The sequence below is a fragment of the Mobula hypostoma genome, chromosome 6 (assembly GCF_963921235.1).
Source record: "Mobula hypostoma chromosome 6, sMobHyp1.1, whole genome shotgun sequence".
NCBI classification, from domain to species: Eukaryota; Metazoa; Chordata; class Chondrichthyes; order Myliobatiformes; family Myliobatidae; genus Mobula; species Mobula hypostoma.
In genome coordinates, this window is record NC_086102.1 from 32,430,812 (window position 1) to 32,574,990 (window position 144,179).

A 144,179-nucleotide genomic window follows, 5' to 3' on the forward strand; every position below is an offset into this window, starting at 1 on the left:
CTCTAATTTAATCATTGGCTCCTATGTAACCTTCCTATTTATTATTATCCATGTGCCTACTTTTTGCAGGTGATTATCATAAAGCTGTCCTCCTATACAAATCAGTAATGAATTTCATCTTGTTTGGTCTCCAAGTGAGTACACATACAATCATTCATTTGGATTGACATTGGTTCCAGAGTGCAGATCAGTTTGAATCATTTCCCAAAGATTAAATTCATTCCATTGGGAATTTGTTGGAAGTGAGGTGTAATATTATAGCTTGAAAAACTGTGAGTAAGGTTAGAGGAATGACACAGCCTTGATGACCGGAATCTGCACTGGGACAGGCTCTGTGCTAGTTATGTTGTTAGAATCATGTAGCAGGTGTAGAATGGAGGCAAATTTCTAAGGACGTCGCCTTTGCAAAAGTTTCCTTACATCTCTCCTCAGTTTTCAGAGTCAAAAGCTACTGAAAGTTTTGAAAGTTGATGCTGTCCATGACTTTACTTCGAGTATTTTCATTGTTCAGATCATGCAATAACTGCAAATCAGCGAGCAGCCCATTGTCCATTAGGAACTGTTAGGATTGATCTGCTGTCACCTTTGATCTTTAGCATGTAAGATGTCATGTCATATTGGGTCAAGCAGGCCTCTTTCTCCAGGAGTGTCTCATTTTGTTGAATGAAACACTTCTGTATCCACTGGCTTCAGTGTCCCTCTGGTGACTCTGTTCACATTACATTTGGGGCCTCGCCTGGAAGAGCTTCATGTGACTTCTTTCCTCTTCAAGGTGGCTGGTGTCCTGTCGGAATCTGTGATCTACAGCTGCACTCAAACTGTGTTTGTCATGGCTCTTATTTAAAATTAAATTTAAATCTTACATCCACTCCACAATGTGAGGGAGTAAAAATCTTTGCATTATGACTCCCTTGCAATACACAGACACGAAAAAGGTTTGTAGAAAGATGCTGTCCTGGAGCCTGTAGGTCCTGGCTTTAATGCTGCAGTACTGTTTGCCAAATGAAAGTAGCTGAAACAGTTTATGAATGGGGTAACTGGTGTCCCCAATGATCTTCCAGGCCTTCCTTCTGCACCTGCTGCTGTAAATGTCCTCAATGGAGGGAAGCTCACGTCCACAGATTCGCTGGGCTGTCCGTACCAGTCTCTGCAGTGCCCAGCAATCAAGGTTGGTGCAATTCCTGTACCAGATGGTGATATAGCTAGTCAGGATGCTCTCAATAATGACCCTGTAGAAGGTCTTGAGGATCTGGGGCCTCATACTGAACTTCTTTAGTTGTCTGAGGTGGAAGAGATGCTGTTGTGCTTTTTGGTCACAAAAAGTATGTGTATAGTCCAGGTGAGATCATGGGTGATATGTATACTGAAGAAGAAGAAAGCCCTTAACTCCAAGTGGAGTCACTGGGACGCCGTCATGACGGCGTTTTTTTTAGCAGGCCTTCTTATTTTCACAAGGCCAAGTTGCTAGCTCAACACTCAACCCAGCACAGATGGAAAGCATGCAAGGGAGTTGGCTGGATTTGAACTCGGGAGCCTTCACTCCGAAGTCCGGCGCTGGTGCCAATACACCACCAGCCAGCATGTATACTGAGGAACTTGAAACGACTCACCTTCTCAGCTGCAGACCCATTGATATCGATCAGGCAAGCCTGTCTCTGGTCCCCCTGTAATCCACAATCAGCTCCTTTTTTTGGACATTGAGGGAGAGGTTGTTAATCTTGGCACCACTGTGTCAGGGTGTCACCTCTCCTCTGTAGGCTGTCTCATCACCTCTAGGCCAACCAAAGTTGTGTCATCTGTGAATTTGATCAGCAGATTGGAGCTGTGTGTGGCAGCACAGCCATGGGTGTAAAGGGAGTAGAGGAGGGGACTCAGAACACAACCCTGGGGGGCATCTGTGTTGAGGGTCAGAGGGGTAGAGATGAGGGAGCCCATCCTTACCATCTGTTGGCAATCCGATAGGAAGTCGAGGATCCAGCTGCACAAGGTGGGGTGCGGGCCGAGGGCTCTGAGCTTCCTGTCAACTCTGGAAGGTATCATGGTGTTGAATTCTGAAAAGTAGTCCAGGAATAGCATTCTAACTTATGCATCCCTCTTCTTCAGGTGAGTGAGGACGGTGTGTAGTGCTGTGACTATGGCATCATCAGTAGACCGGTTCCACCAGTAGGCGAGTTGTAGGGAGTCCAGTGTGGGTGGTAGCATGCTGCAGATGTAGTCTCTAAGTACAGGGACAATGGTGGATGATTTGAAACAGGACAATACACACTGGGAAAGGGAGAGATAAGGCCACTGAAGTTGGAGTACATTGAGTGGCCTGGCGTTTCGATATCTCCAAGAATAGCCTGGAAGACGGGCGCCTTCAGGCTGCAGCCCCGATTCCATGCCAGAGCCTGAAGATTTCAGTTCGGAACATTGAGAGAGCAGTGTACGCTTCAGACTGTGAAACAGCGAGCTGTTGGCCTCCCTCTCACTGTGGCAGGAGCAATACTTCTCTTTCCCTTGTTAGTGAGAGGGGGGGAGAGAGAGAGAGAGAGAGAAGGCCTGTGGCACCCCCTGGGGAGAAGCAGAACATTTTGTCAGAATTGCCCTCAGTTAAGGTCGCCTGTGGGAATGCAGAATTCTGGCGCAAGCTCAAGGAAATGAATGAAATTCACCAGATGCCCCTAAAGATATACATGTGTTGGTAAAAGTGAAGTGCCCAAGGAATATGTGGGACAGAATGGCCTAGAAAATACAGGATAGTACATGGACAACTACTGGAAACACCAGCAATGAAGAGAGATATCATTTCTTTAAGGGGGAAGTGAGGCAGCAACTGGGGGGAGGTGAGAGTAATTTAGGAATGATAATGGCAGTGATTCAGAGAGTTGATGGATCATGCAGAATGTAAATATCGAATGTGTGAGTCAGGGCTGGTTAATCCAGGGAGGGATTACTCAGTTTTCCTGAAAATGCTGAGGGAAAGCTTGAGCTCAGTCCACCAGGAAGTTTTAGGTGGTGGAGGAATCAACTTACTCCACGATAGTATCATGGACCAGTGAGACAGACCAGAGGAGGGTGAAGAGAAGTCGAAAAATGGCTGTAATGAACGTAGCTGCTGTGATGTCACGGGGAACTTGCTTTGTATGCCAGCAGCCGGGGCATGTAGCAAGGAACTGCTGGGAGGGTAAAGGAAGTGATTTCTTACAGCTGCAGCTCCCCAGGCCACGGTTGGAGGCAATGTCCTGAAAAGAGAGCAAAGTATGAGAATTGCTCACCAAAGCAGGCAGAATCCACAGCAGCGCCCTCTCTTTCCGATTTGAATGCTGACCAGATTATAGAGCGGGTGAGGTTAGACAAATGGCTGACGGTAGCCTCTATTGCCAGTGGTGGCCATCCATGGATGTATACAAGAGGTTTATTAGGGGGTCGGCAATGTGAAATGTTAGTGGGATTATCAGTATCAATAACTGATCTACTCTTGCCCACGACTCCTGATGCGATTTACATTACCAGTGGTGGAGGTGAATCAATATGGGCGGAGAGGACCATGGTCAAGCCCCAGGTTCTTGAGACTGAGGGGGTGCAGCTTCCTGTAGATTTTTGGGTGTGCCCAAACAATTAAGGTACTATCCTGGGGATAGACACACTGAGTAAGGCAGGTGCAATCATACACTCAGGAGAAGGAGAAATAACATGGACAGCAAACATGTGTGACCTACAAAGCAGCTAACATGTCCACAGTGAGACAGCAACCCCAGAAAGGGAGGAGAGACGGAGCGATGTGTGGGAATTATGTCACGAGGTCCCAAGGGGAGGGACCAAGCACAGTCAGGAGCTGTTAGAAGTAATGGAGCTGCCCGAGCAGTAAAGGCTCACCAGAAAGGGGATAGTAAGGAGCAGAAAGGGAACGAGTGGGCAGACATCAGTGCGAGGAGAGCAGCGGAAGAACAAGAAGCAACAGAAGTTACACGTGTACAGGAAGAAACTACAATACCAATTTATTAAGATGACATGGAGATGTGAAGGGCCACTGTAACCTGGGTAACACAGTGAGGGATCAAGCAATGCAGCAGCAACATATTGTGGACAGCCAGATGACCAAGTCATGGTAAGGGAGCTGGTTGAAAAGGCAGGAAACAATCCCGGGTGAATAGAATCCGGACAAGTGAAGCCTGTGTTGGGGTACAGTTGCGGCAAGGCAAGGCAGCCAGTGGAAACACTGGTCTCAGGTTAAACTGTATAGCCCACTGTCTTGTTGCCCTCACAGACAGAGCAAGAGATCAAGTGTACCTGGTAACAGTGTCATTGCAGAGAACTCAATATTGAACACCAGCCTAACCACAGCTGATGGAGGCAGACACACCATAAAAGCGAAGGCAGATCACACTGAGAGAACGCAACAGCAGGCTGTGAATAGCATGTTAAAGTGTAACGGTAACAGTACTCTGTAATGAACGCTGGTTGCCGAAGAACATAGAATAGTGCAGCACACTATGGGCCCTTCAGCCCACAATGTTGTGCCGACCCTCAAACCCTACCTCCAATATAACCCCCCATCTTAAATTCCTCCATATACCTGCCTAGTAGTCTCTTAAACTTCACTAGTGTATCTGCCTCCACCACTGACTCAGGCAGTGCATTCCACGCACCAACCACTCTCTGAGTAAAAAACCTTCCTCTAATATCCCCCTTGAACTTCCCACCCCTTACCTTAAAGCCATGTCCTCTTGTATTGAGCAGTGGTGCCCTGGGGAAGAGGCACTGGCTATCCACTCTATCTATTCCTCTTATTATCTTGTACACCTCTATCATGTCTCCTCTCATCCTCCTTCTCTCCAGAGAGTAAAGCCCTAGCTCCCTTACTCTCTGATCATAATGCATACTCTCTAAACCAGGTAGCATCCTGGTAAATCTCCTTTGTACCCTTTCCAATGCTTCCACATCCTTCCTATAGTGAGGTGACCACAAATGGACACAGTACTCCAAGTGTTGCCTAACCAGAGTTTTAAAGAGCTGCCTCATTACATCGTGACTCTTAAACTCTATCCCTTGACTTATGAAAGCTAACACCCCATAAACTTTCTTAACTACCCTATCCACCTGTGAAGCAACTTTCAGGGATCTGTGGACATGTACCCCCAGATCCCTCTGCTCCTCCACATGACCGAGTATCCTGCCATTTACTTTGTACTCTGCCTTGGAGTTTGTCCTTCCAAAGTGTACCACCTCACACTTCTCCGGGTTGAACTCCATCTGCCACTTCTCAGCCCACTTCTGCATCCTATCAATGTCTCTCTGCAATCTTCGACAATCCTCTACACTATCTACAACACCACCAACCTTTGTGTCGTCTGCAAACTTGCCAACCCACCCTTCTACCCCCACATCCAGGCCGTTAATAAAAATCACAAAAAGTAGAGGTCCCAGAACAGATCCTTGTGGGACACCACTAGTCACAATCCTCCAATCTGAATGTACTCCCTCCACCACGACCCTCTGCCTTCTGCAGGCAAGCCAATTCTGAATCCACCTGGCCAAACTTCCCTGGATCCCATGCCTTATGACTTTCTGAATAAGCCTACCGTGTGGAACCTTGTCAAATGCCTTACTAAAATCCGTATAGAACACATCCACTGCACTACCCTCATCTATATGCCTGGTCACCTCCTCAAAGAACTCAATCAGGCTTGTTAGACATGATCTGCCCTTCACAAAGCCATGCTGACTGTCCCTGATCAGACAATGATTCTCTAAATGCCCATAGATCCTATCTTTAAGAATCTTTTCCAACAGCTTTCCCACCACAGACGTAAGGCTCACTGGTCTATAATTACCCGGACTATCCCTACTACCTTTTTTGAACAAGGGGACAACATTCGCCTCCCTCCAATCCTCCGGTACCATTCCTGTGGACAACAAGGATATAAGGATCCTAGCCAGAGGCTCAGCAATCTCTTCCCTCGCCTCATGGAGCAGCCTGGGGAATTTTCCGTCAGGCCCCGGGGACTTGTTGGTCCTAATGTATTTTAACAACTCCAACACCTCCTCTCCCTTAACATCAACATGCTCCAGAACATCAACCTCACTCATATCGTCCTCACCATCAACAAGTTCCCTCTCATTGGTGAATACTGAAGAGAAGTATTCATTGAGGACCTCGCAGGTGATTAGATGTGTAGTTCAGTATGGAAAACAATTTGGGTAAAATAGATGGGAAGGGATGCAAGTTACAGCAGAGACATCAGGTTCCACAGTTTCGATGGCATGGCAGACCGAGAAAGAAAATGAATTACACTCTGCCTCGCCCTTTCAGAGGTTGAGCCATCAATCCCCTTGACACACTGGAAGCGGGTGCCACTGGGGTGAGTTCCTTGCAGCCAACCAAATAGAGACCACCCAAACCCCTCCTGTACATCAATGAGAGGGTCTGAGAGACCTGTCGTCAAGATTCTGACAGTCCTTTGTAATGACATGGAGCATGAACTGTTGCCCGTGAACCTGATACGTGAAGGGGTGAAGATAAAGTAGGTGATAATCTAGAGTCGGCCGTCAGGGAAGGAGGCAACACGCACAAGAATGACAAAGCTGCATTTTAAAGACTTAGTCAAATTTCTGGAACAATCTCTGCTTAGAGAATTATGGGTAGCCATTAGGGATGATAGCATAGATGTAGATGCACATGTTAGCTAATTTGGGACGGGGTTCCAAAGTACAGGTCATTTTTGATGCCCTATTTGATTGGATCCTCCTAAAAGTTTGACCTTTCCTGGAAAAAAATTATTTTTGTCCAGGAGGGCCAAGAGGAGGGATTGTTGAGGTGTATTCTGGAGTTAGGGTATATAACAAGTATTAAATTCAACAACACACACAAAGTGCTGGAAGAACTCAGCAAACCAGGCAGCATCTATGGAAAAATGTATTTTGACAGTATACTCTTTTCCACAGATGCTGCCTGGCCTGCTGAGTCCCTCCGGCATTTTGTGTGTGTCGTTTGGATTTCCAGCATCTGCAGACCTTCTCTTTTTTTGTTAAGTTCAACATCAGCAATTATTCAGACGTGCAGGTGGATTGTAGATTAAATTTTAAATGCAACGCCGAACAATAGTTTTCCTGGAGCTATGAGCTAGAGTTAATTTCAAATCAGCTAATGCTGATTAACATTCATTTTGGGTGTCTGAAGTGTGGGTTGGGCACGTGGCCAAGTGGTTAAGGCATTCGTCTAGTGATCTGAAGGTTGCTAGTTCGAGCCTCAGCTGTGGCAGCATGTTTGTGTCCTTGAGCAAGGCACTTAACCACACATTGCTCTAGTGTCTGTGCAAAGAGTGGCGCCTCTACACAGACTTCCAATCTGTGCCTTGTAAGGCATGAAAATGCCTGACGCATGCCTCTCATGGTCTGAGTCAACGTTCCCCCTCCCTCCCCGAAGTGTGGGTGTGAAGAAGGAGGTGTGTGTAATTCAAAGGAAGCATTGTAGATACATTGTAAGTATAGAATTGTCCTGATGTTACCTTTGATCTTTAGCATATAAAATGTTATGTAATATTGGGTCAAGCAGGCCTCTTCCTTCACTTTGTTGAATAAAACCCTTCTGTATCCACTGGCTTCAGTGTCTCTCCAGTGACCTCATTCATGTTACAACAGGAACAATGGAATAGGGATCATGTTTGACTTTCCCCATGGAGTGGGAGACACCCCTCTGTTTACACAATGGAAATTGTTTCTTTACTGGAAGATGGTCATGTTTACACTTCCTGAGGTCCCCTAGCATGTCCTGCACTTTTCAGATAAAATAGGTGGGGCCTTGAATTTGTTCTTAGAAGTTTTAAAACTTCAGCAGAGATATTGTCTGCTCCAGAGGCATTATTGATTTTCTTTTGGAATATGGTGTTTTCACCCTCCTGTTGGACTTTGGACCAGATGGCATGCCTTGAAATGACAATTGCATCAAGGATTGATTGAGGAATTCTTCCAGTGGGTGTCACTGCTTTGCTATCCTTGATAAACTCTCCTCCTTTCCGGGCTCTCTGTAAAGTGGCCCCTTGTAATTTTGGCCCATAGCCTCGATAGTGGAAAAAACTACGTACTGTACATTGTAATAATTAACAAATTCTGACATTTTGTGTACTCTTTCAGTACACCATCTGTTCTGCGGGTCAAGAAGCTTATGATGGAATTTGGTCCTCACAAACCTGTAGAACTATTTTCTTCCCTTGAGTCATGACTAAATTTCCAATGCCAAAACATTTGAGCTGTGATCAATTAGTGACAGATCTGGCTCCTTTCATCAAAGCAGTTTTGATGTTTGCTAGTAGAGAAGCCAAGAGTTCTTTCACCAATTCTAATGATACTGGGATTTCAAGGGAGCACAGGAACAGCTCATTTGGCTCATTTGGTTGCGGGACAACAGGCTTTCTATGAGGCATGAACTGTGAAAAGCAATTTTTAATATATTTTTAGTTACAGTATGGTAACAGATCCTCCCGACCCAACAGGTCTGCACCGACTTCTAACACACATGTGATCATCTCAAGTCAAGTTTACTGTCACTTATCTATATACCTGTGTACTGTGAAAAGAGTGTAAAGCACAGTACTGCACAAAACATACAATAACTTACGAAAGTAAGGATAAAGTCTATAGCTGAATCATGCACAAATAACAAACTAAAGTGCATAAATTAAATATTATCGGGTACAGAACAGATTAACTAGTGACACTTTGAATGCGATGTGGCAGGGAGGTTAGAAGCCTAGTGGCTTGAAGGAAGAAACTGTCTCCCATCCGGACCACTCTTGGTTTTTATGCATCAGAGTTTCCGGCCTGGTGGTAGAAAGTCAAAGCGAATGCTGGATGGATGGGAGGGATCCTTAATAAAATGCTCTGCTTATGCAGCACACCTAATAAATGTCCCCAATCTGTGGTGTATGGTAGGGAGACCTCTACTAACCTACTAAGTCATACATCTTTGCAATGTGGGAGGAAACTTGAGAGGCTGCAGGGAGAATGTACAAACTACTTACACACAGCAATGGGATTGAATTCAGATCACTGGCATTATAATAGCATAACACAAACAGCTACCCTATCCTGTAGATTCTTTCAGATCTGTGGACTTGACTGTCTTGCAGCATTATATTGGTTAATGTTATTACTTTGGAGCCAAGGTTAATGGAAGTAACAGTGGGAAGCAGGCAATGGTTCATCAACAACTGTCACATTACATAGTATTGCTCAGATGATGACACAGTCTAATCGGTACCAGAACGTGGACCAGAGTTGTTGCTGCAAGGTTTTGTATTTGTCCATTTGAGGAAGCAGAACCTTAATTGAATAAAACTATGTGCCAGGTATTTTATCAGGATGACTTCATTGATGTCAGCTTTCCCTTCTTCTTCTTTACTAATCATACGTTTGCAGAGGTTTGCATAGAAGCAGACCCTTATCCTACCATGCAACCAGGGCCAGATTAACCTAGTAGCAAAAGTAGTTTATGCTACAGGCCCCGCATTTTCGAGGGCCCCGCCCACACTAAGTGCTTGCAAGCTGCAGTCTGGTGCGGCATCTCGCCGTATTCTCACGACTGTTAGAGAGAGTTTTGGGTATACAATTCATTTACACTTAAATAAATGACTTCAGCCATCAGTCTTCCGTTCTTTGACAAAGTACTGTGGATTGAGTTCATAACAATGCACTTCCTAAAAGCTGTGAACCCAGTTTCATTTGTAACAATGCATCTCTGGCGCCTCTGAGACGAGAATGCTAAGTTTACAGGTAGTTGTGAAGACACCATATCTATGCTTTTTGAATATGAATTGTCTTCTATGTTAGCATGTAACATACCAAATAATGTATTATGGATTTTAACTTGCATTCCTAAAGGCCATGAATGCCGGCTTAGGCATACTGGCACCGGTAGAATGAATTTAATCAAAAGATGTGAAAACTTCAAAGAATTGTCTATACTTGTAACCATGAACTGTTCTTTGTGTTTAGCAAATAAATATCAAGCCTCAATCACGAGGCAGTTAGACCTGTTCTGCCAGGGGTCTCTGCCTGCTGTAACTTTGTTTTGTCGAATAAAGAAACTGCCTTGTACCTATCGGTAACGTAACGCTCTGTGATTTCATCCGCGCCACAACAACGACGATCTGGCAACGCTGTTGTTTTCATGTCGGGGGAGCTGCATGATGCATGGTACAGTATGTGTGTGTAGGTGTGTGTTGGCTCCTTGCTGTGTCGTGGTATAAATGCTTATGCAAACCAAGGAAGGGGACATAAATCATACCTATCTAAAACAACATGTGAGGAATTCATCAATCTGATTGGATCCAGCATACTGGATCACATTATCAGTGAAGTGAAGAAATACAAGTACTATTTTGTTTCATTGGATTCGACTCCAGATATATCTAATGTGGACCAGCTGACTTTGACTGTGCGCTATCTTTTGCCATCTGGACCAGTTAAAAGATTTGTGAAGTTTTTGGATATGGAAGGTCATAGTGCTGAACAGCTCGCTCAAAGTTAACTTGACTTTCTAAAGGAAAATGACATTCATATAAAAGACTGCTGTGGTCAAAGTTGTGACAATGCCAGCAACATGGGTGGCAAGTATAGTGGCTTACAAACACAAATTAAAGAGCTGAATGAGTTTGCGGATTACATTCCATGTTTTGCACATTCACTAAATTTAGTTGGAAAATGTGCTGCTGAATGTTGTCAAGAAGCATTCATTTTCTTTCACTTTGTAGAAAGCCTGTAACCATTTTTTTCTGCTTCTGCTTATCGGTGGGATCTCATTTCTGCTGCATTATCTGATGGTGGTGCTCATTTGCCCATTGTGAAAAGAATGTCAGATACCAGGTGGTCAGCTCATGCAGATGCAACAAAAGCACTTTTACACAGCTTTTCTGCAACAAAACAAGTTTTGGATGACATTTCAAATAACAATGATCAGAAGGCACAGTGTCGACAACAGGCTCATGGACTACTTTCAACCATGATGAAGTTGGAAACAGGAATAATGGCCATATTGTGGGATCAAGTATTACAGCATTTTCAAATGACCAGTGCTTCTTTGCAATCTTCTGGCCAAGACTTGAACACAGTTTGTGCACTCTATGAACCCTTGCATGGATATATTCAAGCCCTGCAGTTTACTTTTTCAGACATTGAGCAAAAAGCCAAGGATCTGACTAAGTGTGAAGATTATCAACAGCAAACTCGAAGAAAACACGAGCAAAATCGTGCGTCTGATGATTTCAGTGGTTCCAGCACTCTTGATCCACTTGTTGAATCTCAAACGCCTTCTCAGAAGTTTACAAGCCAAACGTTTCTTGCCATTGTTGACAGCTTGCTTTCTGCCCTGTCAAAAAGGCAGAAATCTTATCTAAAGGTGAATAGTGCTTTTGGATTCCTTCATCAGTTACAGTCATTTACACCTGAAGAGATCATAAGGAGGTCATCAAATCTTATTAAATCATATCCAGAAGATCTGGAAGAAAGTCTTAATGAAGAATTTGTGCAGTTTATTGAACTGTTGAAAACTGATTTGCTTCTCATATTGGCGCCAAACAAGATCTTGTAGAGTTACAGTTGTACCGTTTGGTAACTGGCAATTCTTAGGAGTCATGTTTTCCAAATGTAGAAAATGCCTTGCGCATCTATTTGTCACTCATGGTTACCAACTGCAGTGGAGAACGCTCATTTTCAAAACTGAAAAGGATTTTAAATGAACTAAGGAGCACCATGGTTCAAAATAAATTGAACAATCTCACCCTAATGAGCATTGAACATGAACTTCTGCGTGAAATAGACATTTCCAGTATCATCAACAAATTTGCTCATGCTAAATCTAGAAAATCTAAATTTTAAATTGTAGTTTTGTTACTTTTGACATTTGAAATTGGTACCTACATGTGAGTGATACTATTACTGAAGTGTCAGACATTTGTCGTATTATCTGGCTGTATTGAAAATGAAAAAATTGAATTACTTTACTATGCAAGTAAATAATTAGTATTTTAATACTTATGTGCATTTTTTAAAATTTAGGCCCCCTTTATAACATATGGTCGCCAAATTATAGGAAAGATGTCAACAAAATAGAGAGTGTACAGAGAAGATTTACTAGAATGTTACCTGGGTTTCATCACCTAAGTTACAGAGACAGGTTGAACAAGTTGGGTCTTCATCTTTTGGAACATAGAAGGTTGAGGGGGGACTTGATAGAGGTATTTAAAATTATGAGGGGGATAGATAGAGTTGACGTGGATAGGTTTTTTCCATTGAGAGTGGGGGAGATTCAAACAAGAGGACATGAGTTGAGAGTTAAAGGGCAAAAGTTTCGGCGTAACATGAGGGGGAATTTCTTTACTCAGAGAGTGGTAGCTGTGTGGAACGAGCTTCCAGCAGAAGTGGTTGCTGCATGTTTGATGTTGTCGTTTAAAATTAAATTGGACAACTATATGGACAGGAAAGGAATGGAGGGTTATGGGCTGAGTGCAGGTCGGTGGGACTAGGTGAAAGTAAGAGTTCAGCATGGACTAGAAGGGCCGAGATGGCCTGTTTCCGTGCTGTAATTGTTATGTGGTTATATATGGTTAAATGGTTATATGCTACAGGCCCCGCACTAGCTTAATCCGGCCCTGCATGCAACACACACAAAATGCTGGAGGAACGCAGCGGGTCAGGCAGCATCTATGGAAAAGAGTACAGTTGACATGTTGGGCCAAGACCCTTCAGCAGGACTGGAGAAAAAAAGATGAAGGGTCAGAGTTAGAAAGTGGGGGGAGGGGAGGAAGAAACACAATGTGATAGGTGGAACTGGGAGTGGGGGAGGGGTGAAGAAAAGAGCTGGGAAGTTGATTGGTGAAAGAAATACAGGGCTGGAGAAGGGGAATCTGATAGGAAAGGACAGAAGGACATGGAAGAAAGAAAAGGAGGAGGAGCACCAGAGGGAGGTGATGGGCAGGCAAGGAGTTAAGGTGAGAGAGGGAAATGGGAATGGGGAATGGTGAGGGGTGGGGGGGGGGAGCATTTCCGGAAGTTCAAGAAATTGATGTTCATGCCATCAGGTTGGAGGTTACCCAGATGGAATATAAGGTGTTGTTCCTCCAACCTGCGTGTGGCCTCGTTCTGACAGTAGAGGAAGCCTTAGACTGACATGTCAGATTGGGAATGGGAAGTGAAATTAAAATGGGTGGCTACTGGGAGATCCCGCTTTTTCTGATGGAAGGAGCGTAGGTCCTCAGCGAAATGGTCTCCCCATCTACATCAGGTCGTCTACCATGTCCCACTCGTCCCATATCCTACCACGTTCATGTGGACTACCAATAATCCATCCATACTAATCATTCTTACCAGCACTTGGTCAGTAGCCTATCTTGGTAATTCAAGTAGTTATAAGGACACTTCTTATATGTTTTGGAAGTATATCAGCCTCCACAATGCCTCTGCATTGCATTCCACATTCCAGCCAATTTCTGGGTGAAAGAGATCTTCCTCTGTGTGCAAACCAGTTGTATATTAACAGATTGGAAGCCTTGCCGATCGATAAAGTTGCTTTGATTGCCACATGTGCTGTCCATCACCCCTGAACCTATGGGAAACAGGCCAGCCCAGTAAATAAACAACAGGTCGAGCTCAAGGTGGTAGTGTTCTACTGCCACCTGGTGTTTTACCTTGAGCAATGCACACAAAACGCCAGAGGCATTCAGCAGGTCAGGCAACACCTATGGAAAAGCGTACAGTCAATATTTCAGGCCGAGACCCTTCATCAGGACTGGAAAAAGAATTTGAGAAGTCAGAGTAAGAAAGTGGGAGGAGGGGAGGAAGAACCACTAGGTGATAGGTGAAACCAGGAGAGGGAGGGGTGAAGTAAAGAGCTTGGAAGTTGATTGGTGAAAGAGATACAGGGCTGGAATCTGATAGGAAAGGACGGAATGCTATGGAAGAAAGAAAAGGGGGAGGAGCACCAGAGGGAGGTGATGGGCAGATAAGGAGATAAGGTGAGAGGGAAGTGGGAATGGGGAATGGTGAAGGAGAGGCAGGGGTGGGGGCACTACTAGAAGTTCGAGAAGTCAATGTTCATGCCATCCGGTTGGAGGTTACCCTGATGGAATATAAGGTGTTGCTCCTCCAACCTGATTGTGGCCTCATCGCAACTGTAGAGGAGGCCATAGACTGACATGACAGAATGGGAATGGGAAATGGAATTAAAATGAGTGGCCACTAGGAGATTCTGCTATTTCTGGAGAATGGAGCGCAGGTGCTCAGCAAAGTGGTCTACCAATCTGTGTCAGGTCTCAGTGATATACAGGAGGCCACACCAGGAGCACCAGATATAGTAATGATCCCAGCAGATTCACAGGTGAAGTGTCGCCTCACCTGGAGGGACCATTTGGGGCCCTGAATGGTAGTGAGGAGGTGGTTTCAGGGCAGGTGTAGCACTTGTTCTGCTTGCAAGGGTAACTGCCAGGTGGGAGATCAGTGGGGAGGGATGAATGGACAAGGGAGTCACGTAGGGAGCAATTCCTGTGGAAAGCAGAAAGTGGGGGGAGGGAAAGATATGCTTGGTGGTGGGATCCCATTGGAAGACAACAGCAGTGTGCCAGTGGTCTACAAGCGTCAGGGAATAGAGGTGCCATTGTTATAACAAAGGAGAAAGTGCTAGGAAAACTCAAACATCTTAAGGTGGATAAGTCACTTGGACCAGATGGACTACATCCCAGAAGAAGACGAATGCATTGGTCATGATCTTTCAAGAATCACTCAGTTCTGGCATGGTCCCAGAGGACTGAAAGATTGCAAATGTCACTCCACTCTTTAAGAAGGAAAGAAGGCACAAAAAAAAAGGAAATTATAAGCCAGTTAGCCTAACCTCAGTGGTTGGGTAGGTGTTGGAGTTTATTATTAAGGATGAGGTTTCAGGGTACTTGGAGACTAATGATAAAATAAGTCAAAGCCAGCATGGTTTCTGTAAAGGAAAAGGTTGCCTGACAAATCTGTTAGAGTTCTTGAAGGAAGTAACCAGCAAGGTGGACAAAGGAGAGGTAGTGGATATCATTTACTTAGATTTTCAGAAGGCATTTGATAAGATGCCATAAGATACCAAACATGAGGCTGCTTAACAAGATAAAATCCAACAGCATTACAAGAAATATACTGACATGGATAGAGGAATGGATGAATGGCTGACTGGCAGGAGGCAGTGATCGGGAATAAAGGGGGCCTTTTCTGGTTGGCCGCCAGTGACTGGTAGTGTTCCTCAGGGTTCAGTATTGGGACCGCGACTTTTCACATCGTTTGTCAATGATTTGGATAATGGAATTGATGGCTTTGTGGCAAAGTTTGCGGATGATACGAAGATGGGGAGAGGGGTAGGTAGTGCTGAGGAAGCAATGCGATTGCAGCAGGACTTAGACAAATTGGAAGAATGGGCAAAAAAATTGGCAGATGGAATACAGTGTTGGGAAGTGTATGATAATACATTTTGGTAAAAGGAACAATAGTGCAGACTATTATCTAAATGGGGAAAAGATTCAAATATCAGAGGTGCAAAGGGACTTGGGAGTTCTCTTGCAAGACTCCCAGAAGGTTGATTTACAGGCTGAGTCTGTGGTTAAAAAAAAGGCAAATGCAATGTTGGCATTTATTTCAAGGAGAATGGAATATAAAAGCAAGGAGATAATGTTGAAACTTTATAAGACCACACTTGGAGCATTGTCAACAGTTTTAGGCCACTTATTTTAGAAAGGGTATTGTCATTGGACAGAGTCCAGAGGAGGTTCATGAGGATGATTCTGGGATTGGAGGGGTTAATATATGAGGAGTGTTTGGCAGATTTGGGCCCGTACTCACTGGAACTTAGAAGAATGCGGGAGGATCAGATTGAAAGCTACCAAATGTTGAAAGGACTAGATAGAGTGAATGTGGAGAGGATGTTTCCTCTGGTGGGGGTATCCAGAACTAGAGGGCACAGCCTCAAAACTGAGGGGCAACCTTTTAAACAGAGGTAACGAGGAATTTATTTTAGCCAGAGAGTGGTGAAACTGTGGAATGCTCTGCCACAGAATGTGGCGGAAGCCAGGTGTATGGGTATATTTAAGCAGAAGTTGATAGTTTCCTGATCGGTCAGGGCACCAAAGGATATGGTGGGAAGGCAGGTGTATGGGGTTGAGTGGGATCTGGGATCATCCATGATGGAATGGTAGAGCAGACTCGATGGGCTGAATGGCCTAATTCTGCTCCTACATCTTATGGTGTTTCTCACTGCAGGAGTGGAGCTTTGAACAAGTCATACTGGATGATTGCAAAACATTTTACCAATGGAAAATGCTGCTGTGCCAATGTTCCAGTGGTGGGGAGAGAGAGGCTGGTAGGCGCTAATCAGGATAGGAGTTGAATCCTGGGTGATGTCAAACCTTTTGACTGTTGTTCATACTGAATTTAGCTATGCAAGTGGAGAGCATTTCATTATATTTAACCTGTCCTCTGCCTCATGCGTGTTTTAAAGAGTTTGGGAAGTGAAATTACTTTCTTACTAAAGAAGTTCATTAATTTATTAATTGCTTTGCCACAATTATGATTGGTTGACTAGCAAGCCTCTTAGCTATTTTTATAGAAAATCACATTTAAGGGTGATCGCTCAACCCTCACACTGTTGATGGTAGCAAACCGCAAGGTATGTTTCAAGAGACATGGTAGACTCTCTCTTGCTAGAGGTAGTCATGCCCTGTCAATGGCGTACTGTGATTATTATGCCTCTTCAAATCCATCATTGAATGTTTACCAGGGGTACAAACACGTGCAGTTTTTGCATTGTTCATGTGGCACCATGGTCCTGAAACACGTTGTCTCGTTTTTACTGTGTACTGTACCAGCAATTATGGTCGAAATGACAATAAGAAGTGACTTGACTTGACTTGAATGCCGGAGGAACTCAGCAGGTCAGGCAGCATTCACGGAGAGGAATAAACAATCAACATTCCAGGCTGAGACCCTTCATCTGGACTGGAAAGAAAGGGGAAAGAAACTGGAATAAGGTGGGGGAGGGGAAGGTGATAGCTGAAACCAGGCGAGGAGGAAGATGAGTGGGTGGGGGAGGGGGGAATTAAGTAAGAAGCTGGAAGGTGTTAGGAGGAAGGGGTAAAAGGTTGAAGGAGTGTGATCAGAGAGGGTGAATTACTTCTGACAATTTGCTCTCCCTCATCGTCCACTTTTTCCATTCCCCTTTCCGCCCCCCCTCTTACTACTACTTTTCTCTGCAACTCTCCATCACCTCCCTCTCGCACAATTCTTCCTTCCCTTTCTCCCATGGTCTATTCTCCTCTCCTATCGGAATCCTTCTTCTAAAGCCATTTATCTCTTCCTCCTATCACCTCCCAGCTTCTCACTTCATTCCCTCCCCCCCCCACCTTTCCCCTCACCTGGATTTACCTGTCACTTAAACAACAGGAATTCTGCAGATGCTGGAAATTCAAGCAACACACATCAAAGTTGCTGGTGAACGCAGCAGGCCAAGCAACATCTCTAGGAAGAGTTGCAGTCGACGTTTCAGGCCGAGACCCTTCGTCAAGACTAACTGAAGGAAGAGTGAGTAAGGGATTTGAAAGTTGGAGGGGGAGGGGGAGATCCAAAATGATAGGAGAAGGCAGGAGGGGGAGGGATGGAGCCAAGAGCTGGACAGGTGATAGGCAAAAGGGATACGCATCTCTCCCATTTCACATACATCTGCTCTCACTCCATCCTCCCGCCACCCCACTAGGAATAGGGTTCCCCTGGTCCTCACCTACCACCCCACCAGCCTCCGGGTCCAACATATTATTCTCCGTAACTTCCGCCACCTCTAATGGGATCCCACCACTAAGCACATCTTTCCCTCCCCCCCCCTGCATTCCGCAGGGATCACTCCCTACGCAACTCCCTTGTCCATTCGTCCCCCCCCCATCCCTCCCCACTGATCTCCCTCCTGGCACTTATCCTTGTAAGCAGAACAAGTGCTTCACGTGCCCTTACACTTCCTCCCTTACCACCATTCAGGGCCCCAAACAGTCCTTCCAGGTGAGGCATCACTTCACCTGTGAGTCGGCTGGGGTGATATACTGCATCCGGTGCTCCCGATGTGGCCTTTTATATATTGGCAAGACCCGACGCAGACTGGGAGACCGCTTTGCTGAACACCTACGCTCTGTCCGCCAGAGAAAGCAGGATCTCCCAGTGGCCACACATTTTAATTCCACATCCCATTCCCATTCTGACATGTCTATCCACAGCCTCCTCTACTGTAAAGATGAAGCCACACTCAGGTTGGAGGAACAACACCTTATATTCCGTCTGGGTAGCCTCCAACCTGATGGCATGAACATCAACTTCTCTAACTTCCGCTAATGCCCCACCTCCCCCTCGTACCCCATCTGTTACTTATTTTTATACACACATTCTTTCTCTCACTCTCCTTTTTCTCCCTCTGTCCCTCTGAATATACCCCTTGCCCATCCTCTGGGTCCCCCCCCCCACTTGTCTTTCTTCCCGGACCTCCTGTCCCTTGATCCTCTCGTATCCCTTTTGCCTATCACCTGTCCAGCTCTTGGCTCTATCCCTCCCCCTCCTGTCTTCTCCTATCATTTTGGATCTCCCCCTCCCCCTCCAACTTTCAAATCCCTTACTCACTCTTCTTTCAGTTAGTCCTGACGAAGGGTCTTGGCCTGAAACATCGACTGCACCTTTACCTGTCACTTGGCAGCTTGTGCTCCTTCAGCATCTCCCCCCCCCCCCCACCTTCTTGTTCTGGCTTCTTCCCCCTTCTTTTCAGACCCGGTGGGACTCGGCCCAAAATGTTGACTCTTCATTCCTCTGCGTGGATGCTGCCTGACCTGCTGAGTTCCTCCAGCATTTTGATTTCCAACAACTGCAGAAACTCTTGTTTTCATGATTGTTTATGAGATTTTGCTGCACATGAGCATAGGTTACTTCATTATCTGGAGGTTTTTTCCCCCTGTGTCTTGTGGTGCCTCACTGTTTCTGTAGCATTTGTCTTTTTTTTTAAAAATGAGGGCAAGTTGCTAGCTTGACCTCAACCTCGCATGGATGAAAAGCATGCGAAGAGCTGGCCGGATTCAAACATGGGAACACTCACCTCAAAGTCTGGTGCAGATGCCGCTACACAACCAGCCGAATATCAGAGGCATTGAACACTCTCCCTCAATGTCACAAAAGCAAAGAAGTTGGTTGTGGATTACAAGAGAAATGGAGGCAGGCTAACTCCTATTGACGTCAATGGATCTGGGGTTGAGAGGCTGAATAGTGTTAAGTTCCTCGGCGTCCACATCACCGAGGATCTCACATCGTCTGGTACATATCAGCTACGGTGAAAAAGGCACAGCAGTCCCTCTTTCACATCAGACAGTTGAAGAAGTTTGGCATGAGTTCCCAGTTCCTCAGGACTTACTGCAGGAGCACAATTGAGAGCATCCTGACGGGCTGCATCACTGCTTTGAATGGGAAATGTACTTCTCTCAAATCGCAGGACTCTGCAGGGAGTGGTGCAGACAGCCCAGCACATCTGTGGACGTGAACTTCCCACTATTCAGGACATTTACAGCAACAGGTGCATAAAAGGGGCCCGAAGGATCATTGGGGACCTGAGTCATTCCAACTACAAACTGTTCCAGATGCTGCCGTCTGGGAAACGGTACCACAGCATTAAAGCCAGGACCAATGGGCCTTGGAACAGTTTTTTCACCCACCATCAGACTGGTTAATTCACACTGACACAATAGTATTTCTAAGCTATATTGACTGTTCTATTGTGTATCTCACTATTTATTATAGATTACTATAATTGCACATTCAGACAGAGATGTAACATAATAATTTTTACTTATGTATGTGGAAGATGTAAGAAATAAGGTCAATTCAATTCAAATAGCCCCATTTCGGTTTTTATTTATTATTGCTTTATTATTCTGTTAATATGTCGAATCAATCACTTTTGCTGGAACATAATTTATAGAGAAATGAAAATATTAATTTAAGAATAACATTTTTAGAAACTAGACACATCAACATATGTATATTGCAATAACATTATTTAACAAAGAATTTAATGTGTAATGATTTCTAGAATTTTCATTTCCTTTATTTCCTTCTGCATTAACAGTCATATAACCAAATTCAGTACCAATTGAGTTGTGACAGGTATATTGTTCCCAATATATAGTAAAGGTATGAAAAGCTTCAGAAAGTCAATGCACTTCAGGCAGCAAAATTAAATAGAAAATGTATCAATTTAAAATCAAATATATACATTCTTTTGACGTTATCTGCTAATTAAGACAGTTTGAAGATTGATTTTGGTCCTTGCTGAAACAAAGATTGCATTTTAACTACACTCAATAGCAAACTGAAACAATCGTACAATATTTAAATTAATAAATGAATCAACTTCAATGGCTGTGCTTGTTTAACAACGACAAAACTACTTAATATATTTTTCAGTTTTAGAAAATAAATACTCATTTCATCCATGATATATACTGCTTACCAGACTATATATTATTTAGGACTGCATAAAAAGAAAATCTAAGTTTATCTTCAAGGTATTTATTTATAAAATGTTTCTACAAAAAAAAATCTACAATTTTTAAATGGTTTCAAGCTTTCATGTTCAATCTTTTGCATACTGCACATCACGTATAGATCTTACAAATCCTGTATATTATGTAAATATGAACTGAGAATGCTTAACATTTTAAAATGGTAAGTATGTAGACACATGAAAAAAAGTAATTGGAAGAATACTCAAATGTCTTAAATGCTGAAGGCAAAATAAGAATATTTGAGTTCACCAAATGTCAAAAATTCTGCAATTTTTCAACATTTAAACACACATTGAGATCATTTGACTGAAGACAGACAGACAGACACAATAGTAGATATTAATAGCCATTAGGCAGGGAACAGGAAGAGAAGGGTGGCCCAGAGCTGTTTTCTTCGGAGGTAGAGCTCTGACAGCATTAGATTTGGAAGAGAGGGCTGAGTTGGATGGGTGGAGGTGTTAAATTAGGGTTAGAGTAAGGGAGGAGTCATTTATATTGCCTGAGGGGGTGGCCAGCACAGGCTGTTACCATCATGTGTAGGAGTGAGGGATGGCGTCAGTATTTTTAATCAATGGAGAAAAATGCTATTATATATTTTATCAACATACACATGGGATGCACCTTTACCTTCATGAACTACAGCAAAATAGTAGTGCTTCTATTCATTTTATCTACTCTATGGTTTCATAAAGACACATTCCTCCATAATATTTCCAGTTAATTCAATGTTTTGTTTTAATCCAGGATTCCAAATACTCCCAAGTTTACTTAGTCTTCTTTTTTTCCCCCGAATAACCACCACAGCAACAACCACATCCCACCACCCCCACTCCAACACATATCCATGTCCCAGCTCTGCCTGTTATGAATGAGCAAATTAACTATCTGTTGCTGTGGCTGGCTAGATTTTGTCAATAGGGTAGGATTTTGGAAAGCGGTGATGAGTGGGTTGGCGACTGGATGCTGTTTTGAATTCTGGGATTGACAATATGCTCAGGTAGCTGTTCTGAAGCCCCATGGGGAGGATTACACGGCTCAGTAAATCACTCACACCAGTAAAGGAGCAGGATTCATTTCCCTTAATTGAAAACAGTATATTTAAGTATCATGAAGCAGCACTGATGTGAAGATTGTGTGTAGAAGTATACTGCAGTATTATTAATTTTATTTTCTTAGGGATACAGCATGGAGTAGGCCTTTCTAGCCCCTTGAGCCACACGTCTCCAGCAACCCCAATTTAAACCTAACCTATTCACAGGAGAACTTACAACAGCCCGATGTGTCTTTGGACTGTGGGAGGAAACGAGAGCAGCCAGGGAAAAGCTCGCGAATGCCACGGGGAGGATGCACCGAGACTCCTTACGGAGGATGCCGGAACTGAACTCCGAACTCTGATGCCCTGAGTTGTAATAGTGTTGCTCAAAGCTACCGTGCTGCCCATTCTGGCAAATAACTGAGAAATTCTGGACGTTTAGGGGGTGCGAACCAAAATTCCTACTGAATTTTCTTCCGTCTCATTCTAAGTTGGGGCAGCACAGTGGCATAGTAGCCAGCACCACACTTTACAGTGCAGGTGACCCAGGTTCAATTCCCACCACTGCCTGTAAGAGTTTGTACATTCTCCCCGTCACTGAGCAGGTTTCCTCTGGGTGCTCCGGTTTCCTCCCACAGTTCAAAGACGTACCGGTTGGTCATTGCCAACTGCCCCAGGATTAGCAATTCAGGGGAATAGCTAGGTGGTTGGCTCGAAGGGCCGGAAGGCCTATTCCACACTGTATCCCAATAAATAAATGAATAACAACTGCACCACACAGCAATACTGCTTTCTTTAAAAAAAAACACTATTGCAACAGTTTCTGATGTTTTCCAAAACCTTTCCAAAACACTTTCCATCTAACTTATGAAAAACTGTAAACCTTTGTTAGGTATAACCAGTGGATCTAAATGTTAGAAAGTGATTCATGCTTGTAGAGTGTGTTTGAAGTAATGTGATGAGTGCCTTGTTCATGGGAAGAAGCATGTGATGCCAGATATCACATAATCTAATAACATGTCCTCAATATCACAGCATCATGAAAACTACAAAGTTTACAATTAATTTCCTGCTCCTGAAAAATGTTTTAGAGGTAAAGAAATATGTTAGTGTTATAGTTTGTGGAGGACCATTGTAGTGAAAGGCACCTGTTCACTACATACAGTTGAATATGCATCAGGCAGTCTAAATACTCATATTTCTATCATTAGACATGCCTTTTAGTCAGTCCTCAGTACAATGATAGGAGAATTCTTCTATCTATAAAATGGTCCAACAGAAAAACATTATTGAATAAACCCAGCTGGGAATTTTCTTGGAACATATCAGTCACCATGCCATTATCATAAGATTGCGAGTTTGTGGGAAATTGCATTCGTGGTGGCTAAATTTAAAAATACCCTAAAGGCACCAATAATTTCTCAAGTAGAACTAAGATTATTTAGCTTAGTTTGCAAGGTTTATTTGCTTTCTTAACCATAAACATATGTATAAAGAACTCAAGACTTCACTACAAACATAAAAATCAAAGGTGATTTTTCATGCACGACAGAATCATGGTTACAATATTACTGCAGATACTTCAAGCATCTGAAGGTAGGCACAGGGGACAGGGGAAGGTAAAATTTTACCTTTGACTAAGCTTGAAGTGGACCAGTTGGAATCCTTGAGCTAGCATCAACTTTCTTTTCATATCAATGAAGAACAGATTTCTCATTCAGTCTGAGCCTGCCCCATGGAAGGGGATAGACCAATTTCTATTAGCCTCAGCTCAAAATTTTCCCTTTGTAACTTCCACTTTTTAAGTGCTTTCATATTTTATGTCCTATTATCAGCAAAATCGTACTTTTTATTAACTAAAATGAACAACATCAATCTAAAGCATTTTACACTTTCTCATGGAATGTCAATGGTATTAATAAACTGGAATGCAGCCTGTATTCAGAAAGGTTAGACTTTCAAGATTCATTGAAATTGAAATCAGATTCTACTCTCTCAGACATCTAAACCACATTTTACAAATCACCTAATTCCTATTTTGTTTTAAGTTTTAGAGCACAAAAAGTGAAATTCTGACAAAAAGATGCATTTCTGCCATCTTCCATCACTGACAAAGGGTAGAACGCAGTATAAGTTACTCAATACCACCATCAGACTTGTCAGAAATTATGGGCAATGCAGGAAAGTACAGACAGTAGATTTCATTATCATGCATAAAGTTCTTAACTATCATCGACACAGGTTTACCCAGAAGAAAGCCCTCAACCAAATATTAAAGTATTTTCTAAAAAGGCAAATTCTAGTAATAAAGAAGGCACAGTAGTAGCAAATAACAAGATTTATCTGGCTACATTTCTTCTTCAGTCTCTTGATCTTTCTCGGTTGATTTAAGCAGTCCCATCTCCAGAGGCTCAACATGTTTTAACTTTGTATGAATTATCCTGTAAATTCACAAAAGGTGTGCGTATAAGTTTGATGAACATAGCCACAGTGAGAATGATACCGATTAGTCTTTATGTTAAATAAATTTGATTGGTACCCCATCATGACCATAAACTTTAATTCCCTCCAAAATTGGTGCATTATGGCTGGACTGTGAACCGTTAACAATAAGGGTCTGAAAGTACCTCTTAAACCTGTAAAATCTACCGATAATGGCAGCAGACACCACTTTCTACAGGTTTTCTTCCAAGTCTCAGACAGTCCTAACTTTGAAAAAAATCTCCAGTTTCTTCATTGGTGTTTAGTATCAATCCTGGAGTTCACAAAGACAAACAAGGATGGACAAAGAAAAAAAAACTGGTCTTACCAGTAATACCCACAACACAAAAAGTGACAAAAATATAGTTTTAGCTAAAAACGTAGAATACATTCACCATTTATTGCTACATTCCATGCTATGGGTGATATGGTAGCACAGCGGCTCGTTCAATGCTTTACAGTACGAGCGGTTGGTGTTTAATTCCCGCCACTGTCTAAGAAGAGGTTGTACATTCTTCCCATGACCACGTGGGTTTCCTCCACGTCGGGGATGGTGGTAAGAGTGGGCTCCCTCAGCTCTGCCCCTCAACACAGGAGCACCCCCAGGGCTGTGTCCTAAGCCCCCTCCTTTACTTTCTGTACACTCACAGCTCCAATCTGCTAATTAAATTTGCAGATGAGACTACATTGATTGACTTTATCTCAAATAATGAGGCAGCCTACAGAGAAGAAGTCATCACCCTGACACAGTTGTGTCAAGAAAACAACCTCTCCCTCAATGTCGCCAAAACAAAGGAGTTGGTTGTGGACTACAGGAGGAACCCCTATTGACATCAATGGATCTGGGGATGAGAGGGTGAGCAGCTTTAAGTTCCTCAGTATACACATCACCGAAAACCTCACGTGGTCTGTACATACCAGCTGTGTGGTGAAAAAAGCACAGCAGTGCCTCTTTCACCTCAGACGGTTGAAGAAGTTTGGAATAAGTCCCCAAATCCTAAAGACTTTCTACAGGGGCACAATTGAGGGCATCCTGACTGGCTGTATCACTGCCTGGTATGGGAACTGTACTTCCCTTAATCACAAGATGCTGCAGAGAGTGGTGCGGACAGCCCAGCACATCTGTGGATGTGAACTTTCTGCTGTTCAGGACATTTACAGCAACAGGTGCATAAAAATGGCCCAAAGGATCATTGTGGACCTGAGTCAGCCCAACCACAAACTGTTAGGGCTGTTGCCATCTGGGAAATGGTATCGCAGCATAAAAGCCAGGACCAACAGGCTTCAGGACAGCTTCTTCCACCAGGCCATCAGACTGATTAATTCACACTGACACAATTGTATTTCTAAGCTATATTGGCAGATCTGTTGTTTCTTACTGTACATACTACTTACTACAGATTACTACAATGTGCATGTTGCACATTCAGACCGAGATGGAATGTAAAGATTTTCTACTCCTCTCAGGTATGTGAAGAATGTAAGAAATAAAGTCGATTCAATTCAATTCCAGGTGCTCCAGTTTCCTCCCACATTCCAAAGACGTACAGAACGGGTTAGGATTGGTAAGTTGTGGGTGGGCTACTTTGGCTCTGGAAGCATGGCAACAACTGCGGGCTACCTCCAGCACATCCTGGGACCTTGCTGGACACTGATACAAACGGCACATTTCACCGCATGTCTCGATGCTTTGATGTACCTGTGACCAATCAAGCTAATCCTTATCTTTACATTCTGCTTTTAATTATCTTGAGAGTCACACGTTTGGCTAATGTTTTTATCCCCATTATACAACTCCATTTCTTCTTCAGTTTCTCCTGCAGAAACCAGCATTAAAAAAACACTAGAATGCATTTAGCCTTCCAAGGCTCAATAAATTCTACTGATACCTTCTGGGAGAAATCTGCACTCTGTTTTAAAACTTGAAATGATTTGATCGCCTTGTTATTTAATCAATTTGTGTGAATTGAACACCGGGGGCAAGATTGCAACTTCAGGCTTTCAGATACTGTACCAATACAGCTAACCCAACCAATTTTCAGGATTCAACATTCAGGACTGTTTAATTTCATCTCCAGTACACAAGTGCAAAGGAGAACAAAATAATTCTTACTCTGGATTCAATGCAGCACCAAAAGAAACACGATAAGATAAAGAACACCATCCTAAAAAAATACTTATATATATGTATTGATTGTATGTTCATAAAGTGACACCAGACACAGGGGTGTCTGTACGTAAGATGACTGACAATAAAAGAGCAAGTAGTGGTGTTGGTGGGAGTGGGGGTGGTGAGGTGGGTTATTGGTTGAAGGTGTTGATCAGATTTATTGATTAGGGAAAGTAACTATTTTTGAGCCTGGTTGTACTGGCATGTATACTACATAGTCTCCTCTCTAATAGGAATGGGACAAAGAGTCATGAGCAGGGTGGTATCCTTCATGATGTTACAGGCCTTTTCCTGGGGCCTTTTGGTATATATGTCCTTGATGGTGAGCAGGCTGGTGGTGATGTGTTGGGCAGTTTGACTACCCATTGTAGAGACTTCCTGTCTGCCAAAGTGCTGTTTTTGTACCATGGAATGATGTAACATGTTAGGATGCTCTCTACTGCACGTTGGTAAAAGGACACAAGTACATATATCTATAGTCCGGCTCTCTTCAGTCTCCTCAGAAAGCAGAGGCATTGGTGAGTTCCCCTATTTGTGTAGAATGTGTTCTGGGCCCAGGAGTTTGAAACTGCCTGCAGTTTCCACTGCTCTTGTCGCCGATTTAGAAAGTGTACGAGTTTCACCTCCTCTCTGTATGCATCTCGTTGTGCGTGATGAGCCCTACCATTGTTGTGTCATTGGCAAACTTAATAATATGATAACGTGAGTGTTTGGTTGTGCAATCAGGTGTGTCATTGCCAATAATATACTTTTGCACATGGAATGGTAATGAATTGACACATCTCTGTCACATAATTAATCATACTTTCAAAAGTGCTGATTGGCTGAATTTTGACTGATGTTTGGGATAGTATGAGGCAATCTTTGTCATGAACAGGGATTTTTTTTTTGAAGCAGCACAGTGGAACTGTATATAGAACTGCTGTTTCACAGCTCCTGGAGTATCCTATCTGTGCGTCTGCCTGTTGTGTCTGTCTCTCCGAGTCTGTGTCCATCTGAGTGCCCGCCTGTATGCCCGTGTGTGTCCGTCCATGTGTGGTGTTGGCACGCTTTGTGTAAATGTAAGCTTCTCCCAGGTGTTCTGGCTTTCTTGCACATTAACAGGGATGGGTGAAATTAGAGTCACAGAGTCAGCGAGCCCTACAGCACAGAAACAGGCCCTTCAGCCCATCTAGTCCATGCCAAACTGTTGTTCTGCCTGGTCCCATCTAACTTGCATCCATCACTTCCGCTGGCAGCTCGTTCCACACTCACATCACCCTCTGAGTGAAGTTCCCCCTTCTGTTCGCCTTAAATATTTCACCTTCCACCCTGAAGTTGAGTTCTAATTCTAGTCTCACCCAGCCTCAGTGAAAAAAATGCCTGCTTGAATTAACCTATCTACACCCTTCACAATTTTGTCTACCTCTATCAAATCCACACCCCACCCCACAATTCCCCTATGCTCCAGGGAATAAGATCCTAACCTATTCAACCTTTCCTTATAACTCAAGTCCGCAATTCCCAGCAACTTCCTTGTAAATTTTCTCAGTGCTCTATTTTACTGATACCTTTCCTGTAGGCCGATCACAGGAACTACAAGATCATATTATAGTAGAAATTGGGCGTCACTGAATGATATAACTTCCAACAAAGCTTTGCATTCCTGTACTTTGACCTATGAAAGCCAATGTGCTAAAGGTTCTCTTTACAACCCTATCTGCCTGTGATACCACTTTCACGCAATCATGGAACCCTCTGTTCTACCACACTCCTCAGTGCAAGTCCTACCCTGGTTTGTCTTCCCAAAGTGCAACACCTCACACTTGTCCACATTAAATTCCATCTGCCATTTCTCAGCCCGATATTCCTACTGGTGCAGATCCCTCACAAGCACTGGTCGCCTTCATCGTTGTCCACTATGCCACCAATGCTGGCATCATTTGCAAATGTGCTGATCCAGTTTACCACATTGTCACCCAAATCGTTGCTATCCCTGAAAAACAACACCGATCCCCATTGGAGGTCACAGACCTCCAATCAGAGAGGCAACCATCTACTAAGACTCTCTGGCTTCTCTTGTGAAGCCAGTGTTCAATCCAATTTATCAGCTCAACCCAAATGCCAAGCAACTGAAACTTTTGGGGCCAGCCTCTCATGCGGTACTTTGTCAAAGGTCTCGCTAAAGTCCATGTAAACAATGTCTGCTGCCTTTCCTTCATTTACTTTCCTGGTAACCTCTTTGAAAAACTAAAAGACTGGTCAAATACGACCCAAAACAAGCAAAGCCATGTTGACTATCCCCAATCAGGCCCCCTCTTTCCATTTATATATCCTGTCCCTTAGGCAATGCTTGTTTTACTTTAGTTTAAAGGTATTTTCCAAATTTGCATTAGTTTTAAATTACAAGGGGAGAAGAGTGGGTGTGTGCAACCACATTTTAAATGTCCATCAGGTACAGACGAGTGCAGGAGCAGGACAGAGAAAATTCCACCCGCAACAGTTTTTTTTTGAATTTTGAATTCATTAATATTCAGACCACTATCATAAACTTCTCTTGGAGATGCCGATCAATATTTGGGAAATGAAAATCTCCCACCACGACAACCCTGTTATTATTGCATCTTTCCAGAATGTCTCCCTATCTGCTCCTCGATGTCCCTGTTACTATTGGGTGGTCTATAAAAAACACCCAGCAGAGTTATTGACCCCTTCCCTGTTCCTAACTTCCACCCACAGAGACTCCATAGACAATCCCTCCATGACTTCCTCCTTTTCTACAGCTGTGACCCTATCTCTGATCAGCAGTGCCACACCCCCACATCTTTTGTCTCCCTCTCTGTCCTTTCTGAAACATCTAAAGCCTGGCACTCTAAGTAGCCATTGCTGCCCCTGAGCCATCCAAGTCTCTGTAATGGCCACAACATCATAGCTTCAAGTACTGATCCACACTCTAAGCTCATCTGCTTTGTCCATGATACTCCTTGCATTAAAATAGACACATCTCAGACCATCAGTCCCTTCCCTATCACCTGCCTAACCTCCCTCTCACACTGTCTATAAGCTTCTCGATTTGTGAGCCAACGGCCTCTTTCTCCGTCTCTTCAGTTTGGTTCCCAGCCCCCCGCAATTCTAGTTTAAACTCTCCCCAATAGCCTTGGCAAACTTCCCTGCCAGGATATTGGGCCCCTCGGATTCAAGTGCAACCCGTCCTTTCTGTACAGGTCACACCTGCCCCAAAAGAGGTCCCAATGATCCAGAAATCTGAATCCCTGCCTCCTGCTCCAATCCCTCAGCCATGCATTTATCCTCCACCTCACTATTTCTATACTCACTGTCACGTGGCACAGGCAGTAATCCCAAGATTACTACCTTTGAGATCCTGCTTCTCTGCTTCCTTCCTAACTCCCTGCAGTCTGTTTTCAAAACTTCCTACCCATGTCCTTGGTACCTATACGTACCATGACTTCCGGCTGTTCACCTTCCCACTTCAGGATATCGTGGATGCGATCAGAAACATCCCGGACCCTGGCACCAGGGAGGCAAACTACCATCTGTGTTTCTTTCCTGCGTCCACAGAATTGTCTGTCTGACCCCCTAATTATAAAGTCCCCTATCACTGCTGCCATCCTCTTCCTTTCCCCATCCTTCTGAGCCACAGGGCCAGAGGCTTCCCCCAGGTAGGCCATCCCCCACAACAGTACTCAAACAGGAGTACTTATTGTTAAGGGGGACAGCCACAGGGGTACTCTCTAGTATCTGACTCGTGCCCTTCCCTCTCCTGACTGTTACCCGCTTATCTGTCTCTCGAGGCTCAGGTGTGACTACTTGCCTATAACTCCTCTCTATCACCTCCTCACTTTCCCTGACCAGACAAAGGTCATCGAGCTGCAGCTCCATTTCCCTAACCCGGTCCCTAAGGATCTTGCAAACACGAGGAAATCTGCAGATGCTGGAATTTCAAGCAACACACATAAAAGTTGCTGGTGAACACAGCAGGCCAGGCAGCCTCTATTGGAAGAGGTACAGTTGACGTTTCGGGCAGAGACCCTTCGTCAGGACTAACTGAAAGAAGAGCTAGTAAGAGATTTGAAAGTGGGAGGGGGAAGGGGAGATCCGAAATGATAGGAGAAGACAGGAGGGGGAGGGATGGAGCCGAGAGCTGGACAGGTCATTGGCAAAAGGGATATGAGAGGATCATGGGACAGGAGGCCTAGGGAGAAAGAAAAGGTGGGGGGGGGAACCCAGAGGATGGGCAAGGGGTATAGTGAGAGGGACAGAGGGAGATAAAGGACAGAGAGAAAAAGAATGTATGTATATAGGTAAATAACAGCTGGGGTACGAGGGGGAGGTGGGGCATTAGCGGAAGTTAGAGAAGTCAACGTTCATGCCATCAGGTTGGAGGCTACCCAGACGGAATATAAGGTGTTGTTCCTCCAACCTGAGTGTGGCTTCATCTTGACAGTAGAGGAGGCTGTGGATAGACATATCAGAATGGGAATGGGACATGGAATTAAAATGTGTGGCCACTGGGAGATCCTGCTTTCTCTGGTGGACAGAGCGTAGGTGTTCAGCGAAACCGTACCCCAGTCTGCATCGGGTCTCGCCAATACATAGAAAGCTGCATCGGGAGCACCGGACACAGTATATCACCCCAGCCGACTCACAGGTGAAGTGTCACCTCACCTGGAAGGACTGTCTGGGGCCCTGAATGGTGGTAAGGGAGGAAGTGTAAGGGCATGTGTAGCACTTGTTCCGCTTACAAGGATAAGTGCCAGGTGGGAGATCGGTGGGGAGGGATGGGGGGGACGAATGGTAGGGCAGGTGCAAGCTGAGACAATAGATCTACCAGGACAGGCAGGTTTATGGAACTGGTTAACTGCCGATGGGACATCAACCGTCTCGACTTCACCGCACCTTGTTCCCATTCCAACCTCACTCCTTCCGAACGCTCTGCTCTCCACTCCCTCCACACTAATCCTAACCTTATTATAAAACCCGCCGCTAAGGCGGGGGGGGGGTGTTTTTGTAGTCTGGCGTACTGACCTCTACCTTGCCAAGGCAGACCAACAACTTGCAGACACCTCCTCTTATTTACCCCTCGATCGTGACCCCACTGAGGAGCACCAGGCCATTGTCTCCCACACCATCACCAACTTTATCCGCTCAGGGGATCTCCCATCCATTGCTACCAAACTTATAGTTCCCACACCCTGCACTTCCCGTTTCTACCTCCTAACCAAGATCCACAAACCTGCCTGTCCTGGCAAACCTATTGTCTCAGCTTGTTCCTGCCCCACCGAACTCATTTCTGCATACCTTGACACTCCTCACGCTCTTAAACTTTTAGATGATTTTAAGTCCCTGGCCCCCACCACTTTATTTTCACCATGGATGTCCAGTCCCTATATACTTCCATCCTCCACCAGGAAGGTCTCAAAGCTCTCCGCTTCTTTTTGGGTTCTAGATCTAACCAGTTCGCCTCTACCACCACTCTGTTCCATCTAGCGGAATTAGTCCTTACTCTTAATAATTTCTCCTTTGGCTCCTTCCACTTCCTCCAAACTAAAGGTGTAGCTATGGGCACCCGTATGGGTCCTAGCGATGCCTGCCTTTTTGTTGGCTTTGTGGAACAACCTATGTTCCAAACCTATTCTGGTATCTGTCCCCCACTTTTCTTTCACTACATCGACGACTGCATTGGCGCTGCTTCCTGCACGCATGATGAGCTCGTTGACTTCACTAACTTTGCCTCCAACTTTCACCCTGCCCCCAAGTTTACCTGGTCCATTTCCGACACCTCCCTCCCCTTTCTAGATCTTTCTGTCTCTATCTCTAGAGACAGCTTACCTACTGATGTCTACAATAAGCTTACTGACTCTCACAGCTATCTGGACTATTCCTCTTCCCACCCTGTCTCTTGCAAAAATGCCATCCCCTTCTCGCAATTCCTCCGTCTCCGCCGCATCTGCTCTCAGGATGAGGCTTTTCATTCTAGGACGAGGGAGATGTCCTACTTTTTTAAAGAAAGGGGCTTCCGTTCCTCCACCATCAACTCTGCTCTCAAACGCATCTCCCCCATTTCACGCACATCTGCTCTCACTCCATCCTCCCGCCACCCCACTAGGAATAGGGTTCCCCTTGTCCTCACCTACCACCCCACCAGCCTCCGGGTCCAACATATTATTCTCCATAACTTCCGCCACCTCCAATGGGATCACACCACTAAGCACATCCTTCCCTCCCCCACCCCCTGCTTTCCGCAGGGATCGCTCCCTACCCAACTCCCTTGTCCATTCGTCTCCCCCATCCCTCCCCACTGATCTCCCTCCTGGCACTTATCCTTGTAAGCGGAACAAGTGCTACACATGCCCTTACACCTCCTTTCAGGGCCCCAGACAGTCCTTCCAGGTGAGGCGACACTTCACCTGTGGGTCGGTTGGGGTGATATACTGCATTCGGTGCTCCCGATGTGGCCTTCTATGTATTGGCGAGACCCGACGCAGACTGGGAGATCGTTTTGCTGAACACCTATGCTCTGTCCACCACAGAAAGCAGGATCTCCCAGTGGCCACACATTTTAATTCCACGTCCCATTCCCATTCTGATATGTCTATCCATGGCCTCCTCTACTGTAAATATGAAGCCACACTCAGGTTGGAGGAACAACACCTTATATTCCGTCTGGGTAGCCTCCAACCTGATGGCATGAACATTGACTTCTCAAGCTTCCACTAATGTCCCACCTCCCCCCGTAACCCATCCGTTATTTATTTATATACACATATTCTTTTTCTCTCTTTCCTTTTTCTCCCTCTGTCCCTCTCACTATACCCCTTGCCCATCCTCTAGGTTCCCCCCCGCTTTCTTTCTCCCTCGGCCTCCTGTCCCATGATCCTCTCATATCCCTTTTGCCAATCAACTGTCCAGCTCTTGGCTCCATCCCTCCCCCTCCTGTCTTCTGCTATCATTTTGGATCTCCCCCTCCCCCTCCAACTTTCAAATTTCTTACTAGCTCTTTTTTCAGTTAGTCCTGACGAAGGGTCTCGGCCCGAAATGTCGACTGTACCTCTTCCAATAGAGGCTGCCTGGTCTGCTGCGTTCACCAGCAACTTTGATGTGTGTTCCCTAAGGATCTGTGGCTCAACACACCTGGCGCATATGTGGCCGTCCAGGAGGCTGGGAGTCTCCCGGTCTTCCCACATCTGATACCCAGTACACCGGCCTTACAGACATACGTCACAAGAAACTTAGCTCGCCTCGACCCATTGAGCTGAAGCCCTCCTACTCTGACTCCCTCTAGTCAGACACCCGCTCTATAAAGCTGTCTTCCTTTAAAATTCTTCCCAGAAATCTAGCTCGCTTACGTCCACGTGCCTGCACATTCTGCGCAGTCGTGGCTCGAATAAAAAAGCTGAGATTTAGGGAAGGGGTTTAAAGAAGCAGTGTGGGAAATGGATGAGCTTTGGTCAACAGTTTTGTTAACAATGGTGGAGGGGAATCTCTGTTTCACGAGAGATGAAGACATTTTACCACACTGATGGCAACTTTCTCATATGAGGAGAGATTAAGATGACCATAATTATGCTCTCCACAGTTTAGAACAGGGGTTCCCAACTTTTTTTTTTCACATCATGGACCTTTAACATTAACCAAAGGCTCTGTGGACCCCAGGTTGGGAACATCTGGTTTAGAAGAAAGAAATTGGTCTCATTGAAATACACAAAATACTTTCAAGGTTTGGCAGGGAGAATGTAGATTTGCTGGACTAACTAGATCCAGATGTCACTATCTAAAAATCAGGGATCAGGAAAACAAGATACAGAATTGATAAAACTCTTTCAGTTAGACAGCTGTAAAACTCTTCCATGGGTGGTTCCAAGCCTGAATGCGAAAGGAGGAGGATTGCACAAGCAAACCCTATCCCGAAACAACCCAGAAACACCAATAGGATCTCCAAAGACCTCATCCCTGGGAATGGAAGGATCTTCACCAAGACAGACAAGATGAACTACACCAGGGGACAACTTGAAAGACTAGCCCAGGACAATCGTATGCCTTTTGAATCCTCTACCCAAAAAAAACGCTGTGTAGGTTGAGTCAATAATTATATTCAAGACAGAGACTGATAGATTTTTAGATATTAAGGAAATCAAAGAACATGGTATTTGTGCAGGACGATAGCATTGAGGCAGAAGGTCAGAGATGACCTTAATGTATGCAAAACGGGCATCAGGATGGAAAGACCGCTCATACTTCCGTCTCCTAAGCTCTTAACCACACTTGGCTTCAGATATATGAAAGAGAAGTGCATCCACTCACCAACTGACAATTGCATAGCTAATGGCCACAATGAGAAGCGAAAAGGCATAATGCCAACAGTAGCACATAGTAATAAACATCAGATTGTCATGGCTGCTTTGGTCCCATTCAGGGCTTCCATTCGGAGGATATAGAATAAACCCAATCTGTAAAAGAGAAATTAAATTATCTCAATTAAAAGAATTAAAAGGTGTGCAGATTTTTTTTTCCCGAAAGATCCATCAGGGTAGTTATTAATTCAGCTCCACCATGGACAGTCCCAAGCCCGGCTGTGAAAGGAGAGGGGGTTGGGCAGCCCCATCCCATAAAAACCAACAAAAGCTCCAAAGACCTCATGCCTGAGAGAGGAAGGACATACCAAGATGATGGGACATCTTGAAAGAACGGACCAGGACAGAGGGACTCTAGCAAACTACTGTTGGTGGCCAAAGACCAAGAAGGGGTGATGCACTCGTGAAGAAAAATAGTTATAAATTCAGAGTCTTCGTGTGGAAAAACTTGAAGACCATTGTAACCAAACAGTAAGAATTGTTTCACATGGTTTTCTTACATGACACTTTTTTTTTAAAAGCGATGGATTAAAAGAGAGAGTTAAGAACACATTCACTTTGCACCTGGAAAAGGGTTCAGAAAACATTTTAGAGTGATCAATTTTAGAATTCAGGCACATAAACAGGATGGAAATAAATGCTAGTTTTGGATCGGTATCATTCTAATTGTTACTGTGAAACCAAACGCACAAAATATGATTAAATATTTAAACAAATACAAAACTAACCTAATGATACTCATTAACTATTTAATTTAGTGGTTTTAGGCTAGGAAAACTAATCATTCCACTCTAAGTGATATTATCAGTTCACCATCTGGAAACACTGCAAGTATGGCAGCAAGCCCATCAGGAAACATACCAAAAGAAAAACATCACTCAGACACAGGGGAATTACACAGACTGGCCCTTCTGGACCATTACTTCTGCATTTGTTTCTTCACAAGTATCAGTTATCACCAAGTATATGATCTAGATATAATAAACGCACATCACATTTTTAGCTAATGTAGATGAGCACTATTGTATCCTCACTGGAAAAAAGGCAACACAATATTGCTATTGCAATGAACTTTGACTGAAAGGCATTAATAACAAGCCTGCAATGTTGACTTTAGAACAATAATCCTAAATCCTAAAGACTAAAATATCAAAATTAACTGTATTCCAGAATGGTATGAATCCTTTTTACGATTGTTTAATTCTGATGGTCAATGATAAATTTTTCGTATTGTCAACTGTATCTAATCCACCCATATAAGCAGAGACGACACTTTGAATTTTGAGGAGCAGCAAATACAAAGTACTGGAGGAACTCAGCATGTCAGCCGGCATCTAAACAGCCAGCTGTTTATTCTCCTCCATAGATGCTGCCTGACTGCTGAGCTCCTCCAGTGTTTTATGTATGCTGCATAAGATTTTCATCACCTGCAGAATTGCTTGTGTCTATGATTCAGAACGCAGCCTCTTTTTACAGCTACTAATTAAATACCAGTATGTTACTGAAGAGTGAAGATTTATTTCACATTTCACTCCTATTTTAAACCAATTGCGTCAAAAGAGCCAATCAATTAACCACACCCAAAATATCAAGCAACTTATTCAGAAAAAGCACGCTCTCTGCAAAACATCCATGATTCTTTCAATTTATAGAGCCAACTTCATCCATACGTTCTTTAAGTTGTTTTCACTTGCACCCACTGGTTTTGCCACCTAATATTCAAGGGAAAAAACTTTGCTCTGCACATTAAACTCGAGTGCAAATAGTTTTGCCAGTACTATTTTGTTGGTGTAAACATGTTCCAGATGTTAAGCATAGAGAATGAAACCCAAAGGAACAAGCAGTTTCTGCTTATGTATTGTATGTTATGCCTCTGTGTTTGAAGCATCAGCAGAGGCCATTCTGATCCCCATTCTCATACTTGGGAGTTTTTGCTATTTTTTCTTTCACTGGTACATATAATTATGCTCCAGTAACCTCATTATTGTATCCTAGAACATCTTTATTGTTATTTTCTTTCCTATGTTCCCCTCTATTGTCCCTTATTCTGTTTTGCTAGTGTAACCAGGTGACCATTGAATACCATTTTTGTTTATTGTTTAAGAGCACTTATGTATTCACCTTGGTAATGCTAAAATAGCTGCCTGTGCCTTTACGAGAAAACTATGATGTCATCTTGCATGGGTGGAGTAGAACGAAGAGTTACCATGTTCTAGAAAGGACGATGTTCGAATGCTTTTCCCAGGTTTGGTGAGGAAAGGTGAATAATATTTGATAATATCTATGTAAATTCATTTATATGGTATATTCCAAAAATACCATATAAATGGACAGGTATATTCCAAAAAAGAAGAAATTTTCGAATGGAAAAAGGATGCAACCGTGGTTGACAAGAGAAGTCAAAGCCAAACTTAAAGCAAAGGAGAGGCCATACAAGGAAGCAAAAATTAGTGGGAAGACAGAGGACTGGGAAGTTTTTAAAAGCTTACAAAAGGAAACTAAGAAGGTCATTGAGAGGGAAAAGATTAACTATGAAAGGAAGCTAATAATATCAAAGGGGATACTAAAAGCTTTTTCAAGTATATAAAGAGTAAAAGACAGGTGAGAGTAGATATAGGACAGATAGAAAATGATGCTGGAGAAATTGTAATGGGAGATAAGGAGATGGCGGAGGAACTGAATGAGTATTTTGCATCAGTCTTCACTGAGGAAGACATCAGCAGTATACCGGACACTCAAGGGTGGCAGGGAAGAGAAGTGTGCGCAGTCACAATTACGACAGAGAAAGTACTCAGGAAGCTGAATAGTCTAAAGGTAGATAAATCTCCCAGACCAGATGGAATGCACTCTCGTGTTCTGAAGGAAGTAGCTGTGGAGATCGCAGAGGCATTAGCAATGAACTTTCAAAAGTAGATAGATTCTGGCATGGTTCCGGAGAACTGGAAGATTGCAAATGTCACTCCGCTATTTAAGAAGGGGGCAAGGAAGCAAAAAGGAAATTATAGACCTGTTAGCTTGACATTGGTAGTTGGGAAGTTGTTGGAGTCGATTGTCAAGGAGAAGGTTACAGAGTACCTGGAGGCATATGACAAGATAGGCAGAACTCAGCATGGATTCCTTCAAGGAAAATCCTGCCTGACAAACCTATTACAATTTTTTGAGGAAATTACAAGTAGGCTGGACAAGGGAGATGCAGTGGATGTTGTATATTTGTATTTTCAGAAGGCCTTTGACAAGGTGCCACACGAGGCTACTTAACAAGATAGGAGCCCATGGAATTATGGGAAAGTTACATACGTGGATAGAGCGTTGGCTGATTGGCAGGAAACAGAGAATGGGAATAAAGGGATCCTATTCTGGTTGGCTGCCGGTTACCAGTGGTGTTCCACAGGGGTCCGTGTTGGGGCCGCTTCTTTTATACATCAACGATTTGGATTATGGAATAGATGGCTTTGTGACTAAGTTTGCTGACGACACGAAGATAGATGGAGGGGCTGGTTGTGCTGAGGAAACAGAGTCTGCAGAAAGACTTGAATAGATTGGAAGAATGGGCAAAGAAGTGGCAAATGAAATACAATGTTGGAAAGTGTATGGTTATGCACTTTGGCAGAAGAAATAAATGGACAGACTATTATTTAAATGGGGAGAGAATTCAAAGTTCTGAGATGCAACGGGACTTGGGAGTCCTCGTACAGGATACCCTTAAGGTTAACCTCCAGGTTGAGTCAGTGGTGAAGAAGGCGAATGCACTGTTAGAACATAGAATAGTACAGCACACTACAGGCCCTTTGGCCCACAATGTTGTGCCGACCCTCAAACCCTGCCTCCCATATGAGCCCCCACCTTAGATTCCTCCATATACCTGTCTAGTAGTCTCTTAAACTTCACTAGTATATCTGCCTCCACCACTGACTCAGGCAGTGCATTCCATGCACCAACCACTCTCTGAGTAAAAAACCTTCCTCTAATATCCCCCTTGAACTTCCCACCCCTTACCTTAAAGCCATGTCCTCTTGTATTGAGCAGTGGTGCCCTAGGGAAGAGGCACTGGCTATCCACTCTATCTATTCCTCCATTATCTTGTACACCTCTATCATGTCTCTTGTCATCCTCCTTCTCTCCAAAGAGTAAAGCCCTAGCTCCCTTAATCTCTGATCATAATCCATACTTTCTAAACCAGGCAGCATTCTGGTAAATCTCCTCTGTACCCTTTCCAATGCTTCCACATCCTTCCTATAGTGAGGTGACCAGAACTGGACACAGTACTCCAAGTGTGGCCTAACCAGAGTTTTATAGAGCTGCATCATTACATCGCAACTCTTGAACTCTATCCCTCGACTTATGAAAGCTAACTCCCCATAAGCTTTCTTAACTACCCTATCCACCTGTGAGGCAACTTTCAGGGATCTGTGGACATGTACCCCGAGATCCCTCTGCTCCTCCACACTACCAAGTATCCTGCCATTTACTTTGTACTCTGCCTTGGAGTTTGTCCTTCCAAAGTGTACCACCTCACACTTCTCCGGGTTGAACTCCATCTGCCACTTCTCAGCCCACTTCTGCATCCTATCAATGTCTCTCTGCAATCTTTGACAATCCTCTACACTATCTACAACACCACCAACCTTTGTGTCGTCTGCAAACTTGCCAACCCACCCTTCTACCCCCACATCCAGGTCGTTAATAAAAATCACGAAAAGTAGAGGTCCCAGAACAGATCCTTGTGGGACATTTGTGTTGGCATTCATTTCTAGAGGAATAGAGTATAGGAGCAGGGATGTGATGTTGAGGCTCTATAAGGCACTGGTGAGACCTCACTGGGAGTACTGTGGGCAGTTTTGGTCTCCTTATTTAAGAAAGGATGTGCTGACATTGGAGACGGTAGAGAGAAAATTCACTGGAATGATTCCGGGAATGAGAGGGTTAACATATGAACAACGTTTGTCCGCTCTTGGACTGTATTCCTTGGAGTTTAGGAGAATGAGGGGAGACCTCATAGAAACATTTCGAATGTTGAAAGGCATGGACAGAGTGGATGTGGCAAAGTTGTTTCCCATGCTGGGGGAGTCTAGTACGAGAAGGCATGACTTAGGGATTGAGGGGCGCACATTCAGAACAGAAATGCGAAGAAATTTTTTTAGTCAGAGGGTGGTGAATCTATGGAATTTGTTGCCACGGGCAGCAGTGGAGGCCAAGTCACTGGGTGTATTTAAGGCAGAGATTGATAGGTATCTGAGTAGCCAGGGCATCAAAGGTTATGGTGAGAATGTGGGGGAGTGGGACTAAATGGGAGAATGGATCAGCTCATGATAAAATGGCAGAGCAGACTTGATGGGCCGAATGGCCGACTTCTGCTCCTTTGTCTTATGGTCTATACTTGTTTGTAAATATAGAATATTGATAGTTTGACATGTTTTACTTGCCTTAGATTTCTGCAAGTAAAATTGATTGATGCTGGAATAGTGTGATTGCAAAGTTCCATAATCGGCCTACTAGGTTAGCCTTCTTAGTAATCCAACCACAAAGTAAAAGCTTACTTGTCTTTCTTTATTGTTTCATGACCGAATGTGAATGTAACAGTAATGTGAATGTGTTAATCTCTGTTCACGTAATGTGAGCGAGGAGACCTCATTTCAAGGTCTAGCCTATATGTGTTTGGAAGTTAAGCACGTGTGTGTGCCAAATGTGAGTATCTCTCTTTAGTTAAGATGAGATGTATTTATTCACATTTTCGATGTTGTGTATAAGATACAGGGTTGGTGGGATTCTAACATTGTTTGTATTTTTTTTTTAAGAATTGCCACTACCGTATTGGTTTGATATAGTTTGTATTTAGTTATTTTCATACTGCATACGTAACAAGGGTGTGATCCGAAATTAAGCTGAGATTTTAACAGCGGGAACTGTGTTTTTAAAATTTATTGATTTTAGTTTGTCGTTTTTTTTATTTTGATACTTTCTTTCTGTAATAAAACATCTATAACATAAAGGAATTTAAGACCTAAAAAAGTATTTGATGTCCTGCGTGTGTATCTTCCCCAGGCTACACTAGTAATATATCAGATTTAGTGGAATGAAGGCAATGTCTCAATTAGTGTTCACCTACGTTTATAAATGAGTAACACAGGTCTCTTACCTGCCAGAACCAGCTGCCCTGCAGTATACACAGGCTTGTCCTCAAAAGCTCCAGTACAATATTCCCACGGAGAAAGACTTCAAGAAAGATGCTAATGGAACCGCCAAACACAGCCACCAGCAGCAGAATATGGACATGAATATCAAGCATTGCACGCCCATGGACATGGTAATAAAATAAGAAACCTGTTTAAAAGAAAAGATGAAGGCTGATTGTAAGAGACATGATTGCAGACTTCGGATTTTTCAAAGTGGCATGGAGGTCAAATCCTAAAGAGAAATTAAAGGCCAGAATTTTTGTGGGGTTGTCCTAATTGCCTTATGTAATGTCAAGAGAAATTAACCAGAATTCAAATCCATAGCATATTGTAATTAAATTCTGATTCCCTGTCACTTAATTATTCTAGATAATTTTCCATTGCTGCACTTAGTTAAGCTTTGTGTCCAAAAGATGAAAGGATGAACTTTAACTTTGCCTAATCATCTAAATACATGTGTCATAGTTTTCTTTCACATCAGTGGCATTAAGAGCACAGAATCAATTAAACCTGTCCATAATGTTGAGCAATATATGAAGAAAAATTTGTGATTCCTCTTCTGGTAATGTAGAACAAACAGAAATTTTCCATGTGGGCCAACTTAATCCATACTTACTCTCATTTATACCTACAGTCACTTGTTACGCCATCTATACTGAAGGAAGTAATATGCTCAACATATTAGGCTGAAGAGTATATATTTCAATCAAGAGCATTTAAAAGTGCATTCAATTTCAGCTTTAAAAACAGTTGTTATTACTCATGCATGTAAAGAAACTTCAGAACTTGGGACACCGATGCTGAGATACATCCTAGGACGTGCTGGGACACATCATCAGTGATGTATCCTGGGGTTACCGGGTGCTTCGTGTCTTTCAACATCAAATACTGTCACCCAGGCAACCCAACCAGGGTTGATCAGTCCCTGGCTTGTGTCTCAGCAACATTGGTCCACGGGTACACCTCTTGATACATAGCCATTTGGAGGCTTACTCAGCAGGAGTTCGAATACAGACTGGGAGTCATTGACTAAAGCTGAAATTTTTTAGTACTTGTTCGGGAAAAAAAATTTTAAAAGCAGCTTAGAAGAATTTGTCTTGATGCTGCAGATCTCCATTTTAAGTTGCAAAACTGCAGCCTTCTTGCGTAACCCAACTGATCCAATTCCATATGCAGACTTATCTGCATTAAAGTGATATTAACATATGCTTTGTCTGACTTTCTGATAAAGTTAGAAAGGAAAAGCAAAAGGGAAGATGAACATTTAGGGAACTGAATTTCAAATAAATAGTTTAAAGAAAGATAGCTTTAAACAAAAAAATTCAAGCACAAGATATACGGTGTGCATCATTGGCAAAACCAGAATTTATTGCCTATCCCAGACAGCCCTTGAAAATAGTGGTGAGCCTTTGTCTAAAGGTTTTGCAGTCCAAGTGGAGAACAATCTCCCATATTACATTGGGAAGTGAGTTCCAGCATGAATGGAGGAACTGTAATGTAAGAACAGTGTGCATTTGGGCCTGCCTTAGTATTGTGGTGTTCCCACATGTCTGCTGCCCTTACTCCTCTTGATAATAAAATCTGCCGTTGTAATTTTCTTTGCAGAAGGGCACAGAGGCTCATCTTAAAGCATCACTAATGCATCCAAGAAATTCTTCAGATGCTGGAGACCCAAAGCCACACACACAAGTGCGGAAGGAACTCAGCAGGTTCACCAGCATCTATGGAAATGAATAAACAGTCAATGGTTTGGACCAAGACTCTCCTTCAGATCCTGAAAGGAAGGGGGATATTGACAGAACAAAAAGGTAGGGAGGAGGGAAGGAGGATAGCTGGAAGGTGACAAGTGAAGCCAGGTCGGTAGGAAAGGTAAAAGGCTAGAGAGGAAGGAATCAGTCCTGAAGAAGGGTCCCGGCCCAAAACATTGACTATCTACTCTTTTCCATTGATGCCGCATGACCTGCTGAGCTCCTCTAGCATTTTGTGTGTGTTACCTAGGAATCTGATAGGAAAGGCGAATGGACCATAGGAGTAAAGAAAGGAAGAGGATACCCCGGGGAAGCTGATAGGCAGGTGAGAAGAGTCAAGGTGCCAGAGCGGGGAATAGAAGAGAGCAGGTGGAGGAAAACTTTTTATAAAAAAAACTAGGATAAAACAATATTCATGCCATCGGGTAGGAGGCTACCCAGACAGAATATAAGGTGTTGCTCCTCTGCCCAGAGGGTGGCTTCATCATGGCACAAGCAGAAGCCATGGACCAACATGTCAGAAAGGGAATTGGAATCAAAATTCAAATGTTTGGGCACTGGGAAGTTCTACTTCTGGACATCCATCCTGCCTTCCTATAGAAGATGCACATTGCATTCATTGTGGGTCAACAGTGGGAGCAGCCAATACTCTATTTTATAAAGTGAAACACAATTGAAAGCATGTTAAAAATAATTGGTTCAATCTACATGAAGAGCTTGCTATATTGTTTAAGGATCTCTGAAGATATAATTGATTAAAGAATTTATCAGTGAGTTCCGGGGTTGATACCGAAGATCGAAGCCTGAAGGTTGCCCAGAGGACCAGAAGTCAAGGCCTGATTGCTGAAGTACTTGCTCTACAAGTCCAATGGATGCTGCAGGCCTGGAGACAGCCTGTCCTGTGAGGGAAGGACTGTGTGTGTGTGTGTGTGTGTGTATGTGTATGTGTATGTGTATGTGTATGTGTGTGTGTGTGTGTATGTGTGTGTGTATGTGTATATATACACATACATATATACACACACATATATACACACACACACACATATATATATATATATATATATATATATATAGGAAAGGGACTTGTTTTGCTGCTGTTCTGCTGAACATTGTGGGCGTGCCCTATTGACACCAGATAGTGTGGCAACACTTGCGGGCTGCCCCCAGTACATTCTTCAGTCGTGTTGGTTGTTAACGCAAGTGAGACATTTCACTGTATATTGCAATGTATATATGAGAAATTAATGAATCTGAATCTGGTTAAAAACATTGTTTTTACATTAATTATAACTACTGATCTGCAAGTTGGGTAGACACAATGTCACTATGAAACAGGACAAGAGATAGAGGAAAGTAGCATTTAACACCTTGTTTGAATCTAAGCAGAGTGAACCTGGTCCACACAAGCGGGAGTGCCTTGTATAGAACTGTGGATCAGTCCGCCTTGCTTGGGACAAAATGAAAACAGGGGAATGAGGGAACCTGGAACTTTATCAATGGCTTCCTACCTCCTGCACTGAGCAAGGGGCAAGCTTAACTTGGGGGACAGCACACAGTCCACCTCATGGAAAAACTGCAGCCTTCCAGACACAACATTTATTTCAACAACTTCAGGTAACTCACTTTCTTCGGCTAGTTCTACAAGTTAAACATCTATAATGTAACGGGGCAATAGACTGATTGCCTGAAAACAATCAGATGTAATAGTGGCCAAAGTACCTAGGGTAATGGATGAATTGAAGGAAATTTATATTAGGCAGGAAATGGTGTTGGATAGGCTGTTGGGTCTGAAGGCTGATATGTCCCCGGGACCTGATGGCCTGCATCCCAGGGTACTTAAGGAGGTGACTTTAGAAATCGTGGACACATTGGTAATCATTTTCCAATGTCCTATGGATTCAGGATCAGTTCCTGTGGATTGGAGGGTGGCTAATGTTGTCCCTCTCTTCAAGAAGGGAGGAAGAGAGAAAACAGGGAATTGTAGACCCGTTAGCCTGACGTCGATGGTGGGAAAGATGCTGGAGTCAATTATAAAAGATGAAATTACGACACATCTGGATAGCAGTAACAGGATTGGTCCAAGTCAGCATGGATTTACGAAGGGGAAATCATGCTTGACTAACCTTCTGGAATTTTTTGAGGATGTAACTATGAAAATGGACAAGGGAGAGCCAGTGGATGTAGTGTACCTGGACTTTCAGAAAGCCTTTGATAAAATCCCACATAGGATATTAGTGGGCAAAATTAGGCCACATGGTATTGGGGGGCAGATTACTGACATGGATTGAAAATTGGCTGGCTGACTGAAAACAAAGAGTAGCGATTAACGGGTCCCTTTCGGAATGGCAGGCGGTGACCAGTGGGGTACCGCAGGGTTCAGTGCTGGGACCGCAGCTGTTTACAATATATATTAATGATTTAGATGAGGGAATTAAAAGTAACATTAGCAAATTTGCCGATGACACAAAGCTGGGTGGCAGTGTGAAATGTGAGGACGATGTTATGAGAATGCAGGGTGACTTGGACAGGCTGGGTGAGTGGGCAGATGCAGTTTAATGTGGATAAATGTGAGGTTATCCACTTTGGCGGTAAGAACAGGAAGGCAGATTATTATCTAAATGGAGTCAAGTTAGGAAAAGGGGAAGCACAACGAGATCTAGGTGTTCTTGTACGTCAGTCACTGAAAGCAAGCATGCAAGTACAGAAGGCAGTGAAGAAAGCTAATGGCATGCTGGCCTTCATAACAAGGGGAATTGAGTAAAAGAGCAAAGAGGACCTTCTGCAGCTGTACAGGGCCCTGGTGAGGCCACACCTGGTGTACTGTGTGCAGTTTGGGTCTCCAAATTTGAGGAAGGACGTTCTTGCTATCGAGGGAGTGCAGCGTAGGTTCACAAGGTTAATTCCCAGGATGGCGGGACTGTCATATGTTGAAAGATTGGAGCGACTAGGCTTGTACACTCTGGAGTTTAGAAGGCTGAGAGGGGATCTTATTGAAACATATAAGATTATTAAAGGATTGGACACGCTGCAGGCAGGAAGCATGTTCCTGCTGATGGGTGAGTCCAGAATCAGAAGCCACAGTTTAAGAATTAGGGGTAGGCCATTTAGAACGGAGTTGAGGAAAAACTTTTTCACCCAGAAAGTGGTGGATATATGGAATGCTCTGCCCCAGAAGGTTGTGGAGGCCAGGTCTCTGGATGCTTTCTAAAAAGAGATGGATAGATCTCTTAAAGATAGCGGAATCAAAGCTTATAGGGATAACGCAGGAACTGGATACTGATTGCGGATGATCAGCCATGATCACAGTGGATGGTGGTGCTGGCTTGAAGGGCCGAATGGCCTACTCCTGCACCTATTGTCTATTGTCTATTAAAACACCAGAGATCCAGATTCGATTGTAATTTTGGGTGCTACCTCTGTGAAATTAGCATGCCCTGTTGACCATGTGGGTTTTCTTCAAGTGCTTCAGTTTTAACTCGTTTTCCAATGACTTGTGGGTTGGCAGGCTAATTGGCCATTGTAAATTTGCAATTGGTGTGCAGAAGAGTTGTTGAATCTAGGACTAATTGATGAGAATATGGGGAGAACAAAAAGTGGGATTAATTTAAGATTATTGTGAAATTCTCCCTCCCTTCATGAACCTATCAAGCAATAATTGCTCTGGTGGCATACTGCAGCTCCTCCAACAGGTCCTCCCCCAAGCCTCAACCTACCAGAGGTATTTGTTTTGTCCTATCCATCCCTCTCTTACCCACCCTCTAATTTAAAAACAACTCGTTTTCCTCTCACTCACTCAGTTCTGACAAAGAATCTTTCACTTGAAAGATGCTATCTCCTGTTTTCTCTCTGCACAACTGCTACTTGACCTGTTGAACATGTCCAACATTTTCTGATTTTTATTATAAACAGATACAAATGTAACTGACAGACTTAGTGCCTTGATACCAAAAGGCAGCATGGTAGCATTGCAGTTAGCGTAATGCAATTACTGCGCCAGATTTAAGACTGGGGTTCGATTCCCACTGCTGTCTGTTAGGAGTTTGAATGTTCTCCCTGTGACTGTGTGGGTTTCCTCCTATACGACGGTTAGGGTTAGTGAGCTGTGGACATGCTATGTTGGCGCCAGAAGCATGGCGACACCAGCACAGTCCTTGCTGATTTGATTCGATGCAAACAATACATTTTGCTGTATATTTCAATGTACACGACAAACAAAGCAATTCTTTAAATGCCTTCCAACATGAAGCACTTCAGAAAAACAACCAAAAAATTGTAGATGCTAGAAATCTGAAATATGACTTGGTCTGATTTTAACTACTACATCATTTTTCCACCCGTTTCAACTTTAAATACTTTTGAAGTCTGGTTACTATGGTTAAGTCAGGAACATGGCAACACGTTTGTGTATATGAAGGTTCCACAAACATTATAAGCAAATAATATATCTTTGGATATTTCCTGACAGCCAAAAGGTAACCAGCATGTCCAGAAAAGACCTGTTTGCAATTCCACATTCAAGCTGGTTCAACCTTTTACCCTAAAGTTCTCCTAGAGCTAACTAACACATCACAAGTGTTGGCCAAGACACAGTTCCAATTTCTGGAGTGGAGTTTCTGATTTTGAAAGCCATTACTGAGCCATAGCTGAGAGGAAGAACCTCATCTGTCAGGAACGTGTAAGAAAAGACAGAAATTGTTTCACACTAACAAGAATGAAAACAGGGAACGCTCATCTCAAAGCAAACACCATAATATTTTGTTTAAGAAAGAAAAATGCACAAATGTCTGGCAGTCAGACTGCTAAATAGCTGCTCTACCCGACTCTACTTTGGACACTTTTAACTTGCACTGGACACTTATAACTTGATTTTAACTGACATGTGGCTGTTGTGTTTTACTATTTATTGTTATGTTTATTATTTAGTATTGCGTTTGTTATGTTATGATTGCACTGCTCCTGAGAAATGCTGTCTCATTCTGCCCTGCAGAGCTGATGTACAGTTAGAATGACAATAAAGTTTTTTGAATCTTGAATCACTCCAAGGATCATGGAGAGATTAGACTGATTAGATTCTTTATAGAAAGATTACATAAACCTTGCTGTCTCCATTTAATTCTTTCCATACTGTGAAATATGGTGCAGGAATTTGTTATTTGTGATGAAAGGGCTCAGCCTGTCATCAGTTAACATTTAAAGTCAAGGACCCTTTACCAGAGCTGATACAGAGTCTTTGACTTGAGATGTTGACTGCTTCTTTCTCCATGGATTTTGCTTTCTGTTTTCGTTGCCATGAGTTAGAAACTATGCGCACAGCACACACACAAAATAATGGAGGAATTCAGCTGGTTGGGCAGCATCTATGAAGGGAAATGAACAGTCAACATTTTGAGCCAAAACCCTTCATTCGTTTTGGCCTGAAACATCGACTGCTCACTTCCCTCCATGGATGCTGAGCTCTTCCAGCATTTTGTGCATGCTTCTCAAGCTTTCCAGCATCTGCAGAATTTCCCATCTCTAGTACGCATATCTTACTAAACCAACATATCAAAAGATATCACATAGACCAGCTAAACGACTGCCTGTATAACATTTTAATTTACTGAGGCTACTCTTAACTTTGAACTTTCCTTTACATTGTAAATACAGGTAAACAATGAATCATAGCACCTGTTTCTGGCTTAATACACTGATTAAGATAACAGAGTATGATTGTCCTGATAGGTATAAACACTGTCAATAAGAGTTATCCTCTTGAGCAACTGTGAAACCGCTTAATTAAGGAAATGAATTCTCACCTTTGGGAATGGAGGAAGAAAACTAGGCAGCTATCAACTGGACTGAAAAATAGCAGTATCTCAGTGGGAATCCGGTTGCTAACGCTTTGTACATTTCTAATTGAGCTCAAACGCAAATATCACCAATTGACCCATGAGTCAGAAGATTTTAGGCTCTAGATCCAATTTCATGACATCAACACAATTTCATTTCTGACTGAATTCTCCATTTTCAGGCCCTCAGGGGGTCTCATTCATTCCAGTTATTCAGCCAATAACCATTTTCTTGGATAAAAGAACCAACTAGGATGAGCATTTTAGGATGTCAGCAGACCATTAATGAACTGGGTTATAGGTACTCCGTTGGGTTATGGTACAGTCATGAATAATATACATTTGTACAATTAAGCCAAAACACTGAATTTAAGAAAGAATGGCCAACCTTCAATGAAGACTGCAATAGCCAACATGAGTCTATCCAGGGCTAATGGCACTGCAGGTGTCAAATGGACAATAATGTCCACAATCCCTGAGATACCATAGAAGAGATACATAGTCGCATGCTGCCAGTTCATCAGATGATCCCAATGCTGTTCCTCATAGTTGTAGAGCTTCAGATGGGGTCCATCGGGAACAAATTGTTCAGCTAACATTCCTGTAACACAAAATGGAAGACTTGGACGATATTTCAATCTCATACTAAATTGGTATTGTTTTTCAAATACTGAACACTTCACACTTATCTATAGAACTTGATTAACTATATTGAAAAAAGCAAAATTATCATTTTCCTTTAAAAATTATTTTCAATACTACTCCACCAATAACTGCAACATCAATTTCCTTTTAGAACATTCAGGTGCCACCTTCTGAAAGCAATCAGCATTTCTGTAGATCCTGTAGTGTGGTATGTGGGAGACAAGGTAACAGAGATATATGGTCCCTGGTTCTACTGTACCCACTGCATGTCAGACTATCTCATGCAGAATAGCCAATGTAAATTAAATTTACTTATCATATTCTAAGCTCCAATATTTTATCCTCTAACAATTCAATATATTGTTAGTTCCCCCCCCCACTAGAAAATCGTGTCCAGGATGTACCCTCCTGACTTAGATCAAACTATGCCCAATGCCAGAATGTTGGTGGTTCTTTGTACTGTAAATAAATGAAAGTTCAAAGCAGTTCATTGTTTCATTATACTGTTAAGATCAATATCAACTGTAGCTAAGATCAATCATAATCACAGTTGTTCTGGTAATATCTATAATTACGCGACCTTCTGTAAGTTATCCGGAGATCCTGTATACATCTCAAGGAAGAATATTTAACAAGGGGTCATTAGATGCAACCATTCAAATAGATACAAATCACAATTAATAAAGCAGTAACTCTTGGGTATAAAAATTGCTTACTTTTTTGTATAAATAAGTGGAGTCCATTGTCCGTGACTCCATTTTTCAAAAGCTTCATTACCTGACAGTTGATTAGGTGAAAATATTTCTGGATTTACCCAAAAAGTTACATACCCTGTAGTAGATTGGTTTTATTTGCATTAATTATAATTTAATCCTGTTCATCCTCTTCTCATTATCTCTTGTCCACATAATTCCACATTCTGTTTTGGTGGTTACCTGGCCCCAATGCCTGGGAAGTCAGCCCAGCAAGATCAAATTATGAAGACCAAGATACCATTTTAGAAATGCATGACATAGAAACTAAAATGTTGCATTTAATCTTAAAAGTACAATATATATATCAAAAGCAATAATAATTGTCTTCGCGGGTCAATTACAATATTTAAAGCACTGAGAGAAAAAAATAACGTAATCTAGCAACAATAAATGGTAACATTCAGATTTTCAAACAATTAATAAATAGTTGCAGGGCTTAAACCTTTTGTAACAACAAATGGAGGAACTCAGCAGGTCATTTTGGGTCAAAGTCCTCCATCAATTCCCACAGAGGCTACTTGACCCAATGGGTACCTCCAGCACATTGTTGGTCCAGATTCCAATATCTGCATCTTGAGTGTCTTTTAAAGCTATTGTACATCCAAACATTTCAGGAACTTGCCACACATTAATTCTACGTCTACCACGGTTTTCCATTTGCTCCATCTTCATTCATGTCAATGTCCAGCACTGCCTAACACCTCATTGTATATCAAAGGCATTTGAGACTTTGTAAAATGTTGTTTTATGGAAAAGCACAACTACAACATCCAATTCTGTAGCAGTACTATTACGACCATTTCATGTTTATCTTTGGTGTGTGCTAGAAACAATTGTAATGAACAGTTTAATCACCCGGCATTTCTGAAAGAAAGCTGCTAATGTCCTAAGCCATGAAATCCTTCAAGTAAAACATGACATACCGTACATATCCAGTTTATTATTATTTCAATTTTCCAGCAAATATAATCACCTTTTCACATCTCTAATGCTTTTGATCATTATGTTTTATGTCATGTTGTTGTCAGTGCTACCTGCCCAGCTCCGAGTTACAGACTGAACAAGCTGGATATAGTTAGGATCATCAGCCTGCAGTAAATGAAGCTTTGATGAGTATAATCAAGAGACCACACCATGGCAACAGGTGAACATTAAAGCAAGGTCAGATTAACACTCGTCACATAGGTAGCAAGGTTGTAAACAAACCTAGTCTCTAATTACAATGAGAAAATTACCAAACCACCAAAAAAATTTCAAACAGACACAAAAATCAAATGCCATAGAGCGCTGTCATTGCAAACAACAGGAATTCTGCAGATGCTGGAAATTCAAGCAACATACATCAAAGTTGCTGGTGAACGCAGCAGGCCAAGCAGCATCTATAGGAAGAGTCGACTGCGCCTCTTCCTATAGATGCTGCTTGGCCTGCTGCGTTCACCAGCAACTTTGATGTATGTTGAGCGCTGTCATTGGTATGTTTTGGTCTTATACTTCAGTGTTTTCTAAATATAATTTAGAGCATTGGTAAAGAGAAAACATAGGTATTTAGCAGTACATTTCATTTAATAAGTGGTTCTTTCAGTCTGCAGATGCCTCCTGGACTGCAATATATTTACAGCAGTTTAATTTTATTTTCAATCTCTTCAGATCTTTTTAACCATTTTCTTGACTGATACATTCAACTATAAAGGTGAAGGGAACATTTGCACACAGACTGATAGAGCTACTGCCTCATGGTTCCAGTAGTTAAATCCTAACCCCGAGGTCCGTGTGGAGTTTGCACATTCTCCTTGTGAGTTTCCTCCTCGAGCTACAGCTTCCTCCTACATCCCAATGACACTGGGCTCGGTAGCTTCATTGGCCATTGTGAATTGCCTCCAACGTGCAGGTGAATAATAAAATCTGGGATGAGTTGATTGAACAAACCAGGATTATTGCTGGATTAGTGTGCCAGGATGCTGGGAGGTCCTTGCAGACTCAGTGGGCTGAGTTACACATTTTTGGAACTGTAATGCCTAATCTCTTGTTATATGTAGTTATACTTGCATTCCACTTCACTAAATGATGTCTTTGAGTAAACTCTGTTCTATTGCAGGACCAAGCTAAATTCTTGCTCTTCCTTTGCATTCACAATTTATTGCTATCCCTTTTGGCTCAGCACACTCTTTTTTTAACCTTGGAGTATGTGGTACTGAGTCAATCCTGCCCTGCAATGACAGTAGCTACAAGTACCGTGGGACACAAATACTTACCAAGAACATTGCATTAGTTAAAGAGTCATAGAGAAATGCAGCATGGATATTCTGGCCCAACACATCCATGGTGCCTACTCAGCTAGTCCAAATTTCCTGCATTTGCCCCACAGGCCTCTAAGCCCTGTTCCTCCACATCGCCATCTAAGCACTTCAAAAATGATACATGTCTCAACTTCCTCTTTCAGCTCATTCCATATACTCACCATACTCCACATGAAAAGTAGTCCTTCAGTTCCCTTTTAAATCTTTCCTCTCTCACCCTGAATCTAATCCCCATATTTTTGCTCTCCCCTACCCTGGGGGAAAAAACTGTTACTATCCATCTTATTTATGCCTCTCATAATTTTTAAACACTTCTACCAGATCACCTCTCATGTTCCAAGAAGTTTCATGTTCCTGGCCAACCTCCCCCAAACTCAAGCAACATTCTCATAAATCTTTTCTGCACTCTGTCCAGTTTAACCACATCTTTCCTACAACAGAGCAGCCAAAAGTATACATAGTACTCCAGGTGTGGCCTCACCAATTACCTAAACAGCTGCAATGTAATGTCATATCTCTATACTCAATACCCTATGCTAAACACCTTTTTCGTCATTCTTTCTACCCATGTCATCACAATAAATGAACAATCACTTGTACTCCATGGCCCCTGTGTCCCATTACACTCCCTAGTGCCCAACATTCACAGAACAAGTCCTACACCAGTTTGACTTTCCAAAATGCATCATCTCACACTTATCTGTTTTGAACCATTTGCCACTTCTTTGACTCACTTCTCTAACTGATCACGATAACCCTGTAATCTATAATAATCTTCTTCACTAGCAACATCTACTTCCATATCATCCACAAGCTTACTGATCAGGACTTTATACTCGCATCCAAATCAGTTATCAAAACTGAAGAGGTAGCCCATGGAAAACGCTGAGTTTCAAAGTAAATGAACAAACCGGAAAAGACCAAATAATCTTGTTAGACTTACCTATCAGTGCAAAGCTAGCTTTTACAATTCCCTCAATGATATCTAATCGCCGATGCCCAGATATTGATGTTAGATAACAAATGTTCTTATTCTTTCTGCAGAGGTATCTCATAGGATATTTCACTGACCACCAGAGGCCAAAGAGAAGGAAAAAGCTTCCAGGAAGTGCATGTCCTTTGAAGTTGCCCATGACTTCTTATTTCCTGGAGTAAAAAAAAAGGAAGCACCATCAGTAACAGAAGAAAAAATAATGAATATAAATCCATTCCCCATATAATAATGTATAATACCCATGTATTTAATAGATTTAATTAATAAACATTATTCTACATACATTTTAAAATCTGCCTCTATTTTCTTTTATGAGATTTGTTAAAATTTTGATTCATTTCATTTTCAAACTATGAGGTTAACAGAAAATAAATACATTGATTGAATTTATATTGATTTTTGAAAGTTGTGGTGCAGCAAGATCGATTTGTATATAATACTGATCCCTTTACAAGTGTGCAATATGATAATAGTCGGTCTCTGCCCCCTTACATCACTCAAATCATTAGTAGCTTCATAGAGAAGCATATGGGGAAAGGTGGTGGCTACAACTGGGCAAGTGGTGGAAAGAATCATCTTCGCCAATGCCTTCCTCACTGGGCACTTGGCTGTGTGTATGTGGGGGTGTGGGGATCCTGAATCCTATTCTTCATACACTCTAACTCTGTCAGAGTGCCAGCATTCTCAATCTATCCTGTTCAGTAGGCCTGCTGACTTTCTATTCAAAACACCCTCTCAAAGTCATTTGAAGGGCTACATCTCACAGCCACTTGCATTTGTATTGTTATTCTTTCCCTCTCCTTTCAGTCCACCGTTTTGTTTCGTCAATTATTAAATTTCCTCTATAGATTATTCATCCTTCCACAGTCACAAAAGCACGTTCAAGTGTATAATCTGATAATATTGTTGAGAATTTTCTCATTGTTGAGGATCTAAATGCTGAGTATCATTTCATTGGCTCTTCACTCAAGCCTGGAACATCTGGGCAGTGAAGATGCATATATCAGGATACTCTTCATTGACTACAGTTCAGCATTCAATACTATCACCCCCCTCAAAACTAAACAATTAGCTTCAAGACCTTGGCCTCAATACCTCCTTGTGCAATTGGACTGTCAATTTCCTCACTTGCAGATCCCAGTCAGTTTCGATTGGCAACAACATCTCCTCCACAATCTCCAGCAACTCTAGAACTACATGAAGTGGCTTTGACAGCTCTGGGCACATTTCTTCTCAAACAATCAACTCTGTTCTCATCAACTGATTGATGCATTGCCTCCAGATGAGATCAGCCACAATCTCCATTGTGTAGGAGAGTGGTCCAGCTCTGTCCTTAATCATTCAAAGTATGCATTTTTGATGGTCTCTGTAGTCTCTCATAGGACTGCTTGTCCAGAAGTGAAACATCAAACCTCCTTTTTTGAGGACTCCTCAATTTGTCTCAGCTGTTTGTCCTGCACACTCCTTCTGAGATTGAGATTGAAGAGATCCAAGCATGAGCTCAAGGGACAATGCTGGAGGAGCATTGCTGGTTGTAGAGAGTGCTGCCATGTGATTTGCAAGGAGGAAATACTGTATGTGAGCTGCCGATGCACTGCATTCTTTATATTCTGGACAGACCATACCCCCAAGCCGTTTGTAGTTGGGTGGTATGGTGCAAATGTAACATGTTTAATTCCATTTATTTTCAAGAGTGACTGAAAGTGCTCCACAACAAACTGTGGTCCACTTTCACTAAGTGTTCAGGAATAACAGTCTTTGAGAAGAGGCACTCCATCCCGGGGATGGAGAGGCACAGCTCTTGGCATCTTCTGGACATGTTGGCATCCTGAACAGTGCTTGGCAAGCTGCTCGACCTGCTGATCTATCCCAGGCCACCAGATAAATCTTCTATCCGACACTTTCATTTAGTCTAGACGACTGGCATGTAGCTCCTCCAACACACCAGCTCTCAGCTTGGATGATACAACAACTCTCAATCCCCACACAAGGCAACCCTCAGCAAGGACAACTTCATTCCAGCACTGGTAAAAAAAAAATTGGGGAACTGGAACTTCCACTGCACGTTCCAGCTATTCTGGGTTGTCCCGTAGACCAGAGACAGTGTGCATCTTTTCTGGATCCCCTTTGGATCATCGCTGCCACAATTGGGAGAATTTTGACTTGTCTTACGGAGAATACTTCAAAAGGAATGTCCTCTTTTACAAATTTTCCAGATATTTCCAGTTGCAGGTGGCGGAAATTACGGAGAATAATATGTTGGACCTGGAGGCTGGTGGTGTGGTAGGTGAGGACCAGGGGAACCCTATTCCTAGTGGGGTGGCGGGAGGATTGGGTGAGAGCAGATGTGCGTGAAATGGGGGAGATGCGTTTGAGAGCAGAGTTGATAGTGGAGGAACGGAAACCCCTTTTTAAAAAAATATTATTCTCCGTAACTTCCGCCACCCCCAACGGGATCCAACCACTAAGCACATCTTTCCCTCCCCCCCAGTCTGCTTTCTGCAGGGATCGCTCCCTATGCGACTCCCTTGTCCATTCGTCCCCCCCCATCCCTCCCCACTGATCTCCCTCCTGGCACTTATCCTTGTAAGCGGAACAAGTGCTACACATGCCCTTACACATCCTCCCTTACCACCATTCAGGGCCCCCAGACAGTCCTTCCAGGTGAGGCGACACTTCACCTGTGAGTCGGCTAGGGTGATATACTGCGTTCGGTGCTCCTGATGTGGCCTTCTATATATTAGTGAGACCCGACGCAGACTGGGAGACCGTTTTGTTGAACACTTACGCTCTGTCCGCCAGAGATGCAGGATCTCCCAGTGGCCACACATTTTAATTCCACATCCCATTCCCATTCTGACATGTCTATCCACGGCCTCCTCTACTGTAAAGATGAAGCCACACTCAGGTTGGAGGAACAACACCTTATAACCTGATGGCATGAACATTGACTTCTCTAACTTCTGTTAATGCCCCACCTCCCCCTCGTACCCCATCCATTATTTATTTTTATACACACATTTTTTCTCTCACTCTCCCTTTTCTCCCTCTGTCCCTCTGACTATACCCCTTACCCATCCTCTGGGTCCCCCGCCCTTGACTTTCTCCCCGGGCCTCCTGTCCCATGATCCTCTCATATCCCCTTTGCCAATCACCTGTCCAGCTCTTGGCTCCATCCCTCCCCCTCTTGTCTTCTCCTATCATTTTGGATCTCCCCCTCCCCCTCCCACTTTCAAATCTCTTACTAACTCTTCCTTCAGTTAGTCCTGACGAAGGGTCTCGGCCTGAAACGTCGACTGTACCTCTTCCTAGAGATGCTGCCTGGCCTGCTGCGATCACCAGCAACTTTGACGTGTGTTGCTTGAATTTCCAGCATCTGCAGAATTCCTGTTGTTTGCTATTATAGCAGTAATGCCCTTTGTGATTGTTTATGGTGAGAAACTCTTCTTCCATCTCCATCTGCAGGAAAGCCTCAGCTAGGTCCACTTTGCTGAAGCGTTTCCCTCCAGAAAGGCTTTGTGAAGAGATCCTCTATCCTGGGCAGAGTGTATTGATCTACTTTCAGGACTGGATTGATGGTGATCTTTAAATCACCATAGATCCTGTTAGATCCATTCTTCTTGGCTACTAGTACCACTGGCATTGCCCATAGATGCCACTCAACCTTGGAAAAAATTCCTTAAGCCTCCTTGGGATCTAGCTCACTGGCTACTTTATCACAGATAGTATAAGGAACTGGATGGGCTTCATAAAACTTGCTTGTGCCATTTTCATTTAACACTATTTTACCCTCGAGTTTTCTTCACACTTTTCTTGAACTCTGCTGTAGCATCATCCAGCACCTTTCTTAATTCACTTTCAGTTGACTCTATCGCAGGGGATGTGGCATGCAAATAGGAGCTGGATCTCCAATCAAATTGTACCTGTCTCAGCCAATCACAGCTCCACTATGCTGGGTTCCCACAACCTATCAACTCATTTTCAAGAAATCTCCATCTCATATTCTTAATATCGATCGCTTATTTATTTAAGCATTTGTCTTTTGTATTTGCAGAGTTTGTTATCTTTTGCACGTTGGTTAGTATCCGTCCTGTTGGGGGCAGCCATTCATTGATTCTATTGCGTCACTTGGATTTACTGTGCATGCTTACAAGAACAAAAAAACTCTGTCATATAGGGTGACCTATGAACTTTATCATCTTTTTCTGCTTCAGTGCAACACATCTGTGTCTTAAAAAAAGTACTGTTTTAATAGAAGTTCATCCTTACATAATTTGCAGCATGGTAGCAATTTGAACTGCTACCAGAGAGACATGTATTTTATCAACACTATGATTATATTAAAATACAACTTCTATATGCTCTTGTGAATCAGTCAGCCTTAAAAGTGGTAGAGCAAAGGATTGTTGATGAGAAGGGCATGGTATAGAGAATATACAATAGACTTAATGAAAATAAAATAAAATTGATAAGCATAGCCAAAAAAAACTTTAAATTTCCAGATGTGCTAAACTTTGAAGTGTCTCTTTAATAAATATGTTCTGTCTGTGGCACTACACGCTTTGAGACAGAGCCTTGCTCGGAGACATGTTCGTGTAATACTTAATCTTTCCAGTGTATTCCTCAGTGTAATTAATTAACAGATTACCAGACACCATTTGGAAAAACTGACATAATGAATGGAACAGAAGCGCGCATGAGATCAAAAGCAGTTCTCACTGCAACGTTGTGAACCTAAGGCTCACTAGTAAAGCATTCCTACCTTTGATCATGTAAAAGCAGAATGTGAAGCAAGACGTGGGTGTTCACTGAAATTGCACGGCAAGATGGTACTTCATTTTGGTGTGCTATTTTTTGACAATCAAAGCCCCTGAGCTAATTTCAAGTATTTAAAATGAATAAACACAGAAATAGATACTACTATGCAACAGCAACTCCCTTCTATGTTATATTGACAATTAAACTCGGCAAATCCAGAGATCAAGATACACAATTCCCTCACTAGCCGAGTAAGAAGAGAACTTTCCAGTCAGGATACTGTTTCAATGAAGTAAATGTCCTGATACCAATGCTTTGGGACAAATTCACCACCAGAAATGTAACCATGTTAAATGCATTCATAGCTAATGCTATTAATATCAGTTTCAAGCACAAGCTATGGAACAGAAAATTAAACTTCCATTTTAACTGCATGACGCCTTATACCTTCAGCTCAATTAGTTTTGCAGACACCCCTCACCCTTCTCTCACAAAGTACAATGCATTACGTACAATTAACTGGGGGCACCACGGTAATGGTTAGCGCAATGCTATTATAGCTTGGGGTGTCGGAGTTCATTAACAGCACAGTCCACAAGTAGTTTGTATGTCCTTCCCATGAACTTGTGGGAATCCTCCAGTTTCCTCCAACATTCCAAAGTTATTAGTAGATGAATTGGTCATTGTAAATTGTGCTGTGATTAGGCTAGGGTTACATAGGTGAGTTGCAGGGAGGTGCAGCTCGTTGGGCTGGAAGGGCCTGTTCTATGCTCTCTCTATATAAAGTAACTGATTTACATTTAATTTCACAATTCTAATGTGCATTTCTGAATTTGGCCTATTGCTGAGTAAATATCTCTCAATCCGGTAGCTGAAGGAAATACACAACCATTTCTCCATTCACCAAAATCTTCCAATGTCCTTTAAAAGGTAACATATCATTTGGACCTTTTGCTGAAAAAAAAACTTGCTATGCAAAGCATCATTAAAAAATCCTTACGGCAAGAGTAGTTCTCAAATAAAACCAGCTGTACTCCAAATAAAACAGGAAAAACTTTAAAATCCAGACAGTTTTTTTTAAACAAATATTGGTACTGGGCTCTTTAAATAAGATTCTAGAAACAGCACAGGTCCTTAAAGACAAATGTCAATTTATATGGTTGGATAGTTACTGAGCATTTTGCCTGGGTACAAAAACCTTGTACAGATGCCATGGTGCTTAACTGAAATATCTACTTGTATTTAATGCCTGTTTGTGACCTAATCACAATTGGACAAGGAGCAAAGTGGGCAAAAGTTCACCATGATTTTTTGTTCCATTTCATCAACCAGTTGCTCACAATTTATCCTCAACTATTACATGTAACTAATCTGAAAATCTGCTCCTAAATCCACACTGCAAACACCCAAATTTAGACAAGCAAACATTCATTTGTTTGCTTAATTCCTAATATTCCTCTTTCTGCTTTGTCAGAGGCAAGCAACACTTTCACGATCAGTGGTAAATGGGATTAGTTCCAACTGAAGCCTTCTTAATTTTAGATGAGCTAACAAACTTTTCACATTGGAGTTTTCCCATTTGATATGTTTATTATCTATCCTAAACCAATAATCCAGGAGAATAAATGAAGGCATTTGTTTTATTCAGATATGCCATCCACCAGCACCACCTTTGGTATCATAGTATACATCTCTTTGAAAACAGATTCTTAAATATTTGATGCATTCCTATTGAACTTTTACTAAATGTTTGCATGCATCAGAGGCCCGACTTTTTCCTATTGATTTAACTTTCTTATCCCTCCTTCAATGCACAGAATGTAGAAAATTAAACAACATTGCCCCATCAATCTTATCAAAGCATTCAAAAGCAACCCACACAAAATGCTGGAGGAAAAGAAGTACAGTCATCGCTTCAACCCAAAGTGTTGGCTGCACTCTTTTACACAGATGCTGCCTGACCTGCTGAGTTCCTCCAGCATTTTGCGTGTGTTGTTTGGATTTCCAGCATCTGCAGGTTTTCTCTTGTTTGCAAAAGCAACCTGATTTGTTTTCAGCGTCCATGAGGTATAGAGGAATATATTTGTATGGATCAATGAGTTTACTTTAGCAGCACACACACAGTCAAATCTCACTGAAAGGAAATCCACTGCAGATGCGCAAACACCTGCATCAAAACAAGGGCTTCAAACGGAAGGGCAAACACGTTTATAGACTGATGTATCCATCATTTAAATCAGTTTACTGCATAAATATATATTACATTTTAAAAGTTAAAGGTTTTATTTACATTTTTAAACTAGTTAATGCTGAATTGCAATTTAAGGAGAATTTATATTTCAGGAAAATGTTTCTGGAATATTCCTTTTAAATGAACAATGAATTTAAGAAACAGCTATGTAAAACAAGTGTCCTCATGTAAAATATTGACATCACGAACCAACTACCACCGACAGAGATTAGAGAGTGCTGAAATTGAAATTTACTCAAATTCCAGTCCCCCCCCCACCACAAAAACCTAAGATCTATTGAACAGAATTAAGAATCCACCCTTTTTTTGCACTAATTCCTATTTTTTTTTCAGGAATAAAATGGCCTTATGCATGTGATCCACACAGTCCTATAAAACTCAGATTACTTTGATATTTAGCAAGACCACTGATGCATTGGTATAATTTGTATCGTTATTTTATAGCACACATTACACTGGAACAGAGTGTGTCCTCTGGGTGCACCAATTTCCTCCCATATTGCAAAAAAATGCACAGGTTAGTAAATTGCGGGCATGCTATATTGGTGCCAGTAGTACGACGACACTTACAGTCTGACCCCATCCTCAGATGGTTGGTCGTTGACACAGTCGACACCTTTCACTCTATGTTTTAATGTATATCTGATGTTAGAGTGAGCTTTTGGGTAGATGATTTGTTTACACTTAAATGACTTTGGCCACCAGACTTCTATTTGACAAAGTACTGTGGATTGAGTCCACCACAATGGGCTTCCTAAAAAGGTGTGAATACCAGATGTTTCTGGCGCCGTAGTTTGACCTGATGCTGTAGTTTCGGAAACAGTATTATCTATACTTTATAAATATTAATTGTCTTCTATGTTAGCACGTAAAATGCCAAATAAATGTATTGTGGATTTAAATTGCATTCCAGACATGTTGGCATCGGAAGGAAAGGCTGGTGTGATATTTTGTATGTAGCTTCAAGAGGAAGCATTGTCTATGCATTGTCTGTAACTTTTTAAGCAGCAATTGCCTTTGTGTTTAGCGAGCCCACATTGAGCTAGCAGACCTTTCTCCCGAAAGCGTCTCCGTCCGTATGATAACAACAGGAATTCTGCAGATGCTGGAAATTCAAGCAACATACATCAAAGTTGCTGGTGAACGCAGCAGGCCAAGCAGCATCTATAGGAAGAGGCGCAGTCGACGTTTCAGGCCGAGACCCTTCGCAAGGGTCCTGACGAAGGGTCTCGGCCTGAAACGTCGACTGCGCCTCTTCCTATAGATGCTGCTTGGCCTGCTGCGTTCACCAGCAACTTTGATGTATGTTGTCCGTCCGTATGATGCCTGCTTGTTGTGCTGAATAAAGAAGCTGCTTTGTATCTACCAGTGACTCTGTCTCTCCAGTGATTTCATCCACCCTACAACATCTGACATATAAAGCTAATCTCGCTTACTTTTCAATGAAACAATCTTACACAAAAGGATTTCCATTCTGCAAGACACTAGTTTCTTTCTAGGATTTGGAATTGTCATTTTTTTAATATCAGGACTCCTCCTTCAAATTCTGTATCACAAGACCATAAGGAATAGGATCAGAGTGGGTGAGAATACAACTGGAGGTAATGGATTAAGAATGAAAGCTGAAATGTTTTAGTAGAACACTAGGGAATTTCTTCAGAGGGTGGTGAGAGTGTGGAACGAGCTGCCAGCAGAAGAGATGTATGCAGGTTCAATTTCAACACTTAAGAGAAATTTGGATAGCTGTATGGATGAAAGAGGCGTTGAGAGTTATGGCCCGAGTCAATGGGACTAGGTAGATTAATAGTTCGGCACAGACTAGATACACTGAAGGATCTGTTTCCGTGTTGTCGTGTTCTTTCTTTTTAAATCTTTTTATTGAATAAGTATACAAAAAGGTAAGCCATATAGGCACTAATACACTGTTAGAATATAATAAAATTACAGAAGATATTAATACAAAAAAAATACTACAAACAATGTAATTTAAACATAACGTACCAAGGTAACATAATAGTATACTAATTTATATATATATATATCAATAGAGAAAAGGAAAAAAAACCCACCGTGCAACTAACTAAAAGCAAAGCAAAGCAATGGGCTAACTTGAAACCAAACAGAGTTAAAGAACTTAAAATCACGTCCTCAAACCCGACCTCCATTAAAAACAGTAAAAAAAACAAGAAGGGTATATATTACATTAAATGAAAATATTGAATAAAAGATCTCCAAGTCTGTTCAAATTTAAATGAGGAGTCATAAAGATTGCTTCTAATTTTCTCCAAATTCAAGCATAATATCGTCTGAGAAAACCAAAAAAAGGTAGTTGGAGCATTAAGCTCTTTCCAATGTTGTAAGATACATCTTTTCGCCATTAAAGTAAGAAATGCAATCATTCTACGGGCTGAAGGGGAAAGATTACTGGAAATTTTAGGTAGTCCAAAGCTATCTATATTCAATACCTTGGAGATAATATTAAAAATACCTCTCCAAAAAGTTTCCAGAGTAGGGCAAGACCAAAACATATGAGTTAAAGAGGCTATCTGCCCCAGACATCTATCACAAAAAGGATTAATATGAGAATAAAAGCGCACTAACTTATCTTTGGACATATGTGCTCTATGAACAACTTTAAATTGAATTAGGGAATGTTTAGCACAGATAGAGGAAGTATTGACTAATTGTAAAATCTGCCCCCAGTCATCCACGGAAATGATAAACCCCAATTCCTGTTCCCAATCTACCCTAATCTTATCAAATGGAGCTTTCCTAAGTTTCATAATAATATTATAAATCATAGCCGATGCACCTTTCTGACATGGATTAAGGTTAATTATAGTATCTAAAATGTATGTAGGAGGAAGCATTGGAAAGGAAGAAAGTATAGTACTTAGGAAATTTCTAACTTGTAGATATCTAAAAAAATGTATTCTTGATAAGTTATATTTATTAGATAATTGTTCAAAAGACATAAGGGAACCATCTAAAAATAAATCCAAAAACCGTGAAATACCCTTAGTCTTCCAAATTTGAAAAGCACGATCCGTAAAAGAGGGAGGAAAAACCGTGTTGTCGTGTTCTATGACTCAATACCCATGGAATAAAACGGGTTGAAACTATATTGACAGAAAATTGCCTTTGCAGGAACACTAGAAGTTGTTTCTCAGACTGATGGAAGTTTCAGGACTCGGACCACTACATTTTAGACTTAAACTTGCGTGTAAGAGACATAATTTCCAAATTTTTAGTGTTACGTACCCCGTAACTGGGTTGCCAAACCAGCAGAACTGGACCACTTAGTTGGAGTCTGGATTACTGGAACTAAGAAAGTTTTATTAAAGAAATAAGTAACACAGTACTCTAATCGTAAGGATATAAACGCAACAGATTAGAAATGATAAAACACACATGTACATAGAACTAGGGTAATAGGAATCAACCAAGCTCTATCGCAGTCTAGGGGTAAAATGATCAGTCTCAAGTGACGCAGAGCTCAGTTCAGCTGAGTACAGTTCGCAGTAATCGCTGTTGTGCCATTGGAGAGTGAGAGAATATGCAAATCTGATTCAGACAGACCTTTGTTCTTCGCAGTTAGCTTTCCGGCGAACCCTTTTATGTCTTCTGTGGTCACCAACTGTGACCCCTCCGTTCCGGATACGACCGTTCTTCCGCGGTGAACCCGGCACCCAGGCAAGGGCGGACACACACACCAGGTACCCGCTGATCGTATCTTTTCACCCTGTGCATCTATGGTCGGTTCCCTGCGACCAGACCTCCAAAACTCCCACCAACTTGTGGGGGCACACTGCTTTTCCAGGGTCTCATTATCTCGTGATCTCGTGGTGTCTGTCGTGCCTTAGCGAACCTGTTCCTTTTATCCCCCTGCTGGGCTATCACCTGTCCATCAAACTTCAAACAGTTCAAGTTTAAAGCAACCGGTCTGTCAATACTCTTAATTGTGTTTCTTTTCTGTTACCTCTCTCCTCTCTCATTAACATTTGGAATGCTTCTCCATTGCCTCCCTTATCTCTCTCATCAGTATCAATCTTCTGATAACTTAGTTTTTCGTCACATTAGAAATGCAAAAAATTTGAGATGTAGGAATATTCAGTATAACGTAGACTTCAGGATTAACAGAGTGGAGCAATGGGCATATAGGTAGCAGATGAAATTTAATGTTGAAAAATGCAAAGTATTGCATTTTGGAAAATAAAATGAGAAGAGGCAATGTAAACTGGGCAGCAGAAATTTGAAAAGGTTACAAAAGAGATCTGGGAACATACTGTATGTCCATGGTTCATTGAAAGACCATTGAAATGTTCCGGTAAGATGGCGGCCTGCTCAGACGCAGCAGCTTCTGAGGGTCAACCCAGGGTGTTTTTGGCCATTCAAAAACAACATATTTTTACGATCACAAGACCCCACTGGACATTACAAACTTAAAGTACTGCCAGGTTTCCCCTATCAGCAAGCAGCTCATTGGCAGAGAAACCAGAGCTGGTCTTGGTGTGGGCCATGACGCTGCCTGCATCAGAAATGTTGCTATGCGAGGGAGCTGTGCAGTCTAACAGCAAGCGATTGTCTTAGTTGCTTTTCTTGTGATCACAGGACCCTGTTGGACATTGGAGGAGTGGAGTGCTGCAAGTCCTGCTCACCAGTTTACTGCTGAACAGTGGGGTGAGATAGCAGGGAGGTGGTGCATATTCACGTATGGTTGAATGACAATTAAACTTGAACTCGAAAGAGACAGTGTAGGTTAAGAAAGTGGTTGAAATAGCCTATGAGAGCTTTGCCTCTATAAACCAGAGCAAAGTGTACAAGAGAAAATGAGTCATAGAAGTCCATCATGTATTTTTTTAAATACTAGCTCAGAGATGTGGTGGTCATTTTGAATGCACTCCTCTAAAAAGCACGTGAAGGTTTTGGAGAGAGAATTAAACACAGAGGCGTTTATCAATATAATTCCAGGGTTAAGTAAATGGATTAGAGAAAAATGGTTTGTCCTCCTTGGAACAAAAGAGGCGCTAAGGGGTCTGATAGAAGTATTTGAAATCATGAAGAGCACAGACAGGAGAGCTGAAAACCTATTAGCATAGGGGTCAAGATCAAAGACATATGATAATTTTCTTTCAGAACCCACGAGTGGTTTGGGTTTAGTTGCAATTGTGCTGCTCAAAAAGAAACTAGCTAAGTATCCAAAAGAAAAGGTTTGGCAGGGCTGGGGTGGGTAATGGTAGGGAGTACGAACGAGATAAATCAAACATCCTCCATTCATGCTGTAGCTATTGTACGCAATGCCAAAATATACAGAAACAAACATACAAAAACTTCAAAATATGCAGCCAGAAGAAAAGGACATAAAGACAATTGCGTGAATGAACTACAGGATTGCAAAGCCTACTCCCACCTTCCTCTCCGAATGCCCATTTCCATAACTCTCATCCATTCCCACATGGAACTGTGAGCAAGAAGCCTTCAGACTACTTGGAAGGGATGGAAAGGATGAAGGCAGGTCACAATATTTAGAGTTTGGGAAGAATTAAGAAGCAAAAATAGTTAATAGTGCCCATATATAAAAAAAGTACTCACAACCGCCCCCCCCCCTTGGAAGTTATCATGTTTTATTGTTTTACAACATTGAATTACAGTGGATTTATTGTTTTTTACTCTGATCAACTGAAGAAGAATTTTGTGTCGAAGTTTAAACAGATCTCTACAAAATGATCTGAATTAATTATACAGATAAAACACAAAATAATTGATTGTACAAGTATTCAACCCCACTCCCTTTAATACGACACACCAAATCATCACTGGTGCAGCCAGTGGTTTTAGAAGTCACATAATTAGTTAAATGGAGATCACCTGTGTGCAGTCAAAGTATTTCAATTGATTGGAGTAAAAATACACCCGTATCTGGAAGGTTCAACTGTTGGTGAGTCAGTATCCTGGAAAAAACAACACCATGAAGACAAAAGAACACTCCAAACAACTCTGCGAAAAGGTCATTAAATGAACACAAGAAGATGGACACAAGAAAATTGCCAAGTCACTGAATATCCCTTGGAGTACAGTTGTCAATGATTAAGAAATGGAAAGAATATAGCACAGCTGCAGATCTGCCTGGAGCAGGCCATCCTCAAGAACTGAGTGACCGTGCAAGAAGGGGTCTAGTGAGAGAGACCACCAAGAATACCTAGGGCAGCTCTGAAGGAGTTACAAGCTTCAGTGGCTGAGATGGGTGACACTGCACATACAACTGTTGCCCAGGTGCTTCACCAGTCATAGCTTTTATAGGAGAGTGTCAAAGAGAAAGCCATTGTTGAAAAATAAAACTCACATCTCGGCTGGAGTTGGCCAGAAGGGATGTGGGGGACTCTGAGGTCAGCTGGAAGAAGGTTCTATGATCCGATGCAACCAAAATTGAGCTTCTTGCCCATCAGACTAAACACTATGTTTAGCATAAGCCAAACACCACACATCAAAAACACACCATCCCTAATTTGAAGCATGGTGGTGTCTGTATCATGTTGTGGGGATGCTTCACTGCAGCAGCCCCTGGAAGGCTTGTGAAGGTAGTTCTGCAAGAACAGCTTGTTTCCAGCTTGCTCCATTTTCAGCTTGTTTGGGTTATTGTTTAAGATAAGCGATGAGGAGAAATGTGTGCCATCCAATTAGGATGGTCGAATTAAGGGGAGGTTTCTCCGGTGAGGGACACTAAGGTTGGGCTCGGGGGCTTTTTTTTGGCGGGAGATGAAGAGAGAAGGCACTGGGGAGAACAGGTCGTAGCATACAATCCGGTGGGAGACCCGTTTGTTCAAGATGGATTGTGAGCGACGTTCGGAAGGTGGTGTGGGCGTTCACACTGACCGAGGGCCCAGTACGTGAGTGACAGAAGTTCAAGATGAGCTCCAACTTGTGCACGTTTGTCTGTTTAATCAGAATGGGCCCTTTTCCTTTTGTTATTCCTTACTAACCCTTTAGTTAAGATTCATAAATATAATTCCTTTAGTTGTATGCAGTGTACTGTCTGTCATTTTGTGGCACTAATTTGTAACAGGGTAGTAAATTACACAGCATCCATACAAACAGGGGGTTCAGGGCGGTGTCAAGCTACCTCAATCTCATGAGTTTGGTGGTTCTTGAGAGGGTCTTCCCTAGACTTCCGCAGCCAAGGAAACCAGGGTGTTTCATATATTTGTAATTGAGTTAATTTTCACGAGATCTGTCTTCACTTTGACACAGAAGAGGCTTTTTCTGTTGATCGGTGTCAAAAAAGCCATATTAAATCCTCTGAGATACAATGTTGTAAAACAACAAATCATGAAGACGTCCAAGAGGGGTGAATACTTTTTATAGGCCCTGTATATTAGTTATATAGCAATATATTATATGCTCTTATTCTTGCAATATTAATTTAGAATTACTGTGTTTATAAAAAGAGGCAGGGTCAAAACAATTCTAGGTTGGAAATAGGATCCAATTACATGTGCCTGAAGGAAAGGGATTTTTCATTGGCCCTCAGATTTCTTCATTCCCGAAGGATGTGACCTTTGCAAATCTAGATTCATAGATGCCAACATTCACCATTAGTCTTTTAAATATAAACTAAGAATGTCTGCAGCATTTAATTCAAATTACCAGTTCAGTGTAACATCATTTAACACAAGTTTTATCAACATCATAAGTTTTGAAATATTCTTTGGTGTTATTTTTAACGAATGTACAAAGCTCCCTAATCAGCATGACAGAGTCAAATGTTAAAAGTGGAATTAATAATAGTTCATTATTCTTAGCAAAGCTTGGGGGAGTGCAAAGGAACTAGTCACGTGATTAGGTAAGCATTAGGGAGACGTGATACTGTACCTGCTGTCAATGGCCAACAAGCGACCTTTGTTTCTGTTTGAATAACTCGCTCAGTCTGTGCCACATCACCTGCAGAAGAAAACAACTTTAACACTCAAATAGACACAGAGAATCCATTATGATTTGAAACAGATTAGAAGGGCACCAATGCTGCACATCTGAAAAGTAAAATGTGGCATTACTGTTCATAAGATAATATAATCAAATTATACTTAAAATATCTATCAATTACAATATGAATACCAGCTTTTGAGATGACTCCAGACCTTTCCACTTTTCTTCCTGTTCCCCACCCCAGTGCCCTATATTTGGCAACAGTAATTACAAAGAGGTTTGAGGCTTTAGAAACAGAAAAGGGAAGGAGGAAATATGATATAATCACAATATTATTCCAAAAAGGTGAGTGCCTGGCAAAGTTCAGATGATTGCAAAGAAACAGGACTACATTTAAATAAAAATTCAGTGTCCCAAATGGCACTTGGCCAGATTCACATCTTGGCAGAACGTCTGGGTGAGGGCAATGTTGGGAAAGGAAGGTGTGTGTAGGGAGCAGAGGAGGAGGCAGAGCTGGTCTTCAGAAATCAATTGGAGGAAGTGTCTGGAGTGAATGAGGTGTGAGCATATGGGAGAAGGGGGCTGGGATGGTTTCAAGGGAGAACGGCTCCAGGGCAATTAGGGACTCTCAAGGACTTTTGTTGTTCCAGATTCCTCAGTGGTAGGGAAGGCTGTTGGTGGAAACAAGAGTTTGGGTTGCCAATGCTGGGTTTCAACAATAAGAGGTTGGGGGAGGGGATGTCAGAGATTTTGGTTTTGTTTGCCTGACCCAGTAACATTTTCTTCAGCATTTACCAATGGGGGCGGCGGGGCGAGGGGGGGGGGGGCAGGTGGAATTACTCTGAGATTAGGTTTCAATTGAATTATTTTGGAGGTCATCGAACACAAAACCCTGTGTTAATCAGTTTGAATTAAGTGTACAAATTACTCAGAGATAGCAATCAAATCAAAATTGGTCCGGATTAAATCATTGTTGCTGCAGTGCTAAGATAATTCCGTGAGAAAAGTCCCAATTTTACCACTTAACTACAAAGCACCCCAATTGATATGGTATTGCTAGCAAATCTATTCCCTCATCTCCCCACTATTTCCCCCACATTACCACTTCTTACCCATTCAGCTGTCTGTGACTCCCTTCTTTCTTCTTTACCTTACCCCCATTTCTCCTTTATAAACCATCAATTACCATTTTCTCCTAGATTCCTTTCACCTCTTCAGATTTTCTTCTTTCCTCATGTAGAATGCATTCACATTAAGCAAAAGAGAATGTACTGGAAAACCTCTGAAAATCATTAGGACAGGCAAGACCTCGGGGCTGGACAGGATATGGCCCAGATTACGCCGGGAAGCAAAGGAAGAAACTGCTGTGCCCTCGGCAATGATCTTTGGTCCTCACTAGCTACAGGTATAGTACTAGGTGATTGGAGAGTGGCAAATACTACTTTAACCAAGAAAGGGAGTAGGGAAGATCCTGGGAATACAGACCAGTGAGTCTTACTTCTGTGGTGGACAAATTACTGGACAAAATTCTTAGAGACAGAACTTATGGGCATTTGTAGTTTGATTAGGAATAGTCAGCATGACTTTGAAGGTCAGGACATGTCTCATGAGCCTGACTGAATTCTTTGATGACGTGAGAAAGCACATAGATGAAGGTAGAGCAGAGGTGTATATGGACTTTAGTAAAGCATTCAATAAGTTTCCCCCTAGTAGGGGGGATCATTCAGAACGTCAGGAGGCATTGAATCCAGGGAAAACTGGCTGCACGGATTCAGAACTTGCTTTCCTACAGAAGGCAAAAGGTGGTAGTAGATGGGATGTATTCTACTTGCTGGTTGGTGACTTGCGGGGTTTCACAAGGGTCTATATTGGGACCCCTGAACTTTGTGATTTGTATAAATGACTTGGATGAGGAAATGGAAGGGGGGGCAGTATGTTTGTAGGTTACATAAAGGTTGGTGGAGTTGTGGATAATGTAGAAAGATGCAGAGCTGGGCCAACAAGTGTCGGATGGCGTTCAATCCAGAAAAGTGTGAAGTGATTCACTTTGAAAGATTGAATTTGAAGGCAGGATGCAGGACTCTAGTGTGGAGGAAGAGAGGGATCTTGAGGTCCATGTCCATTTATTCCTCAAAGTTGCCATACAAGTTGATGGGGTTGTTAAGAAGGCTCATGGTGCATTGGCTTCACAAGTCAGGAATTGAATTCAAGAGCCATGGGATAACATTGCTGCCCTATAAAATCCTGGTTAGACCACACTTGAAATATTGTGTTCATTCAGGTCATCTCATTGTAGGAAGTAAGTGGAAGTTTTTGAGGGAGTGCAGAAGAGATTTACCAGATGCTGCCTAGATTAGAGAACATGTCTTATGGAGATAGGTTAAGCGAACCAGGGCTTTTCATTTTGAGCAAATGACAATGAAAGTTAACTTGATAGAGGCGTAGAAGATGATAAGAAGCATAGGTTGAGGGGATCGCCAGAGATGTTTCCCCAAGGTAGAAATGGCTAACACAAGGGAATGTAATTTTAAGATTTGAGGAAAGTATAGCGAAATGTTAGAGACAAGTCCCCCCACTCTCCACACAGAGAGTAATGGATGTGTGGGACACCTTGCCAGGGGCGATGGTTGAGGCTGATACATTAGGGGCCTTTTAGGAAATTCTTACAGATGCACTTGGATGATAGAAAAATGGAGGACTATACAGAATGGAGAGGTTAGATTGTTCTTAGAGTAGCTTAAAAGGTTGTGAGTCAAAGAGCCCGTACTGTGATGTTTATTCACACCACCTCTGCTTTCTCCACTGCTCTCCCTGCTCCTTTTCGTTCTTGCTTCCCAAGCTCCCCCCTGATATCAGGCCATTTTCAGGCCATTATCAGGATGTCAGTTACGGGAGCTATGTACACCTGTTTGAGATGTGATAGCATGTTTATGGCATTTTGTGGAGAAAGGGAAATGAGAAGCACATCCCTCAAAACCTACCTCAGCAAAGACATGGCCACCAGATCACCAAATTCTCTCAGCAGTGGACAGCTACTTATATTTCTTGGTAGTTGTGGTGATCAGTTTTTGGAGCACTGTGTTCTACTTTTTGATGGTCATGAGCGTTTATTAGATTCCTTCCTATCCCACCATCTGATCGTTCTTCTTCTTTTCCTGCCCTTTCTCTCTCTATCAGTTTCCAACACTTAGTTCATCCACCTCTTTCTACTGTTCCGTCCATCCACAATTCCACCCTCTTAGTTTAACTATTACCCCCAAGCTGTTAGAAACTACAACTTTGCCAATCAACCCTGAAATTCTATACCCTGGAATACAGTTATGTCAAATGTTCAAAATGACTGCAAGCACCATCAGTCAAAAAAACTTGACGGACTAGCCTCAGTGTCAGTTCCTAATGACAAGAACAAACAACAGTCTTCCATCACTTACAAGGAAGTATGTTTGCTCAGGATTTTGTGTGGAGCCAGGGCACAGTCTACAAATGGCAATTTCCACAGCAGATGGTTTCAGTTTCAGAGAACTCTGTATACAAAAGCCTACGTGCACACGCGCACACACACACAAAAGTAATCAACGTACTTCACGACCATTTAGCTGGGAGGAGTGCTGCCTCACTGGTATAGAAATAGGTCAACAATCATAAATCCCTAGGGTTGACAACACTTAACTTATTCTACTTTTGGTGTATTAATCTGTCTAGTTACTGTAGCAGAGTTCTTTTTATTTCTGTTGCAGTCAGGGAAGTTTGTTTTCTTTGCTCTGTTCTAAGGAACCAGAGGGCATAGATTCACATCCACACACTGACAGGTTTTCAATATCTAATGCCCATAAAGATCGATAGATTACACTTGAAACTCAAATAAAATAAAACCAAATTAAACACTGACAGCCAAGATTGGCTGCTCAGCTGAGACCAAGAAATAATGAATCGTTATTTGAACAAGGAACTGTAGAGTTAACTCGACGTCCACGAAGCCTGAACACAAACTGGAATCATTTATCTCTACAAAAAGTATTTACTTTCTAAAATTTTGCTCTGAAACCAATCCCCAAAGCTTCTCAGACATTGGGACAATGTCTACATTACTACAAGTTTAAAGCAAGTAAAACACCTATTTTCTCATGCTCTACACAGCAACAAAATTCACATCCTCACAATATCTGTTGTCCCATAAGAAAGTGCTATAATTTAGACTGGGTCATGCCTCCTGCTTCTTTCTTTTCAAGACTAATGTGTTTTTAAAGGCATGAAATATCAAAGTAATGAACAATTTACTAATTATTAACAGATTACTAACTTTTTCCAATGGGTCTAAATCACGAGAATTAATTTTTATCCCGGTCGGATGACATGTGGATGAGGACTATCTGATGGCCCAATCAGCAGGAACAGGCCACAGCGACATGGTTTCTTGGAGGTCAGCTATATTTGTTTAAAAGTATGGAAGGGAGAGGCACGGTGGCCATTGTTGGGAGTAGGTCAGTGGTGAGAGTATAGGTGTCAGGCTTTAGCTCAATAGAGGTAACATACATCAAAGTTGCTGGTGAACGCAGCAGGCCAGGCAGCATCTATAGGAAGAAGTGCAGTCGACGTTTCAGGCCGAGACCCTTCAGTTAGTCCTGACGAAGGGTCTCGGCCTGAAACGTCGACTGCGCTTCTTCCTAGAGATGCTGCCTGGCCTGCTGCGTTCACCAGCAACTTTGATGTATGTTGCTTCAATTTCCAGCATCTGCAGAATTCCTGTTGTTTGAGCTCAATAGAGGTGTTGGCTCCGGTTAAGCTTTCGTTAAGGTTCCCCTCTTACTGCACCTAATGTAGTAAATGGCCGTTGTGTGTTCTTCATGCCAGATGTTGGGAGTCCTCTGAGACCCAGAGTCTCCCAGGGAACTACATCTGCATGAAGTGCTTCCAGCTGCAGCTCCTTGGAGACCATGTTAGGGATCTGGAGCAGCAGCTGGATGACCGTCGGCTTGTACGGGAGAGTGAGGAGATCATCGATCAGAGTTACAGGGAAATAGTTACCCCAAGTGGCAGGAGGCGACTGTCAGGAGAAATGGAAATGTGAATAGGCAGTTAGCGCAGAGCACCCCGGTGGCCATTCCCCTCAATAGTAAGTACGCCATTTTGAATACTGCTGTGGGGGATGCTGTCCAAGGGGAATGCCATGGACGGGTTACTGGCACTAAGCATGGGTCTGTAGCGTAGAAGGAGAAGAGGGGAGCAGTATTGATAGGGAACTCAATATTCAGGGAACAGACAGGAGATTCTGTGGACGGGACACGCGGATGGTACGTTGCCTCCCAGGTTCCAGTATCAGGACATCTCAGATCTCATCCACAGCATTTTGGAGGGAGAGAGAGAGCAACCAGATGTCTTGGAACATATTGATACCAATGACATAGAAAGGAAAAGCAAAGAGATCCTGAAAAGAAAATTTATAGAGCAAGGTAGAAAGCTGAGAAGCAGGACCTCCTGGGTAGCAATTTCTGGATTGTTACCTGTGCCACGCAGAAAAGAGAGTAGAAACAGAATGATTTGACAAATTAGTGCGTGGCTGAGAAGCTGGTGCAGAGGGCAGGGCTTCAGGTTCTTGGATCATTGGGATCTATTCTGGGGGAGGTATGACCTGTTCAAAAGTGACAGGTTGCATCTGAACCCAAGGGGAACCAATATTCTCACAAGCAGGTTTGTTGGAGCTGTTGGAGAGGGTTTAAACTAATGTGGCAGGGGGTGGGAATCAGAGTGAATGAACTCAGGATAGGATGGATGGTATAAAAGCAAAGATAGTATGCAGTCAGATTGTCAGGAAGGGCAGGCAGATGACAGGACATAATTACAGCCAGCAGTACGAGTATCAGTGCATTAGGGATAAAGAATCAAAAAGGGTAGCAAATACAGTACTCAAAAGTGTTATATCTCAATGCACGGAGTATAAGAAATAAGGTGGATGATCTTATTGCACTATTACAGATTGTCAGGTATGATGTTGTGCCCATCACTGAGTCATGGCTGAAGGATGGTTGTAGTTGGGAGCCAAATGTTGAAGGTTATATGTTGTATCACAGGGAGGGGAAGATCAGCAGAGGGGGTGGCCTGGATCTACTGGTAAAGAATGGCATCAAATCAGTAGAAAGATGTGACATGGATTGGAAGATGTTGAATCCTTGTGGGTTGACTTAAGAAACTTCAAGGATAAAAGGACCCTGGTGGCAGTTATATACAGACCTCCCAACAGTAGCTGGTATGTGGACCACAGATCACAACGGGGAAAATCGAAATGTGTGTCAAAAGGGCAATTTTATAATAGTCACAGGAGATATCAACTTGCAGGTCGATTGGGGAAAATCAGGTTGGAAATGGATCTCATGAGCGGGAGGTAGTTGAATGCCTATGAGATGGCTTTTTAGAGCAGTTTATCATTGAGCCTACTGTGGGGATCAGCTATATTGGATTGGGTGCTAAATAATAAACCCGAGGTGGTTAGGGAGCTTAAGGTAAAAGACCCTTAGGAGGCAGTGATCACGATATGATTGAGTTCAACTTGAAATTTGATAGGGAGAAAGTAAAGCCTGATTAAGCAGTATTTCTGTGAAAATTACAGTGGTACAAGACCGGAGTTGGCTAAAGTAAATTGGAAGGAGATGCTAGCAGGGATGACAGCAGAGCAGCAATGCCTTGAGTTTCTGGGGAAAATGAGGAAGGTGCAGGACATGTGTATTCCAAAAAAAACAAAGAAATACTCAAATGGCAAAACAGTACAACCGTGGCGGACAAGGAAAGTCAAAGCTAATGTAAAAGCAAAAGAGGACATACAACAAAGCAAAAATTAATGGAAAGACAGGATTGTGAAGCTTTTAAAACCTACAGAAAGGAACTAAAAGAATGAGAGAAAAGATGAAATATGAAAGCAAGCTAGCAAACAATATTAAAGTGTACAGTAAAAGCTTTTTCCAAGTATGTAAAAAATAAAAAGAGATGAGAGTGGATATAGGACCACTGGAAAATGCGGCAGGAGAAATAATAACGGAGGACAAGGAGATGAGTATTTTGCACAGTCTTTACTGTGGAAGACACTAGCAATGTACCATGTTGAAGGGTGTGAGGGAAGAGAAGTGAGTGCAGTTACTATTACAAGGGAGAAGGTGCTTAAAAAGCTGAAAGACCTAACGGTACATAAGTCATCTGGACCAGATGAACTGCATTCTAGGGTTCTGAAAGAGATAGCAATGGAGGCATGATTAACCATCTTTGAAAAATCATTAGACTCTGGCATGGTGCCAGAGGACAGGAAAATTGCAAATATCATTCCACTCTCTAAGAAAGAAGGAAGGCAGCAGAAAGGAAACTATAGACCAGTTAGCCTGACCTCAGTGGTTGGGAAGATGTTAGAAGCAATTGTTGAGGATGAGGTGATGGACTACTTGGTGACACAGGACAAGATAGGACAAAGTCAGCATGGTTTCCTTGAGAGAAAATCCAGCCTGATGAACCTGTTGGAATTCTTTGAGGAGATTACAAGTAGGATAGATAAAGGGGATGCAGTGGATGTTATATGTCTGGACTTTCAGAAGGCCTTTGGCAAGGTGCCACACACAAGACTGCTTACCAAATTAAGAACCCATGTTATTACAGGAAAGGTACTGACATGGTTAGAGCATTGGCTGATTGGTAGGAGGCAGTGAATGGGAATAAATGGATCCTTTTCTGGTTGGCTCCCAGTGACTAGTGGTGTTCTGCAGGGGCCAGTGTTGGGACCGCTTCTTTTTATGCTGTATATTAATGATTTAGATGATGGAATAGATGGCTTTGTTGCCAAGTTTGCAGGAGAGACGAAGATTGGTGGAGGAGCAGTTAGTATTGAGGAAACAGGTAGGCTGTAGAAAGGCATAGACAGATTATGAGAATGGGCAAGAGAAAGTGGCAAATGAAATACAATGTTGAAAAATGCATAGTCATGCACTTTGGTAGTAGAAATAAATGTGCTGACTATTTTCTAAATGGGGAGAAATCCAAAAATCTGAAATGCAAAGGGACTTGGGAATCCTTGTGCAAAACACCCTAAAGGTTAACCTGCAGGTTGAGTCAGTGATGAGGAAGGCAAATGCAATGTTAGCATTCATTTCAAGAGGTCTAGAATACAAGAGCAGGGATGTGATGCTGAGGCTTTATAAAGCACTGGTGAGGCCTCACCTTGAGTATTGTGAATAGTTTTGGGCTCTAAGTAAAGATGTGTTGCCATTGGAGAGTGTTCAGAAGAGATTCACAAGGATGATTCCAGAAATGAAAGGATTATCATATGAGAAATGTTTGATGGCTCTGGGTCTGTACTCACTGGAATTTAGAAGGATGAGAGGGTTCTCATTGAAACTTTTCGAATGTTGAAAGGCCTAGACAGAGTGGATATGGAAAGGATGTTTCCCATGGTGGGGGAGTCTAGGACAAGAGGACACAGCCTCAGGATAGAGGGGTGTCCATTTAAAACAGATACAAGAAATTTCTTTAGCCAGAGGGTGGTGAATTTGTGAAATTTGTTACCACAGGCAGCTGTGGAGGCCAGGTTGTTGGGCGTATTTAAGGCAGCGATTGATAGGTTCTTAATTGGCTACAGCTTCAAGGTTACAGGGAAAAAGCCGGGGAGTGGGTCTGAAAGGGGTAAAAAGGATCAGCCATGATTGAATGGCGGAGCAGACTTGGGCCAAATTGTCTAATTCTGGTCCTATGTCTGATGGTCTTATGAGAGAAAATGCATTTTCTGGAACTCAAGACCAGAAAGGACAGTTTTCAAAATCATAAACATGCTAATTATTTAGGTGCCGCCGACACGTAATTGTCGGCCCAGATCAGAGATGACGCAATCAGAAATCGGCACTGATCTGGGCCGACAATTACGGGCAGCACCTAATTAATTAGCATGTTTGTTTCGGCTTTTCTCTTAAAGATGTGCTGTGTACCTCCCGGCTAACGCTGGACCCCTGCGTTCTTCGCGGCAATGTATCGCTCAGCGGCCCGAAGGGTGGGGGCCACTGCACCACCCAAACTCCGACAAGTCTAACACACCATCGTGCGCTCGGCGCTGTCTTCCCGATTCCCGTAAGTGATACTACACTGTACATACATTATTTCTACTTTATATCGGCTGTGTATTTTTACGTGTTATTTGGTATGATTTGACAGCTTCATAGCTTAAAGGTTACTGGAGAGACTGTTTTTGCCAACAGCGCTTGAGATTTTCTGCCGACGGCACTTGTGTGAGATTTTCGCTTCGGCGAACAGTTCAGTAATGATTGTGGAAAAGTATTTCTACTTTATATAGGCTGTGTATTTATCGTATCATTCCTGCTTTTACTATATGTTACTGTCATTTTAGGTTTTATGTGTTATTTGGCATGATTTGGTAGGATATTTTTGGGTCTGCGAACGCTCACAAAATTTTCCCATATAAATAAATGGCAATTGCTTCTTCGCTTTACAACATTCCAGCTTACGAACCATTTCATAGGAACGCTCTACCTTCAGATGGCGGGGGAAACCTGTACTGATAAATGACAACTACTTGCCAAGACATGGAAAGGGGTAGACCAAATGCTGGTCAATGGGACTGATGCAAATAGATCATTGATAGTCAGTGTAGACTTGATGAACCAAAGGCCCTATTTCTGGGCTACATAATCTTGTATCTCAATAAGAATTCCAGCAGTGGGGGAAAAAAAAGAAAAACTTTGTTGATGACAAGAACCAGGTCTATAAACTGTTTCCTGAGAAGTAGTGTTAACCGCTGTTCATCTTCCATCAAACCTTAACCTAGTTTCCCAATCTACCTTAAACTAGCTTGCCTTTCGTAACTGAAAATGAAACAGAAAATACTCAGAAACACTCAATTGCTGAGGCAGCATCTATGGAGAAATAAATAGAATTAATGTTGCGCATCGATGACTTTTCAACAGAATTATAACTTGTTTTACAATTCAGGGGGAAAGGTGATATCTCTGATAGGATGGAATCAAGGTTGCCCCAATATCATGATTGTTTCTACTGTATGCTGTTAAAGAGAAGCAACATGTTAGCTGAAAATCTGAAACAATTAAATATTTTACATACAGTAACAGCAAATAAAATTGGATTAACATTAGAGGTAGATGGCTTCTCATCAGAAGTGGCCAGTTCAAAACAGCATCAGCTGGCTTTCTGAATTTGTTCAATTCAATGAAAACAAAGTGAAAAGGGGAGTGGAGAATTAAAAGTGACAAACAACAAGCCCAGGATAACATTTGTGGACTGAACAGACATTCCGCAAAGGCAACACTCAATCTTTTGTTAGATTTCTGCAACACCTCTTTTACCTCACAACCTGCTGTCTCACTCATTTGAGAGTTTTAATACTATTTATATTATCTTCCTGAAGTTATGTCCCCATTGTGGAAACAGAAACAGAGCTCTCATTAATTTACATGTTTAGGTTTATAAAACAGAGAAATGTTTGAAAATACTTCACATTTAAGAATCATTCATATTTAAGATCCATCTCCCGGAGATGCGTGGTAGAAAGTGTGCTGACTGGCTGTATTATGGCCCAGTATGGGAACACCGATGTCTTTGAGCAGAAAATCCTACAAACGGTAGTGGATTCGGCCCAGTGCATCAAGGCTAAAACCCTCCCAACCACTGAGCATATTTACATGAAATGTTGCCGTAAAAAAGCAGCATCCATCATCAAAGATCCTCACCACCTAGGCCAAGCTCTTTTCTCGCTGCTACCATCAGGTAGAAGGTACAATGGCCTCGGGACTCGCACCAGTAGGTTTAAGAACAGTTACCACCCCTCAATCTTCAGGCTCTTGAACAAAAGGGGATAACTACACTCATTTAAGGACCCTTTTATCTTGTTGTTTAATGCTCATTATTTATTGCTATTTATTTATATCTGCATGTACACGGATTAGATCCTGATGTTTACAGTTTACTGATCCTCTTTACAGTTACTGTTCTATAGATTTGCTAAGTATGCCCACAGAAAAAGAATCTCAGGGTTGTATGTGGTGACATGTAAATACTCTGATAATACATTTAACTTTGAACAATTTTGTCATGCAAATACTGTTACACACATACATTTCTAATTGAGCGCGAGATAGGACAAATAATTTTAAAGCAAAAACATACAGCATGGAGTAAAACATGTTCGGTCCAAAATGAAAGGAGGGGATGGATGTAGATTATGAGGATAATGATGCCAAGTCTTCAGCTGTAACTTCACCTACATCCAGCCTCCCACATAATAAAGAATAATTTAAATATAACATGTGTGCTGTTGATAGAGACTGTCTGCTCTCTGGAATAATAATTTCTTACATATTATCAGCCAGAGTAAAATAATATGCTATGCCAAGTTTTCATGCTTTTCCCCTTTCATACTCTAACTAAAAATTCAAGAGGGAGTGAAACCAAATGTTTGCAAAATAGACATGAGCTAAGACGTAAACTGTAATTTTGCCATGAAGTAATTATAACAAATCAAGAGTCCTTTCATCTATTTTCAGTGTTCAGCTCTTGTTTTGTAACAAAGAATTTACATCAAGGGGTGAAGAAATGGGAATGGTTCAACTAATTATTATTTGCATCAGTGGTAGAGAAAGACTTTAAAAGGAGGTGCCCATTACTTATGCATCCAGATTTCCAGATAATGAATACTTCTGAGTAATCCTGTTCTGTTCTAAAATATCAGATTTGCTTCCGTAGACTTGGTGACAATGCATGCGTGAGGCCCTCAAAGCACTATGAAAGTCAAAACATCAAGTGATCTTTGGCATCTTCCTCCTCTAGGAGATACGAATGACACGGGTAGAAAGGTGAGGAAGTCCTGAAGAGAGATTTTAGGGAGCTAGGCAGAAAGCTGAATTAAAAAAAGGACTTCTAGGGCAGTAATCTCTGGATTGCTGCCTGTGTCACATGCTGGTGAGGGCAAGAATACGATGATTTGGCAGATGAATGCGTGGCTGAGGAACTGATGCAGAGGGCAGGGGTTCAAGTTTATGGATCATTGGGATCTCTTCTGGGGACTGAACGAACAGTACAAAAGGGACAGGTTACACCTGAACCCATGAAGGATCAATATCCTTGAGGGCAGGTTTGCTAGAGCTGTTTGGGTGAGTTTAAACTAATTTGGCAGGGGTATGGGAATCAGAGCGATAGTGCTGAGGACGGGCTGTTGGTTTACAAACAGAGGCAGTGTGTAGGGAGACTGCTAGCAAGAGGCGGCTAATGATAGAGCAAATTACAGTCAACAGCATAAGGTGCAATGTAAAAGGTGAACAATATTGAAAAGGGTGACTGAAGGTGTGATATTTGAATGCGTGCAATATACAGAATAACGTAGATGAACTTGTAGCACAGTTATAGATTGGCATGCATGATGTTGTGGGCATCACTGAATCGTGGCTGAAAGACGGCTATAGCTGGGAGCTAACATCCAAGGATAGACTTTGTATCGAAAGGACAGGCAGGTAAGCAGAGGGGGTGGCGTGACTCTGTTGGTAAAAGATGAAAGCAAATCATAACAAAGAAGTAACAGAGTCAGAAGGTGTTGAATCATTGTAGGTAGAGATAAGGAACTGCAAAGATAAAAAGACCCTGATGGGAGTTATATACAGACTCTTCCCCTTCCCCCCCCCCCAACCAAATAGCAGGGATGTGGTCTACAAATTACAATGGGAGATAGAAAATGCCTGCCAAAAGAGCAATGTTACAATAGTCATGGGGTATTTCGATTTGCAGGTAGTTTAGGAAAATTCAGGTTGGTGCTGAATCCCAAGAAGAGAAATTTCTATGAGGTGGCTTTTTAGAGCTGCTCATGGTTGAGCCCACTAAGAGATCAGCCATTCTGCATTGGTGTTGTGCAATGAACTGGACATGATCAGAGAGCTTAAGGTAAAAGAACCCCTGGGGAAAGTGATCAAAAGTAATCGAATTCATCCTGAAATATGAGAAGGAGAAGCTAAGGTCAGGTGTATCAGTATTACAGTGGAGTAAAGGTAATTACAGAGGCACGATAGAGAAGTTGGCCAGAATTGCTTGGAAAAGAATATTGGCAGGGATGGTGGCGGAACAGAAGTGGCTGGAATTTCTGAAAGCAATTCGGAAGGCACAGGAAATATACATCCCAAAGAGGATGTCGTATTCTAAAGACAAGATGACACAACCGTGGCTAACAAGGGAAGTCAAATCCAACACGAAAGCCAAAGAGAGGGCTTATAAAAGAGCAAAAATTAGTGGATGTTAGAGGATTGGGAAGCTTTTAAAAACCAACAGAAGGCAATCAAAAAAAGTCATTAAGGAAAGATGGAATATAAAGGTAACCTAGCTAATAATACTAAAGAGGATATTAAGTTTCTTCAGATATATAAAGTGTAAAAGAAAGACAAGACTGCTAGAAAATTATGCTGGAGAGGTAGAAGAGTAAAAGACCAGGTGAGAGTAGATATAGGACCGATAGAAAATGATGCTGGAGAAATTGTAATGGGAGATAAGGAGATGGCGGAGGAACTGAACGAGTATTTTGCATCAGTCTTCACTGAGGAAGACATCAGCAGTATACCGGACACTCAAGGGTGGCAGGGAAGAGAAGTGTGCGCAGTCACAATTATGACAGAGAAAGTACTCAGGAAGCTGAATAGTCTAAAGGTAGGTAAATCTCCCAGACCAGATGGAATGCACCCTCGTGTTCTGAAGGAACACTCTGCTATATAAGAAGGGGGCAAGGAAGCAAAAAGGAAATTATAGACCTGTTAGCTTGACATCGGTGGTTGGGAAGTTGTTGGAGTCGATTGTCAAGGATGAAGTTGCAGAGTACCTGGAGGCATATGACAAGATAGGCAGAACTCAGCATGGATTCCTTCAAGGAAAATCCTGCCTGACAAACCTATTACAATTTTTTGAGGAAATTACCAGTAGGTTAGACAAGGGAGGTGCAGTGGATGTTGTATATTTAGATTTTCAGAAGGCCTTTGATAGGGCTACTTAACAAGATAAGAGCCCATGAAATTACGGGAAAGTTACATACGTGGATAGAGCGTTGGCTGATTGGCAGGAAACAGAGAGTGGGAATAAAGGGATCCTATTCTGGTTGGCTGCCGGTTACCAGTGGTGTTCCACAGGGGTCCGTGTTGGGGCCGCTTCTTTTTACATTGTACATCAACGATTTGGATTATGGAATAGACGGCTTTGTGGCTAAGTTTGCTGACGATACGAAGATAGGTGGAAGGGCCGGTAGTGCTGAGGAAATGGAGAGTCTGCAGAGAGACTTGGATAGATTGGAAGAATGGGCAAAGAAGTGGCAAATGAAATACAATGTTGGAAAGTGTATGGTTATGCACTTTGGCAGAAGAAATAAATGTGCAGACTATTATTTAAATGGGGAAAGAATTCAAAGTTCTGAGTTGCAACGGGACTTGGGAGTCCTCGTACAGGATACCCTTAAGGTTAACCTCCAGGTTGAGTCGGTACTGAAGAAGGCGAATGCAATGTTGGCATTCATTTCTAGAGGAATAGAATATAGGAGCAGGGATGTGATGTTGAGGCTCTATAAGGTGCTGGTGAGACCTCACTTGGAGTACTGTGGGCAGTTTTGGTCTCCTTATCTAAGAAAGGATGTGCTGACGTTGGAGACGGTACAGAGAAGATTCACTAGAATGATTCCGGGAATGAGAGGGTTAACATATGAGGAACGTTTGTCCGCTCTTGGACTGTACTCCTTGGAGTTTAGAAGAATGAGGGGAGACCTCATAGAAACATTTCGAATGTTGAAAGGCATGGACACAGTGGATGTGGCAAAGTTGTTTCCCATGATGGGGGAGTCTAGTACGAGAGGGCATGACTGAAGGATTGAAGGGTGCCCATTCAGAACAGAAATGCAAAGAAATTTTTTTAGTCAGAGGGTGGTGAATCTATGGAATTTGTTGCCACGGGCAGCAATGGAGGCCAAGTCATTGGGTGTATTTAAGGCAGAGATTGATAGGTATCTGAGTAGCCAGGGCATCAAAGGTGATGGTGAGAAGGCTGGGGAGTGGGACTAAATTGGAGAATGGATCAGCTCATGATAAAATGGCGGAGCAGACTCGATGGGCCGAATGGCCGACTTCTGCTCCTTTGTCTTATGGTCTTATATGGGAGACAAGAAAGTGTCGGATGGACTGAATAAGTATTTTGCATCAGTATTCACTGTGGAAAACATTAACAGTATGCCAGAATTGAGTGTGTTAGGGGTTAGAAGTACGTGAAGTTGCCAATATTTCGAAGGTAGTGTTTGGGAAACTGAGGTCTAAAGTCAGATAAATCGCCTTGGCCAGATGGTGTACACCCCAGGGTTCTGAAAGAGGAGGCTGAAGTAATTGTGGAAACATTAACGATCTTTCAAGAATCAGTTGATTCTGGCATGGTTCCGGAGGACAGGAAAATTGCAGATGTCACTCACTCTTCAAGAAGGGAGAGAGGCAAAAGAAAGGAAATTATAGGCCAGTAAGTCCATAAGACCACAAGACATAGGAGCAGAATTAGGCCATTCAGCCCATCGAGTCTGCTCCAGCATTTCATCATGGCTGATCCCAGATCCTATTCAACCCCATATACCTGCCCGATTAGCATATTCCAATCATAACTCTGTCAACTTCCACTTTGAATATACCCATGGACTGGGCCTCCACCGCAGTCTATGGCAGACCATTCCACAGATTCACCTTTGTCTGGCTAAAAAACTTCCTCCTTACCTCTGTTCTAAAAAGTCACCCCTCAATTTTGAGACACCGCCCTCTAGTTCTGGATACCCCCACCAGAGGAAACATCCTCTCCCCATCCACCTTATCTAGTCCTTTCAACACTCAGTGGGTTTCAATTAGATCCCCACACATTCTTTTAAATCACAATGAGTCCAGGCTCAAAGCTGCCAAATGCAATGTTAACCCCCTCATTCCCAGAATCATTCTCCTGAACCTCCTCTGGACTCTCTCCAACGACAATACATCCTTTCCAAGATAAGGGACCGAAAACTGTTGACAATACTCCAAGTGCGGCCTACTAGTGTCTTGTAAGGCTTCAGCATTATCTCCTTGTTTTTATATTCTACTCCCCTTGAAAGAAATGCCAACATTGCATTTGCCTTCTTTACCACAGACTCAATCTGAGAATTAACCATATGGGAGTTTTGCCGCACTTCTGATGTTTGAATTTTTTCCCCATTTAGAAAATAGTCTGCACTATTGTTCCTTTAACCAAAATGCATTATCATACATTTCCCAACAGTGTATTCCATCTGCCACTTCTTTGTCCATACTTCCAATTTGTCTAAGTCCTGCTGCAATCACATTGCTTCCTCAGCACTACCTACCCCTCCACTTATCTTTCTATCATCCACAAACTTTGCCATCAATTCCACTTTCTAAATCATTGACAAACAATGTGAGAAGTTGCGGTCACAATACTGACCACTGAGGAACACCACTAGTCTGACCTCTGAGATTGGGAAGATGTTGAAGTCTATTGTTAAGGATGTGGTTTCATGGTACTTGGAGTCACCTGATAAAATAGGCCAAAGTCAGGGTCCTAAGGAAAAATCTTGCCTGACAAATCTGTTGGAATTCTTTGAAGAAATAACAAGCAGGATAGACAAAGGAAAATCGATGGATGTTATGTACCTAATTTTCAGAAGGCCTTTGACAAGCTGCCACACGAGGCTGCTTAACAAGTCAGAGCCCATGGTATTACAAGAAAGATTCAAACATCGATAAAGACAGTGGCTGATTGGCAGGAGGCAAAGAGTGAGAATAAAGGAGTCTTCCCTGGTTGGCTGCAGGTAACTAGTGTTCCACAGGAGTCTGTGCCTGGACAATTTCTTTTTACATAGTATGTCATGATTTGGACGACAGAATTGATGTCTCTGTGGTGAAGTTTGTGGATAATACAAAGAAAGGTAGAGGGTCAGGTAGCTTTGAGCAAGTAGTGAGGCTACGGAAGGACTCAGATTAGGAAAATGGGCAAAGAAATGGCAGCTGGATTACAGTATCGGGAAGTGTATGGTCATGTACTTTGGTAGAAGAAATAAGGGTTGACTATTTTCTAAATGGAGAGAAAATTCAAAACTTTGAGGTACAAAGTGACTTGGGAGTCCTTGTGCAGGCCGAGTCTGGTGAGGAAGGCAAATGCAATGTTAGCATTCACTTCAAGAGAACTAAAAGCAAGGGTGTACTGTTGAGGCTTTATAAAGCACAGTTGAAGCCTTACTTCAAGCAGAGGTCAGGTAGCATGTGCTACCGGGCCGCGAGGAAATGATATGATTTGGAGATATGAATCGATACATGTCAGCTGCACCTTTCCTCACTCCCTGTCATGCACTGTTGAAATTGAACATCCCCCCACCCCCCAACCTCGTCGGCCGGTCCACAAGAATATCGTCAATATTAAACCGGTCCGCGGTGCAAAAAAAGGTTGGGGACTCCTGACTTAGATCATTGTGACCAGTTTGGGGCCCCTTATCTTAGGAAGGATGTGCTGAAACTGGAAAGGGTTCAAAGCAGGTTCATGAAAATGATTCCAGGATTGAAAGGCTTGTCATACGAAGAGCATGTTGATGGTTCTGGGCCTGTATTCACTAGAATTCAGAAGAGTGAGGGCTGTCCTCATTGAAACTTATCAGATGGTCAAAGGCCCTGGATGTAGAGAGGACTTTTCCTTTGGGGGGGGAGGAGAGAGAAGAGTCCAAGATCAGAGGACACAGCCTCAGAATAGAGGAGTTTTAAAGTGGAGATGAGGAGGAATTTCTTTAGCCAGAGAAAGGTGAATCTGTGGAATCCATTGCCACAATCAGCTCTGGAGGCTAAGTCATTGTGTATATTTAAGGCAGAGGTTGATAGATTGATCAGGGCATGAAGGGATTAGGGGAGACGGCAGGAGATTGGGAGGGCAGGAGATTGGGACTGAGAAGAAAAATAGATTAGCCATAATCAAATGGCAGACCAGATTTAATTGGCCAAGCAGCCCAATTCTGATCCTCTATCTATTGGGCTTGTTACCTTTTCAGGCTTTTTTTAAAGCCCCTTCTGAGATACATTGTTAATGACTCTACAACTCCTGTTCTCAATATTATTTATTATTTGTTTTAGCACAGTTTGTCTTATTTTGCACAGTTGTTTGTCTTTGTGTGTAATTTTTCATTGATTTTATTGTATTACCTTTCTCTACTGTGAATGCCTGCAAGAAAATGAATGGCAACATACACATACTTTGATAACAAATTTACTTTGAATTTAGGAGCAGTATATTCTGATGTGTCATAACCATTTAAGGACAAAAGGAATGGATTTCAGACAGGGCGTGTTTGAGCCTTTAAACTTCCTTCCAAAAAAAATGCTGAGAAACCTGTTGGAAAAATAGTGGTATTCATATTACTATTAGAGGGAGATATTGCACAAGAGGCAACCAGGCTTCCCAATCTGGCAGGACTAAGTACTGTATCTGAAACAACTACTAATTGGTTGTTTTACCCTTCCCAGTTCCCACAGCACTGCAAATTTCCACTCCTTCAGGTTCACATTTAAAATCTTTACAATTTAGCATGTGAAAACAGTTTAGTCCGATTCCTTCGTAATTAGTAAAAATCTGAAAACAACTTATTTACTTTATGAAAATCAACTTTGTTTATTTAGAAGAGAAACTCAGAATCTGACAGCACAGAAATAGGCCCTTCGGCCCATTTAGTTCATGCCACACTATCATTCTGCCCAATCTCATAACCTACACCCAGACTGTAGCCCCCATACCCCTCCATCCACATACTTGCCAAACTCCTCTTAAATGCTGAAATGAAATGTGCATTTACCACTTCCACTGGCAGCTCGTTCCACACTCTCACAACCCTCTGAGTGAAGTTTCCCCTCATGTTCTCCTTAACATGAGGGCACAGTTTTAAGGTGCTTGGAAGTAGGTACAAGGGGTCAGAGTTAAGTTTTTCAATACAGAGCGTGGTGAGTGCATGTAATACACTGACAGTGAAGGTGGTGGAGGCAGATACAATAGTACCTTTTAAGAGCCTCTTAGATAAGTACATGGAGCTTAGAAAAATAGAGGGCTATGTGGCAGGGAAATTCTAGGCAGTTCTAGAGCAGGTTACATGGCGGCACAACGTTGTGGACTGAAGGGCCTGTAATATGCAGCAGACTTCTGTTTCTAAGCTTTTCACCTTTCACTCTTAATCCATAACCTCTAGTTGTATTCTCACCCAACCTCAGTGGGGGAAGAAACTGCTTGCATTTATCCTATATATACACCCCTCATTTTTTGTATACCCAGACATCCCACCTCTCCCGGAAGTTCCAGGAGTCTCCCGCATATTGACAGCAGCTCCCTGACGCCCGGAAATTATATACAATATCCCAGAAATCGATTTGAGGGAGAGCGAGAGGCAGCACCCTGATAGGTCTACTTAGAACGAAGAGAGACCAAACAGTTTTCTCTGTGGGCGGGCTTTACAGTCGACCTCAAAAATAATGACAGTGTTGCTCACTGCACTGTTTGCAACAGTGACTTTTCTATTGCCCATGGTGGGTTAAAATGTAAACGACATGTTGAGGTGAGTTTAACAGGTGTCATTCATTCATTAGCATAGCTAACGTTATTTAAACTGGCTGGCTAGCTGCCAAGGAGCTACGCTATTGATGTCCTACGTGATAAGGCCAAACTCCCTGTAGACTTGCTTAAAGTTGTAATAGAATAAACACGATAACGTAAGTACATATTTTAATATATGGAAAACCACGGTCACCAAAGTCTGCATCAGATATGGTACCTAGACAGACATTTTAATGTCACATCTTCTGCATATATCCAACTTGGTTTACAAAATAGACAAAATCACTAAACAAAGTATTACATACACCCTTGGATGTCAACAGGGGGAGGGGGGGATACGGGGTTGCGTGGGCAGGGTGCTACCTCCCTGAAATGAGTTTTTGCAGGGTGGGATGTCTGTATATCTCCATCAAATCCCTCCTCATTCTCCTACACTTCAGGGAATAACATCCCAACTTTTTCAAACTTTCCCTGTAACTCAGGTACCAACAACATCCTTGTAAATTTTCTCAGCACTCTTTCAACCTTTTTGGTATCTTTCCTGTAAGTAGGTGACCAGAAATGTACACAGTACTCCAGTTCTGGTTTGTGATATGACTTCAATTGCTTCTAAATCTTCTCTGCACCATTTCTCAGGATTTGGCATACTTTACAAAGAATGTTTCTTACAATTTGAGCTTTACCAGTGTTTCATAAAGATTTGCCATCATTTTTGTGACAATATACATGAGGCCTTTACTGATAAACCCAAAGATTCAGCCCCTTAATTCCTTGTCAACTGTTCTAGTTCCCATACTACCTTCAATTGTACTATTTATAGTGCCTCTCCACATTCTTCCTATAAAATGAATTGAGATTTCCTTGTTAAATTTCATCTATGTCAGCCCATTACATTATCTGCTTTCAAAATCTGCAGCTCCTTCCTTATTGCTTACTGTACTGCACACATTCCAGTAGCATCTCGTGCAGTAATATGCACTCTGACACCACCTCCTGAACCTAACGTGGCCACTGAGTGCATGCTTGTCTTCTGCTGCTGTAGCCCATCCACTTCAAAGTTCGACTTGTTGTGTATTCAGGGGTGCTCTTTTGCTGCACTGTTTCAACACATGGTTATTTCGGTTACTGCTGCTGTCGTGTCACTTTGAAGCAGTTTGGCCAGTCTCCTGACTTCTCTCAGTAACAAGGCTCATCACTTTCCTCCAAGCCCCTCATCCTTCACTTTTTCCCCATGGTCTACTTTCCTCATCGGTCCTTGCTCCTCAGCCTCAGAATGAGATCCATGGATTTACACAGATGAACATAAGTACTGCCAAGGCCTGCTTTATACTTCCTTCTAAAGGATTTTTTTTGGATTAATTCAGGTTAAACACTGACCTATCTCCTACAACCAGTGAATCTCCATTGACCCTTTACTTTGTCCGCCTCCCCCCGGGCAGTATTTTGCCACATGGTGTCTCAGATTACAAGGAAGGCACGACAGCGACTATGTTTCATTAAGAGTTCGAGGAGACTTGGTATATCACCCAAGACACTCGCAAATTTCTATAGATGTACCATGGAGAGCATTCCAACACCACCTGGTATGAAGGGGCCACTGCACAGGATCAGAAAAGGCTGCAGAAAGATGCAAACTCAGTCAGCTCCATCACGGGCATGAGCCTTCCCAGCATCCAGGACAGCTTCAGAAGGCAATGCCTCAAAAAAGGTCATCATTAAGGACCCCCATCACCCAGGTCAGGCCCTCTTCCCATTGCTGCCATCAAAGAGGTGAAGACACATGTATATCGTAACACACATCAAAGTTGCTGGTGAATGCAGCAGGCCAGGCAGCATCTATAGGAAGAGGCGCAGTCGACGTTTCAGGCCGAGACCCTTCGTCAGTTTTTGTATTACAATACACTGCTGTCACAAAACATATTTCATGACACTTACCAAGGATATTACACCTGATTCTGAGAGACATACTGGCTGTATTCCACTTGGTTGCCTTTACTCTCAATGTTCACCACAGGTAAAAAGAGAGAAACTGGGCTAACAAATTTCTCCAAAATAGTCTTAAATCCAACCAGTATAACATTTCAATCAACACACATAAAAGTTGCTGGTGAACGCAGCAGGCCAGGCAGCATCTCTAGGAAGAGGTACAGTCGACGTTTCAGGCCGAGACCCTTCGTCAGGACTAACTGAAGGAAGAGTTAGTAAGAGATTTGAAAGTGGGAGGGGGAGTTAGTCCTGACGAAGGGACTCGGCCTGAAACGTCGACTGCACCTCTTCCTAGAGATGCTGCCTGGCCTGCTGCGTTCACCAGCAACTTTGATGTGTGTTGCTTGAATTTCCAGCATCTGCAGAATTCCTGTTGATAACATTTCAATCTCTTTTTTCCAGTCTGAACAAAGGTTTGGGTTTAATTTGAAATTACTGGCCTGAAGAAATAAATATAGTTCTCTGTAGAAATGATATACAGTGCATTGTATATTTAATATTAGAGTAATCTTGTGTGTGTGTGTATATATGTGTGTGTGTGTATATATATCACACACACACACACACACACTTATTTATATTGATTAAGCATTCTTATTTAAGTAATTCATTTTGGGTTATATACATAAATATAGAAATTGCATATGCCATGCTATCACGTGACACGAGGGTGTCTCACTTAAACTCGAAGTTAGACACCTATTTTGTACTCCTGCATCTTCCCGTGAAGTTTAGTGTTTTAAACTTACAAAGCCACAAGTGATTTCCAGTTAATAGGGTTATCTGTTAACCAGAGCAGCCGCTTATCTGGGTCAACTCTTAGAGAACAAAAACTAAGGAAGAAAATAGCTGAAATTTCCTTCGTTTATTTGGGAGACTATGCTGCATCATTGGAGCAGGAGACTGTTGCCAAATGGTTTCTAGTTAGCATCAGTCGCTTGGCCATTAGACATATACCATGCTTAAAGCAAAGAGTTTTTAAATAACTTCAGTTGCATTTGTTTGTGTTAAAAAAAAAGCAGTGATTTTTGTCACTCATAGTTGGCAAGAAATAAGCAGCAAGACAGTTCAGAACTATTCTGCTCACTGCGGTTTCAAGGTTTTCGTCTTGGAGATGCAAGAAATGGCTGGGAGAGAAAAATAAAGCAATTCACTACTTCAAATTCTTCATAGTTCCTAAGTTGTTGAAGGTATCAACAATCACCTTGACTATTACAAAGAAAATAAAAATTTGGAAGATGCAAATCTCGACAGCATCATATGAAGGAAATATATTATCTGCATTAGGTTTCTTCACTGATTTTGTTCATTTATAGTCATAAGAATGGGAAGCAGACGAATTCTTCTACAAGTATTGGGAACTAACAATTTTACTTCACTGTACTAGTATTGGACGTAATGTCGAGACTTTATAAAATACTGGTAAGGCCTCACTTAAAGTATTATGAACAAGACTGGGGCTTATACAATTTAAAGTTTTACACAGGGTACATTTAAGTAAAGCCAGGCTTGCTGACATATATCCCGGGACAGATGCTGGCTGTGACAGGCGTTCCTTCTCTCCGGCTGGTTTAGTGCATGCATTTTGGTCTTGCCCTCGGCTTGATGGCTTTTGGGCACTGGCTTTTTAAATTATCAGTGAAGTTTTGGGGGTGAAACTGAGACCTTGGCCGCTTATAGCTGTATTTGGTGTGGCAGATGATGTTTTGGGCTCAAATGCAAGCCAGTCGGATATCATTGCATTTACATTGCTATTGGCCCGTAGGAGAATTTTGCTGGTCTGGAAATCTGCCACTCCCCCAACTGCTGCTGCTTGGTTAGAGGACGTAATGTTTTTTCTGAAATTAGAAAAGATTAAATTCACTTTGAGGGGGTCTGTGAAAAAGTTCTATTCGAAATGGGGACCTTTGTTGTCATATTTCAGGAGTCTTAAGGAACTACCTACTAGTTGAGGGCATTTGATTGTACTTGGGAAGTTGCCTCCCATTTAACACGCTTATGGTTTACCTCACAGGGTGGCTGATGAATTGTAATATAAGTGTATTTTGGATCATCTGACATGTTGTGGATGTGTGTGGGCCTTCATCTTGAGGTAGTGAGGGGGTATGGCTGTGAAATGTCCATAATTGTATTTGTGAATTGTTGCATTGTAAATACATTAGCTGCCATGGTATGTTCAGGGAGGGCAGGTGAGGGGAGGTTTGTTTAGGGGTAAGATATAAAAGCAAAATGGAGGAAAATGTAATCCATTATGTATTCTGTATTGTGTCATTCCTTCAATAAAAATATATTGGAAAAAAACATATTATGAACAGTTTTGGGCCCTTTATCTTAGAAAGGATGTGCTGAATCTGGAGAAGGTTCAAAGGAGGTTAAAAAAAAACGATTCCAGGATTGAAATGCTTGTCATATGAAGAGCATTTGATAGCTCTGGGCATGTATTTCCCGGAATTCAGAAGAATGAGGGGTGACCTCATTGAAACCTCAATGGTGAAAGGCCTTGATAGAGTGGATGTGCAGAGGATGTTTCCTACAGTGGGAGAGTCTAAGACCAGAGGACACAGCCTCAGAATAGAGGGGCATCTTTTTAGAACGGAGATGAGGGGGTATGTCTTTAGCCAGAGGATGGTGAATCTGTGGAATTCATTGCCACAGACAGCTGTGGAGGCCAAGTCTATAAATACATTTAAAGCAGAGGTTGATAGATTCTTGATTGGTCAAGGCATAGAATCCAACCAGTATAACATTTGGAAAAGGCAGGAGATTGGGGCTGAGAGGAAAATTGGATCAGCCATGATGAAATAGCAGAGCAGACTCGATGGGCCAAATAGCCTAATTTGCTCATGTACCTTATAGTCTTGTTAGTGTTTAATTTGTTCAGTGTTTCACTTAAATACACACTTGTGACTCAGCTCTTCCATTTTTTTTTACATACCATTTTAACTATTTCCATGAAACTTCAGCTAATTGGGGCAGTCACTTAATTTGGCCAAAATGTACTGGTCCCAATGTGGCTCAATTAACTGGAATCCAGTGCATCTCCTTATTCCCAAAGCAGCCCATCGGTGTGATATCTTTACTTTACAGAATACTTAAATGTTGTATACCAAAACAAAGCAAAAATCTCAGCCAAAATTCTGACCAGGCTGCCACCTTTAAATCCCCTCTGTATGACTTTGATCCAAGGTTAGCTTAGAAGCAGAAAATTAAGAGATCCCCAATTTTACTCAGTGAGAGCACAAAAAAAATGCAGTGTTTGCAATTATGCAGTGTAAATTGCTGAGTAACAACTACTGGCTAACATTAGAATATGCATTACAGTCAAGTTTCATAGGAAAACAGATAAGAGATGAGGCCATCACTGGGTTCCGGCAAACTAGCAACAGAGGAGCTGAAGGCAGTGTGGACAGGGCCAATGAACTTAACCTGTTCTTTAACAGATTTGACATTGTGACCCCTGCCCATCCCCCACATGAGTCATCTGTTGTCGGCCCCCAACCAACACATATTCCACTCTCCCCTCCTACCCCTCCTCACAGTCCCCCACCCTGCTCTCATGACTATACCCCTTCCCCACACAAAACCACCACGGTGAGCTTCACAGCTGAACAGGTGAGAAGACAGCTGAAACATCTCAACCCAAGCAAGGCTGCAGGACCGGATGGTGTCAGTACCAGGGTGCTCAAAGCCTGTGCCCCTCAGCTATGTGGAGTACTTCGCCATGTATTCAACATGAGCCTGAGGCTCCGGAGGGTTCCTGTGCTGTGGAAGACGTCCTGCCTCATCCCTGTGCCGAAGATGCCGCGCCCCAGCGGCCTCAACGACTACAGACCGGTGGCATTGACCTCGCACATCATGAAGACCCTGGAGAGACTTGTTCTGGAGCTGCTCTGGCCTATGGTCAGGCCACACTTAGATCCCCTCCAGTTCGCCTATCAGCCCCGACTAAGAGTTGAGGATGCCATCATCTACCTGCTGAACCGTGTCTATGCCCACCTGGACAAGCCAGCGAGCACTGTGAGGGTCATGTTTTTTGACTTCTCCAGTGCGTTCAACACCATCCGCCCTGCTCTGCTGGGGGAGAAGCTGACAGCGATGCAGATGGATGTTTCCCTGGTGTCATGGATTCTTGATTACCTGACTGGCAGACCACAGTACGTGTGCTTGCAACACTGTGTCCAACAGAGTGATCAGCAGCACTGGGGCTCCACAGGGGACTGTCTTGTCTCCATTTCTCTTCACCATTTACACCTCGGACTTCAACTACTGCACAGAGTCTTGCCATCTTCAGAAGTTTTCTGATGACTCTGCCATAGTTGGATGCATCAGCAGGGGAGATGAGGCTGAGTACAGGGCTACGGTAGGAAACTTTGTCACATGGTGTGAGCAGAATTATCTGTCGCCTAATGTGAAAAAGACTAAGGAGCTGGTGGTGGACCTGAGGTGAGCTAAGGTACCGGTGACTCCTGTTTCCATCCAGGGGGTCAGTGTGGACATGGTGGAGGATTACAAATACCTGGGGATACGAATTGACAATAAACTGGAATTGTCAAAGAACACTGAGGCTGTCTACAAGAAGGGACAGAGCTATCTCTATTTCCTGAGGAGACTGAGGTCTTCTAACATCTGCCGGACGATGCTGAGGATGTTCTACAAGTCTGTGGTGGCCAGTGCTATCATGTTTGCTGTTGTGTGCTGGGGCAGCAGACACCAACAGAACCAACAAACTCATTCGTAAGGCCAGTGATGTTGTGGGGATGGAACTGGACTCTCTCACGGTGGTGTCTGAAAAGAGGATGCTGTCCAAGTTGCATGCCATCTTGGACAATGTCTCCCATCCACTACATAATGTACTGGTTGGGCACAGGAGTACATTCAGCCAGAGACTCATTCCACCGAGATGCAACACAGAGCGTCATAGGAAGTCATTCATGCCTGTGGCCATCAAACTTTACAACTCCTCCCTTGGAGGGTCAGACACCCTGAGCCAATAGGCTGGTCCTGGACTTATTTCCTGGCATAATTTACATATTACTATTTAATTATTTATGGTGCAACTGTAACGAAAACCATTTTCCCCCGGGATCAATAAATTATGACTATGACCATGACTATGACTAGATGAGAGATGAGGCCCTCGGTCTCTGTCCGCCAGAGAAAGCAGGATCTCCCAGTGGCCACACATTTTAATTCCACGTCCCATTCCCATTCTGATATGTCTATCTATGGCCTCCTCTACTGTCAAGATGAAGCCGAACTCAGGTTGGAGGAACAACATCTTATATTCCGTCTGGGTAGTCTCCAACCTGATGGCATGAACATTGACTTCTCTAACTTCCATTAATGCCCCACCTCCCCTTCTTACCTCACCTGTTATTTTTTTATTATTTTTTTCTCTCTCTCCTTTTTCTCCCTCTGTCCCTCTCACTATACTCCTTGCCCATACTCTGGGCTTTCCCCCCCTCCCCGTTTCTTTCTCCCTAGGCCTCCCATCCCATGATCCTCTCATATCCCTTTTGCCAATCAACTGTCCAGCTCCTGGCTCCATCCCTTCCCCTCCTGTCTTCTCCTATCATTTCAGATCTCCCCCTCCCCCTCCCACTTTCAAATCTCTTACTATCTCTTCTTTCAGTTAGTCCTGACGAAGGGTCTCGGCCCAAAACGTCGACTGTACCTCTTCCTATAGATACTGCCTGGCCTGCTGCATTCACCAGCAATTTTTATGTGTGTTGCTTGAAATTCCAGCATCTGCAGATTTCCTTGTGTTTGCAAAATTAAAGTTATGTCATTTTTGTTTCTTTCCCAGACTGAACTGTTTCTCTTTCCACAGATGCTGCCTGACCTGCTGAATATTTCCAACATTTTCTTTCCAGATAGCAGTTCAGGAAACTCACTGAACTATTTCTAACACATTAGCACCCTTCCTTACGCAAAAATATCACTGTTGGCAGTATTCCAGATTTGCTCTCACATAACACAGGCACAACTTTCCTACTTATGTTCAAGTCCCCTGGCAATAAACAACAGCGTTGCTAGTTTTCCTAATCATCTGCTGTATTTGCTTACCAGCTTTCTCTCAATCTTGCACAAGGATACCCATATCCCTCTGCAACTAGAACTCTGTGATCCCTCATAGTTGTGAAATAAACATCAGCCTAATCTCGAATATTCTGCTCCAGTGGGTAGTACAGGTTGCAATGTTATTGGCAGTGTTGTGAACACACTGCAAATGCCTGCATCTGACCTTCCGATGGAGAAAATGTCAATAAGTACTGCAAATTACGTGCACTTCTAGCAGGAAAGTGGGTCCAGAGGTTGTGGGAATGGTTCAGTGATGGAGCGAGTGAAGTTGAGTGGAATTATCCCCTCTGGTTCAAGAGCCTGATAATTGAAAGGTAATTGATCATGGGGCCAGTGAACAATGCAGAAAAAGGTGCTGTCCAGCTCACAAAACTACTTCTCCTACCACTTCTTTCAAATACGATTCTACAACTAGGCTCTGCATGATTGGAACTTAGGACTTACGTTTCGGTAGTTTGTTTTTGGGCCATTTGAGTGATCTGTCTCCGAGGGAGTTCAGCGAGGTTTAGAGTAGAAGGCACAGCCTGGAGGCCCGGATCCCTGGAGATGGGGCACGATCCATTGCTTCTCCGCGAATGAGTCATCGAGCATGGTTGAAGTCGATGAGGACGAGAACGGAGGATGGGCACCTGCTTGCTTTTGAACGGTCTTCCTCTCCTCCTGTCAGAGGAAAGGCAGGAATCTAGGGATCCACGTTGCCAGGATTGATCGGCAAGGCTGTGGGCTCGTTTTGGGGGGCTTTGACATTCATATTGGACGTGGTCCTAGATTCTGTTTACTGTTTTTGAGCAGTTTGTCTGGGGTAATCGGTGAGGACTGGGAGACTTCAGCAAAGAATGGACCTGCAGCCTGTATCGGTTAGCAGCTCAGCACTGAACTAAACTGAATACTGCTGGTTTGATATTTGATATTCTATGGGTTGTTCGCTCACATTTTGCTGTTTACTCAATTCATTCTCTTTTTCTGCACGTTGGGTATTTGATGTTCTTTTGAACAGGTTCCATGATGTTTCTTTGTTTCGTGACTGTCCATGGGAGGACAAATCTCAGATGTACTCTGGATACATAAATGTACATTGAATCTTTGAATTACTGGACAGGAATCAGTGCCAAACATCACATTACATTTGTCAACAGCTATTTAAATAATTGCACTCTCAGAAAGATTAACTGTTAAGGATGCCATAGTAATGCCATTATTCTGTTCATGAGCTCACTGTTGCATACCAGTAAAGTTCAAACTAAATTATCAGAGTATGTATACAAAAATAATAAATAAATAGAGAATATGGATGAAGAGTCCTTGAAAGCGAGTCCGTGGGTCATGGAAATAGTTCAATGATGGGGCGAGTGAAGCTGAGTGAAGTTATCCCTTCTGGTTCAAGAGCTTGATGGTTGAGGGGAAATAACTTTTCCTGAACCTAGTGGTGAGGCTCCCTATCCTCCTGACAGCAACAGTGAAAAAAGTTATCTATTCCCGACTAAGTTAATGAAAAATAAAGTTGCAGTTCTAGACTTTTTTTTAAAAAAAGACAATAAAATTGAGAAAAATTCTAATAAGATCCTATTCAGTCTTATAATTTTTGTCATGTCTTTCAGCAAAATCCTTAATGATGTTGAAAAGCGGTCAAAGCTAAGCAACAAGTCTTTTCAGGAACAATGAAGATAATCAGTAGTACTTTAATGCTGGCAAAAGGAATTTTGCCACAGCAAAATACTACACTCCAACCTTGAAGTTTAGTGCACACCAACTAGCTGTCGTATCTGTATGCAGTTGGTTCTTCACTGCATCTTAAAAATTGTAAGTTGGTAAATTGGTTTATCATCACACGAAATGAACATCTTTGTTCTGCATGCCATCCATACAGATCATTTCATTACAATCACTGAGGATTATATATGGAAAAGCAATATAAGAATGCAGTTACAGGGAAGTGCAGTGCAGGCTGACAAGAAGGTGCAAGGTCACAATAAGAGACTGTGTGGTCAACAGACTCATTCGTAAGGCCAGTGATGTTGTGGGGATGGAACTGGACTCTCTGACGGTGGTGTCTGAAAAGAGGATGCTGTCCAAGTTGCATGCCATCTTGGTCAATGTCTCCCATCCACTACATAATGTACTGGGTGGGCACAGGAGTACATTCAGCCAGAGACTCATTCCACTGAGATGTAGCACAGAGCGTCATAGGAAGTCATTCCTGCCTGTGGCCATCAAACTTTACAACTCCTCCCTTGGAGGGTCAGACACCCTGAGCCAATAGGCTGGTCCTGGACTTATTTCATAATTTACTGGCATAATTTACATATTACTATTTAACATTTATGGTTCTATTACTATTATTTATGGTGCAACTGTAATGAAAACCAATTTCCCCCAGGATCAATAAAGTATGACTATGACTATTAGTCCCTGGTAATGTAGAATACTCCAAGTCCAGTTCACCAACTCATTGGCGAGACCAACTGTGGGGGAGCTGTGTTGCCTTAGTAGTGGTGAGGACTGGGCCCTTGCATTGAGCTGCCTGTTGCAGTCACCCAGGGGATGAGACTCCGGGGCAGTGTGAAAGAGAGCAAAGACCTTTGTGTGTGCGCTGAAACCTGTACTGGGTTGGGGCTAGCACCTCCTGTCAGTGCTGCCCCCTGGTGCTTGCTCAGTGGAAGAACAAGCTGAACTCGGACAATCTACAGCCATGCCACTCAGGGACTGAGGCTATATTGTGTTTTTTTTTCCTTTGCAACTCTGTTTCTCTGAAATCATAACACTGTGTGCTGTAGCCCCAGAAGAAAGCTGTTTCATTTGGCTATATTCATACATTGCTGAATGATAATTAAACTTGAACTTAGAAAAAGTTTATTACACCGTGATATGTGTTGCTAGTTAACTGTGCATCCTTAATGGTGATGTTATCCCAAAGAAAGCATCAGTACTCTAAATACCTTTAAAGATCACACTTTCCTTTGTCAGAAAGAATCCTGTGCATTCAGGATCCTCCCCAGGTTTTCAGCAGCTGAAGTAGTCTGTATTGCTGTGTAGGACAGCTGCACTATCTGAGATGTTTAGAGAGGCAATTGAACAGAAAATATTTCACTGCAATATTTAAAGAAAGATCATTCTTACAAATTCCTTGCTGATGCATAAAATGGATGAGGGGCATCCAGGAAAGCACAAATAACTTTGAAACTCTTCAAGGGAAATAAGGAAAAATATTGGATTGACTACAGAAACAACTCACTGACCTGTCCAATCCAACATTTGTCCCACCCGTGGCGGAGTCTGCAAACCCACAAAGAGCTAATCAGCCAATTCAGGGCCAAAAAACACTTCTGTCTGTCTGTATCTTGTTTTACGGCGGTTGGCATCCAGCTTAATGGTGCATTACTGTCACCCTCTGCTCCAGAATGTGCACTAGACATACATTCTAAATCCCTTCACCCAATCGCGCACGTGCACACGCACACACACACACATATATATATATATATACACACATATATACACACACATATATACACACACAAACCTACACTTCACCCTCCCATCTTTGGCCATCCTAGTATCCTATTCCTGTTTATTCGTCATATTCTATAAAAAAAAACCCTGTACCCCTTAAAAACGCTAAAAATACCTGGACTTGTGCTCTCTCACCCATGCCCAGCAACCCTTTTAATGTGAATTCCTGCATCCCTAACTCCCTTAATTTATTTCTCATCATCTCTCTCTGTATCCCATACTTCCTGCAACACAAAACTACATGTTCTACTGACTCCTCTTCCTGACATTCCTCACACAATCCTGTCTGGTGTTTCCCTATCATTTTCAATGTTTTGTTTAATGCACAGTGTCCCAGCCTTAAACTAGTCCACACAATTTCCTCTCTTCTGTTTCCATTACCTACCCTAGTAACTGCAACACTCTTTTGTATTTGATATAAATGTCTCCCTTTCCCCTCCCTGTCCCATCTTTCTTGCCACATTCGGTTGACTTTTTCCCAGATTACACACTTAACCTCTGCTTTACTGATACTAATGTGCATTTCCACATTTTCTTTCTTTAACGCCCTCTTTGCCAACTCATCCACCCTCTCATTCCCCTTCACCCCTACATGTGCTGGAACCCATAGAAATTTTACCTGACCTCCTTGATTTGCAATTCTTGTAACTAACTGAAGGACTTCATAAAGTACATCTTGCCGACTGTTTGTGTGAAAAGACCTTAAACTTGCTAGAACTGAGGATGAATCTGAACATATCAGTGCTTTGGCTTGTCTGGCTTTCTGCACCCATCGCAACGCAACCAACACTGCCAGCATCTCCACTGTAAACACCCCTAACTTATTAGATGTTCTTCTGCTGATTCCAATTTCTTTTGCTGGTATTACCACCCCAAACCCTGTCACTCCTGTTTCAGGTTCCTTCGCACCATCCGTATAAACGTGAGTATAATTACTATACTTTCCCATCACATGACAGTTAAATGCATTTACCAAATCTGTTTTATATCTTTCTTTCCTTTTTACCTCTAACAAATGCCAGTCTATGTCAGGCCATACAAGCTTCCATGGAGCTACAACCGGATAAACTACTGAAGGACTTATCCTCAGATCAAATACTCCACATTCTTTCGCGATATCATTCCCTACCCGACTAAAGGTATCCCTCTGAAACCTCCCATCTTCCCAGCACTCCTGCAACACTCCTTTAGTAGGGTGAGAATCATTGTGCCCCTGCAAGTTAGCCCAGTAGTTTGCCATCAGTTGCATCCTTCTTAGTTCCAAAGGCATTATTCCCATTTCTACCTGTAGGGCTGACACTGGTGACGTTTTAAAAGCCCCACTGCACACTCTCAAGGCCTGAGCCTGAATCACATCCAGTTTCCTTATAAGAGACCTAGCTGCTGATCCATATACTACATTTCCATAATCCAGTACAGATTTTACTAAAGCCACATACATTCTCTTAAAAGCTGCAAAAAAAACACTTCAGCAGACAATAGTGAAGGCATTCAATAATTTATTGGCTGTTAAGACTGTGGAAGTTGTGCTCCAGTTAGTTTTTCACAACATGAGTAATGATACTTAGCAAAAGCCTGAAGGGCATCAGAGTCGGTGAAACCCACCCCTATTAGCAGTGGCATAACACAAGAGCTCCTGTGCCACAGGAGCAGCAAGATAGGTTAGAAAGTTGGAAATCAAGCTAACGTGATGACTTGGTTTGGATTACTACCAATAAAGAGCCCGAGGAGACCATTTTCTCTACAGATTCAAATATTTCCACATCTTTTGTGGTAAATGAGATTAGCTCATTGTTCCTTGTTGCAGACACTGTCACTAACTGTGCTGTGCCAGTGTTGATGAGGATATCATTATTCACAGGTGCTGCCCAGAATTCCAGTGAGATTGAATTAGGCTGTGCAAACAAACCACGTCATCCACTGGAACAAAATCCAATCTTGCCTGAAGATCCAATTTAAGCCCCTTTGTGACCAGTTGGGCCCCACGTGCCCAGGCTGCTTCACACATCCTAAACAATTGTGGATTGATAGAATCAGAACCAGATTTATCATCAGGGATGTGTCATGACGCTTGTTGTTTTGCGACAGCAGTATAGTGCAAGCCATAATAATTGCTCCAAGTTACAAGTATAAATAATAATGCAAAGGATCAATAAGGCCGTCTTCATTGACCATTCAGAAATTCAATGGCGGATGGGAAGAAACTGTTCTTAAAACATTGTGTGTTGGTCTTCAGGCTCCTGTACTTCCTCCCTGAGGGCAAAGGGTGCAGGTCTCAGATGCTGAGGGTATTTAATGATGGATGCCACCTTCAAAGGACGCCGCTCTAGAAGATCTCCAGAGCATGGGACAGTAGTGTAGCGGTTAGCACAACGCTTTACAGTACAGGCGACCCAGGTTCAATTCCCGCTGCTGCCTGTGAGGAGATTGTACGTTCTCCCCGTGGCCGTGCAAGTCTCCTCTGGGTGCTCCAGTTTTCAACCACAGTCCAAAGCTGTACCGGTTGGCAGGTTACTTGGTCATTGTAAATTGTCCCATGATTAGGCTAAGGATGGGCAGCATGGCTTGAAGGGCTGGAAGGGCCTATTTAGTGCCGCATTTTTAAAAATAATAAATAAATATCCTCGGTGGTACAGAGGGTTGTGCCCATGATGGAACTTGCTGAGCCTACAATCCTCTGCTGCCTCTTGCAATCCTGTGTCATGGAGATTCCAGACCAGGCTGAATGCTCTCCACCAAACATCTGTAGAAATTTGCTAGTCTTTGATAACATACTGAATCTTCTCTAACTCCAAATAAAGTAGAGCTGCCTGTGTGTCATCTTTGCGATTGTATCAACGTGTTGGCCGAAGACATATCTATCCTCAGATATTGACACCCGGGAACTTGAAGCTGCTCACTTTTTTCACTGCTGATCCTTCAGTGAGGACTGGTGTGTGCTCTCTCAGCTGCCCTTTCCTGAAGACTACAATCAGTTTCTTGGTCTTGTTAACATTGAGTGTGAGGTTGTTGTTATGACATCACTCAGTCACTCCTCCACACCTCCTTGTCACCATAGCTATTTAATCAGACACTGAAATTTGCTCCTAGTGTGTACAATCTGGTGAGGGTTGATTGGAATGTAGCAAAAATGAAATGGGTTAGTGTAAAAATGAGTGGTTGATAATGCACGTGGACTTGATGGACTGATAAGCCTGTTTCACTACTTTGTGATACGTCTTAGGGCAAGCACGAGCTTCCACAGTCCCACATGCACTGAATCTCAAAATGTTCTTTAAACTGGTATTAGAGTGAGAAATGGGAGCCTCGTGAGCCTGGTCCACCATTCAGTGAGAATGTGGCTGATGTGTGACCACCCCCCTCACCCCCAGCCAACTCTATAGCTATGCCTTTACACAATCCCTCTTAATAAAAGCCCTCCAAAAGGAATGGTGGTGAAAAGGAGGAAATAATGGAAAGACTCATTCACAGATCTTATCAATAAAGTCTGGCAAAACATTGTATTTACCAAGATCCTTCATTTTGTATTCAAAGGTTAACACAGTGGCTGAACAAAGCTAAGGCAATAGTTGAAAACGAAATCTGTTGTCAACACGTTGTTTTAAAGACAGTAAAAAAAATTAGCAAATAGTTCTTGTTTCTGCCTGTCATACAAAGGCCTCTTTCAGACAATGGAAGGGAAGTAATCAAATTAGATTTTGATAACATCTTCACATGGAAACTTGGAATGATACTGCCGAACCACGTGAAAATTTTAGACCACAAGACATAGGAGCAGAATTAGGCTATTCGGCCCGTCAAGTCTGCTCTGCCATTCCATCACGGCTAACTTATTATCTGTCTCAAGTTTAAGTTTAATTGTCATTCAACCATACACGTGAATACAGATGAATGAAACAGCATTCCTCCCGGGCCAAGGTGCAAAGCACGGTACCAACAGTCGCACTCAGCACATATCGTCACAATAGCAGAAATACAGTCATTAAAAAAACATTCTCCCACCTTCTCCCTGTAACCTTTGATACTCTGACTCATCAAGAACCTATCAACCTTCATTTTAAATACATCCAATGACTTGACTCCCCACTATTGGAAACATCATCCCTACATCCAATCTATCTAGACCTCTAATAATATTCCATGGGTTCAATGAGATTCCTTTTCATACTTCTAACTGCAGCAAGTACAAGTCCAGGCCATCAAAAGCTCCTCATACATTAACCCTTTCATTCCTGGAATCATTGTCATGAAACTCCCCTGGATTCTCTCCAATGCCAGCATTATCTTTTCTCAGATAAGAGGCCTATAACTGCTGCCAATACTCTAAGTGCAGTCTGACCAATGCCTTACAAAACCTCAGCATTGCATCCTTGCTCTTACATTCTAGTTCTCTCAAAGTGAATGGTAACAGGACGACACCATTCAACATGATACTTGCTGGTTACTAACATTTGGATCTATCAACTCAGTTTCTCTAGGTGAGATGGCAGGGTGGAGAATAAACCCAATTATTGCTATATTTCCTTACCTTGTTCATCTAAAACAAAAGAACCAATTTCTTTACGATGCATGGTTCCCTGAAAACCTGGATCTTGGTTAGGCACGCAGTCATTCAGCTGTCAATCATGCTGATGCTCAGAGCATTAACAACGGGAGAAATGAAATATAAAGTAGGACATAGTTGTTGATGTGCAAACAGCCTCCTATGACAAAGATTCCATGTTTCTCTATAAAGGACATTTAGACTTCTCAGCCATTGAATGAGATCATGGCTGATCGCACTGTTGACCATTTTCTTGCCCATCACTGAGATTCACCCATACTTTGATAAACCCAGATCTTTAAATACATTGAATGATCCACTAGTTGAGTCTGTAACCTCATTCCCTTCAATATTTACAATGTTACAATTCTTGCACCTTGAGGACGTCCAAACTCAATTCACTACACCGTTAGAGGCATTATGCTGAGGTTTTAATTCTCTCCTTAAAACTCTCTGCCTCTTTACCTCCCCTTTCTCTTTCAAAATTACTCTAACTTATTAGAGTCCTGATGAAGGGTCTCGGCCTGAGACGTCGACTGCACCTCTTCCTAGAGATGCTGCCTGGCCTGCTGCGTTCACCAGCAACTTTTATGTGTGTTGCTTGAATTTCCAGCATCTGCAGAATTCCTGTTGCTAACTTATTGACAATGCTTTTCACCATCTACTACAGTATCACCCGGCATGGATTTGTTAAATTTAATTTGATGTCATTTCTGTGAAACACCCGTGACATCCCTTAAAATTAAAATAAGCCAAATGAGTACCATGCAAACATGAGGAAATCTGCAGATGCTGGGAAGTTGCTGGTGAACGCAGCAGGCCAGGCAGCATCTCTAGGAAGAGGTACAGTCGACATTTCGGGCCCAGATCCTTCGTCAGGAGGATGTAAAATGAATACCAAATGTGTTCTTCTTATGCTCTCACTTCACACTTAAAGATATCAAGGATGTGCAGAACTGCAACATATTTCCTTTCCTTAACCTGGGGATAATTAACACAGAAATCACTCCTATCAGTATCCCATTTACTTTTAATCATATAACAATTACAGCATGGAAACAGGCTATCTCGGTCCTTTTAGTCTTTCTGGTCGACCTCGTGTCAAATCCTCGGCAAACGCTCCAGACTACTTCATTAGTTGTAACTGAGAACAGCCAGTACTTTGCGGATCAGCAGTGAACTCTAGGCTATTGCTGGTGTGCGTGGCTCAGTCCTGCTCTTGTAGACGATTTCAAGCAGCAGCTTTGATAACGAATGCCAATACAGCTTTCAAACGGAGCATCATTCTGCAATGTCCTTCAGCTCAACAACCTTCCAAGGTAGCTCCAATTCTGCTGTCTTGCATATTCCCAAACTTAAATAGATCTTGTCCTTGCTTGTATGATAGATATGTTTCATTTAAAAAGAGCAATGACAGAAGCTGCACAAAGGCATGAAACTCACTTGCTGTCCAATACATTAATAAATCATGTATTTTATTTTTGAAAGATCAGCTTTACTGGTAACATGCACATCAAAACAATGAAATTAGTCACTTGCATCAATGGCCAAATTAACATGCGCACAACTAACCCTAAACCATTCGTCTTTGGAATGTGGGCGGAAATCAGAGCACTGAGAGGAAAGCCACACAATCACAGGGTGAACATACACAAACTCTTTGCAGACAGGAGCTGAAATTGAACCCCAGACTTACAGCTGGTGCTGCTCTGTTACGCTGCCAGGCCATCCTGTGGCGATATCATTCACAAAAAATATTTTAAAATTAAATCCCTTGTTGAGCTGGTAAAACACACTTACGCTTCCAGCTTTTTAAACTCAGATACACCTACTCGACATGCCTTATAGAAAAATTGTGACAGTGCTGAGGAGTGTGCCCGGGTGTCAGCATTTGAGGATCTATCCTGGGTCCACCATATTGATACAATCACAAAGAAAGCACGACAGTGGCTATATTTCATTGGGAGTTCGAGGAGACCTGGTCTGTCCCCAAAGACACTTGCAAAATTCCTGCAGATGTACCATGGAGAGCATTCTAACTGGCTGCAGCAAGTTGTAAACTCAAGTCCCCAGCATCTTGAAAAGGCAATGCCTCAAAAAGGGGGCATCCATCATTAAGGACCCCTATCACCCAGGACATGCCCTCTTCTCATTGCTACCATCGAGGAGGTCTAGGATCCTGAAACATTTCAGGAACAGCTTCTTCTCCTCTGCCAGATTTCTGAATAGACAATTAATCCATGTACTACACCACCTCACCATTTTTTGCTCTCTTTTTGCACTACTTACCTAATTTATTATATATTACTTATTGTAATCTATTTAATGTGCTGCCACAACACAAGAAATTTCACAACATATGCCAGTGATATTAAATCTGATGATTCTGATTGATAAAGATGTTATACTGTGATAGCTGACAGTACAAAATTCAATATTCCACAAAAACGCACCCAAATTACTTAAAACTGAAGTAATATGATAGCTTTCGCTAGGTGGTGCTACTAGAGAGCTTCAAGGTGTTGCATTTTGGACAGTAAGACTATAAAGACATAGGGGCAGAAATGAGGCTATTCGGCCCATTGAGTCTGTTCTGCTACCCCATCATGGCTGGTTTATTACCCCTCTCAATCCCATCCTCCTACTTTCTCCCTGTAACCTTTGACGTCCTTTAATCAAGAACCTATCAATCTCTAGTTTAATACACCTAGTGGTTTAGCCGCTATGGCTGTATGTGGCAATGAATTCCACAGATTCATCACTTTCTGACTAAAGAAATTCCTCTGAAACTCTGTTCTGAGTTATATCCTTCTATCCTGAGGCTGTACCCTGTGGTCCTAGGCTCCCACATGAAAAGCAACATCCACTGCACCTCCACTCCATCTTGGCCTTTCAATATTCAATTGGTTTCAGTGAGATCCCTCTTATTCTTCTCAACTCCAAGTACAGGTTAGTGTCCTGGAGAACGTTGTAGAACAAAGACACGGAAAGGTTACAGGTACATTGATACTGGAAATCAGCAACATAGGTAGTGAGGCTGGCGCAGGAGATGGGGCATCATATCGCAATTTACAAGTCAACAGTGAGACCACATTTGGCGTATTATGAGTAATTCTGTTCACCCAGCTATAGGAAGGATGTCATTACACTAGCAAGAGCACAGAAAAGAGGCACGGGGTGTTACTAGTATTGGAGGGCTTGAGTTATTAGGAGAGGTTGGATAGGCTGAAGTGTTGGAGGCTGAGGGGTGACGTTATAGAAACCCATGACATCATGAGGAATGCAGTTAAGTATTTTCTTGAAAGAGGAGAGTCTACAACTAGAGAATAGATTTAAAAGAAAGGGAAAGATTTAAAAGGGATCCGAGGGGAAGCTTTTTCCACACTAATTCCACACCAAAGGTAGTCAAATAAACATCCCGTCATCAAATTTGCAACTTTTGTTTTAACGCTGAACTCTCATACTGAATACAACACAAAATGATATTGAGCTCTCACTGACCTATGACACCTAAAGACTTGAAAAAGGATCCGCGACTTCCTTATTGGAGACCACGGTCAAAGCGGATCGGTAGTAACATCTCCTCCAATCTCACTATCAACAAAGGCGTGCCTCGGGGAGGCGTATTTAGACCAATGCGCTACTCTCGGCTCAAACGACATCTACAAACCGGAGTGATACCACTGTTGTTGGGAGAATGGCAGGTGACAATAAAGAGGCTTATACGACCAAGATGGATCGGCTGGTCGTAAACAACAGGAGGGATCGGCTGGTCGAGTGAAGTCGCAGCAACAACCTCGCACTTAGCGTCAGCACGACCAATGAATTGTTTGTGCCAGTCATGGAAAGGGTGCGCTGCTTCAAGTTCTTGGGTGCCAACATCTCAGTACCAATTCTGGACCCAACAGAGTGATGCAATTACAAAGAAAGCACGCCAGCGGCTCTTCATTACGAGCCTGGTATGTCATCAAAAACCTTGAAATTCCTATAGACGCTAGATGCATGGTAGAGAACATTCTGACTTTTGCATCACAGCCTGACGTGGAGACTCCAATGCACAGGACCGCCAGGCTACAGAGTGTTATCGATTCAACCAGCTCCATCAGGGCCGCAACCCACCAGCGAGGACATCTTTAAAGGTGGAGCCTCAGGGCGGCGGCATCCACCATGAAGGACCCTTACAATCTGGCACATGCCATCTCCTCGTTACTACTCTTGGAGAGGTAGTCCAGTAGCCTAAAGACCCTTTCTCAATTTTTTAAGGAACAGCTTCTTCCCCCCTATCGGATTTCTGAACAGTCAATGAACCTATGAACATTGTCTCGGTGTACCCTATATGCACTGTGTTTAGAATAGATTGTCTTTTCGCTGTGCTTCTCCCTCAGAGCAACACATTTCATGACATACATCAGTAATTTAAAAAAAACACCTGATCAGGTTCTTAAAAACACTAACTCGAAATATCGCTCTGTTGGGGATGTCTGTCTAACAGTTTCTGTTAAATGGCCAACCCCAGTACATTCTTTAGTACAAACGTTCTGGTGTAGGAAAAAACAGTAACGACTAACAGACCAACTATGTGCTGGGACATTTTTTTTACCCGCACTGAAAATGAGGTTGCAGAAAGGACAGTGTCTAAACGGACTCGTTTTCTTTGCAGTTGACCTGGAGACAAACAAATGTCATCGGTATCACCGGATGGTGTGTTTTCATGAAAAATCTTACTGGGAAAATGCCATTATTTTCAACTTCTCTGCGACCCGCTGTTGCAACTAAGATTAAAACTATTTCTTTCACGTAAAGAGTAGACTCGTAGACTGTTCTGGTCCAACAACACCGCAGCAGTTTCTACAACTATTTCACTATGTAAAGTGAGCAGTCGAATGTTCCGGTATAACACAGCAGATTAATACTGATCCTGTCACGTATCCGCGGCTAGCATTTAATAAGTCACTGATACTTCATATTTAAACAATGTTAAATAAAAAGTATCCTTTAACAGTATTTACATTCCAGTTATTTTCGCTAAGCAACACGCTGGAAAAGTAGTAAAACATACAAAGAAATAAGTAGCAACATTTTCAGCTTTTCGGGGGCTTGCTCAAATTAAAATATTAATTGACTTGCCCGAAAGTGCTTTAAAGATGCTCCATACACTCGTCCTCAGTTCAGTCTGTCTCCAGAAGTCCTGAATAATACTTTCATCACTTCTTTACGTTTCAAAGCAACACAGGTTTCAAAACTCCACCAGAATACAACTAATCGACACAGACCTCTAACTGTGATATATTGAACCGGCCGGAGAACGCCGCTCCACCTACTCAAACCGCTGATTGGGTAGAATCTGGTCCCCGCTGGTTAATTTCTGCCTCGGAATGGACGGCTGGACTGTCAATCTATGTAACAACGTGCTTACGCGCGCCACCTCCCAAACAAAGGATGTAACTGCGGGAGCAGGGAAGTCGAAGGTCGATGTGGCAACAAGTTTCCTGTGAGTTTTCCCACTACATCAAGTTCTTATTATATATTGCGCATTTCAGATTATTTGTAGAAAGATTACAATTTCAGTTAGGTAATAAATTTATTATTTTTGATTGATTGCTTTAAATCATATTGCTTGAAATCCATATACTGTATTTTGATTCTTTCGCATGCCATTCTCTGTAACTGTAACAATTAATTCTGCAATCCATTCTTATTTCCCTTGTACTTCCCCAATGTACTGTTACATTGAAAAGATGTGTACAGATAGCATACAAAATAAAGTTTTTCACTGTACCTCAAAATATGTAACAATTTACCAACTTACTTTGAATTTCAATCATAAATTTCCTGCAACTAGAATGGAAATAATTATGCAATGGTGGAATATTAACTTCATCAACAATAAAAGCTTACCACAACACATTTTCTGAGCAGAACAGCATTCTGACTTCATTGGTAATTGTATCTGCTCACATTTCGGCCTGACTGAGATTGAGCAGTCAAAGATTTCATGGACAAGTCAGTCAGCAGGAAATGCAGTAACTCCACGATAAAATTTAATTTAAACATACAGTCCGTGGCGAAGCTCACACTTGCTGAGCTGACGCAGTTTGTACCTGAGTTTTCAATTTAGCAGTGTACCAGAAAAGGCCCAATTCATGTGAATTGTGCTGAACCGAACTGAAAAGATAGATAGATATAGTAAAGTGATCTGGTTGTTTACCCTTTGTTTGAATTAGTATTGATGTTATAATTAATTTATATTCACTAAACATGTTTTAATGTTTATATTTTTAAATTATACATTTACTTTATGTTAGGTGTTGTTATCAGAAACGTTTAGAAACAGTTGAACAGTTGATTCTGTTGAGGTCATCTACTATATCCAGTGCTCCTGATGTGGTCTCCTTTGCATTGGTGAGATCCGGAATAGAATGGGGTCGGCTTTGTTGAGCATCTTCGCTCCATCCACAACAAGCAGGATTTCCCGGTGGCCAACCATTTCAATTCCAATCCCCCATTCCCATTCCAACATGTCTGTCCATTGCCTGCTGTACTGCCACAAAGAAGCCACTCTCAGGTTGGAGAAGCAACACCTCAAATTCCATCTGGATAGCCTCCATCCTAATGGCATGAACATTGATTTCTCGAACTTCCAGTATTTCCCCCCTCCCACTTCTCTCTTCTTCAGTTCCCCACACTGGCTTCCCTCTTACCTCTTCTCCTCACTTGCCTATCATCTCCCCCAGTGCCCCTCCACCTTCCTTTACTCCTGTGGTCCACTCTTCTCTCCAATCAGATTCCTTCTTCTCCAGTCCTTTACCCTTTACCCTTTCACCTTCCAGCTTCTTACTTCATCTCTCTCTGGTGAATATTCACTGTCTTGGGCCAGGGGGCCTTTTTGCCAAGCTTAACTTTCTAAAACAAGCAGCTGACACATCGAGAGAGCAAAAGTTGTTTTCAAGTTGAACTTCCCAACCAATATTTTTTGTTTAGTTTCTTGTCATAAACAGGAGCCAGTCTTCAGTTCTTAATGTAAATGGCAAGTAATAATCAGCCTGAAGTTAAAAGGACAACCTTTCAAGCTGCAGCACTCTCTATAGGGCACAGGCTGCTGGCCCACAACATGGGACTGGGTGCAGTGTAAACAATGGAGTTATGTTAACCGGATTTGTATCAAACCAGACAAAAACTGGCTAAATTATTTGGTTCAAGGAAGCTTGCAGACCAGATTGAAACTATCACTTAGCGTATCAAATAGCTGAAATATTAGTAGTTGGAAGATTTGTGTACTCAGAGAGTCAGCATTCATGCCATTAATTTTGGGTGTTTGGGACTTCTGTTGCTAGAAGCTTTCAGGACAGCTGTGTGAAAAGGTTTCTGAAAAATATCACACGTGTGTGAAGTTATCCAAGTAGGAAAACAAACAATGTAAGTAAAAGAGAGCAATCAGACTTATTCGGAAAGGTCAAAGAACATCAAGAAGAATTCAAAAAGATGAGATGAACTAGAATCCGTTTCTTTGCCTTCAATTTCTGTCGGACAACTCGTTGATCTGCAACTTGCTGATAGGTCTTTCGGCTTACAGGAATTGCACATGTGTTTTGGAAAGCCTTTGTGTTTTAGAAATTGTTTGTAGTTCAGAAATCTTTTTATAAAATAGAAATCCACTATGAGTTTAATTTTTTTTAAGAATTGTATTTAAATTTACACATGCATCTCAAAAACTAGATATTTAAACTACTTGGTTAGCTGGGAGTTTCTGGTGACCCACTGCTCAAATAGTGGGTATTGGCAGCTGAATGTTCCATGGAGGATAAACAAGGAAATGAATTAGTCTTTGAAGGGAAAGTGGCAACAGTATAATCTCCATTTAGTGAGGGTACCCGTAGCTATCTATATCAAATAGGGCTTAAGATCTTCATTTGAGTTTAGAACTTTGCGGTCAGCAAACTCAATACCATCAGACACACACACACCCCTCCCCCATCCACTTAGCTTTACCAATCACCTTCTAGCTTGTACCCCTTCCCCTCCCCCCACATTCTTATTCCAGCATCTTCCCCCTTCCTTTCCAGTCCTGATGAAAGGTCTTGGCCCAAAACATGGACTCCTTATTGATTTTCATAGATGCTGCCTGACCTGCTGAGTTCCGCCAGCATTTTGTGTGTGTTGCTCTAAAAACAGCTAAAAGGGCCTTTGGCAGTTCAGAACACTATCAGGATGGTCCTGGGGCAAGGACTCAGGCTCCAGCAGCTGAGGCTTGCTGGCTCCTCAGGTACTGACTGTGTCAGTGAAGCTTCTTGTGTAATTGGGCCCAGAGGATCACAGATTAGTGCTGCTGTGAGCTTTACACAATGTGCATGTAAGACATGGGCCATGTCATATATGGTCCAACCATTCTCTTTCAGTTTCAAAACCGTCATTATTGTCAAGATTGAGTTACTGTCATGTGCACAGGTGCAATGAAAATCTTACTTCCGGCAGCAGCACAGGCACGTAGCATTGTATAAGCAACATTCACAAAAGAAACATAAATTATATACAAGAAAACATAATTAGAACACAAAAAACAAAGTCCATTTAGCGCGAAGTTGGGCATTGTTTCCTAAACTGTAATTATTAGGGTTTTGCAGATTGGAAGTACCTGCTCTAGAACCATGTGGTGTGGGACTTCAGGCTTCTGTACCTCCTACCCGAAGGTGGTTGTGAAAAGATGGCATGGCCTGGGTAGGGAGGATCTTTGATGATAGCGATTGCCTTCTTCAGACAGCGCATACTACCACTGGTAGAGAGGAATATGCCTTTGATGTATCGGCAGTGTCCGCTGTTCTCTGTTGCTGCTTGTTTAAATTACTTATCAGGTTATGATGCAACATTCAGGGTATTTTTAATAGTACATCTGCGGAAGTTTATTAGACAAGCCAAACCTCCTTAACATCCTAAGAAAGTAACACTGCTGTCGAGCTTTCAGTATGCTGAACTGTAATCTCTGAGGATCTAACCTGGTCCCAACAAATCAATGTGGTTATAAAGAAGGCAAGACAGCAGCTATACTTTATTAGGAGTTTGAAGAGATTTGGCATGTCAATAAATACACTCAAAAACTTCTGTAGCTGTACCATGGAGAGCATTCTGACAGGCTGCATCACTGTCTGGTACGGAGGGGCTACTGCACAGGACCGAAAGAAGCTGCAGAAGGTTGTAAATCTAGTCAGCTCCATCTTGGGTACTAGCCTATAAAGTACCCAGGACATCTTCAGGGAGCAGTGTCTCAGAAAGGCAGCGTCCATGATTAAGGACCTCCAGCGCTCAGGGCATGCCCTTTTCTCACTGTTACCATCAGATAGGAAGTAGAGAAGCCTGAAGGCACACACTCAGCGATTCAGGAACATTCTGCCATCCGATTCCTAAATGGATATTGAATCTTTGGACACTACCTCACTTTTTTTTAATATACAGTATTTCTGTTTTTGCACATTAAAAAAAATCTGTTCAATATACATAATTGATTTACTTGTTTATTTATTATTTTTTATTTTACTTTTTGTTTTTTTCTCTGCTAGATTATGTATTGCATTGAACTGCTGCTGCTAAATTAACAAATTTCATGTAACATTTCAGGATAATAAACCTGATTCTGATTCTGGTTGTATCTATTGCTGGGTACGGGACAGGTCATCCCCTATGCTAATGCCCAGGAATTTAAAGCTGCTGACTCTGTCCACTGCTGATCCCCTGTTTTCCTTCCTTCCCCCTTCCTGAAATCTACAATCAGCTCTTCTAGTTTTGTTGAAAATGCTCCTGATATTGATGTTGAGTGAAAGGTTGTATTTGCGGCACCATTCATCCAGGTGACCTATCTCACTCCGGTAGGATGACTCATCCATCATTTGCTGTGATTCACCCAACTGCAATAGTGTTGTCAGTCAATGTTAAGATGGCTTTGAAGCGGTGTATAACCATACAATACAGAGAGTAGAGCAAGCACTTACTAAATCTTTCTAAAAAAAAATCCAGACTCAAATCCCTGCAATCCTAGTCCCGTTTTTAATCCAATTTTATCTGTTTATTAGAGTGGACATGTAGTTAAAATACCAAACAACAGTATGCACTGTTCGTTAAAACGCATCAACAATTTAACTCCTCACTGCATCTATGTGGAAATCTCCACCAATCCATTACTTGTTATCTGAGGTTTATTCTCTTGAATCCCTGGCGGAAATCAGCTCCGACACAGGTTTCTGTCACAAGCATCATTTTCTCCCAACTCCAAGTGGAAACAATTCCAACAAGTTTAAATGAAGTTGTGGAGTAAACAGAAGTGAAGCTCCTGGCCACGAGCCCTGCTTTTCAATGCCTTTCATTGCCAATATCATTTTCCTTTCCAGTGTCCTTGAACAGGCTAATTCACGATCATAGTTCCTTAACCATAGATTTCAAATCTCTCCAATCACCTGCCACAGTATTGGAATCGGAGTTCTCCCTCAACTGCATGTGGCCCCTTGACAATATCAGCTGCAGACATTATCTCAGGAAACTGATAACATCCAGTTATGCGTTCTGTACCTCTCTTGATTCCTTATCTGCCTTTGTTTTTTTACAGATTAAAGATTAACTTTAATTGTCATATGCACATATGTTTCAATGCATCATTTGTGTCAAATCAAATCAGTGGGGATTGTACTGGGCAACTCGCAAGTGTTGTCCCCTTCTGACACCAACAGAGCACACCAACACTAACTCGAACTGTAAAAGCCAGAGAACATAGAGGAACTCTGAATATAAACTACTCCTGATTGTTCTATTGTTGACATTCATATTTTGGAGCTCCAAAGTATGGTAGTCCCTCTCTAAACCTCTCTGCATTTCCAAATCCCTTATTTAATACCCCTATTAAGAACCAATTTCTTTAACCAATTTCCCTCTTAACTTTTTTGATAGGCCACTTTTATTATACAGCTATGAATGTCTTTAGGACACAAATCCTACTATGAGTTTATTTTTTCCAAGAGCATGATTTATCAATAACTTTTTTTTCAATTATGGCCATCCTGTCATAATCGGAATCAGGTTTAACGTCACTGGCATATGTCATGTAATTTGTTCTTCTGTCGCCGCAGTACATTACAATGCATAATCAAAACGTAACTTACAGTAAATATATATCTATATATTTTAAAAAGTTAAATAAGCAGTACAAAAATAATGAAAAAGTAGTGAAGTTGTGCTCATGGGTTCAATGGCTGTTCAGTAATCTGATGGCAGAGGGAAAGACGGTGTACCTGAATCATTGAGTGTGTACCTTCAGGCTCCTGTACCTCCTCCCTGATGCTAGCAATGAGAAAGGAGCATGCCCTGGCTGACGGTGGTTCTTTGTAATGGATGTGTCTTTTTGAGCCATTGCTCTTTGAAGATATCCTGGATGGCCCATGATGGGGGTGACTGAGTTTACAACTTTCGATAGCTTATTTCAGTCCTGTGCAGTGCCCCCCCCCCGCCCACCCATACCAGAAGGCAATGCAGCCATTTAGAAAGGTCTTCATGTTGCATCGGTAGAAACTTGTAAGTGTGTTTGGTGACGTACCAAATCCCCTCAAAGCCCTAATGAAATACAGCCACTGTTGTGTGTTGTTTGTACTGCATCAATATACTGGGCCCAGGATAGATCCTCAGAAATGCTGACACACAGGAACCTGAAACTGCTCACCCTTTCCACTTCTGATCCCTCAATGAGGACTGGTGCGTGTTCCCTCGTCTTACCCTTTCTGAAGTCCACAGTCGGTTCCTTGGTCTTGCTGATGTTGGGCGGAAGGTTGTTGCTGCAGCACCATTCAGCTGGCTGTTTTACCTGAGTCCGGCACGGCTTCTCACCACCATCTGAAATTCTGCCAACAATAGTTGTGTTGTCAGCAAATTGCCACTTGAACTGTGCCTAGCCACGCAGTCGTGGGTGGAGAGAGAGTAGAGCAGTGGGCTAAGCACACATCCCTGAGGTGCACCAGTGTTGATTATCAACATGGTGGAGATGTTATTTCCAGTCTGCACAGATTGTGGTCTTCCATTGAGGAAGTCGAAGATACAGTTGCGGAGGAGGTACAGAGGCCCAAGTCTTGGAATTTTTTGATCAGAACTGTAAGATTCATCTATTGTGTATAAAAGTGATAGCAGAGTTGCAGAAACAAAGTTAGCCAAGGCCAACAAAAGGGAATTGGATGGGCATTTTAGGGAAAATAATTTGTCAGGGTATGGAGAAAAATGAAGGAAACAAATGATCAAAATGCTGTTCAAGGAGCCAGCATGGGCTGGAGGCCTGAACGTTCTCATCCTATTTTTATTCTGGGATTCATGAATAAATGCTTCTGAAAATGCATCTGTTATGCAATAGATTCAAAAGATTACTGGTAGTCAGCCGGCTGTGGTTCTGGTATTTTGGGATCTATTCAATTTATATCTTGGATGGATGCCTCAAAATTAGCAGCAATAAACAATGGAATGTAATTCAGCCAAACTGCCAGCAGCAGTTGGGAAAATTGTGTCTATTTCACTGCCAGAAATGTGATAAAAATAAAATCATACGTGATGTTACTGACCAGGGGTTCCCAACCTGGGGTTCATGGACCCCTTTCTTAATGGTATTGGTCCATGGCATGAAAAAGGTTGGGAGCCTCTGTTGTTGTCAAACTTTTACATCCTCAAACTTCTCGAACTTCTGGTACATTGATTTCTTGAACTTCCAGTAATGACCCCACTCCTCCCTCTCCTTCACCATTTCCCATCCCCTTTTCCCTCTCTCCTTGTCTGCCTATCGCCTTCCTCTGGTGCTCCTCCTTCCTTTTCTTCTTCCACAGCCTTCTGTCTCTTTCAGCAATCAATTTCCCAGCTCTTTACTTCATCCCTCCCCCTTCATGTTTCACCTATCACAGTGTTTCTCTCCCACCTTTTAAATCTACTCCTCAGCTTTTTCTCTCCCGTCCTGCCGAAGGGTTTCAGCCCAAACATCGCCTATTCACTTTTCCTAGTTGCTGCCTGACCAACTGAGTTACTCCAGCATTTTGTGTGTGTTCCTTTACATCCTTGTTTGTTAGTTTTTTTTATATGTGGACCTTCATTCATATTTCTTTAAGCACCATCATTATAAGTTTCGTAAACTTACTTATTTACTGGAAGCATTTCAAAAACATAAAAGAAGATCTTAAGAAAAAATGTCATACTATAGTGCACAAACTAAGACTCTATCAAGACTTGTATTGATTTGATAAGTGAATTAATTTTCTGCATTAATTTCTCAGATTACAACTGTGCTATTACTTATATTGATAGGGATGTGGAGCAGCAGAACATGTAGCAATTGCAAGTGCATCACTGATATTGTTCTACCATCATTAATTTATATTAAGTAAAAAATGCATTCTGTATAAAATGCATCCAACATGCATAAAATAATGGATGTAACAATTAAGTCCAACATTATCTTTCAAAACTTATCACTGCAAGATCAGCATTACCTTCTCGGCTAGCCAATGGTAAAGCCATGTATTATCTAAACCATATGAGGAAGGTATGATGAGTTAATAAAGGCATCCGTTAGTCTTGCAAGAACATGGATCTGCACCTGAAAAGTCTTCACTCTCCAGGGCACAGGCCTGGGCAAGGTTGTATGGAAGACTGGCAGTTGCCCATGCTGCAAGTCTCCCCTCTCCACAGGGAGTTAAGGAGTGGGTAATACAAGAGTAATCTAGGGGAATGCTTCCACTTGTGCAGTAATCTTGATATCAACAAAATCTTAACCCCACTTAATACATGTTCTTACAAAAGCTTACCACATAATAACAAAAAACCTATGTGTATTTCTTGGAACCGAACACTGGAATTAAATACTAAAGAATTTTCAGATAGTTTTTATTCCTAGTTATTCCTAATAACCTTACTTAGAATAAGCAAATTCAATAATTTATAAATTAGATCACTTAGTATTTTTAATGCACTGTCCAATGCAATGTCACCAACAACTCTGGATGAAATTGCACCAATCACAAAATGTTCTCAGGCATTTCCAGTCACAATCGATGTAGTAAGCCTGACATTTCTCTAGAGTTAGACACGCACCATAATGATGTAAATGTTCATGCAAGACAAAATTCTGTCCACACCAACATTAACTGAGATCCAAAACTTCACGCAACAAGCATCATGATATGGACAAGGTAAAGCAAGATGCAAGTAATATTGCACCTGGTTTTCGCTTTGCTCACTTTTTAAAAGTTTGTTGACTGGGGAGCATCAGTGTGCAACAACCAAGAGGAAAATCTTTTTCTTTTCCACATTTCAACTGCTAAACCACTCTCTCTGGACTGCCCAAGTTGTGGCGCAGTCAGAATAGGCTCGGAGAGGGTCATGGCTCTCGGGGAAACAGGCAAAGTTGTGTCTGTCTGCAAAGAGCCTGTGCCCAAAGTACTTCACATCACATCTGGACTTAATGAAGCTGTAATGTATTCAGACATGCAGGTGTTCAACGTCCAACATCACTGGAAATTCATGAAATTCTACAGGAAGGCCTTTGGCTTTCACTCCTGGAAAGTTTACAAAGGAGGTTAAGGTGTCTCTGAACTTCCTGCCTACTGGATCATTTCCAGACGGCAGTAATAGATCAATTTCATATTTCCCAAGTTGCTACGCAATGCAGCAGTAGAGAGGTCAATAAGGCATGATACTCTTGGAGGATATGTTTCATTTTTTGTATTTCAGAGAGGAGAGGATAATATCTCAGACATGGGATTTTGCCAACATTGCCTCATGTGAAGGTCACAATTGACTGGATCCATGAGCCATTAGTGCTCCCTGTGATAACCTGGTGCACAAGACATACAGCGGTGCTGGAAATCCAGAGCAACAAACACAAAACGTGGGAGGAACTCAGCAGGTCAGGTAGTATCTATGGAGAGGATTTTCAGGCTGAGACCCTTCATCAGGAGTGAAAGGAAAAGGGAAAAAACTAGAATGAGTACAATCTGGCAATGTGATAGATGAAGCCAGGTGAGTGAGTGGGGGAGGGGAGATGAGCTAAGAAGCTGGGAAGTGATAGGTGGAAAATGTAAAGGACTGAAGAAGAAGGGATCTGATAGGAGAGGAGAGTGGACCATGGGAGAAAGAGAAGGAGGAGGGGCAACCAGAGGGACGTGATAGGCAGGTGATGAGAAGGAGTAAGAGGAGAGCCAAAATGGAGAATTGAAAAGTGAGAAGGGGAGTGGGGTAGAAATTACTGGAAGCTAGAGAAATCAATGTTCATGCTGTCTGTCTAAAAACGGCTGACAGAAAATGTTGCCACTCCTTTAATGTGCAGCTGGTTTTAAGAGTACTGTACTTCTTGATAGTGAATGCCATATTTCTTGGTAATTTCTTCATCCTTATGGAATTGGCAATGCAAATATTTTGAGCCGTCAGTAAGGCTCTTTAAGATGGACCTGTGGGTTACCCTCCACCTCTTTCACATAGTCATAGTTATAGTCATACTTTATTGATCATGAGGGAAATTGGTTTTCGTTACAGTTGCACCAACCAAGAATAGAGTATAAATAAAGCAATATAAAACCATAAATAATTAAATAGTAATATGTAAATGCCAGGAAATAAGTCCAGGACCAGCCTATTGGCTCAGGGTGTCTGACCCTCCAAGGGAGGAGTTGTAAAGTTTGATGGCCACAGGCAGGAATGGCTTCCTATGACGCTCTGTGTTGCATCTCAGTGGAATGAGTCTCTGGCTGAATGTACTCCTGTGCCCACCCAGTACATTATGTAGTGGATGGGAGACATTGTCCAAGATGGCATGCAACTTGGACAGCATCGTCTTTTCAGACACCACCGTCAGAGAGTCCAGTTCCATCCCCACAACATCACTGGCCTTACAAATGAGTTTGTTGATTCTGTTGGTGTCTGCTACCCTCAGTCTGCTGCCCCAGCTCACAACAGCAAACATAATAGCACTGGCCACCACAGACTCGTAGAACATCCTCAGCATCGTCCGACAGATGTTAAAGGACCTCAGTCTCCTCAGGAAATAGAGACGGATCTGACCCTTCTTGTAGACAGCCTCAGTGTTCTTTGACCAGTCCAGTTTATTGTCAATTCGTATCCCCAGGTATTTGTAATCCTCCACCATGTCCACACTGACCCCTTGGATGGAAACAGGGGTCACCGGTACCTTAGCTCTCCTCAGGTCTACCACCAGCTCCTTAGTATTTTTCACATTAAGCTGCAGGTAATTCTGCTCACACCATGTGACAAAGTTTCCTACTGTAGCCCTGTACTCAGCCTCATCTCCCTCGCTGATGCATCCAACTATGGCAGAGTCATCAAAAAACCTCTGAAGAGGACAAGACTCTGTGCAGTAGTTGAAGTCCGAGGTGTAAATGGTTTCACGGTAGAATCTTTAATTACTGCAGTTGAGCACTGAAATGACGAGAACCACCAAAGCGTCAGGAAAGTAGTGGTTTTTGAAACACCGGTACTTTCAGGATGAGATGCCATTAATTGCAACAATATGGGCAACCATGCAGTAAATACCAAGCAGGTCCAGATGTTCCTTCAGCTGCTTGACGTTGCAAAACACAATTAGCACCCTGGTACTGGAGAAGAAATAGGACACACACCTTCTGCATCAAGGACATGACACATTATTTGAGGACTACCTAGGAGAAGTTCCAGGTAAGCACCAATGGCTTTATTGCTCAGAAGATCAAAGGCTACAAGAGACATCCTGATATAGAGACACTTTTTACTGGGGGCAGCAAAGTCCCAATGACTATCTCTACCTTCAGTATAGTTAATGAGAAAGCTGTTGACCCCAGGAGATGTGTTCCATTAAATGGAATTGTCTCAGTAAAGGGCCACATAGTTTCAACGTTACTGATGCCACACCTTTCGGATCATTATGGAATTGGTTGAGTATGACATCCAATGTAAAGCTGATTTTTAGCTGTGAATTTTTCTACCCTCTTTAATCTGAAATTGGAATTGGCTTAGTATTGACATGTACTGAGATACAGTGAAAAGCTTGTCTTGCATACTGTTCATGCAGATCAGTTCATTGAGATAGTATAAGATAAAGCAATAACAGAAAGCAAAATAGCATGTAACAGCTACAGATAAAGAACAGTGCAAGTAGACAATAAGATACAAGATCATAATAAGGTAGATTATGAGGTCAAGAGTCCATCTTATCATAGACAGTAACCATTTAATATTCTTTTGCTCCTGGAAGTCCTCAGGTATGTAAAAGATTGAAAGTGACAGGAATGATTTTGATTATCAGTCAGAGGTGTTTGTGCTGGAAAGCACGACATTGTATTGATCGCATCCAGTGAAATACTAGTGAAATATCAGTTCTTCTATAAGGTGTACTTTCATTTAGTTATCTAAGTTAAACTGACGATCATTGAGTTCAAAAGGGGCATTTCATCAGTACATGAGTGTGTCTTTCATTGTCCAGAAACGTTAACCCATCCTTGTAGCTCTGCAAGTGCATGTGTGCTGTCTCTTATTTGTCAATGTATGAGTCCCTGACTCCATTACTTAAATGACTTGCAACTACTTGCCTGTCTTTCCCCATGTTTGACACCTCATTAACAGAATCCTAACCATAGATAAGGTACGCAAACAAGAGGAATTCTGCAGATGCTGGAAATTCAAGCAGCACACATCAAAGTTGCTGGTGAACGCAGCAGGCCAGGCAGCATCCCTAGGAAGAGGTACAGTCGACGTTTCAGGCCGAGACCCTTCGTCAGGACTAACTGAAGGGAGAGTTAGTAAGAGATTTGAAAGTGGGAGGGGAGGGGGAGATCCGAAATGATAGGAGAAGACAGGAGGGGGAGGGATGGAGCCAAGAGCTGGACAGGCGATTGGCAAAGGGGTTATGAGAGGATCATGGCACAGGAGGCCCGGGGAGAAAGACAAGGGGGGGACCCAGAGGATGGGCAAGGGGTATAATCAGAGGGACAGAGGGAGAAAAAGGAGAGTGAGAGAAAGAATGTGTGTATAAAAATAAATAATGGATGGGGTACGGGGGGAGGTGGGGCATTAGCGGAAGTTAGAGAAGTCAATGTTCATGCCATCAGGTTGGAGGCTACCCAGACGGAATATAAGGTGTTGTTCCTCCAACCTGGGTAGCCTCCAACCTGATGGCATGAACATTGACTTCTCTAACTTACGCTAATGCCCCACCTCTCCCTCGTACCCCATCCGTTATTTGTTTTTATATACACATTCTTTCTCTCACTATCTTTTTTCTCCCTCTGTTCCTCTGACTATACCCCTTGCCCATCCTCTGGGTTCCCCCCCCCCTTTCCTTCTCCCCGGGCCTCCTGTCCCATGATCCTCTCATATCCCCTTTGCCAATCACCTGTCCAGCTCCTGGCTCCATCCCTACCCCTCCTGTCTTCTCCTATCATTTTGGATCTCCCCCTCCCACTTTCAAATCTCTTACTAGCTCTTCCTTCAGTTAGTCCTGACAAAGGGTCTCGGCCTGAAACGTTGACTGTACCTCTTCCTAGAGATGCTGCCTGGTCTGCTGCGTTCACCAGCAACTTTGATGTGTGTTGCATAGATAAGGTACAGTTTCCTTGTAGGAATCCACTGCAAAGGTAAACATTTGCCAACATGCTTTAGATTTTAGTTTGCTGTTCAAAGACAAAGTTGGCTACCCACCACTCTAGCTAGTGCAGCTGAAATTAATGAAAAGCCACAGTATTTGGATTACATTAGCATGGAATGGATAGGGAGCTGCAAGGAATGAATAGCATTTCAAACCTTTCATTATGTTCTCCATCTAAACAGGAGAATTGTGTTTTTTTTAAATTAACGTAGCAGGTATGCATGAAAGGCATAAGCAATCAGATAAGCATGAATGAGATTTTAAAATCTATGTGAAGCTCTACATCAGTTTCCATTGACACCAGTTTATTAGTCCTATCTTGAATGCAACAAAACTAACAGAATATATGATTTGGTCAATATTTATAGTCTGTAAGCAAGATCTGTAAAACTACAGATTGAGCTAGGAGCTCAAAGTCTAGAGATGATGTTTTCCAGCAGCTTTCAGAAGTCACATATTCATTTCCTATTTCACCAGCTGCTAGTAGGCAAAGAAATGAGTGTGTATATATTTAGAAAGGGGTTGCTCAGAAATTAGGGTATTGACCTTAAATTAACAAAATTATAAAGTCTATTTTGTATTCCATAACTGTGGGAGTACTTTTAGTTAGGATGCTGCTCATTTAGCATGTGATTTAGTTTTTCAGATCTTATTCAAAATGAATTTACCCACAGGCATATTTTAGACTCTGATTTTCAGTCTGTTTGTCATCTGGGATTCTTTATCCCATACCAATTGAAGAACATCCACCTAACTATGAAATATTCCTTAGAAAAGACAGGTTGTACTGAGAATTTTCTGCAAACCTACTACAAATCATTCTCAATAAACCCCCTTGTGTGCTAGAGTTTCAAATTAATTGTCAATGTTTACAGTAAAAAAATACAAGACTTAAAAGTGAAGTTAGGTTGCATCTAAGATAAGTAAATAGATTGAGATCTCAGTTTAATCACAATTTAATTATATGGCAAAAGAGCTATTTCTTTAAGACAGGAAAAGGACAAATCATGCAGAAGTGTCGATATGATATTGATTAAAGGTGATGTCCTCGTTATAGTGATAGTGTTCAGCAGGTTTTAAATTGACATGCACTTCAAATCGGAAATTATACTAAACCTCACAATAAGGAATATTACCTCTATAAATAAATAGATATTCTAATTAAACTATCTTGGCATTGTATCACTGCTGGAAAGAGAAAAAACATAGCAGGAAGTCCGGTTCTTAAAAATGATTCAGTGAAACATAAAAGAGACACCATAAATCCAACCTATTAATATCTAATTGCATATCAAAGGCAAATGTTATTACTGACTGTAAAAATGGAAAACATTTTGTTGCTCATTGTCTACCCAACTTTGCAGAGTGCCTAGCAACCAGAGAAAAAGACAAATCAATTTGTTATAAAAGTGGAGCCTCCTGGTTAAGAATAACAGCAGAAAAGTTATTGTTTGCCTGCTCATTAGCCTGCAATACTGTTAAATTATCCACATTAAAATGTACCCTGTGTGATTTTTATTATGCTTTTTGACTGAGGAGCTTTGGTAAAAAGCCAATGTATACAGCAAATGCAAGACTTAAAGGCGTAGTAGAAATGATAAAATCAATATACTGGTGGTTGGGTGATGTAATTCATGGGTTTAAAAGGAGGAGCTGACAATTAATAACAGCTAACAATTTATGATCTTGGAAAATAAGAGCAAGAAATAAAGTGGCACTTTTAATCTACCCAGCCAAGCGGCAAAACTACAAGATCTAATGGAATGCTTCATTTAAAATTATACTACAATGGAGAGTGATAACAGGAATAGTGATGATAATTGTACACCTACATTGTATGTAACTAATTCTGGCAGTGTTCTTTCAGGGTAGTTTTAAGTTTGTTCCATTCCACCTTCATACAAGATGCCTTATTCTGCAACAACACACACAAAATGCTGGAGGAACTCAAAGCAGGTCAGGCAGAATCTATGGAAATGGATAAACAGTCGATGTTTCAGGCCAAGACCTTCTTCAGGGTCCTGAAGAAGGGTTTTGACTCAAAACATCAGTTGTTCATTCATTTCCGTAGATACTGCCACACCTGCTGGGTCCCTCCAGCATTTTGTGTATTTAGCATTGGATTTCCAGCATCTGCAGACTTTCTCGTATTTACCCTTCCCTGCTTTGTAAATGTCTCCAAGTGTTTCACTGTAGCAATTTGTTTTCATGCAAAATAACGTAGTATAAAAGTATGGGTTGCAGTGAACACAGCATGATTCCAAACAGAACAATAGGAACAGAACAAAACTGCATTTGGTAGAATCTGGAGAAGAAACATTTGCCAAGCATTCAGAAGCTCTTGGATCATCAAATATTGATGGGGCACCAATGGGAACGGGGTATCACAGGTGAAAGCAACAGTTAAATACAGTAGATTGACCCCAGGCCTGATGGCAAGTAGAAAGGCAAAGAGTAGGAAGTTTGCAGCTTGAAAATACAGTTGTAAGTGAATTGGATAGTTTTCACCATGAAGAATGAAATTCCAAGTAAATTTATTCTCAAAGTACATAAATTTTACTATATGCTACCTTGAGATTAATTTTCCTGCAGGCATTTACAGAGAAAAAAGGAAATATTCTATAATTTTTGAAAATCTATACATAAACAGACTGGCAAACACCTTGTTGTTCGTCCATCATTGACGTCGATGAGGACCTCGACACCATTATGATGGTGTCGAGACTAGCGCGTGATTTGGATTTAAGTGAGGGAGAGTTGCGCAGCGTCAGCCTCACTCTCTCTTCCCAATTCCCATCTGGATCCAGTGGCAAGACAGAGTCGAGACGGCTGGAGATGGGACTAGGCGCAGTGGATGACCAGGACGTCTTCTGTGTCTTGTCCTGCTCAACACGTTCCACGACGCTTGCAGAGACTGCCTTCTTGACCGTTGGACCTTCCATTGGTCTCGTCCGTTCAATCCGCCGGAGTCTGTCTTCACATGCTGGGATAGACAACTCCCTATCTCACCTAGGGTTTGAGACCCATCGGCTACCCTCACCTGGCTTAGCCGGATTGTCGAAGCTGTTGCCCGGGGTGTGGCCGCTGTCGCATGCAAACAGCTACTGGGAGCCACAGGTGAGAGCTGAGTGCCAGGTGGGGACCAAAGGTGGACTAACCGCCCTGAAAAGGACGCGACATGTTCCCCCACCAGAGGTGCTACCCCTCCCTGACACCAATGTGCAAAAGAATACAAAATGTGCAAAGTAAGACTGAGAAGTAAAGGGTCTTCATGAGTTGTAAAGGGTCTTTAAAAATGAGTCTGTAGCTCGTAGTATCAGTTCAGAGTAGTGATGATTAAAGTTATCAATGCCAGTTCAGGAACCTGATGGTTGTTTGGTAACTGTTTCTGAGCCTGGTGGTGTGGGGCCTAAGGGATCTCCTCTTCCTGCCAGTGGTAGTAGCAAGAAGAGGGCATTGCTAAATGTTGGGGTCTTTGATGGTGGATACTGCTTTCTTGTGGCAGCATTCCATGTAAGTTATTCAATGGTGGGAAGGGCTTTCCCTGTGATTGATTGGGCTGTATCCACCATGTTCTGTAGTCTTTTCCATTCCTGGTCATTGGTGTTTCCATGCTAGGCCATGATGCAGCCGGTTAGGATACCTTTCTCTGTGTATCTATAGAAGTGTGTCAGAGTTTTTGATGACATGCCAAATTTGCGCAAACATCTAAGAAAATAAAGGCATTGTTTTGCCTTCCTTGTGATGACAAGTATGCACTGATCTCAAGACAGATCCTGTGATGTGTTAGCGCCAAGGGACTTAAGGCTGTTGTCCATTCCTGTTGCTCAGCCAGTGGTGAGTGGCATCAGCGCCAGACTTCGAGGCGAGTGGTCCTGCGTTCGAATCTGGCCGTTTCCTTGCATCCTTTCCATCCTTGCTGGGCTGAGCATTAAGCTAGTGACTTGCCCTCGTAGAAAACAGACAAAATGCTAAATATAGGGCAAGGTTGCCACCCGATGAGTCACAAAGTGCAGGGAGGGACAACAATCTGTTACCATAATGAGGACTAGCACATGGGCCTCCAGCTTCTTCCTTCTGTGGGTGATAATTTGCTCTTTGGTTTTGCTGATGCTCAGTGAGAGGTTATTGCTCTGCTCAAACAGATTTTCTGTCTCCCTCTTATATGCCAATTCGTCACCATCTTTGATTCAACCAACAACAGTGGAGTCATTAAAAACTTAAATACAATATTGAAGCTGTACTTAGCCACACACAATCATAGAGAGATGTTGTTTCTGATCTGTACTAACTGGGGTCTGTCAGTAAGGAAATAGAGGATCCAGTTGCACAGGAAGGTACCGAGACCCAGGTCCTGAAGCTCAGTGATGAATTTCATGTGGATGTTGGTGTGAAATGCTGCATTCTAGTGAATGAAGTGTATCCTGACATATGCATCTTCATTGCCTAGGAGTTCCAGAGCTGAGTGGAGAACGAGTGAAATGGTGCCTGCCGTTGATCTGTTGTGATGGTAGGCAAATTGGAGAGGTCCCAGATCACTCCTTAGACAGTGCAGGTAGAAGGAAGAGTTCTGCAGTGAATGATACAAACAATTGATCAGCATTGACCTTGACTGTGGTTAATGCAGAAAGAGTAAAGTAGCATGCAAATTATCATAGTCTAGGACAGGGGTTCCCAACCATTTCTATGCCATGGACCAATACTATTAAGCAAGGGGTCAGTGAAACTCAGGAATGGGAACCCCCTGGATGAGGAGATTAATTAGGTGGGGTGGGGGGTTGGAAGATGAGGAGGGCAGAATTGTGGTGAACCTGGAAGAGACTGGACAACATAAGTTTATGTGGAGTTTTAAATAAATGTAGGTGAGGAGTCGATATTCAAGGATCGAATCGAATTGAATTGACTTTATTACATACATCCTTTATATACTGTACATGAGGAGAAAAAAATCTTTACATTACATCTCCATTCAAATGTGCAATGTGCAATTATAGTAATTTATAATAAACGGTATGTACAACAGGACAGTCAATAGAACATAGAAATACAGTTGTGTCAGCATGAATTAAGCAGTCTTGATGGCCTGGTGGAAGAAGCTGTCCCGGAGCCTGTTGGTCCTGGCTTTTATGCTATGGTACTGTTTCCCGGAAGGTAGCAGCTGAAACAGTTTGTGGTTGGGGTGACTCGAGTTTCAATGATCCTTTGGGCTCTTTTTACACACCTGTCTTTGTAAATGTTCTGAATAGTGGGAAGTTCAGATCTACAGATGCACTGGGCTGTCTGCAACACTCTCTGCAGAGTCCTGCAATTGAGGGAAGTACAATTCCCATAGCAGGCAGTGATGCAGCCAGTCAGGATGCTCTCAATTGTGCCCTGTAGAAAGTTCTTAGGATTTGGGGGGCCATACCTCTTCAACTGTCTTTTTCATCACACAGCTGGTACGTACAGACCATGTGAGATCCTTGGTGATGTTTATGCCGATGAACTTAAAGCTGTTCACCCTCTCAACCCCAGATCCATTGATGTCTGTGAGGTTAGCCTGTCTCCATTCTTCCTGCAGTCCACAACCAGCTCCTTTGTTTTTGCAGCCTTGAGGGAGAGGTTGTTTTCTTGACACCACTGTGTCAAGGTGATGACTTCCTCTCTATAGGCTGCCTCATTATTATTTGAGATTAGGCCAATCAGTGTAGGGTCATCAGCAAATTTAATTAGCAGATTGGAACATTTAAAAAAATTTCTTTCTAATATACAGTATTTTCAAATTAAAAACAGGGACGCTGGAAACATCCAACAGATAGGGCAGATCTGTAGAGAGAGAAAAATTACTGATCTTTCAATTCAAAAGCCTTTTATTAAAAGAGATTAAGGTGGGATATTTTGCAGTATTAAAGTATACAATCAGAAAAAAATGGATGAGAGGAAGAAGAGGTCAGTGACGTACAGCAGTTCATCTTTCTAAACCAGATATAGCAATTCATCTTTTCCTTTTACAGAGATAATTAAAGAGGTTAATTATTTATGTTCTTGTGAGATGCCTGACTCATATAAACATTGAACTCAGCCAAGTCATGTAAACATGTACCAGGTATAATTGTAATCGATTTTGCATGGGTCGGCATTGTATGATTAATCAAATTTGAGTATCTTCAAAAGTCATTGTAATTTTTTTTCCGAAGGGCCTAATTTTAAGTAGCGTTTCTAGAATAGTAATTAGACATCAGTAATGATGCATTTGCAGTCAACTTAATGGAGACATAGTATCCAATTCCCAGCAAACAGGTTTGATTATTTCAAATCAGCTTCTTAAATTCAAAACTGGCTGGAAATGAGGCATTAATTTATAGTAAACATTGCCCTTTTTGCTCTATGTCAACTGTATGCTACTGACAATATCAGAGACATTCAGAAACATTCAATAACAATTACAATTTCTAAATCAATAAAAATCCAAAAGCAATTAACAGTTTAAGAAAGTAACTCACCTAATCTGCTTAAAGCACTTCAAAATACCATTCAGCATTAAGCTCAATTATTGTAAGAAAGTAAATGACCTTAAACTTGCCCTTGTTCCTTGCAGCAGTTCCTACATCGGCTCTTACAGGTCCAGTGCAATTGCAGCATGTTGAAGTTTTCGACCTTGTCTCTGCTAAAAATGCATGTTGCATTCCATTTGACATTGCAAATTGCCTATCGCCACAATGGGTCAATGGCAGATGCAATCTCAATGGCTCTCCACACGGCTTTGGACCACCTGGACAACACAAACACCTATGTCAGGATGCTGTTCCTCGATTATAGCTCAGCATTTGATACCATCATTCCCACAATCTTGATTGAGAAGTTGCAGAACCTGGGCCTCTGTACCTCCCTCTGCAATTGGATCCTCAACTTCCTAACCAGAAGACCACAATCTGTGCATATCCTCCTGGCACACCTCAGGGGTGTGTGCTTAGCCCACTGCTGTACTCGCTATATACCCATGACTGTGTGGCTAGGCATAGCTCAAACACCATCTATAAATTTGCTGATGATACAACCATTGTTGGTAGAATCTCAGGTGGTGACGAGAGTGCGTACAAGAGTGTGATATGCCAACTAGTGTAGTGGTGCTGCAGCAACAACCTGGCACTCAACCTCAGTAAGACAAAAGAGCTGATTGTGGACTTCAGGAAGGTTAGGACAAAGGAACACATACCAATCCTCATAGAGGGATCAGAAGTGGAGAGAGTGAACAGTTTCAAGTTCCTGGGTGTCAAGATCTCTGAGGATCTAACCTGGTCCCAACATATTGATGCAGTTATAAAGAAGGCAAGACAGCGGCTATACTTAATTAAGGGTTTGAAGAGATTTGGCATGTCAACAAGTACACTCAAAAGCTTCTATACATGTACCGTGGAGAGCATTCTGACAGGCTGCATCACTGTCTGGTATGGGGGAACTACTGCACAGGACCGAAAGAAGCTGCAGAGGGTTGTAAATCTAGTCAGCTCCATCTTGGTACTAGCCTACAAAGTACCCAGGATATCTTCAGGGAGCAGTGTCTCAGAAAGGCAGCGTCCATTATTAAGGATCTCCAGCACCCAGGGCATGCCCTTTTTTCACTGTTACCATCAGGTAGGAGGTACAGAAGCCTGAAGGCACACACTCAGCGATTCAGGAACAGCTTCTTCCCCTCTGCTATGTGATTCCTATATGGACATTGAACCCTTGGACACTACCTCACTTTTTTATTGTACAGTATTTCTGTTTTTTGCATGATTTTTTATCTATTCAATATATGTATGTTGTAATTGATTTACTTACTTATAATTATATTTTTTAAAAAATTTCTTCTATATCATGGATTGCATTGAACTGCTGCTGCTAAGTTAACACATTTTCACAACACATGCCGGTGATAATAAACCTGATTCTGATCCTGATTCTAATTCTGATTCATAAAGCATGCCCAGTGACTTCTAGGTGCATCCTTGTTACAAGTATATCAGGTTGTATAAAATACCTGTTTGTAGTTAGTACACAACACATTTAACAACACGGTTTTCTGTTCAAAATCAATCTGTAATGCATAAACTGTCACACTACATGGTCAGCACATCCAGCACTGGACCATTCACCTAGCATTCCGATGAAATGTCACTAAAGCCTTTGACTGTATCAGCTGGATGCCCTCACCAAATCTGGCTGTCCACAGAAATTCTCTCAATCTTCCATAGTTACGTGAGAGCAAGCAAACCACACTACTGACCAGGTAGTCCACAGCAAAACCAGTGTCATAGGAAACTGATATCAGACAAGGCCACGTCATTTCCCAACACTTTTTCTCAATCTGTTTCAGAGCAATGTTGTACCTCACCTCCAACAAATTTCCTGGGTGTTTAGAGCTTCTCTTCAGATGCAGTGGGAAAGTGTTCAAGTAAAGTATGTAAGCACAATAGAGTCTGCAAGTGCTGGAAATCCAGGGCAATACACACAAAATTCTGGAGGAACTCAGCAGGTCAGCCCTCATTATTCCTCTCCATAGACAGGGCCTGACTTGCTGAGTTCCTCCAGAACTTTGTGTATTGTGGAAGATTAATAGCTAATCTTCAGAAACAATGGGAAACAGTTCAAATATCAGAACCTATGGTCCAGATCCAAGGTCACCTGAATCTCAGCGGTAAAGCTAAATATGTAGACGTTTCAAGAGCCTGGGAAATGTGAACCATTTCTCGTATGCTGGGAGCCACCTCTTGCCAAATGGAGACATTAATGATGGAATCCACTTCTGCGTTCAATAGGTAGGACAGCCTTCGGTCAATTGAGGAAAGGGGGTACTTGAATATCAAGATCTTGGAGCTGCCATGAAACTCATGGTGTAGTAGGCAACACCGTTCACAGTAATCCTTTATGTTTCTGAGTCATTAACTACTGGCAGCGGGTGCCTCAAGGCACTGGAAAAATACCACAAACATTGTATCTGTAAAATCTTCCAAGTTCACTGGAAGGATAAGCAAACCAATGTGGGGTATGTTTCCTCTGAAGCCAACATACCCCACCACTGAGATCCTAGTTAGTCTCAGTCAGCTCGACTGGGCAGGTTATGCTGATCACATCCTGACACCGCACTCCAGAAACAGGCACTGAATTCCAGGTCGGTAATGGGAGGAGATTATCAGGCAGGCAGAGAAAGAAATATGAACGTGCTCAATCTAGGTGTGCACCAACTTTCGCGAATCTGTGGTTCGGAACCATACAAAATGGAAAAGGAGCATTCACGAAGTATTGAAAGGTTCTTGATTCATAAGGCGGTTAAGGTATTACAGGGAGAAAGTGGGAGAATGAATTTGTAAAAGAAAATCAGCCATGATTGAATGGTAGAGCATATAAAGGCCAAAATAAATGCAAGAGTGGATATTGCATCAGTGGAAAGTGACACTGGAGAGGTAGTATGTATCTATAAATATGAAAAAGTCTGCAGATGCTGGAAATCCAAAATAACACACACAAAAATATAGAAACTCATCAGGTCTTGTAGCATCTATGGAAGTAAATAAACAGTCAATGTTTCAGGCCAAGATCCATCATCAGGACTGAAGGAAGGGGGAAGATGCCAGAATTAAAAAGGTGGGGGGAGGGGAAGGAGGATAGCTAGAAGATGATAGGTGAAGCCAAGTGGGTAGGAAAGGTAAAGGGCTGGAGAGGACCTTAGGAGAAAGGGAAGGAGGAAGGGACCCAGGGGAAGGTAATGGGCAGGTGAGAAGAGGTAAGAGGCCAGAGTGGGGAATTGAAGAAAATGGGAGGGGGAATGGAATTTTTTTATATAGGAAGGAGAAATCAATATTCATGACATCAGGTTGTAGGCTACCCAGACGGAATATAAAGTGTTGCTCTCTGTTCTGAAGGTAGCCTCATCTTGGCACAGCTGAAGGCCATGGACCAACATGTCGGAACAGGAACAGGAATGGAAATTGCAATTAAAATGTTTGGCAACCGGAAAGTTCCACTATTGGCAGATGGAGTGGAGGTGCTCGATGAAGTGGTTCCCCCAATATAGTATTTATTTATTTTTTATTTATAGATACAGCGTGGAACAGGCCCTCCTGGCCCACCAATCCGTACTGCCCTGCAACCCACATATCCGTACCGCCCTGTAACCCACCGATCCGTCCGTACTGCCCTGCAACCCACCGATCCGTCCGTACCACCTTGTAACCCACTGATCCGTACTGCCCTGTGACCCACCGATCCGTACCGCCCTGTGACCCACCGATCCGTATCACCCTCCTGGCCCACCGATCTGTCCGTACCGCCTTGTAACCCACCGATCTGTACCGCCCTGTGACCCACTGATCCATACTACCCTCCTGGCCCACTGATCCGTACCGCCCTGCAACCCACCGATCCGTCCGTACCGCCCTGTGACCCACCGATCCGTATCACCCTCCTGGCCCACCGATCTGTCCGTACCACCTTGTAACCCACTGATCCGTACCGCCCTGTGACCCACCGATCCGTACCGCCCTGTGACCCACCGATCTGTATCACCCTCCTGGCCCACCAATCCGTACCGCCCTGCAACCCACCGATCCGTCCGTACCGCCCTGTAACCCACCGATCCGTCCGTACCGCCCTGTAACCCACCGATCCGTACCACCCTCCTGGCCCACCGATCCGTACCACCCTCCTGGCCCACCGATCCGTACCGCCCTGCGACCCACTGATCCGTACCGCCCTGCGACCCACCAATCCGTACCGCCCTGCTACCCACCGATCCGTACCACCCTCCTGGCCCACCGATCCGTACCGCCCTGCGACCCACCGATCCGTACCGCCCTGCTACCCACCGATCCATACCGCCCTCCTGGCCCACCGATCCGTACCGCCCTGCGACCCACCGATCCGTACCACCCTCCCGGCCCACCGATCCGTACCACCCTGCAACCCACTGATCCATATCACCCTCCTGGCCCACCAATCCGTACCACCCTCCTGGCCCATCGATCCGTACCGCCCTGTGACCCACCGATCCGTACTGCCCTCCCGAACCACCTATCCGTACCGTCCTGCGACCCACTGATCCGTACCGCCCTGCGACCCACTGATCCATATCACTCTCCTGGCCCACCGATCCGTACCGCCCTGCGACCCACCGATCCGTACCGTCCTGCGACCCACCAATCTGTACCACCCTCCTGGCCCACCGATCTGTACCGCCCTGCAACCCACCGATCCGTACTGCCCTGCGGCCCACCGATCCGTACCGCCCTGCGGCCCACCGATCCATACCGCCCTGCGACCCACTGATCCGTACCGCCCTGCGACCCACCGATCCGTACCGCCCTGCAGCCCACCAATCCATACCGCCCTGGATAGGTCATCTGCTCCAGTCACAGCTGCTCCTCCTGTTTAGGCTGAACTTCACAGATTAGGATGACTTGCTTCCACTCCAGTTCTGTAGGTTCTGGGCTATCTGACAAGCTAATGCAGAACCTGCAGGCTCTGTCACAGATAACACAGAGGAAGCTCTTCTCAAGGCGGGCAGGTGAGGAGTCTGGAAGGTGTGCTCTCGTTCTGCTGCTCATTCTGTACCTCTGTGTGATCCTGAAGAAATGACGAATTCTCAGAGCCATGCCAAATGCTCCTTCATCATTCTGAATGGTCATGGTACAGGGCATCCCACCATTTGGTGGGGACATTAAACGTTTCTGAGAGGCTTTGAGAATGTTCTTGAATTGTATCGTCTGTGACAGTCCTCAGCATAGGATATCAATTTTGGGCATACAAATGACCTGGCATGTCCAACATAGCCTGCCAAGTATAATGAGAGCCTTAATCCTGGGGATGTCAGCCTGGCAGAGACTGCAGACTTTGCTTTAATTCACCAGTTGTAGATTTGGAAGATCCTGTGGAACAGCATTGATTGTATGTCCAGTGTCCGGTGCTTTGAGGTGTCTGCTGCAGACAGACCATGTCTCAGGAGCATTTCATGTGGGTGAGGATCGTTTCATCCATGTGTGCAATCAACTTTTTTGTTGGGTTTGAAACTCTGATGTTAATAGACATCTTTCATCAGGCAGCCAAAGTTTATCTTCTGACATACAGAATGATAGTGATTTTCATTATCAATATCTGTCTTGGCCAGAAGATGGCCCTCAAGCTATGAGTTGAGTTTCATATTTTCCTGGATCTCATTATGAACCTTTATGTTTAAAGGCTGTGTCTGTGAATTGGTGACATCTTTATTTTGCATTGTGAGTCGGTGATGAGGAAGCTGATCTCTGAATATCAACGAGCATAGGCATCTTTTCTGTGCTGCAGGTGAATGACAGAGTTTAGAGTGACGTTGATTATGGAGTGGATACAACAGTTTTGTCATGCAGACTAGATCTGCTCCAGCAGGAGGCTTATTAGACATTAAACCTAATAGTGCAGTGAGAAGGTTTGAAGAAGTTTGTGGGTCAATGATGCAACCTTGCTTGGCAGCAGCTGCACTGAGATTAGGTCTGCAGGAGACATATTGGTTAATGTTACTTCTTGCACGGCATCTTGAAAGCAATAATCTTGCCTTTAAATCGAATCTGGTTTATTATCATTGACATATGTCATGCAATGTATTGCTTGTGGCTCTGCTACAGTAGAATACATTAAAAATTCTGTAAGTCACAATAAAGAATATTAAATAATAAATGAGCAGTGCAAAATGAGAGCAAAATGAGGTGGTGTTGAGCAGTTCATGCACTGTTCAGGAATCTGATGGTGGAGAGCGTGAGAGCGATATTTGGGTTTAGTACATATACATTTAGCCATTGATTTTGGCTACCAGTCTTTACATCTGAATATGTATTGTACATTTAATTTGGAGTGCAGCTCTGAACAATGGTTTCCTAAAAGCTGTGTATCCCAGACCAGACAATGCTGATTAAAACTCATTTGGATGTCTACGGTGTGGACGTAAACGGGGAGGTGTGAAGGTGGTGTGTACTTTCAAAGAAAGCATTCTCCATACTTTGTAAATATGGAATTGTCCTTTGATAGTTGGCACATAAAATATCGAGCCAGCCAGACCTTTCAGCTGAAAGCATCTCCATATGATGCCTGCTGTACCTTGTTTTGTTTTGTAGAATAAAGAAGCTGCTTTGTAACTACCAGTACTTTTCTCTGGTGACTTCAGTCACGCAACAACAGAGGGGAAGAAGCGGGTCCTAAAGAATTGAATGTGCATCCCTAGGCTCCAGTACTCCTCCCTGATGGTAATAATAAGAAAAGGGCATGTCTTGGATGGTGAGGGCCCTTAATTATGGATGCTACCTCCTTGAGGCACTGCTTTTAAAGATGTCCTCGGTGACAAGGAGGCTTGTGCTTGCGTATGTAAAGCTTATGTGTCAACAGGCACCTTCACTTAGGTCAACATGTGGGAGTGTTTACGTCAGGGCTGCAGATCTTCATCTCTAATTATTTTGTCACTGAAGCAAGGTCAAGCCAGTACAGTAGTTGGTGTGAAATGGCTACGCCATGTGAAAGGAAACAGTGACTCCACAAGAAGGACCTCTAGCATCAGGACCTGCATGGGCAGTCCCAACATTGACCATTCTAAATGTCACTCAGGTATCATAACCTCAGAATTCAGGCATCCTAACATTGACATACCAGCCTGAGTGAGATGTTGAGCCAGGAAGGGACTGCTGAGAAACAGAGAGACAAGGGTACCCTTTTCTGAAAGAACAAACCCAGAACAGGAAAGCCTTTGTTGTCTCTGGGTTTTGCTGTCAAGAATAAGCTGGTGCAGGGTGCCAGAAGGCCAAAAGATCATGGGTTTTTTAAATGAAGTCACTTATCAGGTGCCTTAATTCAATGAGGCATTGATCTAGTTGTCTAAGTGGTACAGTACCCATAAATGGTTGCATGGTTTAAATTCCCTGCACTTTTCAAGGAGAGATGCATGAGCAATGACATCGTCAGGTATGCATCAATGCAGAAATTGTGTTAAGGCGGTGCATGCCGAGCAGATTTTAGGGATGAAATTTTCTTTACTGTACTTGACAATGAATAAAAAAGATTTTCAAATTGCATTACAGTGAAAGAGAAACGTTTGAGAAATTTAATTGTTAAGTTGCTGTGTATTCAAATTTCATCTTCAAATTACATGTTCCCATATTTTATCCACTTCAAGCACAAGTGAATTGATACTGAGTATACCTGCAGGTTATGTTACAAAGACCATGTAAGCCATTTGTTTTCACATGTCAAATGCTTATAGTCTTACAGTATCAGCTTTCTTGGAGCTGTTGTTCATTTTCTAGGTTTACTTGTGTGCTTCCAGTAAGATGACAGTTTGATCAGGTGCGAGAATAGAAATGGCCTTTTTGACACCCATTGTGATGCAATAAAGAGGATGAAAAATCCAGACCCATGTGGGTGGGGGGGGCGGGGAAGGGAATTTGATGTTTATTCAATGGGTTGGTTCCATGGTTCTGCTTTGGTTTCATGGCTGTGGAGAAGATGAATTTCAGGATTGTATTCTGCAAACGTACTTTGATAACAAACGTACTTTGAATCAGCAAGTGTTTTCTAACTGCTGCACAGTAAACTTGAAGTGAAATTGGAATCATCACTCACATGCACAAAACCTGTCCTCTGGGTGTGCATGATATGCACGAGTATTATATCTCCTGGGCTCAGACCAGTGAAGTCACATTAAATTTTACTGTTGTATTTAAATATTCAAATGTGCTTTATAAACTGCAGAGCGCTCAGCTACACGAGCACTCCTTACAGCGAGGAAGATGACTGCATCCATATATTTAAAGACCCAACCTTTGCCTGAATCGCTAAGAACTCAAGAGATGCTGGAAATCATGGATAAATGAGAGATTTCTGATCTATGAGAGCTGAAGTGTGATGAAAAGTCATTGATGTGTAACATTAAGTAAGCATTTCTCTCCACAGATACTAATGACCTGTTGTATGAATGTAATGCTAAGGCTTTATAAGGCATTGTCTAGACCGCGCTTGGAGTATTGTGAGCAGTTTTGGGCCCCTTATCTAAGAAAGGATGTGCTGGCATTGGAGAGTGTCCTGAGGAGGTTCACGAGTATGATCCCAGGAATCAAAGGGTTAATGTATGAGGTGTGTTGGACAGCTCTGGGTCCACTCTTGCTGGAGTTTAGAAGAATGAGGGGGAAATCTCACTGAAACCTATTGAATATTGAAAGGCCTAGAAAGAGTGGGATGTTTCCAATAGTCAGCGAGTGTAGGACCAGAGGGCCCAGACTCAGAAAATGAGGATGTACATATAGAACAGAGCTGTGTTATGTTTTGTAACTTCAAAACACTAAAGTAATTCAAAGGGAGACATAGGAGTACGAAACGTGAGTCTAACTTTGTCTTTAAGCGAGGTGCACATTACATATGCAATTCACATATTTTTACATATAACCCATAATGAGTTATTTAAATGAACAAGAATGCTAATATATATATATATATATATATATACACACACACATACACACACATAAGATTACTCAAATATTACTGAAATATTAAATACACAAGATGAGGAGAGATTTCTTTAGCCAGAGGGTGGTGAATCTGTGGAATTCATTGCCACAGACGGCTTTGGAGGCCAAGTGTTTGGGTATATTTAAAGCACAGTTTGAAAGGTTCTTGATTAGTAAGGGCATCAAATGTTATGGGGAGAAGGCAGGAGAATGGGGTTGAGAGAGATATAAATCAGCCATAATATAATGGTGGAGCAGACTTGATGGGCCAAATAGCCTAATTCTTCTTATAGTCTTCAGAATACTTTTTAAATATCAAGCCTTAAGCAATAGACTAAAATGTCTCTGATGTTTAAAGAAAGGTCTTCAGCTTTTTGTAGTTGAGATGGGGCAAAGACCTAACCTTACACTTCCACTTCTGATACATTCATAATGCAACACCTAATTCCCACTCCCATCTTTTACCAGTCAATGAGATCCCCACTCATTCTTCTAAACTCCAGCAAGTACAGGCCTAGAGCTACCAAATGCTCCTCATACATTAACCCTTTCATTCCTGGAATCATTCTCATGAACCTCCTCTGGACCCTCTCCAAAGCCAGCACATCCTTTCTTAGATAAGGAGTCCAAAACTGCCCACAATACTCCAAGTGTGGTCTGACCAATGCCTTATAGAGCCTCAGTATTACATCCTTGCTTTTATATTCTAGTCTTCTCAAAATGAATGCCTTCCTTACCAACAATTCAACCAGCAAGTTAACTATTAGTGAATCGTGCACAAGGATTCTCATGTCACTTTGCACCTATAATTTTTGAACTTTCTCCCCATTTAGAAAATATTCTATGCCTTTATTCCTTCTACCAAAGTGCATGACTGTACACATCTCTACAATATATTCCAGTTGCCACTTCTTTGCCCTTTCTCCAAATTGGTCTAAAGATTCCCTGCTTCCTCAGCACTACCTGCCCCTCCACCTGTCTAAGTATCATTCACAAACTTGACTACAAAGCCATCAATTATGTCATACAAATCAATGACTTATAACTTGAAAAGAAGCTGTCCTAACATCGATCCTTGTGGAACACCACTTGTCACCAGCAACCAACCAGAGAAGTCTCCTTTGTTCCCACTCTTTGCCTCCTGCCAGTCAGCCAATCTTCTATCTATGCTAGTATCTTTCGTGTAATACCCTGGCCTCATGTGGGGCACCTTGTCAAAGGTCTTCTGAAAATCCAAGTAAGCAACATCCATTACTCGACAAGGCTGTCCTCTTAGTCCCCTATTATTTGATATTGCATTAGAACCTCTTGCAATTGCTATTCGAGAATCTTCAAATATTACTGGGATAACTCGGGGATTAAAGTCCCATAAATTATCACTCTATGCTGATGATTTACTTTTATATATTTCTAATCCTGAGAGATCTATTCCTGCTGTTTTAGAGTTATTAGCACAATTTGGTCTTTTCTCAGGTTATAAATTAAATCTTAGTAAGAGTGAACTTTTTCCGATTAATAAACATCTTCCCTTATATTATAAATTTCCATTTAAATTGATTAATAATTACCTTTCATATCTTGGGATTAAAATTACTTGTAAACATAAAGATTTATTTAAGACTAACTTTTTACCATTAATAGACCATATTACTCAACTTTCATCTAAATGGTTTCCCTTATATTTGACTTTGATTGGTCGTATTAATGCAGTTAAGATGTTTTTTTTGCCAAAATTTTTATATGTGTTTCAGGCATTACCAATTTTCGTTCCTAAATCTTTTTTTGATAAAGTCGACTCTAAAATTTCTTCATTTATTTGGCAGAATAAGAATCCGAGACTGGGTAAAATACATTTACAGAAAGCTAAGAGAGATGGAGGTTTAGCATTACCTAACTTTAGATTTTATTATTGGGCTATTAATATTCGACATATGAAATTTTGGTTACTTGACTGGGATATACTATCTATTCCTAAATGGGTAGCATTGGAATTACAATCTGTTCAGGGTTATACACTTGGTTCTATTTTAGGTTCATCTCTTCCTTTTGATTTGAAACGCCTTAAGCAGGTCTCTAACCCGATCGTTAAATATGCTTTGCGTATTTGGTTTCAATTCAGAAAATTTTTTGATCTTAATCAATTCGGGTTAGCGATTCCTATTTTAGGTAACATATTTTTTCCTCCCTCTTTTACGGATCGCGCTTTTCAAACTTGGAAGACTAAGGGTATTTTACGGTTTTTGGATTTATTTTTAGATGGTTCCCTTATGTCTTTTGAACAATTATCTAATAAATATAACTTATCAAGAATACATTTTTTTAGATATTTACAAGTTAGAAATTTCCTAAGTACTATACTTTCTTCCTTTCCAATGCTTCCTCCTATATATATTTTAGATTCGATAATTAACCTTAATCCATGTCAGAAAGGTGCATCGGCTATGATTTATAATATTATTATGAAACTTAGGAAAGCTCCATTTGATAAGATTAGGGTAGATTGGGAACAGGAATTGGGGCTTACCATTTCTGTGGATGATTGGGGGCAGATTTTACAATTAGTTAATACTTCCTCTATTTGTGCTAAACATTCCCTAATTCAATTTAAAGTGGTTCATAGAGCACATATGTCCAAAGATAAGTTAGCGCGTTTTTACTCGCATATTAATCCTTTCTGTGATAGATGTTCGGGGCAGATAGCCTCTTTAACTCATATGTTTTGGTCTTGCCCTACTTTGGAAACTTTTTGGAGAGATATTTTCAATATTATTTCTCAGGTATTAAATATAGATATCTCTCCTCACCCTATTACTGCTATCTTTGGACTACCTAAAATTTCTAGTAATCTTTCCCCTTCAGCCCGTAGAATGATTGCATTTCTTACTTTAATGGCGAAAAGATGTATTTTACAACATTGGAAAGAGCTTAATGCTCCAACTACCTTTTTTTGGTTTTCTCAGACGATTTTATGTTTGAATCTGGAGAAAATTAGAAGTAACCTTTATGATTCTTCATTTAAATTTGAACAGATTTGGGGACCTTTTATTCGATATTTTCATTTAATGTAATATTTACCCTTCTTGTTTTTTTTTCACTGTTTTAATGGAGGTCGGGATTGAGGACGTGATTTTAAGTTTAACTCTGTTTGGTTTCAAGTTAGCCCATTGCTTTGCTTTGCTTTTAGTTAGTTGCACGGTGGGTTTTTTTTTGGGGTTTTTTTTTTCTTTTTTTCCATTGATATATATAAAATCTAGTATACTATTATGTTATCTTGGTTTCTTATGCTTAAATTACATTGTTTGTAGTATTTTCTTTTTGGTATTGTTATCTTTTGGAATTTTATTATACTTTAACATTGTATTAATGTTTATATGGCTTACCTTTTTTGTATACTTACTCAATAAAAAGATTTAAAAAGAAAAGTAAGCAACATCCATTGACTCTCCTTTGTCTATCCTGCCTGCTATTTCCTCAAAGAATTCCAACAAGTTTGTCAGGCAATAATTTCCCTTTAGAAAACCATGCTGGCTGGCCTATTTTATCACATACCTCTAGGTATCCTGAGATCTCATCCAACATCTTCCCAACCACTGGAGTCAGGCTGACTAGGTTATAATTTCCTTTCTTCTGCCTCCCTCCCTTCAAAAAGAATGGACTGATATTTGCAATTTTCCAGACCACCGGAAGCATTTCAGTATCTAGTGATTCTTCAAAGATCACTACTAATGCCTCCATAATCTCTTTAGGTACCTCTTTCAGAACCCTGAAGTGTAGTTCATCTGGTTTAGGTGACTCAACAGGTCTTTAGGCCCCAGCTATGCTAGCCTTTTCATTAGCTACATAGACCAATCCACATTCCAAGCCTTGCCTGGTAATACCCCCAGCTCTTCCTCCACTGCATTGATAACTACATTGGTGCTGTTTCATGCTCCCATGCTGAGCTTGTGAGTTTCATCAACTTTGCCTCTAACTTCCACCGTGCCCTTAAATTCACTTGGTCCAATTCTGATACCTCCCTCTCCTTTCTCAATCTCTCTGTCTCCATCGGTGGAGACAAACTGTTGACTGACATTTTTCATAAGCCTACTGATTCCCATGGTTATCTTGACTACACTATTCCCTTTTTTCAGTTCCTTTGTCTCCACCACATCTGTTCCTAGTATGCAGCTTTCCTTTCCAGGACATCAGAAATATGCTCCTCCTTCAAAGACAGTGTTTCCTTTCCTCCACCACTGATGCTGCCCTCACCCGCATCTCCTCCATGTCCATAAGATCATAAGACAAAGGAGCACAAATCGGCCATTCGGCCCATCGAGTCTGCTCCGCCATTTTCTCATGAGCTGATCCATTCTCCCATTAGTCCCACTCCCCCGCCTTCTCACCATAACCTTTGATGCCCTGGCTACTCAGATACCTATCAATCTCTGCCTTAAATACACCCAATGACTTGGCCTCCACTGCTGCCCGTGGCAACAAATTCCATAGATTCACCACCCTCTGGCTAAAAAAATTTTTCGAACCTCTGTTCTGAATGGGCGCCCTTCAATCCTTAAGTCATGCCCTCTTGTACTAGACTCCCCCAACATGGGAAACAACTTTGCCACATCCACTCTGTCCATGCCTTTCAACATTCAAAATGTTTCTATGAGGTCTCCCCTCATTCTTCTGAACTCCAAGGAATACAGTCCAAGAGCGGACAAACGTTTCTCATGTGTTAACCCTCTCATTCCCGGAATCATTCTAGTGAATCTTCTCTGTACCCTCTCCAACGTCAGCACATCCTTTATTAAATGAGGAGACCAAAACTGCCCACAGTACTCCGAGTGAGGTCTCACCAGCGCCTTATAGAGCCTCAAAATCACATCCCTGCTCCTATACTCTATTCCTTTAGAAATGAATCCCAACATTGCATTTGCTTTCTTCACCACCGACTCAACTGTCCTGAAGATCTGCACTCACGCCATCTTCCTGCCACCTGAACAGTGATAGAGTTCCTCTTGTCCTTACCTACCACACCATGAGCCTCTGTATCCGACACATCATTCTCCAAAACTGACACTATTTCCAAAGGGATCCTACCACCAAACATATCTTTACCTCCCCCTCCGCTCTGTTTTCCACAGGATTCCCTTGTCCACTCGTCCCTCCCGGCACTGATCCCTGCAAGCAGCCAAAGTGCTACACCTGCCCACTTCCTCCCTCACCTTCATTCAGGCCCCAAACAGTCCTTGCAGGTGAGGCAACACTTCACCTGCCATTCTGCTGGGGTTCTCTATTGTGTCCAGTGCTCCTGATGTGGCCTACTCTACATTGGTGAGTCCTCTCATAAATTGGGGCACCGCTTTGTCGAGAACCTCCTCTCCATCCACCAAAAGTGGATCTACCATGTGGCCAAACACTTTAATTCCAATTCCTATTCCCGTTCTGACCTGGCGATATATGGCCTCCTCTTGTGCTATAATGAGGCCACCCTCAGGGTAGAGGTGCAAAATCTTATATTCCTTCTAGGTAGCCTCCAACCTGATGGCATGAATATTGATTTCTTCTTCCAGTAAAAATATTTCCTTCCCCCTCCTCCCTTCTTCTTCTGTTCTCTACCCTTCTCACCTGCCTATCACCTCTCCCTGGGTCCCCTTCTCCTTCCCTTTCTCCTCTGGTCCATTCTCTGCTCCTATCAAGTTCTCTCCAGCCCTTACCTTTCCTACCCACTTGGCTTCATCTTCTAGCTATCTACCTTCCCCTCCCCTACCTTTTTATTCTGATATCTTCCCCCATCCTGAAGAAGGGTCTCAACCTGAAATGTGAACTGTTTATTCATTTCCATTGATGCTGCCTGACCTGCTGAGTTCTTCCAGCACATTCTGCGTGTTGCTTTGGATTTTCAGCAACTGCAGATTTTCTCATATTTATTATTAGGGGACTTATCTATCTACAGACCTTTCAGCTTTCCAAGCACCTTCCCCTTAGTAATAAGAACTAGACTCACTCACTTCGCCTGGCACTCCTGAATTCCTCACATTCTGCTAGTGTCTTCTACAGTAAGGACTGATGCAAAATACTTATTAATTTCTTCCGCCATCTCTTTGTCCCCTACTACTACTGATTATATATGATTCCACTGGCAGAGAAGGAGGCCCAACATAAAACAACCTTCCCGCATTACTGAATACATACATCTATTGATGCTTCTGGACACACCTTCAGTGATGTTCCTGGAATCATCGGGTGTTTCGGGTCTTTCAACATCATACAACCTCCTCCAGGTGACCCAGCCGGGGCTGATCAGACCCCAGCTTGTGTCCAGATGGCTAGCTACTTATGACTCCATGGCTCCCCT

General features: G+C 42.4%; 1 protein-coding gene across 2 annotated transcripts; it reads right to left on the reverse strand.

The window, feature by feature from the left end:
- Positions 1–19,919: 19,919 nt before the first annotated feature.
- On the reverse strand, positions 19,920–108,998 carry tmem45a (transmembrane protein 45a). 2 transcript variants are annotated; one of them, XM_063049830.1, is made up of 7 exons: positions 108,854–108,998; positions 67,939–68,007; positions 53,010–53,212; positions 48,758–48,970; positions 40,754–40,938; positions 34,568–34,713; positions 19,920–24,056 (listed from the first exon to the last, which is right to left on the reverse strand). In XM_063049830.1, exons 3-7 carry the CDS (start codon positions 53,197–53,199, stop codon positions 23,963–23,965), a joined length of 828 nt encoding a protein of 275 aa, XP_062905900.1. In that variant the 5' UTR covers positions 53,200–53,212; positions 67,939–68,007; positions 108,854–108,998; the 3' UTR covers positions 19,920–23,962. The 2 variants fall into 2 exon arrangements, with proteins under 2 accessions (XP_062905900.1, XP_062905901.1); XM_063049831.1 differs by lacking the exon at positions 108,854–108,998 and adding an exon at positions 65,938–66,020 and having other exon boundaries at positions 67,939–68,008.
- Between the last annotated feature and the right edge of the window lie 35,181 nt (positions 108,999–144,179).

Excerpts from the sequence above, each read along its gene's own strand:
- tmem45a (XM_063049830.1), bottom strand. The coding sequence starts at position 53,199 with ATGGGCAACTTCAAAGGACATGCACTTCCTGGAAGCTTTTTCCTTCTC. Across the intron at positions 48,971-53,009 it reads AGCTAGCTTTGCACTGATAG|GAATGTTAGCTGAACAATTT; the intron begins GTAAGTCTAACA and ends TTTGTGTTACAG. Across the intron at positions 34,714-40,753 it reads AGGGCAGCTGGTTCTGGCAG|ATTGGGTTTATTCTATATCC; the intron begins GTAAGAGACCTG and ends TCTCTTTTACAG.